We start from the raw sequence: 144,179 nt of genomic DNA, 5'->3' as shown, positions 1-144,179 counted from the left end.
TTATAAGGGACCTTAAATATCATCCAGTTCCACTCCCCTGCCCTGGGCAGGGATACCTATCTATAAAGATGCTTCCTTTCATCTCTGCCTGACAGCCCCATTTCCCTGTGAAACCTGCAGAGGAGACAGCCTCAGTGTACACTTTGGTAAGAAAAGCTCAGGGAATCACCTCAAAATCAAAGTGCTGCTCAAAATGAAAGGCACATGCCTTGTATTTGGTAAAACCTTGAGTTCAGACATTTGTGCCACATTGAAATTTTGTGGATGGAAATCCTGGCCAAGCCATCTCTCCCCCATCTCTGCAGGGTTTGTACGATGGCTACAGGATTTGCCTCCAGGCTTTGGCAGTGGTTTGCTTGGGGGATCATGCAGGTAAATATGCATTCTTTTACTGTAGGGATGCTGCAGAGGACAGGGGCACCTGCTCCTGCCTCCAGACTCTCTGGAGGCTGCTGCAGCCACTGGCTCTTGGCACAGCAAAGGCACTGCAGTGTTACTGTTGTTTTAGAGAAATAATGGCTACAGACCATGTTGCTCAGTTTCTAACAATGTGAAAGAAACTCTTGGGTTTAAATAAAACCAGAGCTTGGCAACTCTGAGATGGAACTGCAGATGTGCCTAAATTCCCTATAACTCCCTAACTATGAAAGGTTTCAAAGTCATGTTGCCTTCAGCCTTCTGAAAGAGCCAGGGGGAAAGGCATCCCTGAGCAAAATTCTTTCTCTGAAATATGTTTATCCTTGCTCTCACCTGATCAGAGCATCTCCCTTCCTGATGCTGCTATCACCAGCACCTGTGCATGTACAGATGATGCTACTGGACTGTGTGTGGGGTTGGCTGCACATCACTGAGCAAGTGTGTGTGTAACCAAGGGTGGGGAGTGAGAGTGAGTCAGCCTGGGCAGGGCTTTCCCCACCAGGCTGGCCTGGGTGCCCAACAAGGTTTTTATTCTCAGTGCTTCCTGATATGATAGACCTCCTCTGGCTCACTCTTTTTTTAACCTCCTCTGACATTTAGGGCTGGTCTATACTGGGGATTTAATTCAAATTGTTTGAGGATGTGAATTTAGAGAGGAATAATTATTCTTGATTAACTCCCTATGTGGACGGTCTTGTTCCAAAATAAAAGTGCTTTATTTCAAATGCGTTTAACTGACTCCAAGAAAATCACTAGACTGTTTTCTCTAAGATAAAGAATAGATACAAAATGAAGAATAGTTTCCCCCCCCCCCTCAATTTCTTGAAAAATGCAAGGACTTTTGAATGTTATGCAAGTTTTAACTGAAAATTGCTGTATGTTATTATGTATAATTTGCACCTCTGATAAACTGCACGCTGTTAAAATTATTGTTCCATGAAAATAATTACACAGCAGCCAACATAATTAGACAAGCAGCAGAAAATCAGAGGCAGAAATGTAGGGCGAAACTGTGACTGGGAGAGCTGTTTATAGGGAGGTTGCTCTGAGGTGTATTTTATTCTCTCCACACATTCACACAGAGCCTGATTCACTGAAATCAAAACTGATTACTGAATGCAACAAGCCTCACAAAAACTTGAACAAAAGAGGGTTCTTGTCTTTAGGATGAATTTTCTGTTAAAAAAAAAAAAAACCAAACAACAAAAACAACAACAACAACAACAAAAAAAAAAAACCAAAAGAAAAAAAAACACCCCCGCAGGACAGAAGATGGATCCCAGAATAATTAATATTTTCTGGGGAAAATCAAAAATTGAAGTACCAATTAATGTCGAGCAATACCAATAGTGGAGGCACTGATGCTGCTGCTGCCTGTGGTATCCAGAAGGGAGAGCTGGTGTCAGGCAGGGTTCTGGCTGTCAAGGGTCACACATGGGCTCAGGCACTGATCTTGTACCACCCATATCATTGAACTTATCTCAAATATCACTATTTAAGAGTATTTTATGGGGACAGTGCAGGATGCAGTGAGCAGTTTAGGGTGAAGAATGTTTAGCATGAATCCAGACCCAACCCATGTCATATCTTTGTCTGCAGGGCAGGGAACAGGTCCCTGCCTTGTTGGATACCAGGACCTGCCCATATAAACCTCCTCTTCCCAAATATTGCTCTGTCTAGGTGCAATCCAGCCTTGCACAGAAATGTTCTCCTGGAACTAAAAAGTTTGGCCCTTATGAAATTATCATCAGAGATTCTTCATGTGATTGTTCCAAAAGCCTTTTGTCATCAGCAAATCAGCATTTTCTGCATTAAAACCAGAGGAAAAAACACCCCAACCTACCTAAAGCAACAAAAACTCTTGTGTGAATCAGTAGATGGGAAATCTTTTTCTGGGGCTTCCCAGACAGTAAGAGTTACCACTACTGGCCAGTGGAAAACACAAAACACAGGCTTTTCTCAGCTTCCTTTTTTCCACCCAGCAGCAGTTTGCAGTGAATCAGTGAGAGCCAGCAGCCCCTGGATCGCAGCCCTGATTTTCAGAACACAGAGGAACATGCTGGGAGCAGGGTAGTACAGAGCTTTACAGGACGGCTCTTGTGCATAAAAATAGGCAGAGTTCCGCAGAAACAGAGCCTAGAGTTGAGACTTCTGCAATCACACCATGAGAAGTGGGAATCTTAATGCTCCCAGAAAATTGCTTTCCTGACATTACTTTCAATATTGGGTTTCACTACCCCTTCTCCTTTGCAAAGATGGAAGAGCAATGAATAGACAGGAGGTGATAATGCCACTCTTTTAAAACATACTGTACATGTTACACATTTAACAGGTCAGCTGTGAAAAGAAAACCTATTTCCATATTTATCCATTCTTTATGTTCACTTCACTGTACAATTTGAACCCCCTACTCACACACACTAAGCCAAATCTTTCCCTTCTTGAAGAATATCCTAATAAAATGCATTATTTCAATTGCCCAGCCCATCAACCAAAACAGATCAGGGCCAGGTGTGTTTAACTGCCCATCTCACCATCCTGGTCACCTTTGCCAGGTCCAGGATGAGCAGGAGCAACTGTTCTACTTCTGTGGCCCACACACCTCAGCTTGTGGTGGGAGGGAAGGCAGTGGGTGCAGAGACCTTGCTGTGGGGTGGAAATTGGATGTGCCAGATGCAAACATCTGAACTCAGGAGCTCAGGAAAAATTTTCAGTGCCCCGCTTCAGGTACAGTCCTAGTAACTTCAGGGACTTTTAGTAGAGCTTGGGCTTTCTGGGGCCTGAGCTATCCTGAAAACAGGACTTCAGGATGCTTTTGTAAATTTTAGTCAAGGTGAATTTATACTGAAGTCGAAATCCACAGTTAATTACAGTGAAGAATAAATGGTTCTGAAGAGATTAGAGATGAGCTTTTGAAGGAGGCCTCTGAATTTTAAGTAACCAGTTCTCTTTGAAAGTCACTGGATTTGGGCTTCTAACTCCCTTGCTCACTTTTGAAGATCCAAACCAAGGTTTAAAATTCATTCTGTTAACAAGCTAGCCAATATTTCTTTCCTGGGAAAGCAGTCTTCTGTTATCCTAAAATTAAGACAACAGAGGCCTACATTTTTTGTTTTATTCTCCAAGGCTAATAATGAAACAATATAGAAATTGTGAAAAATAAACTCCAGCAATTTAGATATTTAGTTTTCAAATCAGTTGACAGGCACAGCAAGGAAATGGTTTTGCCTCTGAAGAAATAAATGTAATAAAATACTGTTTAAATAATGTTTAAGTGATGTGATGAAAGACGGGTTCACGAACCCTCTGTTATGTTAACAATTAGCAGAGCAGGACATGGATTTTGTTTAAGAAATGTGTACTGCTAATACTGGGGTCAACATATGAATAAACAAGAATGGCACTATGTACCAGAGTCAGGCTCTATTAATATCTGCTTGGTTATCTGTATTGCTTCATTTATCATACCAAGATCTGCTGCAGTCAGGCCCTGTGTGTCCCTGTGTCCACAGGCAGGTATGGGCAGCCATCCATACTCTTGCCCCCGAGACATCGTGGAGTTGGAACTGGCTGATCTTCAAGGTCCCTTCAAACCCAAACCATTCTGTGATTTGTGCTCTGGAGTGGCTTCTTGCTCAGAGTGAGGAAGAGCCACACATCAACACAGTACTGAGGTCTGGCCTGTGCTGTTTGAGCCAGACAAGTCCACGGATTGGGGCACTGACCTGGGACCACCCCAGAAGCTTGTTCTGCTACAGACCAACCATGCAATGCCAGCCAAGCCACTGTGCTCTCCTCTCACATTCTCTTGTAAGTTGTTAATCTGATTTACCGTGAGCTGGTCTCTTGCTCTTGGCCACAAGGGCACCCTGAGCATGGAGTTCTCACTGGGAGGAAGGATAAACTCCTTGGAGTTGAACTTCAGAAGACTCAGAGGTCTTGGACAGCTTCTGATCCTCTCACTTCCAGCTACCTTGGAAAGCTGCTGCCTCTTTCCAGACACATCCTTGGACAGGTTGATCCTCAGTCCTCCTCAGTAATAGCTTGAGAATCAACGTAATTGCTAAAGACAGGCCTGAGAATCATGAGAGGGCTCTGCCATTTATAAAGAACCACGTTCCATCTTCTTATGCGTTATATACTCTCTTAAGCCTTTGAGCTTACACTTGGGAATGATGGAAAGGTTTGTTATCTGAGTCAACAACAATCCTCTGGAATATTTGTTAAATGACCTAGCCCACCAAACATTTCCAGGGGTTTTTCTATTTACGTGTATGGAGGACTCTCTGTAATTTCCATGCTGCAAAGCACATAGAGTAAGCCAAGCTTTGCTCCTGGAGGTTCGCCACGTGACAGCTTGGCCCAGGAAAAGGCTGATGACCCTCAGCTCCCAGCATGGGCAATGGAAGTTGAAGTTATCCAGCAGCCACAGGAAGCCCATGGATGGCAATGGGCACTCTTTGGACCTCAGTGCAATGCCTGATTAGATAACAGTCCGTCTCTGGGTAGAGCATATATTCTCTCTTTCATTCTTTCTTTTTCTTTCTCTGTCTTAATAATGCATGTAGTTCTGATTTATTTTTTATCAAGATTAACAATGGAACAATACCACTTCAAATATTAAAAAGGCAAAGAAATGTAGGTACTGAAAAGGAAGGAAAATACCTCAATTTCAAGCCTAAAGATTACTTTGGGTCCCAGAGGAAGCAGAAGCAATTTAGTGGCTGATACCCTTAGCAAGAAAAAAGGTTGTAAGATTAAGACCAACTGCTGTTTGGATAAGTGGTTGGTAATTGCACATATCAGCAATTATGTGCTGTCATATCATTTTTCTGCTACCTTACTCCTCTCTTGTGTCCCGTCAGGGTTTACTTGGAATGACCCTACATCTATGGTCCTCTTTGGATTCACCTTCTTAATGTCGTACCACAGTGCCTAGCAAGTTCAAAGAAAAAAAGAAGTCATTATTACAGGAGGTGCCTGGTGGAGGTGCTCCTCTTCACAGATGTAGCTAGAGGCTACTGCTGTAATAACCAGGCTTCCAGGGAGAGAAAGAAAGAAAGGCCTCCTGAACCTGCAAAAACCCTCTTTGTCCTCCATGCTCACAGTGGGAGAAGGGGCTGTGTTGAGGGGAGAGTTTGAGTGGGGAGAGATTTAGGTGGGGTGGATGAGGTTTGTGTGTGTGCATGGCTCAGATGTCATCCCACCCCAGAGGGTGCAGCACATGGCTCCAGGTGACACTGGAGGGGCTCAGGGGAGCTGAGTGCTCTGAGTTTTGCCTTGTCAGGGCCGTACAGGCTATATTGAATCCTCTTCAAATGAAAAAGGGGAGCTTCTGTTCCATACATGTAGGCTGCTGATAACTCCTGCCCCATCTGGGGATGTTTTAGGGGGTAACAGAGGCTGGCCCTTGAGCTGAGCTCTGGGGCTCACTTCTGTAGCTTGCCAGAGGCTTTGCACCACTCAGAAAAGCAAACACTATCAGAAACACCTTTTTCCTCACAGAAGTAACTGATTCCCCAGTAAAGTGTCAAAAGATAACAAAGTCTGTTCCAGCTAAACTCATCTGTTCATTGCCTGAGGGAAGCCTCCAGCTTATATGGCACCGGGTGCTCCCATGGAGCAGAAAATATTTAGCTCACTAATCAGAATCAGACAGGAGGTGTAAGTGTGGCTGCCTGCAGTTTGCCTACAGTAGGTCTGGAGAGGACAGGCACTAGCTGGCTTTCCAGTGTCCCACACTGACCCACAGCGATGCCTCTGAGGTCAGGGATGTAAAAGAGAGCAGGGTTTTACACGGGGATCCCACCACACAAGCAGAGTGACCCCTGTCTCTGCAAAGGCCACCAGGGCCACCAGGGTGGGAAGGACCAGCAAACCCTGGCGTGGCTGTAGGAGATGCCAAACCACAGCCAAATGCAGGAGTCTCAGCAGGGATAGTGAGGTGCTACCTCACAGCTCATGGAAGAGCTAATACCCTTTGAAAAGCAGATAAAAGATTCATCAGCACAGATGAAGATATGAGGGCTTGGGCTTAGACAGCCTGTAGCTCCTGCCAAAAAATTGTGTGGAAGGTAGAAACGAATTTAAAAGGTTGAGTAAGGGCCAGCAAGTCAATAACTGAATGATCCCACCCAGATAGGAAACCAGAGCATAAACAAGAGTCTCCACGTACTGACAAGTTAGCACTGGTTGCACTCTGGAAAGGATCCTAAAATAACAGAGATTCCTGTAGACAGAATAAACACATCTCTCAGTTGTCATCCTGAGCAGAGGGTAATTGCCTAGATGTCTGATTGACTCGCTGCTAGAACTAAATATGTACTTCTCTGACATGCTGTCACCTCCTTCACTGTACGCCTGAGATTTTTCAGTAAAGCACATCAGGAATCAAAGCAAATGTCCACAAGGAAAGATGCATCTCGACCTTGAACTTTAATCACTGGCAAAGGGCTGAAAATGTATTTAAAGAGAAGTGAAGTTACTGCATTCCTGAGAGTGACATTTAATCTCAAAATTCCCTGGGGGCTTGTGCACGTATGACCCAACCCCCCAACAGAGAAACACGGAGCTGCAGCCCCTGTCTGAGGGCTGGGAGCTTCCTGGGCACGTGGGCTTCCTGAGCTCCCCAGGAACACCACAGAAGGGTCCTCAGCCCCCCTCTGATCCCCATTCCTTGCCAGGGGTTTCCTTCTGGGTTTCCTCCAGCATGGCTCTTCCCAGTTTACATTCCTGGAAGAGACAGAGAAGCAGAGTTACTAAATTAATCCTCCTTCTAGTTTTAGCTGCTGTTTTACCCTGAATAAGAGTGTTTGATGCCTTCTCAAATCCACCACAAGCCTCTTGGTTAGTGACTCCTATCAAGTGCTGTGCTGTCCTGTCCACCCTGCCCCTGCTTTGCAGCCTTCTCACCTCAGAGCCAGTCTCTGTTTCAGCTCTGCTAAACTTTTATTTACAGAAATGTAACAGAACCTACTCAGAAGCCTTAACACTGGAATATTAATATGAATATTCAGTTAGCCCTGGAAGTTGCGGTGGGCTGGACAACTGTCAGCACAATACTGATTTTCAGAAGTAAAGTGACCTGGCCAAATCCCAGGCTGGCCCAGCTCATAGGAAGGATGGTGTGCTGGTTTAGAATTCAATTCATATAGATATAAAAGTACTACACTAAGTGCAATGCAGTGTGAATTCATGAAGGTTGTTGACTTGGTATTACACTCTAACATGCAAGAGACTTCCATTTTACTCCATAGTATGTGACAGGTTCGGTACTGAATTCAACAAAAATTAACCTGGCATATCATATGTGAAAGGAAAATATTTTAAAAACATGCCTATAATGGTAACTATGAAAGAAAATCACCAGTAATTGAAGGTAATTTTGAAAGAGTCCTGGTTTTACATCCTTGGTCTTTCATGTTTTGCATCTAGAGACAAAAAAAATTCAGATCATCAGAAGGCACAGACATTTGACATTTGTGTGATTGGATGGAGCCCTGAGTAGCACCATCTAGTGAGTGGCATCCCTGTCCGTGGCAGGAGAGGTGGAACCAGATCATCTTTAAGGTCTCTTCCAGCCAAAAATGTTCTGTGATTCTATGATTAACAGCAAAAGGATAAGCATGGATGTGGGGTAACCTGCATCACTCATCACCTGCACTTGGGCAGCTGGTGTGGCTGGACATGAAATAACTGCTCATCAAGTGAGGAGTGCTGGGAGAACTTCCATGCAGGCTGCACTGGAACCAGGCAAAACGGCCAGTGTGTAACCTGGGGAAAATCTGGGAGTGGCGGGTGGGAAGGAGGAGGTCACAGCCCCTCCCTCTGCGGGTCTGCTACGGCCCCTGCTGTGAACCTGCCTCCAGGAGAGCAGCCCAGCACTACCACCAGCTGATGGAGCAGGAGAGGCTCTGAGAAGCTCTGCAAAGGAGTCGTGGCATGGAGTGGGTGGAAGGGCAGGTTCTCTTTCCTCCCCCCATGAAAGGGACACAGGAAGCATAGGAGGGCTCAGGCACATGGTGAGACAGTGGACATCATACACCTCAAACCCGAGTTGGTGGCCCAAGAACAAGGCTATTTTCTCTATCTCTCTGCATTTGAGAATTCACCTTGGAGAGAACTGTCTCCCAGGTCAGAGTGAGGTTGTGAGGGTTCTTTACAAACCCGTCCCCGCCCCTTGCCTCCAACCTGTGCAGGAAAAAAGCATTTTCTAACAGAAACTTTGACGGAGCCATCACCGTATGAACACTGCAAATATATATATATATATAAAGCGACTTGTCTAATACAGGTTCAAGATAAAAGTTTGACATGTCAGAAAATTTTATCTGAGAAAAAACAGGCATTCATGTACAAGAGGATAACTTGAAACTATCTACCGATCTATTAAACTCCAAGCTTTAGGTAGATAGAGAAATCAAGCAGAAGCTAAAGCAGGCAGACACATGTAAAATGATTTCTGAAGGCAGAACAGAACATCCCTAGAAGTACTGCTGAACTGAGTTTTGGGAGGGAAAGTGGCAATTACCCAGCCCATGCCTCCTGCCCTCACAAGTATGGCCCCAGGAGTGAAGTGATCCACTCAGCTGAGAGAGGCAGACATGCCCCAGGGGACAGGGATGGCAGGATGGCACATGTCTCCACTGCAGCCAGCTCTTCTTCTGCCCTTCAAGGCCTATTCATCCTTCTATTTTAATTTAGGAATAATACAACAACCCAGGGAGAGCTGGGTTAGGAAGGTGTGCAAAACAGGCAGGAAGAGTCCAGCCCAAGCAGAAGATGAGGTGCTCAGTTGGTGCTCCCTTGGTCTGATTTCATATCACTGACGACAGGAAATGAGCCCAGTGATTTAAAACCAGTATAAATGAGTCCTAGCTTGGGCCTATCTTAACAGCAAATTCCCTTTTCCTCCAAAATGGTATTTGTCATGGAGAACCTTCTCTCACAGAGACTGCCAGGCCAGAAGGCTTCCTCCATTCATTTACATGTTAAAACTCAACAGATGTTGAAGGAGAAGCAATTATTGGAGAAAGCAATAGTAGTTCTCTTAGTTAAGTTCATTAATTTCTTTTCCCTCAGTAAAGTCTATGCTCAACAGTAACCTGATTATTCGTATCCAGCACATTAACCTAAAGTGATTTAACATAGTCACAAAGAATGAAAAAATGCAATGTGAAAGAAATGTGTGGCAGTTCATGAGCAGGGACCCCCATCATTTCAGCTGGGCTGTGTCTGTCACTCTGTTAGAGGAGAGGTTTGTGCACAGAGCCAAGCACTGAGCAGCACCTTGAGGCAGTGCTCAAGTGCAAGGTGCTGCTCCCCTGTCCTGGGCAGAGCTCAGCTCTGTCCCAGCAGCAAAGTTGGCTCTTCCAGCTCCATGATTGCTGAGGGGACGACGGGTGCTTTTTTTCACCCACACCCATCTGCACAGAAGATGGATCTTGATGATGATATTTTAAACTTTCATTTTCCCTTCAAGTGTCATTTGGATTGTTTTTTCCCTCTCCCACATTGTTTCACATTAGCTATATTCAACTACAGGGAGTATCAGAAAATATTACCTCAGCTTGAGAATAGGTTTGCTCTCAAGTGACACCTTCCAATACTTCTGATTTATACCCTTTTCCTGCATTGATCTGTTGGGAGATTTCGTCAGCTAAATCTGACATAAACACTGTATTATTCTGTATTGCATTATACCCTAGAAATCCACTCAAATCCCTTTGCTCCTCAAATTAAAGCAATATGCATTACAGTGTCCTGATTTCCTTCTATTCTTGCATTTGCATTTTTGTATCATGCTCTAGATTACTCATGTATATTTTGGCATAAGCATCTCCCTGCTCATTTAAGAGTATTGCCTTTAATCTTCATTATACCTTGAAGCACACAAAACCCTGGCCCCAAAGGACAGATGGAGACTTTTCATTCCCACAGTGGCTGAATTTCTGTGGAAGTTGTTTAAAGCAAATGTGGTGTTGTTCAGAAGCCCAAGTCTTGTTCCAGGGCAATCCCACGGACACCCACAGTGTCCCTCTGGTCTCACTGCTCCCCCCAGCACACGAGGTTTGTCTGCCACACTGCAGGTCACCATGGCCTTGGGAAGATACTTCTCCTTCCACAGTGGTGCAGACTGCAACTCTGCAGCCAAAATATTTTAGTTGTGTGGCTGTGCTGGGGTGCACGAACTCCTCAGTGGTTTAACCATGCACTTCACTTGCCTGCAAGCAGCTTTTTGGTGGCAGAAATGGAATAGCAGCTGTAGGTTGTACTTTTGCTGCAAGAGATTGGGTGTGTTTACTGCATCATTCTTATTCACTTTTAAGTACCTTCAGACCATCAGAATAATATATTACTGTATTTCTTACAAAACATAATTCTACCAGAGAACAGCTAATAATGCATCACATATTCTGGTAGGATTTTTGGTGGGTCTGCCTTACTTCCCAGACTTGTTCTGTGGTAGGATTCCATGTAAGTCCAATATTTGCCCTCATCAGATACTAATGGTTACACTGGAGATGTATTCAGTCAGAGCCCTGAGTTCAGTTAAGCTACATGACTTACATGAAAGGTCAAGAAATTCCTTGGAAGAGGAGCTTCTGATTTTCTGATATAGGATATAGGCATGTTGGTTCAGAATTGCTCTGTTTGATAACCAGTCTAGATAACCAGACATACTCTTTATTCTAGACTTTCCTGAGCTATAACATCCTCCAGAATGTGGACTGAAGCAAAGTTGGTAGGAAAAGATACCTATCATTTAGGGACAAGTAATTCTTTCCATAGGTGGGAGGGAAGACCCAGGTTTCACTCCAGGTCATACTGAGACCATCATATTCAAAGCAACCCTGTTGTTGTCTTCTCTTATTTTCAAACATCCAAGATATCCAAGATTTGGTTTAAAGATCTGAGCACAACAGACTGCAGGCAATCAGAGCTGCACAGAGACAATGGGTGGGGTCTCAAGAAGTATTTGAAAGCTGCAGCTCGTTACCAAGAGCAGTCCTCTACCTTTATCAAGAAACCCACAGAGCCAAGGAAGTCCATGTGCAAGCCATGACCCATCTCAGTAAGCATTGACATAGGGGTCCAGTGTCAGCAAAAAAATGGAATATTGATCATTGTACTTGGAAAAGAGGAGCCTTTGTATAAGGCAAAGCAGAAGTTGAGGATAGTTTGACAAGAAAAGCACTGTCACCTGGAGTTGTGGGGGAAATGTGTCTGCACCTTCCACATCAGCACAGGAAACTTCCTTCTCCTCTTGTATTTAGGCAATGCCATCACATAGAGCCACTGATCAGTCCAGCATTGCCCCAGTAATGCAAAACTTTCCTTGGAAGACAGTCCAACATCACGTCTGTGAGGACAGCATGTCCTGAAATCTCCCACAAAATGCCTTTCCCTGGCCTGTTCACATTCAAGGGCAAAAAATGCTATTACTGCTGAAAATTAATAAAATTGTATGTCCAAGCAGAAGAGACCAACCTCTGCTAATGTCCATGGGGCAAGGCACAAAAAGGACAGACAAATAGAAGAGGGCAACAAAAACAGTTACATCGTGCCTACAAGAGCAAGTAAAACACCATTGCATATTCATTAAGATTTGTTCAACAGTTCAGAAAATTCCCTCCAGTAATATAATGGGTGATAATTCAATTTATTTATGTTTTTAAGGCATGAAGACCAGCTTTAATTTCCCTCAACTGTGCCTCTATTATTATTAATCTACTTATCTTCTAAAAAGATCGTCTAAACTACACTTCAATAGGGAATGTGATCTTTGGCCATGTAGGGCTTTGCAATTATCCAGTTCTGAATGAACTTGTTGTTGAAACATTTTTTAAGTCTAATGAAAACATTAGATCAATTCCTCGCAGTGATAGCTGTCATTAAATCAATAGTGTGTGTAAGTCCATTATACTGATATTTGACACGAACTGCCGAAGGTCTGCTAACAGTGAAACCATACTGGAAGTGTGTCCTCTGCTAGGCATATTTTATATGAGATAAAAATCTGTTAAGTCTACAGTAACTGAAACTTTTCTTCTTTAACTAAAATAAACAGAGATGTGAAATGTTGCTGTAACTCACACTAGGACCACCATGATCACACAGGTTTTGGAGCTAGTCCTTTTATCAAACCTCTATCACAGCTGTGCCCTCAAATCAGTCAGAAAAGCTTTTTATGATTGTTTATCTGTGTGTCTTACAAAAACAGGCAGAGGTTTCATTATAAAGCTCGATGGAGGACTTGATCATGCCTCCTCCAAAAGCATCGGCACTGTCACCAGCTTCAGTGAAAGCTGGATTGCTCCTCAAATCCTTGGGAAATGGACTTGAGGAAGAGTCTTCTGGCTGAGGATCTTCCCAAGGAGGAACAGCATCTTTGCACCACAGTGCAGCAGCTTGCAGGGGCAAGAAGCACAATCACACCCATTCCTCCACGGAAAGGAGCAGTTTCATTGTATATGCCATTATATTGCAAACAGGAAAGATAACTGAAGGACCTCCAGCTTTGTAATTTAAAAATATTTTCCAGTGCCCTGCAAATTCAATTTCCACATGCCTACCACGTGTGCTTCAGCAAAAGCTTCAATGTAATCCTGTGAGACTGTCATGTCTGATGTAATATATTATGAGACTTTTACCATGAGAGCAAAACTTGAGAAAATGGCTAGCTGACAGAAATGAAGACTTCTCAGCCTGCCATTTCTTGAGATTTACAAACCTAACAATTTTTCAGTAGGAGGTGGTAAAATTTGCTCACAGGTAAGGGAGCTGTGAATACACAAGTGTAATGAGAAATAAGAGTTAATGGCAGACACTGACAACTTTCTGGCTCAAAAGATCACTTTAAACTGAAAACCCAAACTAATCAATTTTGAATATGTTAAAGATTTACCATGAAGTGAGCAGAGGGTCACTTAATTTTTGGAGATTTGATCATTAGGAGATGTATTTTTTTTCACAAACAAATGCAATAATTGTTAGGGAAAACCCCCAAAACAATCCCATATTTTATTTGCCGCAGACAATCCCAACCAGCATCGAAGTGGAGCGAGCCCCAAGCAGAGACGGGTCCTGCCCTGCCCTGTGCGATGGCTCCCACTAATGGCAGCAAGGGAAAGCTCGGGCACTCCCAGCAGAGCAGAGACAAAATCCCTCTGCAAATCCTTCTTCAACCCATTTTCGGTGTTTGGTTATGAATGTGTAAAAGTACAGTTACCAACTAGATTTACATGATTTTTTTTTTTCTATTGGATGGGTTTTATCTCACCATCAGACACCTGCAATGGAGACTTTTTGACATACAAGGGAGCAAGATCCAGGGTGGGATTCCAATTGATGGTCTGACCTATTTCAGGCATGGGATGAGCCGTGAATTCGATTTTCCTACTAACTTCTATCTTGATTATACATGATGTTGGGGCAACTGGTCCAGACACGTGATGGAGATGGCCCCAGCATGTCTAGAAGGTGGTGTCACACAGAAAACACCATCTTTGTGCTCAGCCAATGAGGAAAAACATGGTTGAAATAAGAACCCTATGTAGGACTCCCTTCTAGGGAGCCCAAACGTGGGATCAGGGCCATGGGATGGAGGTTCTTGTTTATGGCTGGGAGGAGTTTCAACCTCCTTATCATGGGATCTTGGGACTTTAGCCAAGTCTGTGCTCCACTTCTGTTACAAGGAGAGAAAGTCCAAAACACTTGGGTGAGGACTGGTAACCATGGAAGGCAATGGACAAATATATTTGTTTTACATTTCAGTTTTGAGCACAACAGAGATTATCAAAACAGCTGAATAATTTTCTGTTGGTAACGTTGCAGAGATATCTTCTTACAATCAGATGCAGAGACCAGGTGCAGATTGTCTTGGGTCCCACTTCTAAATCTCAGATACATTTTTTATAGGGTCTCTGACTCAAGGAATAAACATGAGAGGATTACAGCTAATCAGATAAGCATGTCTTTATTTAACTGTAACATCAAAAATTAAGCTTGCAGTATGTTCTTAAGAGATAGAGCCTTCAATCTAATTCAAAGATTTTTTTTTGAAAGATTTTTTTTTCATTTTAATTAAATCGTGTTGATTTTATTTGACATTTGATTTCAAGCAAGCTGCCAAAATTTCTCCTTCACTGTCTACCTCAAATCTGTGAATAACATGTCACAGTCAAAAGGCCATCCCACTTCTCCTGAACATTGCTGCATTTTAGGTCCTCTGTGGGTGACACAGATCAGCCCAGGTACAGATCAGCCCCTGAAACACTTCCCACTGAGGGAGGAGCAGGATTTCTGTCCTGTGCAGGTAGCACAGTCTGCATCTGGCACACGTACATGAAGTGAAAGTGAACCTGCTGGCATAGGATGGGCTGTCCTCATGCCAAAGAACAAGTTATGCTGGGATCAGCAACAAAGCAAATACCCAGGAAGATACTTTGAATAGCTTGTCCCCTTGCACTGGTCCACAGTGGGGCCAGACCAGCACCCAACAGGTATGACCAATAGCAAGAGGCTGAAGAGAAGTAATATTGTTCCTTTTCAGCAGCCTGTCCAAATCCAATGTGTTTTCTATTTCAGCTCCATGGATGAAAGCCTTAGGGCTTTTCTGGGGTCATTCCTCTGGTCTGGACCCAGTCACATACCTGCCATGGTGGCACAGTAGTGGAGGGGGGAAGGACAAAGCTGTCGCTCGTGATGGCAGTGCTCCTTGCAGGACCACAGTGGTGGCCTGTGAGAACCTCCTCATATTCAAATCCACACATGTAACTGCAGAACCCAAGAAGGAAGCTACAGAGATACTCCACCAGCAGCAAATGAAGATTGGAGAAAATGTGGGGCTGCTGATGAATCAGTTGGGTGTCCTGGTAATGGAAGACATGGAGAAGGTGGAATTACTGAATGCCTTCTTTGCCTCAGCCTTTACTGCTGATGTCAGCTCTCAGGAGTCCCAGACCTCGAGGTAAGAGAAGTCAGGAGAAAAGAAGACTTCCCTTGGTCATAGAGGATTGGATTAGAGATCAGCTGTACACACCTCACACGCATATGTCCATGGCTCTGATACACACACAGATGCTGAGGGAGCTGGCAGATGTTGCTAAGCCACTCTCCACCATCTTTGAAAACTCATGGAGAATGGGAGAGGTGCCCAACAAAGGGAGGAAGGCAATATAAGTCCTAACTTTAAAAAAGGGAGTACCCAGTACTTTAAAGAAGGAACACTGAGGAAATTACTGGCCAGTCAGCCACACCTCCATCCCAGTAAAGGTGTGGGAAGAGGTAATTTTGGAAGTCATCACCAAGCATGCAGAAGAAAAGAAGGTCATCAGGAGTAGTGAGCATGTATTCACTAAGGGGAAAAAATTATGTGGGAGTTGGGCCAGTTTAGTCTGCAGAAGACAAGACTGAGAGGGGATCTCATGCATATAAATAACTCCAAGGTAGGTGTCAAGACAGTGGTGCTGGACTCTTTTCAGTGGTGCCCAGCAACAGGACAAGGAACAATGGCCATAAACTAAAACACAGGATGTTCCACCTTAGCATGAAGAACTTATCACCCACTGAGGGTGGAACAGCTGCCCAGAGAGGTAATGAAGTCTCCCTCTTTGGAGACATTCCAAACCTACCCAGACACATTCCTGTGTAACCTGTTCCAGGTGACCCTGCCTTGGCAGGGAGATTGGATTGGATGACCTCCAGAGGTCCCTTCCAACACAAACAATTCTGTGAGTCTGCCATATGTTAAAACAGACCATAAGTTCTTCAGAATAGGATAAAATAAATAACAAAAGAGGAAAAAAAGAGGATGCTATACTCTACAGAAGTAATCACACAAATACATTAAGGTTTCAAATCAGGATGTCAGAAGTTAGTAATCACCCGCCTCAGCATCTGCTGGGAAAGAGCCCTGTATCCACTCAATTCCCCTCTCATTTGTTGCTGAAACTGGAAACTGCCCAGTGAACGAGGCAGGAAATTTGAGGAGGAAGGAGACATGGTGAAGGCAGCTGAATGGTGTCCTGGGGCACTGGCTGCTATCTCTGTCCCTGCTGAAGACTTTTTCTGAGATACTGCCAAGTCATTCAAACCATACATTGAAAGCTGTGTCTCAGTAATTGTGTGGGGTTTTGCTTTTCGAATGCATAAATTAATACCCCAAGTTCTGATTCACAAAACTGCTGAGCACTCGTTGCTGTGAAAGAAAACAAGGGTATTGTCCTTCCAGCACATAAAATGCTAGAGAACATGAAGTGTTCAGAAAAATCAGGTCATTAGGCATGCAAATTGGGTCATCAAAATTAGTGGATCTTTTTGACATTAATCTCTCTAGACTTCTTCCTGGGAAAACAGGGAGATCCCATACCCTACAGGAGAGTTGTGAACTAAATTAATTTAATGTTTGTTTCTCTACCAGCTCCCACTCCCACTGATGTGGATGCTATTTGCATGTCAGGTGGGTTATTTCTTCCTCTTCCTCACTCACCACTATCACAGAGGACACGGCTGTACTGGCATGAAGCATCCCAAGCACTGGAGAGACATGGAATGGGAGTCCTGCCCCGTCCCCTACAGACACAGCTGGCATCTCTGGTGCTGATGGTTCAGTCTGGGTTGCTATGATTTTTAGCTCCCAAATTTTCAAATTTGCTCACACTTGAGCATTGCTTCACATGTCCAGAGTATTCCTAGGGCCAGGATGGCAGGACCACTGCCCAGCTTTAGGGCAGCATTCCACTACACAGAGCTTCCCAACAGCAAAAGTAACTTCTGAACACGCTTGTTCCTCAAAGTGGTTCTGCTCCCCTTCCATTAGGACAAGCCCAAGTCTATTATTCCAAAAGTAAAACACTAAAGCTCCTACCACAGATGTTTAAAGTTAGGATTTCCCAGAACAAAGAGCTTATTCAGCTTGAAAAGCCTTGCTACCTACGGAGAAGTGCTAACTTGGCTCCCCGCTGCTCCAGTCCCCGGCATCTGGGGGCCGTCTCAGTCACTGCTCAGCCTGCCGCCCCAAATCCTGCTGCTGGCAGAGGCAGCAGGGTGGGACCCCTCAAAACTGCTGTGCCTCCATCACCCACAGCTTTGTCAAGGGATTCAGGGAGAGGGATATGGCTGCGTCTGAAGTCACGGCGATCATCAGGGAGGACTTATTTCAATATGTTCTTGAAACTATCTGATGTCAAGTTACGTGTCTCAGGGGGACGCGAGTTCCATGTAGTTTGTTGTGCCATCTGTTAAGAAAGGCAGCCACTCGTCTCTCCGCTCCGTGACCACAGATGGGGAGTTTTTCCCCCTGTGTGCATTACTGTCAATACATGCCAAAGCCTTCCTAGCTGGAGCCAGGTGGAATCACCACCACGACGAGCACGCCTGGGAAGAAGGGTGCTGCTGCACAGGCCTTCCCAGGAACCTTGGCTCACGGTGTGCAGACGAGCTGAACAAACACAGCTAGCCTGCACCAGTCAGGGCAGGTCGCCAAAACCCCTCTGACTTGCAGGACACTGAGCAAAAACCCCAGCAGCAGAGCTCAAGGAGGAGGTTGTGTGGCTCCATGCAACACGTGCAGCCCCACTGCAGATTTGACCCTCCTGATGGCTGGCTGTGGATGGTGCTTGCACCGTGAATCTCAGAGACAGAAAAAAATCCAAAGCCTCAACTGCTGCCTCCGTGGAGATGCCTCAGCTCTCAGTGGAGGCTTGGTGTGAGCTTAACTGAACATGGTGGCACTAGTGCCCCAGACTGCAAAGGAAACCTGCTCTGCTGACTGACCCACTGTGGGGAAAAAGCAAACACGGAGGGAGCAGCAGGTCCCCCAATGGCCATAAGCAGCTATTGACCTCAGCATCAATAACGCTCCTTTTTTCCAGGGGTGATTATCACACCTTTTAATTTTGAGCTGACACTCTTCCAGTGTAACAGGCTCCATTTCTGAGCCTTGGGCTGGAAGTTTTAAAGGGTGACTTTACAGACAGGAGACTGTAACAGGAAGTTTAATTGAAAACTGGAAGACTTATGGAAAGGGGATGTTGGATGGGAAGGAAAGTTTTACAGAAAGAGCCAGCCTGCTCAGGTCACTCCCCACTTGTGATCCCTTTGGAACAGGTATAGAAACTGACATTGTATTTATTTTCTCTGGAAAGCAAGTGTTTGTCCTGCTTCCACAGCACTTTTTCCATCCTTGCTGCCACAAGGGTGGCAGCAATCAGTGGCATTTCCCAGTGCAAGCAGCTCTGGGAAGACACAAGTCAGCAGCAAAAGCAGCAAAGCATTTCCTTGCATATGAGGAAGCATTTCTGAGGTGGGCATGCCAGAAAGCCCTTCTGGAAATGAATCAAAAAGTATAATTTTTTACACCAGTGTTAGAAACATCTTCCCCCCTTCATCCCCAGCCCTGCTCTCAGCAGCCAGAGGTGCTCAGCTCTTCTGCAAACCTGCTTTCACAGCTCAGACCTAGATGCTCCCTTGGGAGGCAGCATTTTGGGGTGCCAGCAGATGTTAGCATCTGTCACTTCTTATAAAAGCCAAGCAGAACTCAGCGAAAGCAGAACTCAACCAAACCCTCCCCCTTGGCAAAGCCCCAAGGGCTCTTCCTGCTTACACCCACTCTGACCAGGCTCTGTGCACCTGCAAAAGCAGCTTAATTGTCCCTGCTTCAGATGTGTCACACCAGGGATCAGGTGTGAACCCCAGGAATCATGAGGGATGTGGGGAGAGCCTGAGGTGCCACGGAGGCACCAAAGGAACAAGACTTCTCACAGTAGATTTTTCCAGACAAATGCAACTTTTGACTAATGCCCAGTTCATCAATGCAGAGATTTCACCTTTGAAGTCTGAGTGTAGTTGAGGCTCCTTCCTCCCACCTCACACAGCAGAATCAGGAATTAATTTAGCAAGTGATGTAACTAAATCAAAAAAAAAAAAAAAAAAAAAAAAAAAAGAAACCACTTTAATAGAATACTCTGACTAGAGGAAAGAATAGCTTAATTTGCAGATCTCTTCTCTACTTCCTCCATTTATTTACTTCTACTATAAGTTCATACATGCCTATGTAACAACCCTAAGAACTCATAAAACTCTTTTCACGCAAACAGATAAGTTATGGACATACGTATTTGAGGCATGTGAATCTGTGTGTTTAAAGCAACTTCCAGAAGAGCTCTGCCTGCCATGAGCTCTCAGCAGGGTCTGCCTGCACACATTCATTCTGAGTGCCCACATATTGCACCTGCATGTCTGATGGCATGGCAAGGGGACAGTTGGCAGGGTCTCCTGGCTTGGGGATGCTTCAGCCATGGACCAAGCTCACCAGCATTTATGTGGGGACCCACACAGTCAAAATTTTCTTTCAGGTCTCTTACAACTGGGAAGCTGCCAGTGCTACATCTGCTTCTAGAAGCTGAGTCCTGTAACAAGCATTTGGAGTCCAAAAAAGAGGGGCCAGGGAGGGAAAGATTAGGCATAGCCCTTAAAACAAATGAAGTCTTTGTGTTTTAATATCGGCATTCACATCTCAGCCTCTGTCAAGCTTCTCCCACAGTGCTTTGGGGGATGGGCAGGCCAGAGTCATGGCACCTTGGAGGGATCTGCTGGTTGAGGGAGCATGTCCTTAGACACCAGGAAGGGCAGAAACAACACAGACCTCCAAGAAGAGAAATATTTGCTCCTTTCTGCACCTGTATAATTCCCCAGATGGACACCCACTAGGGCTGCCAGATCTAAAATCTGAACACACGAGGTGCAGCAGCCACAGCAGCTGGAGGAAGCTGTGAGGAACTATTTTTCCATCATGTCATTCAAAGAAAATACTGGAAATGGAAGAGAAGATGGAATTAAAGTAGAGAAACAAAGAACAGAATGAGAAGAATAAAAGCTGCAGACAGACCAGGGTGGAAAGGAGAGGAACAGAAGCAACAGAAAACAGGAAAAAAACCCCATCACTTTCAGTCCTAAAAATGAGTACATTTGGAGAAAAATAACAGTTCTGCTTTTATAAAAATTTGAAAGCAAAACCCAAACAAAAAACTCTAAATGGGTAAAAATGCTGGCCCTAATAAAAAAACTCATGATCTCCTCAATTTTTTAGGCAAATGACCAGCAACATGACAACTTTTATGCATCGATCCTTAGGAAACAGCTCTCCCCCCCGACCCCTGTCAAGGAGGACAAGGGATTAGCTCAGGCACTGAGGAGCTGACATAGTTAAACACTGCTGCTGGCAGATACAATCCAGTTTATAACTGAGGTTGTAAAAATACGCGTGAAAGCAAATTCATAAGAAAGAGGCTCTAATGAAGATGTATAGAAGGGCTGTAATGCCATGTAGCCTCTTGATAGCTAAGGCCCTGATCCTGCAAATTAAGCTAAGCAGCAAAGTTAATCAGATGCATAAGCATTTGCAACATCAGTGGTTTTTTTCCTTCCCCAAATGAGCTAAATTCAAAAAGCCTTGGTTTAAATTACACGAAGATATTAGCAACATCAGTTCTTTATTAGGAACAGTTTATTCATTCAGGGTGTACAGTATGGAGCAACACGCCTGGCATGGTTAGCGATGCGTGAACCTGAAGGGGAAGAAATCCCTTTGCATTCCCTTCACAGCCAAGTTGCACAACAATTCAGGCTGCTGTCTCAGCAGCCAAATGGGCATGTTTCCAAGCCTAAAAGTCAGCAATGAACCCAAGTGTTAAGGCAGCTTTGTTCTCCTTAAAGCTGACCAGATATCCTTGGAAAACTCCTTGGGTCACCCTTCTTCCTCCCCATCTTCTCCCTGACAGCCTCTTTCTCTAAAGTATCACAACCATGATGTTCCACTCCAAATCAAGGGGTGAAAGCATAGCATGGCATCAGAGTCAACAGCAAAACCTCTGGCACATGGCAAAGCAACGGAAGTCGTGGTGAGGATGGCAAAACTAATGCAATACACCTGGGGCATGAGGAGAAGTGACACTCCAGGCTCTCCGGCTCTTCTACCTCAAAAGTAGGTGTAGAACTGTGGCAAATACGTGTTTGGTAGGGTGACACTCGGGAGTCATCCTGTACTTGTCTTCATGGCAGGGAATGAAGCAAGGGAGTAAATCCTGCTTATAATTTGCACACCTCAAACACATCATTGAAAACACCTCTTTTGTGTGATGAAGGACATCTTGTTCAACAAGGGAGAAAAACTGTCAAGAAGCTGAACAGGCAAAGGAGAGTGAGAATCTTGCTCCATGAGCAGGGCATCTTCATGATCACAACATAACATGCTCAAGGCTGGGAGGCCAGGGGACCTTGTTGTCCACTCAACACACCCATCAGCACCCTGGTAAGGCTTTCTGAGTTGATCAGTGGAATGGTAATGGTGTCTCGTTTAAGTAAATTTTTGGAGAGGATAACAAAGCTCACGAGATGCTGCTGTGAGGTGAGCAGGGACGACCTTCTCCACAGTGAAAGGCAGGGAATGTTGGGATGGGATGTTTAAGCTAAACCTTAATATACAGCAATCCCGTATAGAGGGTAAAACTCTGTAACACCTTTTAGAAAGGTGTTACAGGAGAAGGAAGAAATACAGCACCAGAGAAAAGAAAAAGAACAAGCAAACAAACGGCTTTTGATCTTCTCCAACACTTCTTAAGATGCTTAACTGAAAATTTCAAAACATATTTTTTCTTAACATATTTTTCTCAGTATATATCCCCTCCATTTTCTATTGTCTCTGATAAGATTAATGTCTCACCCAAGCATTCCAGCAACCTCCTTGACTAGTATTGCCTATTTAACAAATGTTTTCATCCCACACCATAGTTGTACTCACCACTTTTATTCAAGTCTGTGCTGAATAGCCACAATGCATTTAGAAACTAAGAGTGCCTATATAAATTTCACTGTGCAAGACCTGAAATTTCAGGGAAGTCTCCCAAATTCAGCAGTCATTTGTAGTCATTTGTGACTTAAATTTTGCAACAGGAGCAAAGGATCTAACCTTGTCTTTGAACCTCGGTCTTGTACTGAGAAGCAAGATAGCAATGACAAGAGTAAAACAGTTCTACTTATAAAGATATAATTTTTAGTTCTTCAGTCATAAATGTATGGAAAGCACTTTGAGTACAAATACTTGTTCTTCCTTCCCTTTTCGGTCTTGGCTCTACTTAACTCTTACTGGCCTTCCCTGGAGATAAATACTGTATCAGATGGACTTTTGGTCCGACCTAGTACACAAATTACATGATTGTAGAATCAAGACCTAGCTTTCCAGAATCTTCCAGGTCTGGAAGCATTGAAAAATAGAAAAATAGAAAATAAAAAGGAATGCCAGCAATCTAGTAACAGTTTTAAGTTTTGGTGGGTGTTTATTATTATTATTATTATTATCATTATCATTATCATTATCATTATTATTATTATTTTCCCCTGCACTGTTCGTAATAACCAGAAAAGTTTGAAGTAGTTACAGGGTGACAAGAAGAACAACAAAGGAAAAGAAAGAAATCCCCAACCACTCATTTTATTTCCCACAAATCAAAAAGAGGTGAAATGAGTTCTAAATTTATCTTAAGTGAAAATAAAATCTAAAAGTGATTAGCTTAAACAAAATGCTGCTTCGTTTCAAATTTGCAAGAGAAAAATCAGCTATTTCTAAAATGCATTAAATAGGAATTAAATTAATTCTATTCATTCACGAGGTAACCTCTTCATTTCAGTTTAACCTCTCTGCATCAGAGTGCCGGATGAAGGGGACATGGAGGGAAAAGAAGAGGGAGCTTCCTGGAGTGCTTTGTGCTGAGCCTATTTTGGGTTGCATAGCAGCTGGTGGGCAACTGTGGGCAGCATCCATGAGCTATAGCAACGCTTGGGGTGACGGCTGGCAGCTGTGCCAGCCCTTGGATCAGTCCCGAAGCCCAGAAAGGCAAAGACATCATGAAGCTGTTTTCCTCCCTTGTCTTGTGCTGAGCCTCCTGGGAGGCACAAGACAAAACCTGGCACTGACATCCTTCTTGATCTCTGTCAGCCTGAGCTTCCACGCCCAGGCACATCCAGCCCATATGCACTCACAGACTTGGACCAATATGTGTCAGAGAGCTCTTCTTACAGTCAGGACCACAACAAACTCCACATGTACGTCAGCTCTTGGAATAACTGCTGGAACAAGACCAAACTGGTAGGCAGGATGTTTAGGCCAACAAAGCCTGGCTTTCAAACTTGGAAGTTTGATAGTAGCGCTCCCTTAGCTTGCTGCAGAAGATCCCTTTTGCTAAATTTAGGCAGTAAATAGCATTGTTGACCTATTCTCTTTGCAGGATGCCTGGCATGGCGCAAAAGCAGTTTCTGGAATAATCTGTTCAATACAACTCCACAGCTGCAGTGCACGGTTAAGGATATACCATGAGCTGGTGGTTGTGCAGTCACTGACATGCTCTTGAGCTGATTTGTATTGTCAGTGTAAATATAAAGGTGAGCAGGTTCTGGGAGGTACAATGCAAAGTCAGGACCGTTGGTACCAGAGCAGGCAGCACTGGCCCATGACAGGCAGCAAATGTGCATTTCAGCGCAGCTCCTGCTGGAAAGAGAGGAATGCAACCATCAATCCCTGACTTCTGGCTAACTAAACACAAAATACTTGTCAACAAAAAACCCAACAAAATCAATCCTGTTTTTAAGTGGCTGCCAAACCTGACAGCCAAAACATCAAGCTGGTGAAAGATGCTGCATTTTCCTCTGCAAATTTCTGCCTGCAGAGAGCATTTGGCCACAGATCTTCCCAGATTAACAAGGTCAGCAGGTCCCATCAAAGAGCAGTCTTTGCTCTGCAGCTGCAGCCCAACCAACACCTGTCAGCTTAATCAGCTGGATTTGAAACCTTCCCCAAACCAAGCATCTCCAGCTGGGAGCAGGCAGCCCAACTTGAGTTCAGGCTGGACTCATTCAGAGCCCAGGGCTGATTGATAAATGTCCTTCCTTCCACTGGCGTCTGCCATCTGGCACCTATGCTGAAGAGACACAGCACTTTGCTGCTATGTCACAGCTCTGCTTCAGGGGTTCTCTGTTAATGCCACCACCCTGGGAGGTGACAGCAGTGGCCAGGAAAACCAGGGAGCCTCAGCAGCAGAGCCTCCTGCCATACCTGCCATGGAGCTCTGGCCAGGTAGTATCATAGGGGGGCTGGAATTGGAGTTCCTATGGCAAAGCACCTGGGGTGAAATGACCTCACTGGAGACTTAGTACAGGATTTCTGGATGATACAGTAAAGCTGATTGTAATGCTAATTGTCTTACAGGACCTGAGCATCGTTGCAGGATCCATCCCCTCCCCTTCAGGGAATTTGAATACTGCTCTAAGTCATCAGCAAAAGTAGGATTTCACTAATTTCCAGTTGATTGTGTCACAGGAGTCTTTCATACACACACAAAGGGCAGTGTCCTCTCCAGAGTGATCTAAAGCCAGGATTTGGGGGCTATGAGGAGGTTTGGGTGGCAGCTTGTGATGGCTTCAGCATTGGTTGCTGCAGTCACAGAATCACAGAACAGTCTGAATTGGAAAGGACCCAGAAGGATCATTGAGTTCCACTCTTAAGCAAATGGCCCATAGAGGGATCGAGTCTGTGACCTTGTTAGTGCCATGCTCTAACCAAGGGAGCTAATCTCAATTTTGCTCAGCTCTTTTATAAATTCTTATAATCCTTATAAATGCTCTCATAATAAGCATAGTCCTTCATCCCATGGCAAAGGTGAATAATACTTCCAAAATAACCTTAAATACAGCAGGTTGAATGTGGCTGGGCTGCCTGGAGCTTTTGCTGTACCTTCTGCAACAGGACAATGCTGTTGCTTCAGTCTTTTGATTGACACTGGAAGGTTAAAAACACAAAGAGGAAATGAACATTTCATTTTTTTCAGCCCTGCTTTGGAAAGACTGGAGACGAAGCTTTGCTTCCCATGAAAGCCAAACAAAGGATGCTCCCACAGCTGTCATTCTGAAATCAGACCATGTGAACAGTCAACAAGCAAAGAGCCACGCAGCCAGTTCTGCTCTTGGCCCAGGGATTGCCCACGGGTGTGAAACGGACACATGTCACCCAATTGCCATGGTTCTCCCTGGACAGCAGGACATGAAGTCATCAGTCTATACAGCAGGTGCTTCACAGTATAGTATCCATACAACCTTTATATGGACATCCCTAGTCCTCCAGTGCCTCTCAATTCATTCACTTTTCTTGTTTTAAGCAGTGAGAAAATGGTGGGGTTTATTGGGTTTTTCCTAAGAGGTAAAATTAAAGCTTGTTCCATATTGTTAAGATGACTTTTAATTGTCTGGGAGCTACTGAGAAGAATTTTCATGGCATTTTGTAGTTTGAGGTTGAAAAGTGTTCCTGTCTTGAAATATTTTGTCTAACTAGATCAGTAAACTAATGTGTGACCCAAACATAATGACTTTGTTTTTAGATCAGTAAAAACTTCAAAGGAACATGTTCATAGCAGACTACAAAACTGTCCTAGAATATTCACTGAGATACTCAGCATCAGGAAGCATATACATATTCATTAGTAGCTTTTATTTATCTTCAAAACACTACAGTTCTGAAAAAACAAATCAAACAGAAGTGTAAAAAGCCTTTGTATTCAGCCAAGCCTACTTGGGAAATGATTAGTATTACTGCAGTTGTAGTGAGTAGACATGGTTATTAATTAAGACATACTGGTTTGCTCTGGTGCACTCTATCCTCAGCAGAAGATCTGTCAAGTTATTGTGGTTTGCACAGAAGTTTTCTCCACAAACCATTTCTCATGTTTTCTAAAATAAAAACAACTTGAGGTCTTCATGCTTTCAAATTTCTCATGGCTCTATTCCACTGAAAGCAATGTCAAAAATCCTCCTCACCACGATCTTAATAGACTCAATTTAGAAATATATTTGCTACAATTTAAAGGTATCTTTCTGCTCTCTCAGTAAATAACCCCATAATTTGTTTTATGGGCCTTCGAGTCTGGGAACAACTGCCAGCAGCCTGTGTTCTGTGGAACAACAATCTTCTGGAGATTTGTGTTTGATTCGCCACAGAAATGAAATCTAACCTCCTAAGAGAGGAACAATGACCCAATAGTCATATATGAGGCTGAGAATTAGGGCAGAGGAATTCAGTTTTGCCGTAACATCAAACTTCTTGTGTGATCTTGGACAACATCCTTGTGAAGGTCTACGCTGCTCTGCCTGGGAAGCAGCATGACTGTGATGAATTGGTGTATCTGAAGCTTCATGTCCGATCCTGGGTCCTGAGCCAGGTCCAAACGAGCCATGCTGGTATCTCCATGCTGATCAGCATTGTAAGCCTGGGAGTACCTGTGGTTAAAGACCCCAAAAGTCTAGAAAATGAGCTTTGATTCCTGTGACATTAGCTTCAGCAATTGCTGAGGTAGCTCATATCTCCCTATAGACTCTTAATTCTCCTGTAGCATTTTATTCTTAATTTTAAAATGGTAATGATAGTGGTGAGGGGAGCCTGGCCACTCTCTTCTGGGTGAGGGTGATAACAAGAGTTCATTGAGCTGGACCATTCATCCTGAGGACCAGAGGCTGTCCTCTGATGTGTTCTCTTTACTGACACAGGTGTAGCCATTCTCTTAATAGAAGGACTCATTTTCTTTTCAAATAATGGTCCTGTGGTGAGTAGTGTGACCTGAGATTATGCTGACTGAATAAATGGCCTCTGAATATGTCACAATAACACAGTACTGATGTCTAACAGAAGGAAATCTGTATTTTCCCTAAACCAAACTGCAAAGAAATATAAGCAAATTTGATACAGACTTCAATAAAAGGCACAAGATATTTCTTCTGTTTCTTGAGCTAATTTTGCCAATAGTTGCTCAAAGTAGAATTGCATACTGATCATCCTCAAGTTCTGACCAAAGTGATGCTTTTGTGAGATCTTTGTGTTTCTTTCTCCTATTGAGATTAGGATCTGTCTTCTAGCTTTTGTGAGTGTCTCTACCTCAAAGAACTCACAGACAACAATATACAGAACAATAAAAACAATATATTGAAAACACAGCAATGAGGATCATAAAGGAAGAGGGCCAACAATGAGAAGTGAAATGGCCATTGTCACAGCACACCAACTCCACAGAAAGCAAGTTGCCTGGTTTGTGTCCTACAATAGGCCCAGCCACTTGAGCATTGCATGAAGGTGCTCTGAGATAAGCAGAGCAACTCTTCTACCCCTCACACACTCAATACACAATCCAAGGCTGCAGACTGCACTGCCACAAGCCTCTTATTGTAACTCCTATTAAAACTGGCCTTTCTTAAAAAGCATTCCACCCAGAAATTTCAGAGATAATAGTTCATCTGAAAAAAAACATCAAATGCCTTTTGGAGGTGGGTTTTTTCATTCTTCCCTGAAAGTTGAGAAGAACATTTCAGTCTCAATGGCAAATTTCAAAAGGTTTAATTGATATTCAGTAGACATTACTGGATTCAGCTCAAATCCCTGTGTCCAGCAAAGCCTGAATTATCATCAGCAACCTGACATGACTATCTATTGTTTAAGTTCTGACATGCTTAGCTGGAGATACATTTTCTTCTTTTTACAACTTTTATAGTTCCTCACTTTTTTTATTTTTCAACTCTCCTTACTCCACAACTCTACAACTCCTTCAACTCCTTTTCCTTCATTTAGGTTCTCTCTAAGAGACTTCTCATGCCCTGCACTAGGAGGACATCCTCAAAAGTGTTACACTTTCACCTTCTCTGAGTCTGCTTCTGAGCCTGGACGCTCCCTCTGCAATACAGGTAATCTCTGAATGTGAGAGCTTTAGAGCAGATGGATGCTGTGAAATACTCCAACGAAAATCCTATGACTATTCCAATTAAGATGGGTAGTCTTCATGCACTATCTAGCAGATGGAGCAAGCCTAGATCTTTGAATTTACCAAAAGGCTCTTGGCAAACATTAGGGGATTGCCTGTGCTGAGGTAACATAAAACTCTTCTACTTCAATGGATTTGGGGTCAAGCTGTGAAAGCAAAGTGACCATGTGGAGCCTACTACAGAGCTTCCTACAGTGAGCAGCTTGTTGGTTTCTGCAGGAGTCTTTCAGCTGAGATGTTGGGGCTAAAGATTTGTACACACACACACAAAAATCAGTGCTTTTAAATAATGAAAGCATTTAAAATTCCTTTGGATGGTAAAATTATGAAGAGTACACAACATGCACATGGAGGATGGGAAGGAAATAAAAGCAGAAGATTGTGTCATGTCTTGAGGAAGTCATGGAAAAGGCTGGTACTAAGACTCAGAACACAAAGCAGATGTTCTGGCTGTGTTTTTTATTACAAGAAAAGACTGCCTCTCTTCTCATAGGGATCCCTAGCATAATGCTGCAATAACTGCTGCAGGGACCCTGCAAACACAAGCAGCAGCCAGACACCTTCTCCAGAGCATAAACTTTGAGAAATTTTGGCAGGTATCAAATGATCTCTTCTCCAGAACTCAGCACCAGCATACGGTTGTGGCACACACAACATTGTATCAGCAATACCTGGCAAGGCCCTTTGGAAAAAAACTCTGGCAAAAGATGGCACATTCAGATGCCCACAATTTAAAAACCAGTAATAACAAAGGTAATAGCTATAGAGTCACCCCTAATAGACTGACCATTTCTATCAGAACTGTTTTACCTGCAGGCAATGTTTTTCCTTCAATTACTGTTTAAAGATTAAAGGACTTTTTCTTCATTATTTTCTCACATTATACAAAGTATTCTAATCACTGTGGGATGATGAATGTAATGTTAACAATATATAATTTACAAAATTTATGCCCATATTGACACCAAAATAAAACCAGAGATTGCAACACAGTACTGTGGTTTTATTATACTGTAAGTACAGTTTCAAACATAATAGGATTTATTCATAGCATATTTACTCCGCTGAAGTGAGCATAAATATGTAAATATCTAAGGCTTAAACTGGGAATTGCCTACTGCTGCTTTCAAGTCATGCAGCAATCTCTGCACTCTAAATACAGGCTGACAGCAGGAACGGCAGAACTGTACTTCCAAGGAAAGTATTACAGAAGGATCAACCTTGCACATCATTACCTTACCTCTGACTTCTAATACAGAATGACAGTGGACACACAGTTGTAGCTTTCACACTACTTTAATGGAACAACTACAGAGAGAGAGCGAGAGAGCACACATTGCTGATTGGAGCAGCTCCTGCTGGAGTGTGATTTCAAGGAAGAAAAATCCCTTTTTACATATCTACTAAGCAAAATAATTTCATGTTGACATACATGTAAGTGAAAGGGTGTTGAATTTGTTCCCAGGTTTTTAGGGAAGAAGAGGACAGCAGAAGTGCCTGAGAGCAACACTCAGACAAAATCTTTTTCTGAGTGAAATAAACATGAAGTGTGTGGTGGGAAAGTTATTCTGCTGCAGCCAGTGGATGCAGCTTCATTGGCTTCTCTGGAGTATGAGGCAGCAGAGACCTGTTTCAAAGACTTGCAGGCATGAGAGGTTTCACCAATGTGAAGGAAGTCCATGTGGGGTATATTAAAGTGAAGAGACCCTGTTTATAGTCTTCTCAGAGGCAGAAAGCTCAATCAGTTTTCAAAGTCACAAATAAATAAGTAAAAGGACATAGCAGAATTGCTCATGGGGCAATTACTGGAGGGTAGTTGGCACAACAGAGAACAATACCAGCTTCACAGCTGGAATTTCAGATCTAATACCTGAGTGATCGTCTTTAGCCATGTACATATTCTAATTCACACCTTTCCATTCACTTATTGCCTCTGTGCCAGATAGTTCTTAAGAATGAGAATCAATAGTCCGTAAAAGGTGTCATATTGTCAACAGTGGAAATGAAATCCCCTGGTTCCTGAACAAACAGGCTCAAAGCAGCACTACAAACTTCTGCTCACCGCTGAGGCAATTTGCCTCTCGTGTAACCTGGAGGGTATTTCTCATTATAATTGCTACTTGGTCCTGGCTTGAATTGCTCCAAGCTCTTCTAATACAATCTGATCCCTTCAGACTCTGCTTTACTGCCCTTGTTCAAGCATGAAGAATTCAAGCTGGAACAGGTGCAGAGCAGGATGATTAACAATCTGGGGAACAGGGGGTCTTTCACAAGCAGAGCTGCCAACGCTATCAATTTATGTGGTAGACAACTGCTTTGGGCAGTAACCTACTGGATTTCCAGTATGTGGCAGCTTAGGTTCTTGGATGCCTGGAAATTCAGGACGATTTCACAGAGCATACACAAAGCAACTTGAGGTGGAACAAACAGTGAGTCTGATACGTCCCTGGTCCCAGAAGGGGCACAGAGTCAATTGGTGGTTGTCACTTCTGGAGCAGCAAGGACAAAGTGGTCCAAGGAGGGCTCTGTTCACGTACTGTGATAAAGGCTGACTGATGTCTGGACTTACATGGGGATGGGAATGAGAAGCACTGGGAAGGAAGAAATGTCACTATGCTAAAAGATAGTATCAGCATGGAAGAAAAAACAGGTATGGACTGGCCAGGGATACAGTCATACTGTAAACTGGAAGATGCCAGGTAATTATGAGTGTACGGATGTTGCACAACAGCCTTCCTCTAAGGGAGGGGGAGGCAACAGCCCAGCTACTCCTGAAAAGAGCTTGAGCCTTTATGAAACGATTCTATTAAAAAAGTGTCTGTAACATTAGGGATTAAATCAGCTAAATCCAAAGATCCTGTCCTGTTTTCAACCATGCAGTGGCCCTTATGTGTGCCTTTCTCATAAAAAACATATGCTCCTCTCTCCTTTCTCTGGAATTTCCTTCATGTTTTTCTCTACTGAGCATTAGCAGTAGTACTATTTTGTGTTTTCCTGTGTGTTCATCTTATTCTAGGAACCAGTTTTTGCATTAGCCTCAATTTCTTTATCTGTTTTCTGCTTATGTGTCTTTACATCATATGTAAAGGACTAAAGAATTAGCCATCATTTAGCTTAGCTGATAACACAGTCATTAAAAGGACTGTCTTTAAATTATTTTTCCCTCATTTTTGTCTATCGCAATTTTTTCTAAACTTCACAATATAATCACAATTACAACTCTCTGAAATGGTCAATGAATGAATTTTTTTTTTTATGGCCATGGGATCATAAAGTGACAGGAAAATCTCCTGGAAATCAGAGGCTGAATTTCTACTTCATCTGAGAGCTGGTACATTGTGAATAAAAATGACATAAATTCTATTAATTTCACACAGTGAAGGCCACTGGTAACATTCCTCCCTACTACAACCTCCCTTACAAAAATCCATCGGAATCTTTAATACTAGGTCATGAAGAAAAAACAACCTAGAACTTAAAAAATAAGGTCTTTTCAATTAAAGATTTAAAAGCAGAAGGCACCTTATGTACCTTTTCCTTATCTTTCAGATAAAGACCTCTTGGGTAAGCTTGGTAAATCCTTATCTGCTAGATAAAGGGCCACTATGATGGGCCTTATCGCTTAATTAAATCCTAGTACTATGTACAATGAAGTCAATAATTTGTTATACAAGATAGCACTTCAACCTGTGCATTGGATAATGCATCTCTATCGGTTCCCTGTACCTCAGCCCACTGTAATGGGTCATGTTCCATAACCTGCTCCTGGGCTGCCAGGAATTCATTACTAAAAGGGTACCCAGCTTAATGTAGACAGGCTGTGATAAATAAATCTGTTGGATGAACTAGATAAATTAAAGTCCCCAAATCAAACTGATTTGATACATAAGCCCTAATTCTATCATTCTTCCTTGTAAGGAATTTAGCTGAATGTAAAAAGTTTTTGGATTTTGGAGCAAATAAAAGACTGGCTCTGCCAATGACTGTACTGGAAAGATAGTATAACCAAAGTTATTGTTAGAAGGTGTTGCAAAACCTGTTGGCCAAATGTAGCTACTGAAAAAAACACATGATAAGGTCCTGACCATCCTTGCATTTCTTAAGGTTCACATCACTCATTGCATTTGAATCCACACATGTCAGGATGAAAAGAGAGACGGATCAATAAAAGCTATAGCAACTATCACCACATATCATACTGGCAAGGTCTTCCTGAATGTAAAGTTCAAATGATTCTGTTTTCTACACAAACATATTTGCATAAAGCAGTCTACTACTTGTTATGCTTCATTTCACTAATTGGCTTATTAGTAATGTGCTAGAGTGATCTGTTCCTGAGTCTGTTTGGCAACAACACTTTTGTACATATGGAAAACCCATAAAATCAGGTGCATTGTATCTCTGAGTCTTTGAAGGACCCATTTTAGCCTAAACCCATTACCCATTAGGCCCAGCGAACACAAAATTGGCTTGGTTCTGTAATAATGCACTGAAGCTCTCCAAGCCAGGAGTCTTTCCCTGGTAAATGTGGAAAACATTGGACTCGAGATCTGCTACCAGAACTAATCTTGCTCAGTACTATAAAAATAGAGACGCTGTGGCTGGGATTTATTTCCCTTCACTTTGACCAAGGGAGGTCTCCCACAGGTAAGAGCCACCATTCAGCCCATCTAATGTAACCAAGTGAAGGAAGTTACACAACAAGCTTAGCTCTGACCTTTACATAACCAGAGGCAGAGAACATTTATCCTCCCCTTAGAAAGAAGCCATGAGGAGCATCTGAGCATGGAGCTGTACCAGTGCTACAAGGCAAGATGTCTGTCCATGAATTAAAATTCTCAGGTGCTCAGTAAGACAAAAGGTCCAGATGAGGACATGGTTCATGCAGAAGATGCTGAGAGCTTTGGAGTGTGTTATCTTTACTAACTTATGCCAATGATGTGCTCAGACCTGCACTCTCAGTGTTAAGCAGAGACAACTCCTAGCCACTGGGATAAACCATAAACTCACTCTAGATTATGCTACTCCAAATCACCCCCATTAGGATTATTCTGTAAATTTAGCACCTCCACACATTTACAGGGTTTATTGCTATCACATTCTGCTTTCATAAAGCTGAGGGTGCAAAAACTGCTTCCAGAAATCGCTGGTATTGACGCCAGGCTAAATATGCTCTAAGTTGCTCGAGCTGTGTGCAGGAGTTCCTGGATTTCACAGCTGGCTACTTCTAGCAAATTGTACTCCTTTCTGTGCATAGTCCCAGAGGATTTACCCATAAATGCAAAGACCTAGTCCTTGCATGTCTGGCAAACTCTTCTTGTATGCTTGCCAAGTTTTAAAGGGCAAGGAATCAACAGCTGATAATTTATGCCAGGAACCTACAATGATCCAAACTCACCCCTCGTGTAACTCTGGTAAAGACAGCAGAGTTCCAGGGGAGAAGTTGTTGGCTTAGCAAAGCAAATTTTCACTGACATTTGAGGAATACACAGTATCAATTAAAGCAGAGCTAATTATTGCTACTATTATTTGCATTGCAGTAGATCCCAGAGGCTTTTAACGGGATTATAGCCTTCTGGCACCAGGAGTTCTTAGGAACATGAGCTCGTATCTGGAAGTTGGTACATAACTGCTGACATTTGGTACCTGTGCACAATGTTCAGTGGGGCTCCACAGGGCACTGTGCTTTGCTCACAGGTATGGGGCCCAGGAATCTGAGCCACAGGAGTTCCCTGTGATGCCCTGAGGTTTGCCTAGAGCCATCACATGTCCTCCTGCTCTTTTACAGCCTGGCTTGTGTCCAGAGCAAGCAAGCTCTTCCCAAAGCTCAGCATTTGGGCAAGGACAACAATGCTGTACATTGGCTCCTTGTCAGGAAGTCTTGCAAAATACTTCTAACCTTTATTTATTCTGATGTGTTTATCATGGGGTACCACTCCCTTTACCGAAGAATGGGGGATCTTAGACATCATCCACTAAATTGAGTCATTCTTGAAAGAGAAGACTGTGTTACATTTGTCAATTTCACCCTGATTCACGTGCTGTCTCTGACACTAGCTGGGATCCTGGTGAAATGAAACAAAGCTTAGTAAGATTTCCAGCATCCAGATTGAAAAAAAAAATAGATATAAACCACTGTAAAACATTTAACACTTGGATTTCCTTGGTGTTTCTTGATTTCTTTTCACTAGATTCCTAAAATGTATTGCAAACACTGGGGTCCAGAGCACTACCCAGGCTTCTGAGTGCTGTTCTCTGTTCAGAACCCAAAGGACAGCCCAAACCTCCCTGCAGCCAGTTGGAGCTGGTAAAAATTTATATATTTTACACTACGTCAAGGTATGTGTTCTGTTGAGATTTTGATCTTTGGTGGTTGACCAGCTTTCTAGGGACTCCACAAGCGACACATCAATAACACACTTGGCAGGCTGCTTGTTCAGGCCATTTCTCAGTTCACAACTTCTCCTGTTCTCCACCTTTGCAGCTGCTTAAGGGGTCCCAGGGTCACACTGCTCTGAAGAAATTACAGTTGAAATAAGATGCATCAAGTCAGTTGCAGACTACAAGGCAGATTAGCTGCAACAAGGGGATAAATACGTAACAAGAATGCAGGAGGAAACAGAAATAAAAATTACAGTGAAACCAAAATTGGATACACATGAACATTGTCCACAGCTCTGAAACTACAGTCATGAGGCTATAACACACTCAGAAATGTTTCTGCTCAAAGTTTATCACCAGTGTTTTTCATACATTTAGTTTTAATCCTCATACTGTTCTCTTTCCTTAACTAAGACACTTACTAGTTTTTAAATCTGCAATTTCCTAATCTGCCTCTGCCCTTGCAGGAGATTGGCTCAAAGGGAAAGCACCTTTCACCTGTATCTCTCTTCCAAGAGATCTTGCTGCCTCCTATGATTGCTGTTACTACCAACAGGCCCAGTGACACCTACAAGAGAGCAAATTTGCTTTTGCACCCCTCATTTGTACACTTTAAATCCAGAATTTCCTGTCAGGTGTGACAGAACATTTGCTGCATCACAGGATGTTGATGAAATAACCCAAGTGGGTTTAGTGTCTGGTTTGGAGGTCTTCACCCAAAGACAGGTTTAACGTTGGATGGAAGATGGTGCCTTGGAGTGAGGTGTCACTGAGAAGTTCAGCACCAGGAGGTCATGAGCCAAACCCATGACTGGATTACCCATCTGGGCCTGCCATGCTGTGAAAATTCAGCCTGGTTTTGCCAGACTAGAAAGCAAACTCACAAAGAGGTAACTGTGGTTAAAAAGTAACACAAAAGCATATTTCATCTATGGAATTAGTTGCTGTTGATAACCCTGTTCTAAACACCCTCATATAAATTCCAAGTGTTTCACGGAATTAAATTTGGAAGGTTGCTGTACTAGATTTATGACTGATTTTTAACCACTCTAGAGTGCAAAAATAAATAATTATTTAAATATAAAAAAGATTTTTAAAAAGCATTATGTCTGCTCCAGAAATAAGTTACAAATTATTTTGAAAAGAAAATGTTAACATCTAAACCCACTGTAAATAAAACTGATAATGACTATAACTGTGGAAATAGGTTTATGTAGAGAAGCTAGGACAGAACAATTTTTACTGAAACTTTTAGAAGAAGAAATCTGAGGCAGGAAATGCAAAGCAACCTGCTCCAGTAATGCAGTGAGTGCAGAACCAGGATTACTGGATCTTGAGTTCTCTCTCTGTCATTTACTTAATCCCCTTGCAAGACAATCTGTTGCATTCCTGACTGCAACAGAATTTGCTGGTAAAGAAGAACAGGCAAATACATTATTTTTATGCAGAACTTCCAAAGGCATTTTTTAAACTGATGATGATTAGTCCACATAAAGTAATTTTTATCCATGGGTTCCAGAAGCTATATGTTAACTTACTGAAAAGACACGAGCATATTTGCATTTTATAGCACAGAGTAAGTAGTACAGAGAAAAAGGGGTTTTTTTATATAGAATCCAGAGCAAGTACAGCTCCTGGAATTTGACAATTCATAGAAAGTTCTGAGTGAAGTTCAGTAGAGTCACCATACCTGTCTCTGTCATTGTCATTTAGGTCTCTGTTCTACAACAGCTGAACTTCAGACCCCTGGGAAAGGCCACTTTTTGTTGTACCAGAGCTCTGCAAAGTGGCTAAAGTGTTTGTACATTAGCAAAATAGTAGTTAAGTGTCCTGTTATTCCTCTTTAACATTGGACTGGTCTGTTAAGAAAATGGTAAATTGGTTTCTGTTTAGACTGTCAGCCACAAAAATTTGCTATTAAAATGAGCAAAGATATAGAGTATAAGATATCTGTAAATGCACTCCTCTACATATCTGAATTCCACAAAGCTGCCCATTATGAACACTGTTTAACAATTTCCCTGCACCAAAAAAAATGGATACAGAGAACTTTGACAAGAGAGCTGTGAATTGTAACAGGCTGCAGCTGAGCCTGGCTGAGCCTTGCCCCACACGGCCTTTCAAGGCTCCAGGAAACTCCTTCCCTTGCCAGGAAATCTTTTTGTACTGCAAACCAGCTTCAGGAAAGAAAGATCAATACGAAAATGCAATGACCAATGGTGAACTCCTGGCCCCCCCACTGAAATCATCCTGGGTTTTTACCATTGGTAGTTGTAGTATTCAGTCATTGCCCCTACGTCAGGCAATCGGAGCTGGACTGATGGACCACACATTAAATTATCAGCAAGCATCACCTACCGACAGCCTGTTTCCCAAATTACAGACAGAATTCAGCTGAGTTTGTAGGAATACATAAAGAATAAGCCTCTAGGTGTATGGTTGTGAAGAAAACCTGAAAAATGAGATCAAATGCAATGTAGAGACAAGTCTGCAGGGAGCGCAGAACAAAGTGACATGAGAACTTCCCTATTCTCATAGCGAGGGTTTAATCAGATAACGCTGATAATTTAAATACTAACATTGTTAATTATTTCCATGAGGACTTGTCCACCTGGGAAAGTTTTGCCGTTTACTTGAACTAGTCTTGTTATAGTAGGCTCCATTAAACTGTTTTAGATGAGATTTGGTTTCCCTACAAGTAGTATAACCTAGAAGTTTGTTTTAGATCATGGCATAATTTTATGTTGCATTTAACCTGTGCAGAAATCTGGATTCACCTGTTAAAACTTGGGAGAAGTCAGGAAGGAAACTCATAAGGAAAACTTTTTGGTAATCACTTTACTGTGGGATCAGTGATCCAAACTGATACACTCAGCAGCCACATTGTGTCCTTTTAAAAGGAGAGGGGAGCAAGTAGCCAAGCAGCCAGGAGGGAAGTGCCTGAAGTGCCAGCAGGAGAGGATTCACAGCTTGCAGTGAACTAAACTGAGCATGCTGAATAAAGGGAGAACTTGGGTGAGGTTTGAGTGGGAAAGCAAGAACCATATGGTCTGAACTTCTTTAGGTCAATTTATACATATACTCTGCTTGCTAAGCCTCGAAGGACGGAGGACTACATGTTTAACACGCCCTGACCCCATCCCCTTCATGGTGTATTTAATTCATGAGGGGTTTTTTGTTACTCAACAGGCAGCTGAACTCGATGGTTCAAGCTGGACCTGTGACTCCTGAAGCCTCAATACAGCCCCACGTGTCCAGTTGTGGGACCCTGCATTCAGGAAGGACATTGAAGTGCTGGAGAAGGTCCACAGAAAGGCAACGGAGCTGGTGAAGGTCTGGAGCACAAATCTGATGAGGAGCAGCTGAGGGGGCTGCGGGCATTCAGCCTGGAGGAGACTCAGGGGAGACCTTATCACTCTTTAAAACTCCCCGACAGGAAGCTGTAGCCAACCGGGAGTCGGGCTCATCTCTAAAGCAGTCGGCGAAAGGACAGGAGGAAATAGTCTTAAGCTGCACCAGGGGAAGTTTAGGTCGCACAAAAAGCGCGACTAGAGATTGAAATGGGCTTCCCAGGGTGGTGGAGGAGTCACCGGTCCTGGAAGCGCTTAAGGGAAAACTGGACACGGCACTCGATGCCGTGGTGTAATTGGTATGCAGATGCTCTGTCACGGCTTGGACTCGATGATCTCAGAGGTCTTTCCCAACCTAACCGATCCCGTGATTCAGTGTGAGCCGCGCATTTCAGAGATGGTACGAGGAGTCACCCACGTCCGCAAGAGACATCCACAGACCCCCGTCTCTGGGGGAAGGAGTCTGGGCGTCTCTCCCTCCCATTCCCGCTGTTTGTCCAGGCCAGGGGCACTGGTACCGGCACGAGCTCGGCCGCACCTCTCGCAGCCGGGACGGCGAACACTCCTCGTGCCCCGCCCCGGCCGCCATTCCTCCCTCACGGCGCCCCCGCGCACGCGCCCCGCCCACCCCACCGCCGCGCACGCGCCCCGCCCTCCCGCCCCGCGCACGCGCAGGGGGCGCCGGCGTGGCCAACCAGCGGCGCGCGCCGCCCGCCCGCCCCCGCCGCGGAGGAGGGACCGAGGTCCGCCGCCGTCCCAGGATGCAGCGCGGCGGCGACAGCGGTGGCGGCCGCCATGTTGTGCTAGTTTGTTGTTCTCCGGCGGCGGTAGCGGGGCCCGCCGGGCGCTGAATCCGAGCCCTTCCCGGCCCGTGTCCCGTGTCCTTCGCCGCGGCACCGGCACCCGCCGCTCCGGCGGGCGGCACCGCGGCGCTGCCGCGACCCGCGGCCGCCGCCTGGGCCGGGCGAAGAGCCATGGCTGCCGCGCTGGGAGGAGGCGCAGGTCGGTGCTCGGGGGCCGCGCCCGGGGCAGCGGGAGCGCGGCCGGCTCGGGGCGGCGGCGTGCGGGGAGCCGCGGGCTCCTGCGGGGCCTCCCGGCGCGGAGCGGCCTGGCTGGGAGCGGCGCGTCCCGCGTGGCGCGGGGCTGGGGGAGCGGATCGCGGCGAGCAGGAGCCGCCCGAGCACCGCGGGTTCCCGGGAGCGCCGCGCCGGGTCCTGGGAGTTTTCCTCCTCCGGCGATGGGAGGTGCTGTGGGTGCTGTGGGTGCTGTGGCCGCCCGGCCGGGACAAGGCCCGGAGGGACGGCGGCCTCGCCGCGGGTGCGGAGGCCTTCGGGGGACGTGGGTGTGTTTTATTGAAAGACATTCACAGAATTGCGAGGTCATTCAGGTTGGAAAATATCTCTGAGACCACCTAGTCCAACCCATGACCGAACGCCACGGTATCAACTAAACCATGGTACTAAACTGAGTGCCACGTCCAGTCTTTTCTTAAACAGCCCTAGGGATGGTGGGTATTTATTTTTTTTTTACCTAGTTTTTACAGGTGCAGGTGTGTGGCTTGAGTAACACGTCTCTAAACTGCGGTGTAGTTATAAGTTGTTTCATAGTCTATCCAGAAGTAGAAGATCTCCCTTGAGAAGTGTGAAATTAAGTCAGTACTTGACTTCAAGGCTCTCAGGTGTTCGTTCCACTGTGCTTCTGCATGACTACAGACACCTCTACACGCGGCATTTTAATAGCTCAAAACCCTCCGTGGTTCTGATGAAGCAAACCTTAAAATGAAAATATTCGTTTGGGTGATTAAAAAATGTCTTTCAGGGGTCTCTCCGGAGTGTTCAGGAGAGATACAGTTAAGAGGATATGTGTGTTTCTGTGCTTGCTTTCATTAGGATGGGCAGTTTTTGGTAAAGAACGATCAGAATGGTCAGTTGACCCACTTGCCCTTGTCTGTACAAAAGTTTTTGGTGATTTAGTCTCTGTAAGTTGTTGTCAGGGAGGAGAGGAGTGGATGATTCAGTGCTCACTCAGCTGAGGGGTCTGTCTGTGCTCCGTGGTTGGTTTGATGGGTAACAAGGCACACGAACATAATGACATTTTTATGGTAAGTCTTGCCATACATAAAGGTAAATATTACAAAGAAATCCCCAAATTTCGGAGCTGAGTTTGGGAAGAAAGTTAGGAGGGACAGCACTACTGGTGAAAGAGCAAATAGTTTAATACCTTGAGTATTGTTGTAATAGTATTAAATATACTGCAGTGTTGGAATCACTTTTCAAAAATCTTTGTGCTAATTTCTGTAGTTCAGATCTGTGGTTCCACTTGCGGTGTGGAGGTAAGGTTGCCATTCATATACTAGGTGGAAGTTTTTGTGGTTTTACGAGGACAGAGTAATTTAAAAAAAAGTGTCACTTTTGAAGCTTTTTGGTCCTTGTGTTTAAAACTGCTTCAAGTTGGATGAATGTGCTTTCAAGTACAAGGTCGTGTGCTGCAGCAGACAACCTTCAACAAAGTGATGAAACTGCGATTTCAAGGCTGATTTTTGTTGTTGTTGCGGAGTTCCATTTGTGTCCAAGGGTGAATTGGGATCCCTTTGTTCTAAGTGGGCAGGAGCAGTTGTTTGTTCAGCGTTCACACTGTGCTCATCAGTAAATGGTGGCCACTTAAATGGGATCCCTGCCCCACAGAGACAGTGTTTGTTTAGTCTTGGTGATCGCTGTTCCACACTTGCTGAATGGAGGAACCCACAGGTCACACACTTATGTCCGTGTGACTGCTCTGGGAAAATTTCTGCTTGAGGTTGTTAAATACACTTTTAAAGCCCAGTCAAGAAAGCCTAGAACTTACAGAAATGGAGTATTTTGGAAAGGGACTGCTGTCTAAAGTCAGGGGTGGTAGCATGCGAAAGAAGTTCTGAACTAAGTGGTTTTGGTAATTTAAAGTTTTAACCATAGAAACTACTTTTAGGAATGTAGTTTCTGAATTTTTAGAGCGAGGAAAAGTCTTCAAAATATGGACATAATAGCAGCCCACTGTTTTCTTAAAAAAAAAAAGGCTAATGATTGGTAAAATAGTACAAAATAGATGTTGGAGATATAAATTAGTGTTAATTGGATGACAGTGTAGCATAGCAGCTGACAAAACTAGATAGTTTTGGCTTTGAGGATGCAGATTAAAGTTTAAGTCCTCTGTAAGGGTATATTATAGGACTGAGAATGAAACAGCATATATGGACTCATTGGTCGTTTATAATCTTTAAGGCTTTGGGGAAATACTGGTGTGATTGTTAAGAATAAAGCATTCACAAGTACTTTTGTGACCAGATGTGTTGGTGCAGCTAAGCTTTCTAAGGTTGAACGTTAAGGCTCTTTTGGTGTTAGGTTTCACAAACTAGAAAGCTTTGAAGTGATGGTCTGGGAGGTATCTAGGAGTAATTCAAAGTTGCATAACAGTTGGCAGATTCTTTAGCTAATCAGCCTGATTCAACCTGGTTCTAATTCTAGAGTGGGTGCATGTTGAAACAAGAAAGGTGCGTGTGTGGAGTGATGAGCGACCTTGAGGGCTCATAGTTGCTCATTGATAAGGCAATGGTTCCCAAACTTTGTTCCAATTTTACATATGAAAACAGAACCAGAGGAAACACTGAATATTGATTAACATAATCTTAAAAGCTGAGTACAGAGAGGATGGAGGCTTTCTCTTCACAAAGAGCCACCAGAGAAGACAAGGGACAATGGGTACAAGTTGCGCCAGGAGAGGTTTCACTTGCTACAGGAAAGACTCTTTTAGCAGGGAGAATAATCAATCACTGGAAAAATTTCCTCAGGGACATGATGGAACCTCTGTTACCAGAGGCTTTCGGGGTATGTTTGGATAGGGTGCTAGATAAATTTTCTCATCTACGCTCTCTTTTTCATGGGAGATCAGGTGGTGTTGGAGGGTCTTTTCAAACCTGGACTGTTACGGCATTTAATGATCATACAAGGTGACGACCATTTTGTACAGACACTGAAATTTTTTCTTGATATTTACTACAATCAGCGTGAAGTTAGATTTTCGTTTCATTTAGGGAGAGATGGTTACAGGTTGAACAACAAACCATGTCCAAAACAAAGCAAGGGGCACCTTTTCATTGTCTGCCATACTGCAGTAAGGGAAAATTATTGTAAATTTTCTTCCTTTCAGGTTAGTTTACTTCTGATGAATGTCAGTGGCCCGGAAGATTTTGGGTGGGGATGTCCTTGGGTTGTGAGTCATGACATGGGGTGGAGGAGGAGTTGGAGGGGGTCCCGTTGATAGGTGTTCCTTCCTGCTGGCAGCCCTGTACCTGAGAGTAGCAGAGTGGGTGTTCCTTTACCTCTGAGGCTTCATCAGCTTCATTTCGTTGGTGCGTGTACGAGGTTTGCTGTTGCACTCTCAGCAGTGTAAGGACTTGAAAAGCCTCTTGCAAAGCAGTTGATAAGAAGTGGAGAAAAGCTGATAGTGCTAGCACAGCATGTGTGGGACATTTTGTGGGTCACTCTCTAAGGATGTGGTAGATACTGTCCAGTGTGACAGATTCAGTTGAACTTGTGCTTTGGGCTATTCAGCAGTGGCATCCAGGGACTGAAAATAGCTTCTGCATTTGTGCTTAGGTGGTGCACACACTAAAACTCCAAGTCTTAAAGGCCTGTAGAGCTTACAATTGATGGAATAATAGGCTCAGGGGTGTACTAAGAACCAGTGCCCTTAAGTTGCACTTAGTATTGAACAAAGAGCTAGTGCCAAAAAACAATACTACCTCAGTGTGCCTGAGGCAGGGAGATGTCCTTTCAACACAGCAATTTTTTCTCTCTCTGCTTTTTTGGCAAGGTTTCGCTCTTCTGAATGTTTTCAGGTAATCTGAAATAAACTTAGCCTTAGTATCAATTGTTTTTTACAAAAGCCCAGCCGAACTTTATTGTACCAAATACTAAACCTCAGATTTTAGGTCACATAGAATTTGTTGTCCAGAATAATTGAGGATCATGGCTGTCACAGGCTTGACCAGAAACCTCCAAGTTAGTGATGTGATTCGTCCTATGTTATGTTATAGTGCAGCCTCAGTTTTAACTAGTTATAACTTTTGGTTGATGCAAAAGATGCTGGAGAGTTTCTGGAGAATTGCAGTTTGTCATTAGTGTCCAGATCCATTTGGCAAACAAGCTCATGTGGATTTCATTTAAACTCTCGGCCTTCCTTTGCTGTTCAGCATTTGTAAAGCAAGGACTATGGCACTTCTGGTTTTCCAAAGCAAATAGATTTTCTAGTTCCATCACAGTTTGAAAGTAATTATTTTATTATTTGAAAATAATTATTTTTATTAATTTTAAATTTTTTTATTATGAGTGGGTGGGTTTAGGTTTAGATGTAGTTTATTAGTCAAATAAAAAAGAAGAAAAGGCCCTATTTCTTTCAAGCATTGGTTAGAGAATTTCAGTTACAGGCAGCATTTAGTTAGTTCTGACTTTGCATGTTGCTAGTGACTTGCTTTGCATACAACCTCTAAAAAAGAAAGTTGGTTTTGAGGAGATAAAAATAATTTCTTTCCTGTAGAAATTTTCTCTGCCTTTTTTTTTTTTAATAGGAAGCTAATCTCTGTCAATAGTAATAATTTGGAAACAAAACATGAAATACACTAATGGAGGAATGTGGTAGGCAATTGTTAGGTTGTTATAAATACTTAGTCACCAAGTACTTACTGCTTCTATGAGTAATTGTTTACCAATAGCAAGGCTGCCTGGTGTCTGTTCCTGGACAGATTAACTAAACTGTTTGAGTGTGGTGTATTTATGCATGATGTGGTAGTAAGACTGAATGTGATTTTTGGGATGGTGTAAAAAAGTTGATTTTTTTTTGTAATAAGTGGGACTGGATTCGTAGTGAACTTCATGAAGTGTTGGGTTTACAGCACAGACTTGGATTCAGAAATTCCTGTTGACCTTGTGGTTTTTTTCCTGCCAGATGCTGTCAGGATTTGTTACCAGAAGTTCTGGTTCAACTGGTGTTCATAGTACAGTTACATTGCCAGCCTGTGCTACAAGCACAGACATTCCTCATGAAACCTGTTATTCTGTATTGCATAGCAAGAGGTACCAAATTCAGTTTTTACATGGTGTACTCAGGTGCTGAAAATCAAGTTTTTACAATTCCTGTGTGTTGTGTAACCTTTAGCAGTGAAATACGAAGGAAAATGTTTTGTAGAAACATGCTGTTACATAAAAACAATCTGGTAAAATGTTTTTAATCTGGAGTCTTGCTCGTGAAATGCTGTCAAGCTGTCATGTTTAGTGTTTTGAACGGGATACAGCAAGATGGGCTTGTTATATTCAGTATTATTTGAGGAGTAAAGAAATGGTGTTTCTTCACGTGGTAAATGACTTTTTCCCCTCTAATTTTCTGGTTTTTTTTTTTTTTTTTCCTTTTTTTTTTTTTTTTTTTTTTTTTTTTAATTTATTTATTTATTTTTCCTTTACTAGCCCCCTTACCTTTTTTTATTTTGCCTCAAAGCAGCAAGGTTTAGTTACTTCATTGAAAGACCTGTTGGGTAAAGAGTATGTAGGACTTCTTTATCCATTGAACTGTAGGCTCGTTGTGGCATCTCCATCTTGCTTTGGCTAAGGAGAAGTCTTCAGTGCGTTTCAGTGCCTAAAACTACAATAATAAGCTTTGTCTTCGTGAAAGTGCAATGCTAAAACAAACCAGAATTTTGAAGTGTTCAAGTTTGTGAGACAGCACCTGGTTAGTGTTCCAGGAAGCTTTCAGGTGTGGGTCTGGGAGGACTAAAAATGCGGTCATGGAATGTTTCCCTTACTCCACAAGTCTTGGCCGTGTCATTGCAGTGAAATACTCCATCGTAGCAACAGTTGCTATGTGTGACTACCTTTTTAGGCTGTTAGTGCCATTTTAAGATGTTAAGAGCTCTGCAGTGTTCTGCTGATTCACCTCCTATGCTTATGAGACTTGACTGTGCAGCTTAAGGCTTCCATTTTACACAGAAAAATTAGTAAGGATTTTATTGAAGGGGTGTCCACAGAGTTAGAAACTGCCATCAGCACTGTCAGAGAAGAAATGAGGCTTGTATTTTGTGAGTTTCTGATGTGGATGATCTGTTCTCACTGAACAGGAAAAAAAGATACCAGTTTTGGCCATATATCATAAAACTATCATACAAGCTGTATGGATCAACTTGCATCACTGCTAGTGCAGCACCAGGGTAAATATAAATAAACTAGGAACCTTTCTTTTTGTGTGGGGCCCAAGTATATTTGTGTTTATTCGACTTCACAGCTGGCCAGAAGAGCCTTGCATGTTAGTCCTTCTCTGCAGCATCCTGAAAGTTCCCTGCCACTTGGATCACAGTGGTTTTCTTAGAACTGCAGTAGGAGGAGCCAGGTGGTGCATTGTTTTGGTTTTTCCCTCTATAACTGGCCTGTTCTGCTTCCTTATTCAGCTGATGTATTTTTGTTATTTCCATAGGTCTCCTTTGGTTTGCTGTGGTTTTTTTTTTTTATTTTCCTTACTACTTTTTCCTGGAAGTTAGAGGGGGCTTAGTGTGTTTAGAGATCACCCATCAGCATCTTCTGGTTGGTGCTCAGCTGATGCACAAACATCATCTTGGTGAGCTTTGCCATGGGTGCCTGGAATAAGGGAGGAGCCAGGGCCTCCTGTGTCTCAGCAACAGTTGCTGTGTACGGCTGTACCCAGACTGCTGGAAGAAATACAGAACTTCTTCCCTGCCACAGACAATTTAATGCTTTGAAAGCTTATTTTCATGGAGTCCCACCATCCTTTTTTTTTTTTTTTTCCCTACTATTTTCCACACAGTAATACTAAGAATCATTTTAAAAAGAATTAAACTTTGGCTTTTGCTCTCAGTGGCTGTGTATGTACTCTGCCGGTGCTGAGTGGTTTTATTTCTGTACAAGTTAATGTTTTACTGGCGTTTAACCACCTGTGACACAAACATTGACTTAGACGTTTCTCAAGGAGTAGCAGCTATGAATGTTACATTGATTGTTATTTACTGGTGTTTTGCAATGTTATTGCCTAGACAGGTCGAAGAAAAATAAAAGTCTATGTGGTTTCAGAAATGGAGAGAAAATGATGCCTCATGAGGTCTGTTAGGTATCACATCACATTGCAGGTGCAAGGCCTGAGTCCATTTCAGGGCTGCTGTCTCACAAATAAAGCTGGCACAGAATTTATTTGCAGACGTGTGACTGGTGTGACCTCATTTTCTGAAGGAAGGCTACAACCTGCTCTGGGCTCTGACAGTCCTTAATGTCAAAATGGCATAATTTGTAATGCTCATTGTCAGTGTCAGCTGTCACAGGCAAATAAGCATTAAAAAGAAAAGCTGTCTCCTTCTGTCCTGAAGATCTTTATATCATGTGTGTTGAGATGGGGAGAGAAGAGATGAGAGCAGGGTGCTGAATGTGGAGCAGTTCTTGCAAGCTGTGGTCGCTACAGGCAAATGGACCAGTCACTTTTGAGGATTTTGTGTGCATCCTGCTAGAGGGCAATGGAGGAAAAGAGCTTTGCTGGATGTAATTCACCTTTGAATTTTGGTAGAAGTTGCTCATAAATATGGACTAGGATGTGAGAAATTTGGAGGTTGGGAGAGCTGGAGGTTGGAGGTTCCTGGTGTTGGCTGAGGGGTGAGAGTTCAGGTCCACACTAGAAACTTGCCAGGAACTTGGGCCATCCTTTTCTATAGTTCCTTCATTAGCAGCAGTAATAGGCTGAAACGTTTTTATGGCTGTGAAACTTCAATATCTGGGTTGGAAAAGTCAACTGTGAGTTGTATCAAAAAGTGTTTGATTGTGCTATGGAGAGAAGAAGGGTTTGATGTGTAATTTTGCATTGTCTAGATTTAACCCTGGCTGATGTGAAGCTCCATCTCTGGAGGGATTGTGTGCCAAGAGCTCAGATCTTAAAGTGCTTTTAGTTTTGAATATAAACTAGTATTATATAATACTATAAATATCTAGTGCTAAAGAGGTGCCTGACATGAAGAAGTACATCTTGCTAGCAGGCATAGCCTATAAAGAATTTACTGTCTTCCTGATGCTGGTCATTGTCTTGAGCTGTGTTAGGCAATATGTGGACACTTACTGTTATTTGGGTTGCTACCAAACCAGTTGCTCACCTTAAAAAAGAATCTTTGGTGGTGGTTACATCAAGTCAGTGGATTACTGTAATCCTGCTATAAGAACAGTGTCAGTGCAGTGTCAGTGTGCATTTATTTGTGCCCTTAAAATGTCAGTGCGCTAAGATAGTCACTGCAGCATGGTTTAAAATGACCACAGGGAGAGCAAGGTGGCCTTTTTTTTTTTTTTTTTTAATCTTCAGAGACCACAGAATTACTTAATTTAGTGTTCAAGAGGAAGATGGGAAATACTTGTATATTTGTTTGGCTTTCCTCTGTGAGTGAAATAGGAATTGTGTAGGAGGTTGCAGTATGTAGATGTTTGAGCAGAGAAATGTGAAACAACTGTTTTCAGTGGTTTTAGCTCATGTAAATCAGTTAAAATATAAAAGATTAATTAAAATATAGACATATCTGTTGATAGTAAAGGAAAGAACCTCATCAGGGAGATTTATTTCTACCTGCTGTTTCAAAATAAAGGAGTTGCCACACTTCTCATGTTGCATCATAATTCATAGTGAGCACTCTTTCTTTCATAGCTATTTATGATTGAAATTTCTGGTTTGAATGTTCTTAATATAGTGATGTTTTTACCTTCTTTTAAACTTCCATCAGTCACTAACACTGATATTTTGATAAGATGAAGTGAGAAATGAATAGGTTTGTCATTGCATATGGGAAATATTCACTTAAGGATACTGGGCTGAGTTTAAAGAGCTGAAGACAGATTTGGTTTTGGAGCTTTATTAAAGAAACTGACCAAAAAAACCCCCAGTTGAATAAAACAGTTGCTCCTTGGCAGTGTACTTGGTCAAAGAGCTGAATGCAAATAGATTTGGGAGGGTGAGTGGATTTATGGTGTCTTAGTGATCCCAGTTTGGAGTGTCAGACTGCAAGGGCTGGATTGCTTGACCTCCTGTGTTCTGCAGACCATTAAACTGCAGCAGGTTTCCCTCTGTGTTGAGCATAACTTTTAACTGGTCATTTGTTTGATTCTTAGCAAAGTTCTTAAAATGTGTGGAAAGAAAGTGAATCCAGGTGTGCATTCTCTGTTGGGCTGTAGTCAGAGAAGGGGAGAGTGGAGGTCGTGTGTGTGTGTGAGGGTGTGTGCTTCCAGTTTCCAGATGACAAGACATGATGTCTGAGCAGAGCAAATGACCTTTGCATATTCTTGTAGAGAAATAGAAGTTTTTATATTTTTAAGTAGCAAAATTGTCATTTGCAAACTATGCTGTGCAAGAGGAAGTGGTGGGCTAAATTAGGGTATTTGTTGAGAGAAATATGGAGCAGCAGTGTTTTCTTGGAAGGAAAGTCGACGTTTAGGTACAGAGTGTAATTGCTTCAGTGACTTCTGGTGGTTTTGCTGCCCCAGTTGAGGTGATTGATGGTCCTTCCACCTGACTTCTCTCTTCTGTGTCACACTGCTGCTGCTGACCTGGCCTGCCCTGCCCTGACGTTTACTCCTGTTTTCAAAGTGCTTTTGCACCCTCAGTGTTCATGGATGAGCTTGTGGCCTCCAAGGCAAGCAAAGGTTTGGCAGATGGTGTTACCTTCACCTCCACTGCACCTCTGTTCCGTGCATTTCTGGGCAGCTGCTGTTTCTGGAATGACCTTCATTGGCAGAATTTGCCAGTGATTTAGCTCATGCTCTCTTTTCCTTGGGTGATCCTGGTTGCAAGAGTGAGAAGAGGCAAAGCTGTGTAGTACATTCTGGGCTTTTTTTATTGTTGAAGAATGGAGATGTGTGTAGATAGTGGCTGAGCATAAGCCAGAAGCATGCCCAAGTGGCTGAGAAGACCATCTTGGTTTGTGTGTGTGGCCAGCGGGGCAAAGGCTGTGATTGATCATCCCTTTTTACTCCATACTGCTGAGGCCCCACCTCAAATCATGTGTTCAATTTTGGGCATCTCACTACAAGAAAAACACTGAGGTGCTGGAGTGTGTCTCGAGAAGGGCAGGGAAGTTGGTGCAGGGTGTGGAGCACAAGTCTGACAAGGAGCAGCTGTGGGAGCCTGGAGAAAAGGAGGCTCAGGAGAGACCTTCTAGCTCTCTACAACCCCCTGAGAGGAGGCTGTAGCCAGTAGGGTTTGTCTCTTCTCCCAGGTAACATGGGACAGGGTGAGAGGAAATGGCCTCAAGCTGTGCCAAGGGTGATTTAGATTGGGTGTTTGAAAGGATTGTAAAGCTTTGGAACAGGCTTCCCAGGGAAGTGAAGTCATCAGCCCTGGAAGAGTTCAAAAAACTTGTGGTTATGGCATTTGAGGACATGGTTTAATGAACATGGTGATGGAACCAGGTTGATGGATGAACTTGGCAGTCTTCCAGGTCTTTTCCAACTGTAATGATTCTATAATTCTATTGCTGGTATTCATCTGTTTCTTCATGTTAATTGAAAAAGGTATTTTTGCATTTTCTGAAAAACCTGCATACCCCCACACCCACCCAGAGAACCCCATCTGTGTAGTTGCTTTGGCAACCTTTTATTTCAGTAAGAATTATTTAATGTAGTCACCTTTTTTTTTTTTTTTTTTTAACAGATGATGACTTTGATCAGTTTGATAAGCCTGGTGCAGAAAGGTCTTGGAGAAGAAGAGCTGGAGATGAAGACTGGGACAGGTAGGTAGAATTTTTTCATGTTCAGTTTCTGTATGCTGAATTGCATTGTTCTGTTTTCCCATTCTGGCATTCTGTACTTTAACATTTAGAGCAGTTCACATTTAGATTCTAATGAAGATGTTGGTGGTTTTGCATGTGTCAGCCAGTGCTAGATCGTGCCAAACATGTGCTTGCCTTGAGGAATATGGAACATTGTGAAGAGATGCCATTTAAAATTGGATAAATACAAAGTATTTGTGGTGTGTAATTTTGCAATTAATGTTTTGGTTTTGCTTTTAAATATTTAGTAGACCTAGGTGATTTAAGTAGAATTTACTAGTACTTGAATCTGCCCAAGATTTTAATTTTTAAAATCTTTTTTACTTTAACTTGATGTTTAAATTCTTATCCTCAAAGTTCTACTTCAGTTTTAAATTGGGGAAGAGGAGGAGAGCTTAGGCATGGGCTTCTTCAACAATACAGCTGTTTTAAAGATGTAGAAGTGCATGTGCTCTGAGTTATTTTGGGGAAGAATGTGTGTTCTTTTATGAGACAGGAATCAAGCTGATAGCTACACTGGTCTGCTCTTTCTGTGAAAAAAACTTTTCACTTATTTCTGTTATTTTTCTATGATTTTTTTTTAGTAGTAATCTTGTTCAGACTTTGCCAGTGGTTTTCACTCTGAAAGGGAGAAAAAAAAATATCCCAAGTAGATTTCTGTCTTCTCTAATAATCACTCAAGTGATTGTAGTAAACAAATTTTACTGTAAGTAGTTTTCCACTGAGCTGAGCCCTTGGAGTAAATGAATTGCTGTACATTTATTGTCATTCCAGAGGCATTAGTTTCCTCTTCCTTGGTATTCTGCTAGGTTAAGTGGGTAGTTTTCATTGCTGCACGAGGTGAGATGTGACTGAGGAATTTGGGCAGTAGCTCTGGTGTGTACAGGGTGTTCTGCTGTTTGCTGGTGAGCAGTGTCTGCTCTCTGCCAGGCCAGTACAGCTCTTAGAGGGTTGGATGCTGAAGTGTACCAAGGAGCTGCTCTGGTTTGAGGGTGCAATTAAAATAACTTCCTCAGGCTGGGTCATCCCTGTGCTGCTTCCTGTCCCCAGGATTGGCTATTCAGAAACCTTAAAATCAGTATTGCAGGCAGAATGTTTTGTATTAGAATATTTTCTGAACTTTTGGCCTTTGTTGTGTGAATGGGTGGGCTCTTAGCTGCTGACTGGTCACCTTTGGGTTTAGCTGCCCTACTCATCACTTGAGAAAATTTGGAAGAGTCAAGCAGCTGTTGCATCAGAAGTTGGAAGCTTTCACCCAGTAGTAAACTCCTTGGGCAGAGCTGGTTCTAGTAGGGCTTGGCAGTAGTTTTAGAGGATTTTTACCAAGTGGAGACTTCGAAGTATACAAGGACTCAGTTTTAGAAAAGTGTTTTAATTTGTGTTTATTATTAGCTGTATTTAATTAAAGAGAGATGATCATAAATTCAGTAGTGAAATTATGAGGGAAGTGGTTTCAGGAGCAGAGCAGAAGATTCTGCAGTTTCATCTTGCTGATTATTTCAGAAATTTTATTTTAAACTGTATCTAATAAAATACTATTTGCATGTGTTGGAATATTTTTTAAAATATTATTCAAATTGCAAAGCTGTCTTTGTAAGTGTTGAGTTCTGTGGGTGTCTTGGCAATTACAAATGCTGTCATGGGTGTGTTGCCCATTGTAATTGCTTGGGGGTTTTGCCTGCTGGCCTAATTCAGTATAGGACATAGTTTCTTGAAGATGGAAAAAGGGCTGGAAGAACACAGAAGTCTCTGTGTTTTAATCCTTCATGTGTTGTTTTCAACTGAAGCATCGTTGGGTTGGGGGAGAGATGAATGAGTTCTGGTAATCACACATCTTCATCAACCATCAGCTCTTACTGTGTTGTTACTTGACTTGAGTCCCATCCCTCAGGCACTTAAATAATTTTGAATTTTCAGATCTCTGTCCTTTCTCAAATCCTGGAGGGTGTTAACTGAGGGTCGGAAGGCCCCAGTTGTTTGGGAGTACAAATGTAACGTTGTTCTTGGAGAATTTTCCCCCTTTTTTAAAAGTTCTTTTCCTGAAACATTCGTGTCCTTGCTACTGCTCAGGTTTAGTGAGGCATGCTTATGAAGTTGGAGACTTAAAAGGGCCAGTGTGACGTCTTTATCATGTTAATTTTTACTTTTATCTCATTAAGTAGCCCAAAGCTCAGGTTTGGGAAAACCCTGCATTTCTGGTGCTCTCCTTCAAGATGACAGAGCAGATTTAGCAGCTGATTTTTTGATGAAATTCACTTGTTCAGGCCCTTCGTTAAGATTACTGATTTCTCTGTGCTGGCTGAAGACTTTCCAGTTTTTTTTGTCTGCTATTTTTTTTGTTATTTTTTTCTTATTTGAGAAAGCTAAATTTATTCAGTGAGAAAAATGTTGGGTATTGGAAGTTGAGAAAGGGGAGGAAAATCTCTTCTATGTGAGAGCAGCAAACCCAAAGTCATCTTAACCTAGAATTTTCTAATATTGTGGTTTTGGAAAGACTTTTGTGTCTTGATGATAGCCAGGGTGAGATGCTTTTGGAACTAGTATAGATGTTTACTTTTATTTCAGTTTACTTTCTGTGGATTTGTGTGACATCAAATTGCAACCATTCATTTTTGTCTAGTTCTCTCAGCTAGCCTAGGATCTGTTAGTGTCTATTTAGGGATTTTATGTTTGGTTTCTTCATGATTCTTTTGTTTGCTTTGTTCTTTAACAGTCGGATTTAATCCTTGTGGTCCTTCTTTTTTCTGTAGACAACTTCAGATTTGGCTACTTTAAAGGAGCTTGAAATAGTTCCATTTTACAGTGCAGGCTTTCCCCTATTTTGTTTATTGAAGAAGTTACTCATGATCATTTTTCTTCTTCTAATTTATCAATGAAAATACTGAATGACATTGAATATTTTAATAGGTTTTGGGGGGCACCCTGTGAACTACTTTTTGCTTCTTTATTTATATCCTAGTGTTAATTTTTTTGACTGTCAAGCAATAGGCCAGAGTTTCTGAAACTCTAGAATATGTTTGCAGTTAACTCACAGATCAAATGTTAATTTTTTTCTAAATAATCACATCAAGAATGCTTTTCAGTAATGTGGTAAATAGGCCTAGGTATGTTTAGATAATTAATCTTTCACTTTCTTTTGCATTCTTTTCCCTAATCTAAATTTCTTGCTAGCTGAACTTGGTTTTTGTCTTGGAATGCTGCTGTAAATATGCTCTTGCCATCTCTTGGAATTCTCTAGTGCAGTTTTATTAAAAGCTGTCAAAGGAGGACCATAGTGCTGGGAAATATTTTCTAACATTTTTGTGCATTTGTCACATTACTGGCAGTTGAAAAGATGAGTGATTTTTCTTTTTTTTTAAAGAGACTAAATTGGAGTAGGAAATTGTTCTGCAGCTATTTCTGTTACATAGAGTTTCCTGTCTGAAAGAAAACTGAAAACTGAAATTCGAGTCAGTTTGCTCTTTGAAATGTGTGATATGTCTTATCTCCTAGTTTTTGTTTAATATTACATTGAGTACAAAACAATTGCTATTTGTTAATGTTCAGTCATTCCTGGAACTATTTTTTATCAAAAACAGTAGATAAATTCTGTATACTGATGATACTGTCCTATTTAAGGCTTAATTGGTGTATCATTGGTTTTTTCCTAGCCCACAAGATTTTTACAACCCTCACTCCTCCTTCTCTCCTGTATTATCTCTATAGTAATTGGCTCTGAAAGAGATTGATCCATCTGCAAAGCCAACTAATTTATGTTTTGGGATTGCCTCCCTATTTTCATGTGTTTGCCATGTAGTCTTAAAGAACTCTTACACAAATTCCATTTCAGTTCATCCAGGCTATTCTCACTTGGGATGATTTGATTTTTTTTTACCACCTTAGTCATGGTGGTTTTTGTTTTCCTTTGTTTTTTTCAAGGTGTGCAGGTAGAAATAATCTCAAAGTAGAGCTCATATTTCAAATCACTGTCATCTCATTTTAGTATTGGTACCCATATTCTAATACATGCTTCTGTCAGTAACAAGTGTTTATTATAGAAGGGGAATCTGGTCATCCCTGTCACCAGATAATTCTTTCACTGAAGGGAGAATGAAATAAAGCAGTTTCTCTGAAGTTTAGCTGCCCTGGAGTGTAGTTCTTGGTATTGAATCATATTTAAGGGGCCATTACACTGTGATGGCAGAAATGTTGTAAACCAATATTTCTGTGCTTCCTGATTTCTTGGGCACAGATATAAAACTGATGAAACATCCGTTTGATTTTGTCACACTACAAATGTGTGTTTGACCATACCCTCGTCTTGAGGAGAAGGGGATAAAGTGTTTATGAAAGATCAAGGCCTAAGCCTGGCCTTTAGGAAAGATCCAGGCTCCCAAGCCAGCCAACTTCCCAGGCTCCCAGCTCCTTGCTGAGGTGCAGCTTGGGCCACCTGGACACTGAGTCTTGCCCACAAGACATTCCTGTCTCAGGTCCTCCCTGGGGAGCTGGAAATCAGCAATTTGGACAAAAGTGAGTTTGGACAATGTGTCCAAATGGTCTTGGAGTGAAGGCTCTAGAATGGCTCTGTTTTGGCTTGTCTAGGTTTCTCTGCTGTGTTTAGTCACAGGGATATGGAAAGGAGGGTATATAGAAATGAAGTGACTGTGCAACAGCAGATTTATTTAATATGTATGATCTGTTGTTTCACTGAAAATCCATACATTTTATTCCCTGAATGTTTTGCTAAAATAGGCTTTGTGCTGGCTTGGCAGCAATTCTCCTCAAGGCAGTTTTTTAAGGCATATTCCCTGTAAGTTTTTTGGTTTTGTTTTGTAAAGTTCAGCTTCTAAAATTTGTTACTGTTTTACAGTGAACTTGATGATGACTTGCTTGGAGAGGATTTGCTAACTGGAAAAAAGGTAAGAGATGTGCATTAAAGTGAATTGTTGCAGATATTAAAATGTGAATGTTGTTCAGCTCAGCCAGCTCAAGTGTTTGGTTTGACCTCATGTGTTTTACAGTCACCTCCCCAAAGCCTGGCAGTCTCAGGTACCTGAGGTCTGCCTTACTGCCAGAGCATTGTGCACCCAGGGCCTTGTTTCCTTTTGTGAAATACTTCCAAGTGTGGCTTTTTTAAAATAAAACTTACGAGCTTTTGTGGGTGTTTTTTTTTTTTCCCCACCCAGCTAGGTCTTCTGAATGTTAATCAGTATGATGGAGAATTTAATCCAAATGCCAGTTTTCTGGCTATTAAAAGTAACTTGTCAAAATACCAGCAGTATTTCCCAGAGAGGAAATAAAAAAGCAGTCAGTGTTGGTTGTCTGTGAAAGTTCACACTGTGTGCACGATCTGCTGCCTTGCTGTCTGATCAGGATGCAGAGCATTTCCCTTTTTAAAGTGAGGGAAAAAATGTGGGAGCAGCTAAAACTGGAGAACATAAACAAGTTTTCCCCATGTCTGCTATAGACTCTTCCTTCAGTACCTATTTCCAGGATTGAACTCTGAAAAGAGCTAAATGTATTTTGGGATTTGCCAGATACCAGTAGGAGAAGACAGGACATCTACTTGAGAAATCAAATTGACTGGTCACTTCTTTCTGGTCGTTTTATCTTTTAAGTGAGCTAATTTTGAAAGTAGTTTTTGGTGTTTTAATTTGAGATGAATAGGTTGTTAAGAAACTCAGCTCTATTAAGAGTTGAGTTTTGTTTGTTGTAGGCTTTTATAACCATCCTCTAAATGTTGGAAGTTAGCTTCTTGAAATTATTACAGCTTCTGTAAGCATTTCCTATTAAAGATAGGATAGGAAGTTTCTTATTCTCATGTGCTGGTTTAAAGAGAATAAAATTCCAGGATAATAATTGCAGATGTTTGTTACACAGTTCCCATATCAGAAGCAGTTAACATTGAATGGAAGTGATAAAACTACTTACTTATCTTTAAAAATTATATATGTGAATACTAACCAGTACTTGATTCTCCAGTGTATTATGTTTTTTTGTGCTTTTTCTATTCTTTTTAGTTTGCCATGTTACAGGGCAGTGTCTGTGGGTATGGACTCATGTGGTGGGGTAGTAATGGGTTTCTCAGAAAGTTTTCCCTGAGTTATTTAGGCTAAACTTCCTTCTACTTAATCTCATCCCAGTTCTTTTAGATAAATATATCTTTGCCCTTTATGGCCCTGTTAGTTTAGGGGTTGGAAATGTTGCTCAGCAGAACTGAAATTATCTCTCCCTAGTGGGTGTTTATTAAAAGAAGGAAAGAAACAACTGAAAGTTGTTTAATTTGACTGACAAAACAGGAGGAGACACAGTACTTTCTTTTGGTTTTATTCTTCACTTACAAACTAATCACGATTTTTCAGTTTTCTTTATCGTATCCTTTCCTCCAGTCTCCTATCTCTTCTCTCTAGAAGTTGCAGTTCATGCATTTTCTTGACTTGCCTAATGCATCAAGTTCACAAGGCTGTGTACAAGAGCTAACCTTTCTTCCTTCCTGGTCTGTCTTAAGTGAGTTTTCATCTTTAGCTGTATTTGAGAATGGGTCAGTGAAAAAGTGTTAATAGGCAAATTTGAGTTCTGTAAATTTCCGTAGGGCTGTCAAGTATATATTTTAACATCCGTGTTCTTGTGTTGTGTGTTTTATCTCATTGAATTAGGTAGTTTCTTTGAAGATAATGGTCTTAGTTTGGGATGTATTCTTCATGAAAAATATTTAGTAAATTAGTACTTAGTTAAATGTTCCTATCTTTTATGTTCATGATTGACTTTTTTTAAAACCTAGAATCAGTCAGACTTGTCAGATGAAGAGCTGAATGATGATCTTCTGCAAAGTGACAATGAAGAGGAGCAAGAATTTCGGTATTTCTTTTTTGAATCTTGTTTGAGATGACTGAAAGCTATGGATGACTCCTGTTACTGATAACTAATAACTACTAAACTAAAGTTACTTGTGTATACTTAAAATAGTTTTGCTTTTTACCTAGCCAGCTACTTAGTGATGTATATATAATGTACTCAGTAGCACTGTTAACATTTCAGTAAAATTATTTTTTATTTTGAGCCAATAAATTTATTCAAATCTCTAAAAAGCTTATAAGAAGAAATTGTGTCATCTGTTGTGGTAATAGAATTAATTATAAGCACTTACAGAACTTTCTTTACTGCCTCAGTATTGCTTGCTATGGTAAGCTTCCTTCTGATGCCAAGATGATTTTTGCCTTTTCTTTTATATACCATTTATATCGCTTTTATGTATCCTCAGTACTCTTAGCATGCATACTTGTAATTCCTTAAGTCTGATAATTTAGCATAGTCCTAATATGCTGTTAGGCCAGGAGACCAGTCATCCTAAAGGCCTCGTACTAGGAGGCCATAGAATCCTATGCTATCTTGAGAAACCAAGGTCCTCTCTAGAACATACCCTGTAAAGTAGAGATTTAGCCCATCCAGGGGGGAATTCCTCAGGGATATTGGATCATCCTTGTTAGATACGCTCATTTGTAAGGTCTGTAAAATTGTGTACTCAGTTTATCATGTCTGTGCATTTCGGCACATTCCACCTTGGCAAAGTGGGGCGCCATAAGGATCCTTACTAAATACCGAGGTAAAAACCCTTTATCTCTTCAATGTGTCTGGCTTTCAGTTTTTAGGACTGAGGGAAGGCTCCACTCCTATAATATAGTCGTTTTCTGTCATCTTTTTTTAAAAATGTGTCTTACTTCCTGAGACTGAGGAGGGGACTTTGTGACTTAAATATTTGTGTACAATTACATAGTAGAAAATTTTGAACAGACTTAATAGACTGGAGCAGATATTTCCATGGGAGTTTACTGAGGATCCTGTCCTGTGAATACCCTGTAGTAATACAGCTCCTCAGCTGAATTATGGGCAGTACAAGTCAAAATGAGTGTCTTCTTGTTTTTACTTTTCAAGCTGGACTGAAGTAGGAGAGAAGATGTTTGTGTTGCCAAAGTGATGCAGTGCCATTGTTGCTTTTACTGGCCTGTTTTTCCAACTTTCCCTTATTGCATGCTGTGCAGGGCATGTCATCTGAAGGGCTTTAAATGTATGTATGTGTGTAACATACACAGATGTATCTTCATCTGAGATCTCCTGTCTTTAACTGTAGGATAAGGACTCCGGTCCTTAAGTTGAACTGAGGAGGGGTGTGATAAAATGCTCCACCATCAGTCTCTTCGTGGCTGCCATTTTCCTCCCTGCAGGAGTGAGGGTTGGACTGTTCCCTTCAAGAAGGGGAATCCCAGTTACAGTCCTTGGCTGGTTTTTTGCTGTATGTGCTCCTCGGGACCCTTGGGTAGCGGGGATGGCTGTGTGACCAAACACAGTGATGATGAAGTATCTCAAATGGGATAATACTGCTCAGTGGAAACAGGTTTCTGTAGACAAATTTTGCATTTTTAGCAGTCTTATTGCCAGAAAGAGCCTTTCCCTTCCCCTTATGTTTCCAGTCAACCTCATGCTTCTGTAGTTGGGAGGATAATGATAATCTTGCATAATGTCTTCACTTTCGTGTTAAATCTTCTCCCTCTTAGAGCTGCAAATAGCTCAAAGCTGCCTGGATCTTGTTTCCCCCAAACATAGGAAAATGGAGAATAATAGGACTGTTATTTAAAAGAAAAATTATTTGTGTTCATTATACCTGGAGCTCTCAAATCAAGAACTAGTTTGATGTTGGTTAGTTGCTTTTTTGTTGGTGGCACTGGCTTTTGTAAACAGTAAACTGAGCTTTGCTTTTCCTGCCTGCAGATTATAAACTTGCCAGTTTTTGTATTGATTGTTTTTTCCAGTGTCTGTGCTATTTAAAAATGTCTTAATCATTTAAATTACAGTTCTTGACTATTTATTTCGTATTACGTAGAACATTAAATGTATCGTAAAAATGCAAGTTTGAATTCAAGATAATCAACAATGAACAATGTTAATGCATTTAGTAAAAAGTATTTTACTAGTGTAATCTGAATGACTGGGAAATATGATGCAGTTACAGTAATTTTGTGTATTTTTTTTTTGTTAGTCTTGGAATTAAAATTGAATCTGGTCTGCTTTGGTTACCAAGCAGGACTTTTGCCAGTTTGACCTGCTAAACCATCTGGTTGGTTTGATTCCCCTGGTCAAATAGCCTGCAGCTGGTGATAAGCTGCATTTTAGTATGCATTATGAGAACATGGCAATGAGTCAAATAGTGTATGGGGTATAATTCTATCCACCAACTTGGAGATTTTATGTTTGTTGGCTTTGTTTTACTAAATCTTAGTGAGTAGTTGCCAGTTAGACTTCAGGCTCTGAATTTCCCGTCTCACAGCTCTCCAGGTGTCACAGTGAGCCTCAATGCCACATCTGGCATCATGACATCATACGAACTCTCTGAGTCCATCAATGATCCCTCACTGGAACATGAGTCTGAGTATGACCAAGGGGAAGATGAAATTGGTTATGACAAATCTGAAGCACCTGAAGAATATGCCTCAGAGTATGCAGAGGAAGGACACTATGAAGGCAACGATCCTGAACTGACAGAAGACCAAATAGAATATGGGGAAGAGCCTGGAGAAGAAGATGAAGTGCTAGACCTTGAAATCAATGAACCCCTAGACGAATTTCCAGTGAGTTTCCTTCTATTGTATCTTCAAAGATAACATTGCCTCACGTGCATAGGGTTTTAGACTGATTTAAAATCTGTTTACCTCCCTAGGGAGGAGGGGAAATTAGACCTATTATCACTGTCTGCCAGTTTCTTTATCTAGGCTGTGACAAAGTTTGTGTTGACAGCTTGTTTGGCGGTAGGTAATGCTCCTTTGTCATGCTGGAAAGCAGTTGAGAATCATGACCTTGAGGATTGTATCCTTAAGGAAGAAAACAGCTTTGTGTGGTGGAGATACACTGCCAATTGTTAGAAGTACTTAATGCAAAAGCTTTTATCCAGGCTTTAGACAAGATCTGATAAAGTCCTTCGAAGGTGAAAAGATTATTGACCTGCTAAAGACATCTTTAAGGTGCTAATATCCCAAAGTGATTGATGTCCTGCTTGTTCATCCTTTTTGTAACTGAGCGCTGTCTAAACCTGAATAAAGAGATTGGAGGTTAGTTTAGAAAATGTCACCTGCATAATTTGATATAATTTAAGCAGCATATTAGAGAACATGCACTGGCTTTAATTGCTAATGAAATGATTTAATCTTAATTAAAACTGTATGTGATCAGTGAGTGTTTGAAAATACAAGCAAACTTAAGCAAGGTTTTGCTTTTATTTTATGTTCGTAATTTTTCAGAGTTGAACCCACTCATATGTAAACACTTGCAGAATGCTTTAAGAATGTCTCTACTTGATGGAGTAAAATCTGCTGTTAATGTATATGTGCTATAGAGGGGTGTTTCCTGTAAGAAAGTCCTGCAGTGTTTGCTTCATGAATCTGTAATCAGTGGATGCAGATGTATAAAAGTAGTTGGGGCAAACAGTATTAAATGGGATCTTTATGATGACATTGCTGGGATATGAATGGAAACTATTTTGGTTTTGATAATGCTGAAATTATTGTCTAATTGTAAGTGTTAAGAGCCCTGCTAATTATGCTATATGTGTGCCATATCACTTATATTGTTGACTGTTCTGAGAGATGCAATACTTCCAGTCTGGAAGCTGCAGCAATGCAGTCAGACCCCACCTATTCAGTTGGCCTTGTGTCTCTTCACCTTCCTGTTTACTGCTTTAGGATGAAGATTACATGCAATCATATAATGAGCAAGCAATGGAAGAACAAGGAGAATATGCAGCTGATGAAGAGTTGGAGGAATCCCAGACAATGGCTAATGAATCAGAAGAGGTATGTAATGAATTTAATAGAAACTTAAAATAACTATTTCTGTTACAATTTGATTTTGTAGAATTGTACATACTGCTGGATAAGAATTGATGCAACTTCGCCAGTGTTAAATTACTGGTGGTAGTACTGTGTGTATAAAATAAATTGTGATAGCATCTATATTGTGAGATAGATCAGATCTCCTTTCCCCCTTGGGATTAAAATCGTAACGGAGAGCCCAAAATGTGCATATTTAGTCTTGGCTTCAACGTTAGACACTTCAGGGGCCCCTTTTGGGTAGGAAATGGCTGTAATACTGCACAGTCTGTTCAGTCTCCAAGAGCTGTGGTGCTTCCCTTTACCAGATGGATCACTGGTGCTGTTGGGATGTAAATACCATTCTTGGGTATCCCCCTTTGAGGAGGAGTGTAAGCATGGAAGGTTTGGTATTTTAGACAGGCAAAGGTGACACTGTTGTTTTGAAGGTTGTGTTGAGACTGTAATTCCTCTGAGATTTATCTGATGAGAAAAATGGATGAGTTCCTTCATTTGCAATAAGAAAGCTTATGCCAAAGTCTGCCAAGTATGCTTTCACTAATTATAGCCTGGTACTGATGCCTAAAGGTGTCTTAGCTTTTTATGTATTTTTCATATATTTATAGCCTTGTGGATTTTTATATATATTTGTGTAGCTTCTAGTATTTTTCCTCTCTCACAGTTTAACAAACCCTTACTATACATTCTTGAAATTCTGTTTAGCTTTTCTCTTAAGGACAGAATTCCTGATAAGGACATCTTATGTTCTACCAGAACCTAAGAGACATAACAAGAAAATAGGGCAAAGAAGCCCCTGGACCAGCTGACCCAGGGCTGGGTTACTGGGATAAGTGATTTCCTATTGGATGTACTGGCTAGATATACTAATTAATTAGTCTAACAAAAATTATAGAAATCATGTGTCATGCATGTGAAGTGCCATATTTTGTGCACCTGCAAACTTTCATTAAAGAATTGCCTTTTTATCCTGTCACTTTAACTCTGTTTCAAATTTTTCCTTTTGTTATTTGGCAAGAGTATCACAGATGTTTTTAGTTCGCAGCGAGTTTTTGATGTAAGATTTCTTTTCCTTTCCCCACCAGGAATCTGCTTTAATATTACTTTTATTCCAGTTGTTAATTAAATAGGATTGAATGGATTACCTGCTGAGAAGTGTAGTCAGAGTGTATTTCCTCTTTGGAGCTTTAACTCATCAGGAAATTAATTCCTCAAAGACACAGCAGCATTACTGTATGAAGTTCTGAGAACTGGGTGTGCTGTGATGCTCCAGTTGTATCAAGCCCATCTTGGTAAAACAACATTTTTTGCTAGGTGGTGATCTGCATTGAAAGAGGCCACCTGCATCGTTCAGCCCTCACTGTTGGAAGCCTAACATCTTGCACCAAATCCATGTTAATGTAGTTAATTTTCTACTTCCCAAGTGTTAAATCTACCCTTCAAAAGAACTGTGAAATCCTTGAACGCTTTATTCCTTCACTAGATTGATGATACACGCTTTTGTTTTGGGGTTTTGGAAGTGGACTGATGTGTCTGTGGTGTCTGCATCCACAGTCTGAGGTGATGGACACAGCACACATCAAGTAAAATTAAATACCTAGCTGGGACTCATTGCCAAACTTACTGCTGGAAAAAGGCACGGCTTCATTTTGGGAGTATGAACTCTAGAGTGAGAATTCTCTAATAATCACATTGTCTAAATTTGTCCAATTCAGAATTAAATTTGTTTCATTCTAAAGGTACCATCAATGCAGGTTTTTAATTGATTTGTAAATGGAGCTTTTATGGAATTCATTCATCATATAGGGTGAATGTTTTGGACCATACCTTCAGTTTCTCTACATCTGGTTTTATTCTGATGGTTTGTTGATTATCACAGATTTCCTTTTTCCAAAATAGTACCATCTTTTTGTTCCTTTATTATTTTGTATGGATCTTACTTCCATTTAGCAGTAGGCTCACAGTTGTACTCTCCAAAGAAGGATACCACCATGAGACAGAACCTTTGTAGTGTATTCTCTTCAGTGCAGTGCATGGTTAGATGCCTGCCTCTGGCTCTGAAGAGTTTTGTTCTTTATTCAAGTGTTACATAACAGCACTTTTCCTTAAATCTCGTAAGTGCTTGTAAACAGGGGTCTGGGTTGGTGTTCTCCTGCAACTCAAAAGTGGAGCTGTAATGGATGCAGTACAAAGAAAGAGCATTGTTTTCTCTTGGTTGAAATTTGGCATCTGAATAATAGAGAAGGATGTTGCGTGGTGTTTTATTTTAAGCAGTTACCACCATAAAACCTACTAAAGCCTCTTATTATATTGCATGAAGGAATCTTTTGGTAAACCAAGAGAAAAGCTAACTGTCTGGGGAATTGGAACATGATGGGGGAAACAAGTGAATCGGAGGTGAGACAGTTGTTACAAGTGGCACTCAGGTGAGAGAAGTGAGGAATGGGCAGGTAAAGTTTGTTTTTGAAACAGTACTTAAAGTTGCAGAACTGGTATTTTAAATAAATAACGCTCTGTGTGGCTTCCTTGAAAAATGTAGCAAAGCTTCAGAAAATGTTTTTGCCTTCCCAAGGCGAATCCCAACACCCAGAAGTTTCAGCAGCAAATAGGTGTGGTAGAACATCCACATGAGGTATCATGTCCTAAATATTTTAGAGGAAAAATATCACTAATTACTTCTGTGAAATGTTCATGAAAGTTAAACCTCATGAAATTAGAATTCATAATGTCTTTGTTTTATATTGGAAGTAAACTGTGAAGTCAATGATAGGGGATTTATTGTTGCATAATTTAAACCATGTCTTGGGTTTTGCTGATAAGAAATGAAGAGTACTTTAATCAAGAAAGCATTTCATGAAGAAATGCTGCTTACTGCTTTTCTTTTGATAGATTATAGGCTTGAAAAAAAATGGCCAACGTGTCTGTCTGAATTGTCCCATCTGATTTTAGCCAAAATTTCTGCACTTTAGTTCTGTTCTAGTTTGAAAACAGTACCTGCCAGCCTGGAGGAAAGTGGTGAAAAAATGCAAATCAAACCAGCCAATCTTTAAACATGTTTTAAGGCACTTAGGTTTATTTTGCTGGTTCCTTTTTTCACCTGTGGAATCGAGGTGCCCTTGGAATAGGTATAATATCCTCTTACCTACCCTGTTATTTCTTGATCCCCTGGGATTAAGCAATTGCTGCTGCTTCAGTGTTAGCCTGTAGTAGATGCCTTCACTTCTTTTTTTATGGCTTGTTAGTGAAAGTTCTTTGTTTCACCTTCAATTTAGTTGGTTTTGCACATCTTACGAACCTCTGGCAGAAAGCTCTCCTGAGCACTTTTTGGGGAGGATCCCATGGCTGGGAGGATCATGCTGTCAGTGTTTCCACAGCTTTCCTTGGGCTGTGTCTGGTACCATTCCTGCAGCTGCCTGTGCCATTCAGGCCAGGAGCACTCACTCCTTCTCTGTAGCAGATCATAACCCGGCATGAGGGGCTCTGCCCAGTGGCTGGGGTTTATGGCACAGTTATTAATGAGGATGGCAGGAACCCCTCACCTCCTGGCAGAAGAAAGGTCATTCTGTTTCTGTGTAAGGGTCAGCAAAGCTCGTCAGTAGCTTTGGGCAAGGTGTCGCAGCAGGAAATGTAACACTCCCTTTGAGGAGAGCTGCCGAGAAGCCTGGGCTGGTCAGTCCAGTCCAGTGACCTCAAGTGACCATTCAAGGACTGTTTATATATATGCAGAGATACTCACGATTAGCAAGTGTTGAAGCCAATCCTGTAAGTAATAATATGTCTTAGTTCTGTGTCCGCAGTTTTGTCTTGTTGAAACATAGAATCCATTCATGCTGTAATCTTGGCAAAGCAGCTCCTTCTGTTCAGCTGGAAAAGATCATGCAGGAGTCTTGCATTTTGCAACTGCAGAACAAACTCCAGGGAAGGGGTGTGTGCTCTTAACCTTTCCTTGGCTTTTTTCAGCCAACCTTTCCTGGAGCTGTATGGAGAGAACGTCTGGGTGTCTGACAGACATGTTTGTGTCTCCATTGCATAAATCCCTCAATAGTAGGTGTACTCAGACTTGGACATGGGTCAGTTACCATTCTCCAGCACTGCCTTGCCTTGCCACCTGCTTTTTCATTGGCTCCTTCGGTTTTGTTTTTTTTTCATCTCTGATATTTAATGCTTGTATGTCTGTTGCTGGTTAATGGGTGGCATGAGCATTTTGCTAATGAATAAAGTGAGTCAGACCAAGGCCTCAGAATTGGTGTAAGTGGAAAAGAGTAGAATAGTGCTAGTCTAGAAAGGTTGGAGATTTTTTTTTAAATTGTTCTGTAAATAGGTGGTTGTCTAAAAGTCTGTCAGAACTTGGGATGTTTTATTTTTAGGATAGATTTTTTTTCTAGAATTAATAATTGTCAAAATGCAACAGAGTTTGTACAGGGTTGGATTCTTTTTTCTGGTTTTTGTTGTTGTTTTTGTGGTTTTTTTTTTGGTTTGGGGTTTTTTAGGGTTTTTTTTTTTTTTTTTTTTAGTGGCATTTCATTAAAACATAGCAGAAATTTTCAGGACAATGTAGACTTAATTGCCCTTTGTAGTCCTGATTCTGAAGTTAGAGCTGCATATAGAGCCTTGCATGATTAAGTTTAGCACACAAGATGAGATTCCATGACTGAGACCAGTCTTTGATTAATAAAAAACCAGAATTCCAATGTAGCTTTTAAGGGCCTTAGACATAGAGAGTGGATGTGTCTGTGGTTTATGCTTTAGAGTAAAGCAGAAGACTCAGTGTAGTGTAAGCTGCAAAACAGCTGCTCCAGTTCTGACTTCCAAATCCTCGTCCTGAAGGGAAAGTTTCTCAAAAGAAGCAGTGAGAAAGTAAAATTATGGAGTTTGTGATATTTATAAAAACACAGATTTGATAGAGATATTGCTGCTCCTTGCTCTTTTGGGAGTCCCTCTTTTCAAAGTAAAATGCCAACCCTGTCTTTCCCTTGGTGTTGTTTGTTTTCATTAAACCATGTTAGCATCTCTTTCCTTGCTAACATCCCTCCTCTGTTCCAGGAGTATCAACTGCTTGCCCTCAAAGGTATTTTGATTTTATGTGGATATGTTAATTAGACCAGTTGTGCTCAGTTTGGGTTTCCTTTTGAGGTTTTGATTTCTTTCAGTCTTGAAGGTTTGTTTTTTTTTTTTTATTTCTCCTGCTTTGCCTGTTGCTTTTACCTGCTTCTTTTTTTTTTAATATGATAAACATTTTACACCAAAAAAAAATAGATTTGTAATGTGCAAGCCTTAAAGCCTTTTGTAAAATTTGACTGTTCTCTTAGCTGTATCTTAAAGCAGTTTTGTGAGGTCCCGAAATGTAGCATTTAAAAAGTTTGTCTGGAATGGATAAAACACAATCTGGGATCAGTGACCCATTAAAACCATGGAAATAAGTATACTGATTGTTTATTCACCAGACCAAAGCTGGAGTAGCTTTGAGTTCATAAGGTTTGCTGTCTTTTAAAGCATAAATTGTTTGCCAAGTGACCCTGACTCTGATCTTGCTTCACACACTTCTTTTTGGTTATGGATGAAGTTAGGCTGGTGGATAGGGAAATTTTCAATCTCTTGCACAATTATGCCATTATGTGATTTAATATCTGTCCACCTGACTGTCACACTTGCTGTGCCTTTCTCGTATAAATTTCTGCACTGATCTGGTTAATTAGAAGATTAAACCATTTTTGCATGTTAGATTTGGCTCATTTTTAATAACTGTCCTCAAGCAGCATAAAATTCATGATGTATTTAGTGGCTTTGCATAGAATTAAAATGCATATGCATTTTAATTTAACAGGCTCTAAGAAATGAAAAAGTAGGCTTGTACAAGAAATAATCAAATACATAGTAACTAGAAATTTTTATGGAGAATCACATGATATTAGAACACTTATGATTTTCAGCTGTATAAATCCAATATAACTTGTGTAACATTCTGGATATTTTCATCAGGCCTGCATGGGAAAATGTTTTTTTTTTTTTTTTTTTTTAGCATCTGTTAATTTGAAGGGGAGGGATCCATTTTCATTTGGAACATTGTTTTATTTAAGTAAATGTTCTCTGTTTTAGAGGGAACTGGAAAGTAAATTCGAGAAGCATTTGAATAGCATCCAGAATACAAATTTAGTATTTTCAAATTTATCCAATCCTATTCTCATTCTCCCCATCAGTTACTGAATTGAAACTGGGAAGTATTTGAGGTACAAAGCAAAGGGATAAATACCAAGAGGAATGGGATTGAGATGCATGGTTATCTTTGTTGTTGTTTGGTTGGGGATTTTTAACAGCATGGTACTGACAGTTGTAAAAAGATGAAAAAAAAATTAGGATTTTACTGTTCCTATTATTTGAATCTGGTGATAACCAAGGTTTGCATCGTAGTCAATTCAGTGATAAAATGTCAGTCTGTGTGCAGAAGTACCTACTAATCAGATGGAGGTTCTAACTGGAGCTTAAGTATTCCCTTAAATATTACAGAAAATTTGTTTTCTAAACAGATTTTACTTTATTATTTATTATGTAGTACATATATTTTTATTTCAAAAAAAATCACCAAGCTCTTAAATGTTCACTGAATTATATATGAGCACAATGTATAATGCTAGCAAATTTCGTAGGAAGGGGCTTTTAATGAAAGCTTTGTTTTTGATACTGTTTACAAGAGATTTGGTTTTTTGAAGCTGCATATCTTCTGGTTTTTTGTGATTTAGGCAGCTATTGGGTCTCTGGAACTTCAAGAAGAAACTAAAGAAGAATCTGATGAAGAAGAGGATGATGATGAAGAGTCTGGACGATTACGTTTCAAAACTGAACGGAAAGAAGGAACGATCATCAGGCTCTCAGATGTGACAAGAGAAAGGAGAAACATTCCAGAAACTTTGGGTAAGGTTTTGTAGCAGTGGATTGTTTTGCAGAGCTGTAATGAATGATAGTAAAGGGCAAAAGGTGTTTTAGCTGAGGTTCATTTCAAATGTTTTTGCAACCATAAGACCATATTTTTACAAACCAGAGACCATGTCTTGTTTGTACAAAAGATGCTGGTGGCTTAACAAAGCAGAGTATCTTAAAAACAAGAGTGCACTGGAATAAATCAATTTCTGCACCTAATTGCAGGGTAAATGACAGTTGCATTTGTTTTCCTGTATCTATGGATTTATTCTTTAGTTTAAAATAAAAACAAGAGCCAATAAGGAAAAAGCCTATAGTGGAGCTTGACTGTTAAAGGAACAGTGATTTGAATTAGACTTTTAAATGTAATTCTAAATGATCTGGGATGTAGCTCTGAGATGCAAGGAAAAGATGAGTGCAAATGTGGATGATTCTGTAAAGGGGTTTTTTGGAAACTAATGTTTGGCAAAAACACAGTATTGCTGCTGTGAAATGGTTTCTGTTCATACTAGTTTTTCTTAATTTGTTGATAGAGACCAGATAACTGACCATATGGTAGAAGGTTAAAGCACAAAAAAATCTGTTTGCATATAAATATCTGCATCCTTTTAAGATTATAGAGCAAATTTTTACAGCTGCTGTAGTTTAAAAATGAAATTTCATTGCAGACCTACATCTCCTTACTCTAAAATATGAACATAGTTCAGAAAACACTTAAAGAGGAATTAACATTTCAGTTGAAGTTACAAACGTAATTTCCATCCTGTCACATTTTGGTGACCTTTTGTGACAGCTTGTCTCTATTGGAGGAGTGCATTCTTACTTACTGATTAAAGATGTCATTTGAAACCATTTTATTACCAGCAATAGTGAAATTAATCTTGACACTTAGAGACACTAGAAAAATAATTGCTGATTCACTGCATTAACTGTGTGTGAGAACTGTACAGTCAAGATGAGACCAAGTGTGTGCTGATAAAATACTGTGTTCTCAATAATGTAGCTAAGATCTTTCCTGAACATTTCTTCATCCAAGATAACATAAAGAATCGTTTTTCAAAGTTCAGAGGAGGGGTATTGTAGGACAGCTGTGCAATTGATTTCCAGCAATACCAAGTTTGTCACCTTTGATAAGAAATGCATATCTTCTTCTGGTGCCTGTAGGTGAAATCTTCTCAGAGTGGGAATGGTCATAATTCTCTGGATGTAATTACCTGTTAAGTAATGTGAAGATGAAAAATGTCTTTGGTATTACCAAACTAAAGTATTCCCTCTGTATCTGATCAAAAATACACAACCCAAACCCTTAGACTTAGGCAGAACCAGTTGCTAACAAAGGTCAGTTGGATGTGGCAGTACTTCTTGTTATGCCCTGCGTAGTTGATTTATGTTGACTGTGATGCCTCGTGGCTGAGATTTCAGGCAGGGCTAGGAAATGAAAGTGTTTTAAATTCGTGCAGTTGCTCTGTGTCCAGAAGCACAGAGTATAATCACTTTGCAGATCTGGATAATGAGGAGAAAAGAAATGGCAACATACTGCATATATGTGTAAATTAATAAGTATTTGTAGTTGTGCACGAGTTCTTAGCCAGGGAGAAGCTGTATTCATGTGAATACGTGGCTGTGCTTTGGAAGAGCCCAGGGAAGGAAAGGGAATCTCTTCTTCTTCTGCTCATCACCTCTTTTCTTGAGCAGTCTGAGATTCCTTTCAGGGAAGCAGGGGCTGGTTTTGTTTCTTCCCTCCTTGCAAAACTGCCTCCCGTGCCATCTCCTCTGCTTGATACCTGTGTGCGGGACACAATGCTTTCAAATTCAATATGCAGCCCTCTTCATAATACAGCTGACTGTATTTTGCTGTGTGGTGATGTGTAGCTACAGGCAGCACTTGAGAAGCTCATAGCATCAGTCTTAACTTTTGCAAGAAGGTTCTGAAGCTGTATTTATGTGTCTAAGCCAAATTCTTCACAGGTAGGACAGCTGCCCTCAGTGGTGTGTTCTGGGGGAACTATGCTTGATTTTGATGTAATCTTTTTATTTTTAAAATCCAGTGGTTATATTGTACTTCTGTGGTCATAGATGTGAAATGAGTGTGAATTTGTGTGTGGTTTTGTTTGGGATATTTTTTTCCAAAGTTGATGTTATACGTGTTCCCTACTCAGTCTGAAAAGCTGAGCACGTGGCCTGTGCCTTTAAAAGTTTGAGAAATTTTGTGTAAAGTGAGGAGGAAAGCAATTTATGTATTTTAGAGTGATTCTCCATATCCAAGATTGACAGACTTGACTTTGCATGGATGCTGTCATCCTCTTTCCCACGCTTAATCAACACAGTGCTCTGAAGTATTTTTTTTGTTTAATTAAAAGAATTTTGCCTGTTCTTTCTTCCAAAGTTGTTTCTATTTTGTGTCCTTCAATATGTGCTCAAGAGGCTGACACACTTGGCCATAGTCTCGCCTTTTAAGAAATCTAGCTCTGTTCTCAGGTTCATTAAAAATTGCTTTCCTCACATGTGATTTCTAAGCTATTTAATTGGAATTTTCTTCTTATCTTGCTTGACCATCAGTGGTAGTTACTTGTTGCAATGACTGAACTTTATTTTCCAGACTACAGCCTTGCTGAATTCAGGATTGTAGTGTGGAAGATGGCAGAGAAATTGCCCTGCCTGTTGCTGGGAAAACAAAACAACTGTCCAAGCAGCAGCATGCCCAGGGTGCCCTGCAGGGCTGGGATCATTTCTAGATAAAGGAAAGAGAGTTACTCTTTTGCAACACAGTGGCTCTGTTTTCCCCCGTGGATATATGGGAAGTAGTGGTGTGTCTTTCAGGCAGGTATGGTCAAAGCCCACACTGGTCCTTTCCTGTTTGTGGGTTTCTGAAGAAACACAACTTGCTGCAGGTGTGGAGAGGAAGGAGACTTGAAATCAGAGCTGTGGTTTTTTTCCCCATCTAACCAGCTTTTTTGATCCCTGGCAGCCAGAGATGGCTATGGCAGTTGTTTTACTTGTATCTCATGCTTCTAACTGCTTTGGGCAAGAGTACATTATTTATCTTTTTTTTTTTTTGGTCAGAAATGCACATTTGATACCTAAGACTTGAGGGACTGTGGTTCCTTCCCTCATTCTAAGCATTCTGTAAGATTTTCCGATAAAGCCTGATTGTCTTGGGCTCTGCTGTGCAGGTGCCTTGAGGGCAAAGGTAGCATTTTATAAGAGAATTTGTTAAGGCTTTATGCCATTTAGTTGTGGTGTCAGAGTGAAGAGAAAAGGAGGTAGAGAAACTTGTCTCATCACCATCATGCAAAAATGAAATAGGAAACTCAGGCAGATCCTAGGATTTTAAAAGTCTGTCATGTTTGCTGTGTTCTTACAGGCCATCAGCAAGTTCAGAACTTTTAAAAATTGAAAAGCTCCTGCTTTGTAGAGGTGCTGAATACTTCTGAAAACTGGGACATGCAAATTTACAGACTTTGCAGCTCAGTCATGCAGGTAGTTTTTGTAGCCAAGTAAGAACAACTGCCCCAGAGGGAATGCTCAGTGCTCACCCTTTACTGCCCTTCTGTCAATCCTCGACTTCAAAGACTAATAGAGATTACTTATGAAGATGTTTAAGATGGTGATTTAAGTAGCTTTGGCCTTTAGACTCACAAGAAATTGTAAGAGTTTTCTAATTGATTTAGTTATGTATTCTTGGGAGAGCATATCCAGTGGTGTGGAGATAGAGTAGTAATGTCTCCTGCCAGATACGAATAACTTTAATTCTTATATTCAGATATTATGGCCACTGTGTGTAGTATTGACAAATAAATACCATATTAATTCAAAATATGCTTTAATTTGTCAGGAGCATGTTTGTTTTTAGTAGTTTAATTTTGCCTTGTTAGGGGTAGAAATCAATATTAGGGGTAACAAAGGATCTGACTAGCACATGGCAAAGGATTCAGCTGCATGTTTGAGTTAAAGTTTGTTACACCTTATAAGTAGTTGCAACCTGGTGTGTGGTTCTGTTTACACTTTCATGGTGTCTTTCCTGAAGTTGGTTGTAGACCTTTTCTGTATTTTCAAGTGATTTCATTACTTGGGTCTATTACTGCATCATTTCTTACTTAATGTTTTCAGCATTGTCCAAGGTTTCAAGCAAATTTGTCGTATTTGCTGAGTACCACATGTTCTCTGGTGTTTACCTGTGATACGTTGGGTGGGTGTTATCAGAAGCCATGTGTTTGACTTGAGCTGAGCACAATGTTAATGTGTTCTCTCTTCAGTGGAATTACCACTTGTGAAGTACAGCTGGTTCTTAAACCACATAAAATAAAACAAAAATTAGGTAGCTACATACTAGAAATACTTCAGAAAAAGAATGTCCTTCTTTGGAACGGGCCAATGTGCAGAAGAGTATGGTGCATAAAATCTGTTTATATGGAAGACTCAACAGATCCATTACTGTAAAGTTTACTGGAGATTCATTGTCTTTCCAGATAAGTGATATGTTAAAGATAACAAAACTTTGAGAGGAGCTACAGCCTCCTCTTAGAGCAGAAGGCAGACTTCAATACCTTCTTCAAAAAGAAAACAACCAAACCTTTTTGTTTGTTTGTTTTATTTAGCTACTGCTTTTTGCCTGTGCAAATGACACAAGTATCTGTGCTTTTTCCTTTTAAAGATGTCTTTAATGAAATGTTAACATGCCACCTAAAGGAGATCAAAGTGCCTGCAAATTTTTTATTAGTCACGGGGTTTCTTCTGTAGTTCTGGCAGTGTTTTATTTGTCATTGTGTTTTCCACCTTTTCAGCGCAAAGCTAAAGTATTTTCCCCCATTTCTCTCTCAACAGAGCTTTCTGCAGAAGCCCAAGCAGCATTACGTGAATTTGAAGAGAGGGAAAGGCAACTGAAGCAGGGGCGATATGGCTCCAGGAGAGGAGGGAGAAGAGGAGGCTCAGTTATGTGCCACGGAATGGGAGAACAAAGGAGAGACAACAATGACAGGGGAAGAATGAAGGATCACAGGCCTGCACTGCTGCCAAACCAGCCATCAACAATGGTACTTTTTAATCCTTAGTACTCTTTGAGCATCCTTGCAGGGAAGTTGTGGAGAAATGCATTTTAAATCATGAATCTTTGCAAAGGTGGAATATATATTCCAGTGTAGACCACCTGCTCCTGCAAGGCACTGTTAGGCAGTATGGGCTTTGTGTGACGTGATGATAGTAAAGTTTGTGCTTAGTCCTGTTAATGGCTTCACCTTGAGCAATCTCAAGACCTCCAAATGAAAAGTGCATTTTGACTGATAGTCACAGTCAGACTTACTTGCTGGTTTGCATGAGGATGGAGGAAAAACCGAATTTATCCGAGAAGTCTACATGCAACATGGAAGCATGTTCAGTTCCCCTTTATTTATAATAATTTGGTTTAAAAAATACAGTTCTGTAAAATACTTCTTGGGTCTGTCAAGGTAATATTTTCGCTGATACTTTAAAAAATCTATTTGCATATAAGCTATGCTACTATGGAGGTGAATAAAACCCTAGGACAGAATCACCACTTCACTACTAAATAAGTTATTATTTTGTGATTTCAAATGGAATTTTTGTTTGTTACTACTTTCTTTGCTGTGTTTTGTATCACAATATAAAAGGCTTTACATCTTCCTTATAAAAACCCTTATAAAACCCAAAAGCCAACTCCAGCAAGTGATGAAGAGATCAACACTTATTTTTTTTCACTATCAAAAAATGTACTGGAAGCTGAGATTGTAGAACAAAGTCTGTGTATGTCTTTGCAGGACAAGGTCATCTGTGTTAAACAAAGGTGATTTTTTCCAACAGCAGTAAGTAGGTGCTGGTCACTGGCAGGAGTCAGTGGATATCTCAGTGCTTGAGAGCCCTGCAGTAGTATATTTCATGCTTTTTTAGCAGTGAAGGTTGAATTTTTTTTTCCGTTTTGCTGCAGTCCTTGCAAGCTATTTTGATTTTAAATATGAATATTTTTGTGCTCATCACAGTGTCTTCTTGTGCATACTATGTAGTTGCTTTGCTTCATGTACAGGGGTGCTGAAAGAAACGGTGTCACGCTTTTGTTGCTAAAAGGTTGCCCCTTGGGGTCTCTTCTTGCACTTCTGTTTGGAAGTTGCTGCACTAGTACTGAGATCTAGTAACTGAGAGGCAAAAGAATGTCTCTGAAAAGAGGCACAATATGTTTTTTTTAATTAGCACTAATTTTGGCCATTTGTTTTTGAGAGTTGAGCAGCAAGAGACTTTCTTTTGTGTTCAGAAAGACACAAAGATACTTTGAAAGGTATCTTCAAATGAGCTTTTTCTTCAAGCAGCGTGGATAGGTGTGCTGCACTGATACATGAATTTGTATTTTGACTTTTGTTGCTACTGCTAGGTCTTATCTCAGAGACACATATCTATACATGAGACAAAAGGTGTAGTAGTGGATTTGTTTTGATGCTAGGACTCAGATTTCTAGTGATCTTCACATAAACCTTATTGCGGTTAATAACACTGACATATGCAGAACCCTGACATATGAAACTAGTTAGTTTTGCTGTTAAAAATGAGTGAATGTGTCTGCATTCCCCATGCTTCTTTGCTCTTTGCTGTCCTCTCCTCCATATTTTAATTTGATTGCTCCTTTGTTTTCCTGTGCTGATGGTTTTTAGTGGTTCCACTTGATTATTGGGAAGTTTCTCTGTTCATAATTGACCTTAATTGTTCTCCAGAGATGTCTTGGTTTTGTGCTCATTTATGTCAGGATATTTTAACTTTGAAGCCTAGTGACTCTGTTCTTTTGTCTGACTTTAGACTCACTCACAGAGGTTAATTCCAACACACCAGCAACCAGTTATGAGTCTGTTCCAGCAGCAACAGCAGCAGCAGCAGCAACAACAACAGCAGCAACAGCAGCAGCAACAACAGCAGCAGCAGCAACAGTTACAATCTCTGCTTCCTTTACAGCATCAGCATCATTCTTCTCCTCCTCCAGGGCTACATATGCCCCCTCAGATAGAAACACCCCGAATAATGATGACTCCCCCTCCAGTGACACCTCAGCAACCGAAGAATATTCACATAAATCCACATTTCAAGGGGACGGTAGTGACGCCTGTACAAGGTGAGCTTTCTGAACACCATCCCAGTCATGCAAGCATGACTCATCTCATTCTTTGCCAGAGATGGAACAATTTGTTTGTTTATCACTTCATGGAAATGTGCTTCAGGCTGCTGGCTTTTTTCTTGAAGCTTGAAACAAATGTTTTGCCTGAAGTAAGACATAATGTTGTTGGACTGTGGCCAGCTGAACAAGCAAAGCATTTTCAGCTTTTATCATGTTTGCTATTCTAATGTAAAGCCTGAGAAGAGCGGTAAAAATGGAAACTAAAAAGAGAATGCTTTTCAGAAAACAATAAATGTCAGTTTTCAAAACTAGGAAAGTACTGCAATCTGTAAATTTCCCAGGACCATCTGCCTGTTTTGGTAAGAGGGTACTGAGACACTCCTCCCAATGTAGTTGCTCTGTGAAAGATACCAGTTGCTGTCCTTACTTGACAAGATATATGCCCTCAATTCTCCGTTCACAGAATCACATCTGTAATTGTCTTGATTTGCAAATATGCAAATATGTTTTTTTTATTAAGTTAACACAGACATTTGGGCTGTGGTTCTTAGGGTAGCTCTCAGCAAAGGTGTTCATGTTATTGCTTATTTAGGAAGTGTTTAATGCCAAAGAGGGTTAAAAAAAGACACCTGCATAGCTCTGATTTCTGTTTATGTTGGGACAAGGCAGACTAAAGGAATACATAAATATACATATTTATAGTTAAGTTTTCTGTATTTTCTCCCCTCCTTCACATCAACAGAACTCCCCGCCAGTGCTATCTTTGCTTCATGTATTTGACCAATGAAAAGCAGGAATTTGACAGTGTAGAATATTGCCAGTGTATGGAGGTCTGTTGTGCTTCTCACAGATGGCTTTGTAGTAGCTGTGTCAGAGAGCTTATTTTGCTTTTCCCTGTGGTGCTTCCCACCAAATTATGCATCAGGACAGATTATCTGGAAGCATTCCAAAAGACCCTTTACTCTTGGATTTATGCCTTCTGTGTATTTTTCTAGCACTACCAAAGGTAAGTTACTATTTAATGAGAAGCAAAAATTGCTTTTAGACTATTCTAGATGCCTTTTCTTTGTCCCTGTGAAACAGTACCAGAGCTTTGCTATGTAGGTAAGCAAACGTGACCATAATCTTGAGAATGTCTACTGAGGGTTTGTGCTTTTGCCTAATGTAAAAAATATCCTAGTGTATTTTCTTTCTTCTGTCTGAGGATTTTTTTTTTACATTACTGGGCAGCTTCAGACTCTTCTCAGCTTTACCACTATGTCTGTGGCACTGTAGCTGTTGCAGGTCTCTTGCTTGATCTTGTTCATAGTTAGTTATTCAGTCTTTATGCGCAACCTCATTTCCAGAAAGTTGTGTACCTCCTGCAGGTTAGGACATCTTCAGTATTGGATTTGTAAGGGGGAGGGTGGTTCTTGGGTTTTTGTAGATCTTACATCTGCTGACTTTATGTGCACATTCATTTCTTGACTTGTAAAAGTTCAGGTGTTCTCTTAGACTGAGCAGCCCTGGAGAATGAGTGATCGATTGTTGAATGGTTTCAAAACCTGCATTCAGCAAGGACACTCTTTGCTCTGTCTTTTGATGGCAGCTGCTTCCTATGAAATCCCTTTGTGCTATTCATTTTACTGAAAGACTCTTTGGCAAGACTGCTGAATTTTTCTGCTAATAGGTGTGCAGCATATTATTAAATACAATCTTTTAAGACACTGTAGAAATTTCATCTTCTTGATTAGAGCACACGTATTGGATACTGAGTGTCCTGCAGTGACTGAGAGTAGTGGCCATCTCTTTCTTAATCTGTAGCAGTACAGTTGTGTTACGTGAAAGTAAACACTTGCACACATAAGCAAAATATGAAATATGTTGGAAATCAGAAGGTTTCTGTAGATAAATGAGCATAATTCTAACATCATCGGTGGTATTTGCTTATTAAGTTGAATTTTAAAGCAGTCACTGCAGGCAAATGGTAGATAGAAATTCCAGTGTAGGGAGTGCTATTCCAAACTTCCTCTTAAAAAGTCTTATTTTAATCCATCTGCTTGAAGCCCCAGTAGGCAGAGACTGGTGGGTGACAAGTAAAGGATGTGTTTCACTTGCAGCATCATTTCTTTCAGGTTGATGGGAAGGATGAAAGAGATTGACTTCGTGTTCTTGATGATGTCCTGTCCCTTCTTGGCTGAACATATTTCCAGATACATGAGGGTCTGTACACACTGGAGAATAGAGTCAGTTAGGTGCAAAGTTTATTGGAATTCTGTTGTTGAAAATGTGATGCCTGGAAGCTAAAAATGCCATGTCTGGAAGTGCATGATATGCACACTTAGGTTCTGGTAATTTTAATGGTGTGCTGTCATGTTTTAGTGTAGACTGGCATTTTTTCCTCTCTAATTTTATGGCAGGATAAAGCTCACACACTTCTAATTGTCAGCACCAGGGACACTTTTCCTAACTGCAGATCATAGAAATAGACTTTTTAAACATCTTTTTGGTTTGAGTTAGTCTTGAAATGCGTCGACTATACCAGTATTTTCTAAAATAGACTCAAACCTCCTGTAAATTGTTACAAAATTTTCATGTGCATAAAATACCATGGATAAGAGCTCTAGTAGACAGCTACTTCGGCCTGAAAAGGGGTAGAAACGCTGTTGAAGAATCCTGTCATTGGCTTATTCCTTTGATGTGTCAAAGGCAAATCCTTTTACAGTAGCCACCATCTCCCTGCCCAGCCTTGAATCCTGATTTGGAAAAATACTTACTTTCAAGTCAGTTTTGTTTCAAATGAATTGGTGTTATTTTTAGTCTTTGAAGCTTCATAAATGATCAGGGACTTGGTCTATCAAACCCCTAAAAAATGAGCCTCTGTGGATACCTGCTGCAGGTACTGTGCAGTTGGTGTTCAGCTGTGCCTCCTGTGGCATTTGTCACTTAGTTTTGTCTTTTCTTTGTGTCCTATTCTGCAAATTAGTTTTGAGTTGTAGGTAGGAATTTTTGCTGAATGTGTGTCCAAACTTGAGTATGATCAATTTATTAGTGCTGGAAGAACACACATTGATGTACTATGAAGTACTGATTGAACCTGTGATAATAGGTGTTGCATTTTTTCCCATTAAATCTTTATACCACAAGTAACTATTTCAGGGATTCTGTGACGTTGCCAAAGTTGACAGGAACTAATGAGCAGTTTATGGCAGCTCAGTATGCCGTTTACCTTTTGAAAACTGTTTGGTGTCTTGGGAAAAATCACATTGTAATTCTCCTGAATAATCAGTGTGGGAATTGCTTCTTGATCTTTTCAGCTGTAGTGTTGGAATTTATAGCAAGAAGCAATTTAATCTTCTTAAAATAGTGTCTTACAACATGCTGTGTATTATTTTTGTAACACACTTTTCACACCTATGGAATATTTGACATCAAGAAAATGAGGACTTGAGACTTCTTTGCTGCTTGAGCAAGTGTCAAAGGATTGAAAGGGCACAGAGTTTGAACTACTATCTTTCATGAGTATTAAATTAATTTCTTTAAAATATATAAATATATGAATTTATATGTTACTGCTGGAGGCGGGATACTGAAATAGACTCTAGTACTCTGTTCAGTTGACATTTCTCTACGTTTCCCACCTTATGCTATTTTTCTCAGTGCCTCTCTGACCTGTAATACCTGAACTATTTTAGGAGTAGGTCTGTCAAGAGCATCCTATCCTTTTTTTCTGTGTGGCCATGGCTGTTTGATACCGACAGATGTTCATTAGAAGCCAGGATGAAACTATTCCAGTCATTTTCTCCTGTAACGTGATACAAAGCTTGCACATAGTCCTCCCGTGCTGAAAGACTGCTGCAATTAGTTTACCCCATCAGTCTCTGAACCGGCAAACCACAAGTACTTAACGAAAGTGGACAGAAGCCAGACATGGACATAAACTGAAAAAAACCCCACTAATGCATTAGTTCTTGTGCCTTGGTTACCAAGGGAAAAGGGATTTTTGAGGCATCTCAGCAAACCTTCTGTGTTGGGAAATGCTCCCAACTTTTCTCTCAGACAAGCAGCATTTCTTAATATCTTTCCTGCTCTGAAGTGTGACACAGTAGCTGTCTGCAAAGTCAGTGTTTAACCCTGCCTGGAAAATGTTTTCCTATCACTTTCAGAAGTGCTAAAAACAAATGGGAGAAGAATCCTACTAAAAGCTTTTGGTAAATGAGCAAACACATTGTGTGGTTTGAAGTGCTTTATTTAACTTCTGTAGGCCTTTTGTTTAACATGGAAATGTTTGTATTTCTAACCACTTATGCAACTGTGAGAGGAAATAAAAAATACTCTGGAAAATGGGGAAGCTGTCATTACATTTTGTATTCAAGATTTCAATATAGGTTCAGTTCCCAGGGTGATCCAGCTGTAGCACTTTGTGCATTTTGCCATAACATGAAGTGAATGTTTTGGGAAACAGCTTTTTGTGACTAGCATTTCAAAGTGCAGTTGTAAGGACAGATCATCCACGTTAATCCCCCTGAAGTACTAGTTTTAGAGGTTATTTTTTTCAGGAAAAGGTCTCCTAATTCTTCTTGGTGTCTCTGTGCAATCACGGTCTTTCATCTGAGATCACCAGTTCTGTGATCACAGTTGCTCACACTACTGTGGTGGCAAGGCCAGACGAAGTAGTTTTTGTGTGCTGTTCATTGCAGCTGCCTGCCTCATTTTACCTTCATGAGCAGTGATTTTTACCAGTTAGTGTGTCTCATGTCTGTGCTTCTTATGGTAGCTTGGTGGTGAGACTGGGAGATGCGGAGCAAATGTTGAGTGGCGTGAAGTTGAGAAGGCAAATTAATCATGTATCCTTCTATTTGAAACATGAAATTATTGTTAGTGTCTCTGTCAGCTTTGTCTAAGAGATGTCTTTGGCTGAATAACTATTCTAGTTTGCCTTCCTCCAACAAGGAGCAATTTACTTCTGGAAAATGCAGAACTAAATTATGTAAATTAACTAGGAGAATCCTAATTGCCCTGTTGCATGTTGCAGGGGAGGGAACGGTTGCTCAAAGTTAATTGTAGGAACTGTGACATGCGAGGGGAAAAGTAGCGAATTTTAATCGTGGCTTTTCATTGCAATTGCTTTTGGAAATAACTACAGCAACTGTTAGGTGAAACAAATGGTGTTAAAAGGTGCTTCTTGTTTCAGTGCCCTTGCTGCCAGTTCCTGCCCAGCCAAGACCTGCTGTAGGACCCCAGAGATTTCCTGTGAGTAGCAGCTGTTTCTTCTTCTCTGATATGGATAAGCATACATTTGCAAGGAAATATTAATATAGCAAATAAAAGCTGTTCTAGTGAAATATAATTTTAAGGATTTGTAAATATTGACAATGCACTCTGCAGTTGAAAATGTTTGTTAAAAGCTTAAGGTCAATGGATTTTTGAGAGTAGAATTAATTCTGTTTAACTGTAAAATTGTTGAACCAGTCTCTCCAGTGGGAAAGGCATGAATGCATCTTGTCTTAAGGAATATGGGCTTCATTTTATTACTTGCCTTTCTGTATAAATAGAATCCTTATTTTATTTGATATAATAAAAGGCTATTTGAAATAATCCTGAAGCTTAAAAAGCAGCAATATGTATTTATTGTAAAATGCAGCAATCATTTTTATCATTACTAAATGAATTTCAATGCCCTCATGTTTTTTATATAAAAAATAGAACTGGCATTGCATGACCTTGCTTTCTTTTATGTTTCTAATTTTGAAAACAAACAAGACACTTAGCTGCTTCACTGGGCTAATTTCACTTCATAATTTTTTATTTCTCTGAATGGAAAGAGTGCATGCTTCTAGAACGTTTCTCATAATTTCAGTTTTGTCATACTAAATTGTGGTTGAAATGGTTAGCAGAGTATCAAAATAAGCAAAAGACCCAGGTTGCAATATTACCTGAAGTATTTTCAAGTAAAAATCTGTACATTATGCTTCCCAAATATATAAAACACACAAAAATATAATTTGTTGATGTGTGCAATGTTGAAGGAGGAAAATAGATGTCGGAACATCTGTGTAGTATCACAGAGTAAATTACTGGCATAGAGATCAGATGTGCTGGAAGGAAGCAGATTTCAGAAACCTGCTGTGACTTTTGATTGCCCAGTGCAGACCTGGTTCTTTTTAATGTGGGATATTTTTCATACAGGACATGTAGCTGAGGAATTGTGATGTCTGTATTTTGCAGAGAAACAGTCTTTACATTGCTGCATTTCTTCTGCGAAGTCTTATAAAATTAAGCTGTAAACCCACAGTTCCATTAAGTAAATTCATGTTATATTTTTATCTTCAATAAAATATTTTTGAACTTTTTAAATTAAAATATTGTGGCTTTCAGAGGAAATAGTTTTCTTCAACAGCCTTTAATATTATGGGGAGACCTTATTTACATTTTGAAAGTAGTTTTAATTGTTATTTTTTATGAGAATAAGTTTCTTGCATTTGTTTTCCTTTGATATTAAGCTGATTTGCCAGTAAACACTACTTGGGATGGAAAAGAAGTTGGAGGATAAGGAATATCTGTAAAGGCATTGTAATTGGCATCTTTGAAGTGTTTACATCAGTGTAGAAAAATAGTTTGGTTTTTTTTTTTTTTTAATTGAGAGTGAAATTAAATTTTAATTCTGTTCACTTTTGGGGTTGCAAGTTGAGAAGTATGGCAAACATAACTGATCTATATGCAGCAGTTTTTAAATGGGAATCAAGTAAACGGAACCTTTTTGGTAGGACTCTTGCTCCTTTAGCCTGCAGGGAAAACTTGATTGCTTGCTGCCTTTTTATTTCTATAAGCAGTGCACCGGAAAAGAGTCAGTATACTTAAATTTTCGTAAGGAGGAGGAGGGCTGACTTAACTAGGAGGATCTGACACTGTCATTTGGTTGCCCTGACTGTTTTTTTTCTACTTCAGCAGTAACGTGCTGCATGACCCTGAGAAAGTTGCTTCATCTTTCCATGGCTCACTGAGTTATAAAGTGGACTTCCCTTATGAAGTACTTTATAAATTTTGCATAGGTTATCAGTCATATTAGGATTAGGAATTAAGTGTCACTGTGTACATATCTCATGTTTGTTTTATTAAATGTAGTATGTTAGCTCTTGAGCTGAAGACAAATTTACTTTCTGACTAACGTTTTATCTTGCAGAACTACCTTTTTTTGCTGTTACATGTCAGATGCCTTTGTGCTATTATAATTCACTTGTTTATGTATAAATGTTGACTTTAAGCAGTGCAGCAATGGTTAGACAATTTTGACAAGCCATTTGAAAAAGATCAAAGACTTACTCCAGACTACACACAGTTCATTCAGCCTTTTCTTCTTTGTATAAAGAATCCCTGGATATGTAAAAACTTGAATTTGCTCTTGTTTTTACAATTGCATAATCAAAGGATAATAGTTAACTGATTTTTCTGATTGCTTTGTTTCTAAAAGATAGTGGAGTTAGAATTAAATATTTGCAGTCTGCTTTCCCCTGTACTTTGAACTGGATGGCTTCTTTTGATCGAATGTGGCAGAGATGGAAACTTGAAAAGTAATTAAATTCTTGCAAGAAGAGACCAGAAGTGGGCAGTGCCATAACTGGAGGAAAAAATTGTCTCTCAGTTTCCATCTTATCTAGGAGAGAAACCTCTCAGTGCAGAGAGCCTGTGTGCTCCAAATATGGGAGGAACTTCAATCAGAGCTAATCAATTGCCAGTCATAAATCTATTGGAAACCAGGTGTTGGTAATTTAGGACTGATGAAATGACTTGTAACCATGTAATGGTTAATTCTTACAACCTTCTGCAGAAGGATGTAATTGAAGGGTTGAACAAAGTTGTAATGAGCATGTTAACATATGGTGTGAGACCTAAATTATAGGAAATAATGTAGTGCTATGTCAGGCTGGTGTTGATCAGGGCTGAACCTGCTTAGGGTGGGGGCTGATTAAATTCCCTTAACCTTGAATCTCAATTTTAGTATTTCGGGGTAGTGTTCATTGTTCAATTATTTCCTTTTTAAAACTTAACTCCTGGAATATTTAGAGAGGGAGTACTGGAAAAGATGCAAGGGAATGAATCAGTGTTGCCTACACAGTTATTTTAACACTTACAGTAATCTTGAATCAAGCAATCAAGTTGTCTTACCTGTTACTCTGTAAGCATTTGAGGTGACTTTGTGTGAATGGTGTTTGGGAGCTATATGGAACTGATAAGGACTGAATAAATGATGGATCTGAGGTGTGTCACAACTGAGAAACATGGTGAGCTTGTGGGATCTGGGCGTTAAGGATGTGAATTCCGTTTGTCTGAATTGCACAGTGCTCGTGGCAGTAGTTCATAGTAATCCAGTCTTCAAGCGTGGTTTGAATTAACCTGGGTCCTGTGCAAGTGCCAAGTGCATGTTTTCTTTAAACAGTTTAAATGATAGATTAAATAACCTCTTTGGCAGAGTCCTTCTGAAGGTCTGGCTTTATCATTTGCCATTTCTTTAGTGGTTAAGAGACCTTTTCCAGAGTTCTTGTCCTGGTGCCACAGTTGGTGTTTCACAAACAATGGTCTGCTTTGGGGACTGATCCGTTTAAAGGAAGGTCACAGAAGACTTCATTCACAGACTGCTCATATGGGTCTTCTGAACTTCTCATGTGTTTTCTGACCAATTTACTGATTGTTGTGGATGCTCCAGTGCAGGGAAAGGAGCCTAGAGGGTTTTATATTACACAAGAGGGACCACTGTGGTTCCTGTCCTTCATCCAGTGTTTGTTATTTGGGCTAATTACTCTTTCAGTTCCTGTGTTCTGTGAAGAAAGATGGGGTAAAACAAGGGAAGAGGAGATTAAATAGAAAATGGAAGAGGTATTTCTAAACATTTTATATTACATAAAAGCTGCTGCTAACTGTTTATTACAGAGGCCAGAGCATTAGTGAGTGTGAAGCTGGAAGTTAAGGGATGAAAAAATCTGGACCACAGCTTACCTGAGTCCACCAGCATATTCCATGTCTGAAGTACTTCAGTGTTTGCCTGACAAAAAATTTATAGAAGCTTTTGGCTTCAAACATCATTTATTTAACTTAATGAACACCAAAATAATACTACTACCTGAGACACATGTGCAATATTTTGTGGACATACCGAAGTGAAAGAAGTGTTGTCATGTCCACTTTGGGATGGATCGTGGCAGAAGGAAGGTGTCAGTGTTTTTCAGCCAGAAGTTGTGAGGTATCCCTGGCATCCAGACTTGTGGCTGGAGTGTCTTCTTTGGGGAGAAGAGGAACCTGGGGAGAACCTGCCTTGTGCTGCTAAAGGCAGGAGAGAGGGATTCCTCAGGTCTGAAGCCATTCCCCCTCTGTCCGTGGCCTGGATCCTCCTCTGAAGCTGCTGCAGAGAGAGCAGAGCCTGTTAATGGAGCTCTGTGCCTTTGGCCAGGAAAACTTTCAGGAACCTTGGATAAATTCTCATTTAGCTGTTGTCCTTAAGCTGTCACCTTGGGTGTGGTGTGAGCTGGGCAGGTGCCCAGCCCACAGACACGTTTGGTCAACTTGAGTTTCAGAGCTGAAGTTGGGAACAGTCGGAAGTGGCACCAAGCACAAGATGAAGTGACACCGGTATCTACCTGACTGATTAGTGGTAGACAAGCTTTGCTGTTTTTTAATGCACAAAGTTTTCTCTTTTGCTAGGACATCTTTAGTGCACTGGGTGAGTGTCTTTCAGGATTCACGTCTGACGAAGCTGAATTGTAAAACATAAATTGTAATTCATTTAGTATTTTTAAGACTTTAATAGGGTGACTTATCCTCAGGCCCTTGTGAATAGCCTATGTTGTATGTATTTTTTATTCCTGGGGGTTTTGACATGATTTGTTTTTTGAACTTAGAACTTTTTTAAAAAATAATCTTTATCTCAAAGAATACTTTTTTTTTTCCTTAAACAGCAAAAACCTGAGTAAACTTTCTTCATGTTCTCATTCAGTGTGCTTCCATTTGTTCTCCAGCACATCAGGTGGTGTCTCAAATGGATGCCGTGAAAGGCAGTTGATTAGTTTTGATTCATTTTTTCCACCATTTCTGGAAACAGTAGTTTGATTTCTGAGCTTTCAAGTGTTTGTGTTCCAGACACTGTTTTTAAACACTTCTATATTAATCAGTGAAAGGTTTTTAAACAATTGACCAGTCATTGCTCAGAACAGCAGTTACTGTCCTTCATGGTCAGTTGCTTGAAACATTTCTTTTTAAAAAACAATATATTTGTGCAGTACAAATTAATTATAAAAGGTGCATTAAAATACAGCTTACTTATTTTTTCCCAGGTCCTTGGACTGACATGGATCACCCCACCATCATTTTATCAAACATGAGTTGGCTTAATGGTATTACAGTGGGCCTGGGTCTGTGGTTGCACCACCTCTTACAGGATGTAGAGGCAGACATTTGCAGTGCTTTTGAAAACAAAACTCCTTGCAAAAGTGTTTTGTGTGTTGTGGGAAATGCAAATAGGAAGGAATTTTCCCACATTGTTTCAAACTCAGTCATGACTTGCTACATGTGAGTAAGAGTTTTCTAGCAATAGTTATTAATGTGGGCTCATATTCTGCAGTAAGGACAAATTATAAACAGTTCTGCATCTGACCATAGGCAGTCATTTTAAGCTGATATTTAGTAACCTGTACATGTTTGCAGTGGTACATATGTAGGAGACAAACTGTTAATGAAAATAAAAAGCCACTGTGAAAATGATTCTTTTACTTCCTCACAATTACTTTGCTTTAGCTATGGCTTCACTATAATGAGTAACAGTAAATGAAATTTTCCCTCTATCGCTGTGTAGTAGTGGCAGATCACAGGTAGTGTAGAAAGCATTTTGTTTTCATTTAACAGAATGCATGGTATCAGGTGGTGTTGATTGACATTTCTTGGATGCTGCTTTACCCAGCATTTCATGCAAATCATGTTTGAATGAGACTGCTGCATCAAATTACATTTCTTTCAGATTATAGCCCTTGCAGATGTGAGACAGAGCTTGTTCAGCAGCTAGCCAAAGGCTTTGGTTTTTAACAGGTACTGTTTTCACAACTTGACTGCAAAGCTCTGTAATTACAGCACTTAAGATAGTGAAGGAATGATGGGCACTTTCTCTTATCAGATCTATAAGTAGTAGCAAGCAAATGCAGCATGAGATCGCTCCAGCTGTCAAGTATTGTCAGGCTGCCATAGAGGGAATGCAGTTTAAAATGCAGGTGACATAATACCCAACATCCTCCATTTGCTAGTGGGCTTCTGATTAATCACGATTACCATACATTATCATACCATCAAATTTAATCATATCAGTGAATTCCCATCTGCAGGAGGAGCAGCAGCAGCTAAACATGATGGTAACAGCTATTAAATAAGAGAGAAATAGCTGGTTTCTAAATGCAGTAACCCTTTAACTTGTCATGTTGGCTTCAGTGTGCACGTGCTTCGTAGACAGTAAAATGGAGCTGAAAACTTGTGCATTTATATTATAGCTACTGTCATTTATCTGTCTGTTAGGTGATTGCTGTTTAGCACAGCAAAAGAAAAGCAGTATTGTAGATTTTTTCCCCCCCCATGTGTTAATGATGGTGGATTTTCTTTAATCTCAGCTTTAGTACCTGCTAAACACAGAATCACAGAATGGCTGAGGTTGTCAGGGACCTCTGGAGGTCACCTGGTGCATTCTCTGCTCAAGCAGGGCCACCTGAAGCCAGTTGCCCAGGACCACCTGTGGATGGCTTTTGAACATCTCCGAGGATGGTGCAAGTACTCAGCCACCCTCCCAGTAAAAAAGTCGTTGTTTATCTAGATATATAGGTTGTACTTCGGTTTTTGTATATTCCTACAAACAAATTGTTAGGCTTTTAGAAAAAACACTGTAAGGAAAGCACAGATTTTTATCAGTGCAAAGAGGGGAAAAGTATTATGTATATACTATTTTGCCGTTAATTAAGCACCGTTAAAGAGTTACTTTGCAGAAATCAAGACTTGTAAAGAAATCCAATTAAAATATACAGTCTGCTGAGTACAATACAGTAAGAATAATGTAGAGCTTAAACACTGAATAAAGAACTAAAATGTATCTATTATTATACTAGAGAGTATTAGGTGATAGGATGGTTATCTTAAGCTATTTCACTTAAAAAATGAAAAAATGTCCTTTTTAAAAAAATTACTCAGTACGTTTGTGTCATCACAATACAAAAAAGAGTAAATCTATAAACTGGTATTTGTTCACCTTCTGTACCTTCAGTTCTTGCTAATTCTTTCGAATGTGAAAGTGAAAATGCTTCATTTTATTATAAAGCAGTAAGTCACTACTGTTAAAATGAACTAAGGCAATTCAGAGAGATGTTATGGGTTGATTGTAGAATACCCAAAAATGATTAAAATGTTGAGGTTTTCTTACCCAATGCACAAGTAGTACCTGCAGGCATATTGGAAACTTTGACTGTATAAAGTTCTCACATCAATGTGTTAGTAAGGTCAGAGATGTGCAGAGCACCTCAAAAATGTGATTTCCTAACAGAACTAAAAATCATCGGTCCAGTAATTGGATTACTAAATAATCAGGTCCTTTTCAAATTCCAGGTTAGCAGCAATTCTTATTTTTGTTTTCTGTAAAGCTGGCCGCTTCTTGACTATTTTTGTAGTGCAACCTGACCATGTTTTGTTAAAGGGAGAAACATCATCCGTGGGTCACACTGAGGTTCTCATATTGTTTTTAAATAAATTGTAACTGCAACTTCAAGCTTGGAGTGTAATGTAGAAGTCTTGAATTTGATATTCATGATCCAGTTTACTTGTAGCCCCAAGTTGTTTCTAATTGTTACTGACTTGCAGGCCACCAAGATACATGTAAACACCGTGATGGTATTCCCATGGAGTAGTTTCTGCAAAATCTGAGAGAAAGATCTTACCTCATTAGCTCCAACCACAGGAGGGATTCCTAATTTTTTATACATCCATAATACTGTTAGCTTTCAGCACTAAAACTATCCAGAAGGATTTTGGTGTCTTTTACTAAATGATTATGAAATCCTCATCTTTCAAGGGAGAGTTCATTGTTCTAGATGACATTAGTGTCTCTTACACTCTTTCCCAATTGGTTTGTATTGTACCTGATCTTAAGAGGTTAGAGGGCACCAAACAAAAGTGATCATGCACTCTTCTACACCCTGCTCCTACAGAGGATTGCAAACTTAAGTGAAACTGAATCTTCCAGATGAATTAGTTTAAAAATTCAGTGTTGAAGAAATTCCTTAGGTTTGTGGTTTGAGAAGTTTGGGTTTACTCTTCTGTCAGTCTGTGCAAGTTGCAACTGCTTGTCTGTCACATTATTTCGCAGTATGGCCTGTCTCTGCTGGAGACACTCTTCCTTCATCCATACAAAATAGATGGATGGGAGTGTGGTTTTTTTGCAGCACTTTAAATTAGGAATTTAAATCTAGGGTTGGATCTAGTTACCAATACATTTTCTAAGTCTGTGTTTCATTAAGGACTCTCTGAAGTAGTTCTCCTGTGGAGAAATGGTTGCTTATGGGCCTCTGTGCTTTGTTGCTTCTCTTAGAAACACACTGAAGTTGGGAATGTTTTAGTCTCCATTTGCAACATGAAGGTGTTCCTGCTGGATGTGTTGTGGGGATGCCCTGAAACTTGCTGAAAAGGGACACTATCAGTATACAATAGTTCCAAATTTTAGCTTTAGTCTCCTGAACAGTTAGGGATTGTCAGTCTGCTGAGAATACCCATCCCTGTCTGTATTGCTTGTGTTACTTATTTTACCTATTTGATCATGAGCTGGCTTAAATAACAGGGGATTCCATGCCTTTCTTTCCTTGCTTGCACTGGTTTACCATGTTGGCTTAATTCTATTTTGAGACCCTAAACAGTGAAATAGGGCATTGGTGATTTCTCTTACAGATGACTGGGCCTAAGCCTCTTTCTTATCTCGTGGAGTTGTGTAGTGTCAAAGAGGAGCTTGTCCAAGTTGTGTGGTACATTTTAATATTAAAAATTACTTTCAGCTGAGTTGAAAATATCAACCCATTCTCTGTGACTCAGTCTGCCTGTAGTGCTAGGATCTCTGCAGTCCACAGACTTGAATCAGTGCTTGGCTATCTCATTATATGTTTTCCCCTCAGAAAATATGTTCCAGAAACTTTGAAAAGACTCATATATGGATAACATAAAACTGCTGTCTGGATTTTTATGGGCACTCTGAACTTTTTTGTCCATGATTGGCATTAATTCAAGGTGTGCCTTTTATATTAGGTGATCTTATCCAAAATCTTTTGAGAAAACCATGGTGCTTGCTAGGTTTTAGTCCACCTTGATGGACTTATGCAATTGTCATAAATGTTAGAGGAGCAATACTGAATCATTGAAACTGTATTTTAAAAGTATCAAAATTGAATTTTATAATAAAAAATATCCATGAGTCATTCCTTTCTGTATACTTTACAAACTAAAAGGAAATACAGTGAAACTTGAAGACCCATGTTTTGTGAAAGATATGGGTACATATTTCTACTTGTAAATTCTTGAACCATATCCAAGATATATGAGCAGGGTTTCCTACACAAGAGGATGAAAAGTCACTTCCTTGCACAGAAGGTAGGCAGTTTAGGAAAGCTTTTTGAAAAGTCTGGGGGCTACTGAAATAAGAGGATTAACATCTTGTGACAGATGGCTATAGTTTTAATTGTCATAGGTTATAGTGGTCATTATTCTTTGCATTTAAACCATATAAGAAGAATTAACTGAGTTGCCCTGCTTAACTGTCAATGGGGTTCTCCTAGCTCTTTGCATTTTAAGTGAGATTAATAAATGAAAACATGTTGTACAGGCAGGGTGTATTTTATTGAAAGATTCATGAAGTTTCAATGACATTGTTAAGGTATTTAATTAGTCTCATGAAGAAAAGTGGAGTGACCCTTTTAGAGAAGCTGATAAATCATATAATAGCTGTTAGATCCTCTTTATTCCTTCCTTTATAAGATTAACTTTGTGCTAAGCAATTTATGCTAAGTTTTCCCTTTTATTGGTAACCAAAGTTATCTGTGCTTCATGAATAGATTATTGGAGATAACATCATGTAATTAACAAGAGATGCAGAAAAGTAAAAGTACAATTTGTGTAAGAATTATATGAGAGAAAATGTTAATTTCTTAACTAGGAAGGATATTTAAAGGGATAAAAGGAAGGCAAAATAGTGCAGTTCTTTGAAAGGATTAAAGTAACCTTATCTCGTGTTCTTTCAGAAGGTAGGATTGCATGAGTGTGTGAAAGTCATGTTCAATAAGCTATTCACAACTCTAATGAATTGTAGACACAAGTTTGCATTGCCTTTTTTTTTTACAAAAGTGATTGATAAGGTGTAGGTTATGCCTTAGCTAAACTGAATAATAGAAATTAGTAAAAGGGGAAATTGTACAACCTGCAGTTATTCAGAGTTGTATAAAAATGTCAGTCTGAAGTGCAGTAAATTATGGTGTGTGTGGGAGGAAGAGTGGGTGCATATTTTGGTAAGAGTAAACATCACAAAATCAAAGATTTAAGACAAAATAGCTGTCAGTAGCACTTCACTGTGGTGTTATCTTCTCTGTTGAAGTATTTCTGAAATGACTGATTGCGTTCTCTTAAGAAATCTACACAGAATCCTATTTCCAGTGTAATTTCCTTCTAGACCTCAGGTCTTGTCTTCGTACGCACTTCTGTTCTTTCTTCTTGAATGTTCAACATAAAATTGCACGTGTATAAATTAAATTACAGAGTTCAGGGCTTTCCTTAAAAACAGGAAAAGATACAGATGTCTGCTGGGTCGTTCTTGTGGACATTTGGTGGCTGTCATGGTAACCATTTCTGTATGAATGTGAACCAACCTTGTGGGATCTCTCTGGGAAAGCACGTAATTTTTTGTCCTTTCCCTCAATGTTAGAGTTGACCCTGCTGTTGGACTGAGATATAGAACCTTGGAGCCTTGGCTGATTGTATGAATCTGAAATTTTCTTTTGTTGGGTTGGAACCTGTTAGCTTGAAAATGAGTGTTCTGAACACTGAGTAAGGAAGTTTCCAGAAAAGTTTAATAATGGTGAAGCAATAGTTAAAATGTTTTTTGCAGGGACTCTTAGCTGATATGTGTACTGAATAGTTGGGTGTAATTTGAAACTATCCGGATAGCAAAACCATGAAAAATGAGAGTAACTACTGTGCATATAAAGATTTATTATGCATCTATGTTACAGTATGCTTATTTTATCAAAAATAGACCATTATGAAACCTGGCTTTTGCACCTGCTCTTCATTAATTTTTGAAGTTAAATAGCTCTGAGTGGTCTTCTCTACCAAATACCAGAGGGCATTTGGGGGTTATTAGCAACAAATACTTGCTGAATGTAGAGTTTAACATTAATGGTGAAATAATCCACTACTGAAATTGTAGTTTAACTACTGTTAAGCATGAAAAAAACCTCACCAAAAAAACAAGCCCACCCTCAAACACCTTAAGCAATGGAGAGCTGTCATGTTACTTTGTACTGGTTTTAGGACAGTTAGAATTTGACATAAGTAAAAGTTGAAGTGCTAGTAGTATTGTATTTTTTATTGAATTGGAAAAAAAAAGTAATGTCATTTGAGAGTAATAGCAAAGACCTCGTAATTTAGAAAAATACCCATCATAGTTCAGGTTTTGTTTTTTTTTTAAAAAAAATTAATGTGTGTCTGAAAGTAGTTGAATGTTAGAGTTTTAGGTTCACATGTTGTGTGTGATATGAATCAGTTACACAGTTGAATTCCTATTGGAATTATGCTGGAAGCTTTTTCAGACAAAAAAATCTCAGCAATGTAAGATATGAAAATATAAGCTTCCCGCTCCCTGTTTTACTGTTATTTAGGGCAGAAGTTTTTATCTTGAGGGATATAGATGCAGAGCTGGTTTAGGAAAGAAGTGGAGGTCAGTCTGTCGTGACTATAAGAAGGAAAAGAATCAAGCTAATTCTTTTTTTTTTTTTTTTTTTTTTTGAAGCAAACATTGGTAATTCGTTTTTCAGCAAATAACAAATGTCTTTTCAATTAATTTTGCATGATTGGCCTTTGGTTATCAGCCAAGAAATGTGATCAGTCATAATTTAGTAGTTTTTTCAAAATGTCATACACATAAAGTTAAAATCTGCTCAGCAATCAAATAAGTAGGTATTTGTTTGTTAATCTGGAATCTTAAAAAGTGGAAAAAACCCCAGAGTTCTTAACTGCGAGGTATGGAAAAAAGAGAGGCCAATAGGAAGAGTTCCAAATTTCAGATATTTCCTTCTTGCTCTTTCTTGGACTTTTGGAAGAGTTATTTTGACTCAAACTTGTGTCTCGGCATGTACTTATATGGCATATACAACTAATTAGAGAAAAGAGTTCTTAATGTATCTTAGTGAGCGTTTGTTGGGATTTTTTGACACCAGCTTTTGGATAACAGTTGGATACCTGTTACTATGTGTTAAATCAGTGCAGATATTTAGAGGACATTAAATGTTTTGGTTCTTAAGATGGATGGATACCTTTGGTACAGAAGATCACAGGAAGCTTGAAATCAGCATTGCTACTATTTTTAACAGTAAAATGTCTTGCTGGTTATTGGTTCGTGTCTTTTTTTATAAATAAACTATAATATATATTTTTTTTTAAGTGTGAGCTTTCTTGGACCTAAAATGACCTTGTATTACTTGGTTCTAAAACTTACCTAAAGCTTATTTCATAAAGGTTTGTTTCTTTATGATTGGAAATACAAAGTTGCTCTCAGTGTGTCTAATACTAACAGACTTTCGGTGGCCTAAACCAAAATGTTGTACTGGTTGCTTGGCCTCATTTTGAATCCTTCTGGTTGCAATTTTCCAAATACTTTCATTCCAAGACTGAAACGGTGGAAAAATACTCTTGTGCCCAAGTGAGTTATTTAGAAATGTTTTATTATTACTCAGTTTCCAAGGAAGAAAATTGAGTTTGGCTGCACTGAGTATGTTTCAGTTCATAAGGGCTGTGTGAAATTCAACAGGACTTTCCATGCATTTGCAATTCAGGGCTGCCTTAGGTGGAGATAAATCTGGGCATAATAATGAGGGTACAGGTTGGCAGGAGAGGGAATGCTGCTACGAAGAATTGTTTCTTTAAAATAAACTACGGGATTTTTTTCAACCTGTGCCTGCTCCTTCCCTGGCAGGAAAAAGAGGGGAGATGGCCTGGTGTAAGAGTAAAGACAATGAAATCAGGGGCTGAGTGGGACAAGTAGGAGCTCTTGACCAGGTGCCGCAACACAAGACAGGCCTGGGGTCTGGAAGTTGGATCCATGCTGGGATTAGGGACCAGTGGGCAGAGTAAAAGACATGATGGGGATGTGAGAATGTATCTGAAGGGGCGAAAACAAAAAGGCTGATTGGACAAGGAATTAATATTGAGGAAAATGCTTGAGACCAGCTTACACATGTGGTTGAGAAGCAGAGATGGCTGCTTATTTTGTAGCCTAAGCCTGTTGCCTTTCAGCCTAGCACTAAAACTGAAGTTTGGGAGTAAGGGGAGAGACTGATAAGGGTCTGTTACCTCAACCAGGGCAGAATACATGGAGTTTGGAAGAAGCAGGTCGAGGAGACTGTGATCACTGCACTGCCATTTGGTGCTTGGAACCAAGCCCAGACAAATCATTGCTGCTGCCAGTTCTTCAACTCGGGTGGCAGATATGTGATACTTAAGATTTATTAGCCCAGGTTTCAGTAAGTTTCCACGTAATTTGTTTTTTTGCTGGCTATTTTACAAATGACTAAGATAAGTGTAGGCATATGTCTAGGGAAAAACAGCGGGAATTAGAGAGCTTCTGAGTCAGGCTCTCTGTAAACGGGGAAAAAAGGTTGTCAAGGCCATGTTCTGTCCCGAGATGCAAGATGAGCATATGACTACGTGCTGTAAATCAGATGTAAGAGTGAAACCATCTTGTGTGCAACTGCCCTGTTGAACTGGGTTCTTCCTGTTGCAATGACGTTATGCATTGTCCACTGGTAAACTAATAACTAAATAGCTAAAAATGAGATGGTTTGCTGAGTGCCTCCCTCAAGGGTGTGCAGCATGTGGAAGGGCTGTGTATTCCCGGGGATTGCTGTAAGAGCAATACTTGGAGAAATAGGCTTTTATCACCAAGGCTTCCAAGGTGAGGGAACGTATCTGACCTTAGTTTGGAAGCAGCTCTGACACCTCCTGTGTGCAGTGATGCTGGAGGTTTGTTTTGGGAGCAAAGGGTCAGGATCCTCAAGGTTTGTGTTCGGTTGGTCTTTTGGCAGGCAGCCAGTGCTGTCCTGCTCAGTACGAGGGAAGGGCAATGCAGTTGAACATCCTTGTTCAGCTAACCCTGAAAAGGCTTTTATGGAACAAATAAATGTCACTTTTTTCCATCCCAAACAGCTCCCTCTTGCTCCAACTGCTGTTGTTTGCAGGCAGACTGAAATTCAAAGGCAGTAGTCAGTTCCAAGGTGGCCAAAATATTGTGTGTTGTAACTGATCACGTGCAGAAGTACAGAGCTCCTCCTACAAACAGAGTGTATGTTATGAGGACTGTCATGCTTGAGTGTAATATTATGTCTTTTCACTAAATTAAATACTCACAGGAGTCTGGCTGACTGGAAGCACTGGCAAGGGGATATAGACCCTTTAATCTCTAAGAATGATAATATATTTACAGTTGATGGCTGTATGATGACATAAAATAAGTAGCCACAGTCTTGGTCCCAAATAAGAGGTCTTAGTATCTCACATATCCCCATTCAGGTGTTTCAGGAAGGCTGCAGATTTAATAATGGATCTGATCCTTGGTGCCTCTTATCTACTTATTTGGGCTTTGCCAATCCCAGTTGTCCTGTGGGTAGAAGGCTGTGAAGTAGCTCTGTCTTGTGCTGCTTTGATAGTGCTCCCGGGCCATTGTTACTGTGTGAGAAATTCTTATCCTAAAATTCCAGTCTTCATGCAGTACAAATATGATGGGGTGAGACATGTGCATACCCTTGGTGAGGGCAACTCAAGAGATAAAAGATAAGCTACTGCAGCTTTGTTGTTCGGCCCTTTCCTGATGACGTTACTTCAGTCTAGCAGGGAGTTTTTTGGTCTGGAATCTGTTTTGAAAAGCTTGTCTTCAGCAATACAAATTTTAAGCTTCAAGGTGAGCATCACATGTAGACAGTACAGATCCCACCACTGATTTCAGAATCTTCATAAGGTGGAAAGGAAGGATGTTCACAGATTGCTTTCATTGCTTGATTTACTCACATAATAAGGAAATGGTTGAGAATATAATTTATGTGAAGCACTCTGTATATCAGAGGTTGCCAATGTGTTTTGTCGGCTTTTGATGTAAAAGAAAAAAATTCTAGTGTGAATTACTCAATTAAATGTGTCTTTGGCAGAGTTCTGCTTTTGTATTAACATAGTGCTTCCTGCAGTATGCAAAGGTGTTAAAGAAAAAAATCCAATGCCTTACTGGAGGAAAGAAAATTTTGTACTCTTTCTTACAGTGCTTCAGATGCTAAACTGTGAATAGACAGAAATGTTACTCAATTCTTCTAGAAAGATGATTTCTTTAATTTTCTGGATGCCATAAATTGTCCTTCCCCTCTTTTTTTTTTTTTTTTTTTTTTTTTTTTTTTTTTTTTTTTTTTTTTTTTTTTTTTTTTAGTAAAGCTGCTCCCTTCTGTAGCTTACATTGTGCTAAATTGATGATGAAGAATAGTGCGGTTTATGAAGATAAATGTCAGGAATGTCTCCTAAAGTAGACATTCAGATTTTTTTGGATTAATGGGAAAGAAGGTCAATAATTGCATGGATTTCAGTAAGCTTGAGATGAAATGGCATTCCTGTGGTGCTAGTGATTATTAAAACATTGTGAATTCATTTCAAGATACTGTGCTCGGGTTCAATATATCTTCCATTGTGAAGGAATGACTCAGTAAGGGCTGTCAATTTGTACAGGTGATAGGAGATAATTCATACAGCAATTGTATTTTTAAGAGAAAAAAGTTATAGCAGACAATACATAAATTTCTGTATGACAGCCTTAATTTTAATTCTGCCTTATTAAATAGGGCCCTCCAGACTTCCAGCAGCATACGCCTGGACCAGTTCCCACCAACTTCTCCCAAGCCCCGAGGCTGCCAATCCAGGACCAGTGGAGAGGGCCACCTCCACCACCTCCACCACTCCCTCCTCCACCTCCTCAGGACAGAGATCCTTTCTTCCTAGCAGGTGAGCATTTTCAATCCCATTAACAAGTAACACCCACCTCTTGTAAAGTGACTCTGTACTGTGACTGCGAATGCCACAACATGAAGTGTTCAGAAGAGCCTGAAGGCTGGAAGATTCCATCTGATGTAGCCTGGCTGGTACATGCCAGAAATTCTGATTGTCTAGTATATTTTTACTTCTTTTGATGTAGATTTTTTTACTTTTTTTAATATGTCTTCACCTGTAACTGCCATGAATCTGCATATTTATATAGACACAAAAATAATATCTCAGTGATTGTTGCAATGAAATTGTTGCACTTTGTTGTATTTTGGATATCGAGTACTCTATACACTTGGATTTCCTCTTGTAACTTTTTAAGCTGCCTGAACTATGTGTGTAGTGTAAGAAATTTGTTAAGATTAGATAAAATTCTACAGTCTAGCAATCAAAAGAGAGCGTGTTTTATATTTATACCATACATATGTAATGTATATATTAAATATTATATATAGTGTATTATAATATACATGTACAATGTGTAAAAATGTGCTGAATACCTGGTCAGCGAATGGTGTCAATGGTATGAGTTGTTCTGTGGTTTAAATTATAATCGCTGGAATCCTTCATTGATTTTATTAAAGTAGAGTTTCCAAACAGTGTTGCTGATTCCAGCAAAGTACCAGTTGTGCTGGCCTTGGAGGGATCAATTCCTTTTATACACAAGTGACAGGAACAAGAGACCATAGCCTTGAGGGGTAGCTCTTACAATTAAAACATCCCATACAGTTTTGCATTCTGCAAATTTCAAGTTACTTTCTGAGACAGGCTAGAGCTTTTTATTTCCGAAATGTTTTTGGATCCCGGGGAGGTTGTCATTTAATCAATTCTCTCGTTCCCACAGATCCGAGGTTCCCAGGTCATCCCTTGTTCGAGCAGCGAAGCCCCCCACCGCCACCGCCTCCCCCGCTCCTTAACAGTGCCCATCCCGTTCCTACGCAGAGCCCGATGCCGTTCAGCCCGCCCGGGCCCGCCTTTAACCAGCAGGGACAGCAGCCGGTGTACCCCCGGGACCGGCCGGTGCGGCCCAGCATGCAGCCCCAGGGCCCGGTGGGGATCCTGCACTTCAACCAGCCGGGCTCTGCCACCCCGCGGCCCTTCATCCCCCCGCGGCAGCAGTTCCTGCAGGCGCCGGGACAGCCCTTCCTGTCCCCGCACACACAGCCCAGCATGCAGGTACGGGCCGAGGGAGGAACGGAGCCGAGCCCCATCGGCATTGCAGGTCCCAGGGGGATGGGCCTGTAGTGCCGTTAGTGCTGTACCTGGAGGGTGATGGATCTTCTCCCCGCTGCCGTGTCCCGCTCTGTCTCCGGCCTGGGGGCCCGCTCGGGGCCGGGGCAGCGCGGGGCGGCAGCGCCCTCTGCCGGCAGCGGCGGCGCCGCGCTCTGGGGCTGTGCGGGGGGCCGGGATAAACATCATTAGAGCGCGGTGTAGGGGACAGGAATCCATGAGTCCGTCTTTACTCCAGCTGTTGCCTTACACAGGTTTAAGTGTAGAACGACCTGACATCGCTTCTGTTGGTCTGTTTTTTCCTCTGTAGGGTTTTAGTTTAACCTGGTTCGTAGCTGCTTACAGTTCTAAGGACTTGGGAAGCTGGAGATGTTTTTCAGGGCTTTATTACCTTGGAACTAAATTTGTTTTTTTTCACATGAAGGGTCCAATGCATCCTCCATTACAGCCTCAGCCACAACCTCAGCCTCAGCAGCACCATCACCAGCAGCAACAGCAGCACCATCACCAGCAGCAGCAGCAGCATCACCATCTGCAAGGGCCTCCACAGCCCTTGATGCCCATGAACCAGCCACAGTTCAGGCCTCACATGCAAGCCACACAGCAACAGCCAAATAACAACAGGATGCAGTGTCAGCCACGACAGGGTCCAATGAAGCCAAGGCATGTAAGTACCACATACGTCAGTGTCCTGCATGAGTAGCAGGCATGTAAGCACAAGTTTCAAAACTTGCCAGTGTGGGTTTTCAGTTCTATTTATTCCCTTCCTGCGCTTTTCCCTACATTTACCATTTCCTGCTCATTTTCTGTCTTGATCATTTTATAATCTACATTGAAAAGTACCATGCGTATCTTTCTTTTCTCCTCTAGTCTTCAGTGTGCTTTTTAATTTGGGTCCAACAGGAGATGTTGCAGTTGGCCAAGAGCTAGCAATAAAGGGGTTTTGAAAGTTGCTTTATAAGGCTTTACAACTGCTGGTAGTTTCTGATTGTGTGGGAGCTCAGTTCTGTGACATTTTTTTGATTTGAAGATCTCTCTGTACCAGTGCTGATCAGTTTTCTAGTTCAGATAATGCCTCTCCTGACTTTTGAGTTTCCTCCAATGCAGCATATTCTGCTTGGTCGGTGGGTAGCACAACAGCCTGGAGCAGTGCTCAAGACAATGTAACTATAGTTTAGCATAATTGCTTTGATTAGGAAAGGAAATCACACAGTGAATCCAATTTCTGAGAATGGTGTTGAACGAGTGAGATTAAGTTTCGCTTTAAATTTGAAAAAAAAAGGTTATTAAAATATTCTCATTCCTGGTTTTTTTCCTGACATTAAAAATATTGTCTCTTCACAAAGCTTGTTTTCCCAAACTGAACTAAATCAGGAAAATGTGCTGCCAAAACCACTTCAGCCTTGTTTGTGCTGGAAATTAGCAGTTTTTTTCCTTCCTGCTTTTCAGAGTACCCCATCACAGAATATTGTCAAGCGTTCGAATCAGCAGCTCCAGTCGACCGCTCCCAGGAACAGCAACTTGCGCGAGCTGCCGATTGCGCCGTCCCACGCCATGGAGATGAGCAACAACAGGAGAAACTCCACCCCAGCTGCTCAGGTCAAACCCATCACCAGCACCATGTCTGCCACCAAGTCTGTCAGTGGTGGTGGGAACTCCCAGGCAAGGCCTGAGATGAAAGCTAAAGCAGTCACTCCAGTGGGCCAGGCAAAGTCAGAAGGAAAATCTGAACCAGAGGTAAGGGATTTTTTTTGTTGTTGTTGTTTAAACAAAAGACCAAAAACCAAACAGCAGGAACAAAGGTCCTGCCTTTAAAAAACTTTTCCAGTCTGATTTGTGAACTGAAAGCGTGCTTAATGTATTATTCACCAAGTATTTTTTGGTGCCACTAGAGGCCTCCCTTCTGAATTGCACTTTTCTCTTTTATTGCAACAGCAGAAATAGTCTCCATTGACATAAAAGGTCTGGGAGGTTGGCAAGGCAATGGTGAACTTGTTTTGCAGGAAGAGGAGTCATTTCTACTGGGAAAAGGCAGAATTTGAGTAAAGGTGATCAGTGATACAAGTCTCTGAAATAACTCATTTTGCCCATTTTTATCTTTGGGGAATTACAATTTTTTTCAGGTGATCATATTTTTTTAAGTCTGAAAGCCTCTTCACTATTGTTTTGTATGATGCTGTATGGCTCAAAGGAAAAAAGAAGGTTAGTTGGAGAGCTGTCTTCCTCCTGCAGTTTTCCTTTAAGCTGTTCAGTCTCTACTAGGCCTTCAGCATTCATACAGGAGATCACAGTGGTGCTGTCCATGGAGCTTCTTGTTCTTGCAAAACAAAATCTCTTTTTTATGAAACCTTTTCATGTAAGGGAAAGGAGGAGATGCTTTTAAGTTTTCCATTTTGCAGAAAGTGCTGCTGTTTGCTCTGCTGGTACTCTGCACAGTTGAAAAAATCAGGTGCCAGTGTTTTCAGCTCCACTGGATCATGTCATATGAACAGATGACCATTTCCCTGCACAGATCTCCTGGAAGCTAAAGAAGACTCTCCATGAGCTCTGTTACTTTGAGAGAGTGGTTAGGATTGGACTGATGGTGCTCTTTATCCTGAGCATGATGGCTAAATGCACCCTGTGTCCTTCGTCAGGCTGTTCTGTGAAGAACTGTAAATCTTCATAGTTAACCATGAATCTTGTCTCAAGGACCAGGTTTTCCTCAGCAACTGTTGAAGGCTTTAATCGTGATAATGCTGTCTTCCTTTTAAGCTGCTCATGATTAGCTTTTCATCTTGTTCTTGAATTAGGGATGGTCATAAGTAATTTCCACAAATGAGGCACAAAAGAAACCCAAAGCTTATTAGTGTTTGACCTCCTGTGCACTTGCTTTTCAATGGAAATGAAAAAAAAAAAATCTCTTTTTTAGCTTTTAATTTTCACCTTTTTTTGGAAAAAATATTTAAGTAATCTATTTCCCCTAAATTCAGTCTTTTGGAATAATCTCAGTCACAGAAAATGCAGTGCTTCATAGAGAATCCTTGCCATTAGTAAGGTCAGTCTTGAAAAAACACAGGCCTGCCCATCTAAAACGTCTTCAAGTTATTCTGTAGTATAGTCATAGGAAAATTAAGGCATTTGTTAGTTCTGAAGTATCTTTGGCAGTATTTAGAAAATGATAAGAATATTTTAAAATTTATTTTAATTAAATGAATTAGAAAACTAAACAAACAACCAGGCCCAAAGCAGTCATCTTCTTGTCTCCATTTTACATTTTAAACATACCTTAGCCTGTGGTTATAAAACCAACTATGCTTACCTGTGTGAATTATTGGTGTCTTAAAAATAAAGCTTTCTTTTTATTTCTCTGTCAAAACTGTCACTGAAAAAAACCTGCTACCTGTTTTATGCAAGTTTTTTCAAAGCAGGATAAAAAAACCGGGGTTGTGTTGGTAAAAGTGAAGTCTCCTAGTAAAGCCCTTGCAGATATGTTTGACAAGCAGTAGGAGAGTTTGACTGTGTGCACACAGAGCCTTCTCCTTCCAAAGCACCCCTGGAACAGAGCCTGGTGTGGCAGCAGTTGTCCCATTTTTGCTGTGCCACTGCAGTGGTCTTGTTCACTGCTGCTGCTTCTTGTCACTCTTACGGATGGGAATGCTGCACTGAAATGTTAATTTGCAAGCATTTAATCATATTCTTCACTGTTTTTTGTAGTGTGGGTTATTACATATCTCTCCTTAGGCAGATTGTAATGTTTTTCAGGGTTTTTTTGTGTGTTTTTCTTGTAATTAGCTGACTTCATCCTGTTCTTTTGCTTTCGAGGAAGATGAGAAAGAGTTAAGTTCTGTCACCTTTTCTAGCGTGTGGCACGTAACTGAATTGGGCAGGTTATTTTGCAGGTGTCTTCAACTGGAAAATTAAGACTTTTCTTTGCATCTTTCTTTCAGAGTCAGTGGCTGTATTTATGAGTGGCCTGTCATTTAGGAAGCACCAAAAAAATAGCAATATTGGCTGTTAGAGGTTTTGCTCGCCCTAAATATAGATATTTGAAAGGTTTGCAATGTGAGTGACTAGAAGATTAAAAACTGTATATTAACGAATGCTTGTGTTCCTGTTCCTGTGAGGCTGCAAAATACTGACCTTAAATGCCTGTTCAGAACAGCTTTTATTCCCCAGGATTTAAATTGTATATCTTCAGTCTGAAACATCATTTTGTCATTGAAATAGGAAAGTCTGGATGATGTGGGCCTAATTCTGCTCCTGTTGAAGTCAGCTTAGGATAAGAGGAATTAAGGCAGTATTAAGCATTTTTGAGTTTAAAGAAGAGGGAGAATGGAGAAAGGTGATGTGTCTTCAGGAGAAATGGATATTGGAGCTCAGAACAGGAGGGAAATTAGTAGAGTACTGCATAGTCATCGGTGTACTGATGTTAGTACTTATATTGGGGATAATATCCTTGATGTACTGAAAGCAAACCTTCATATTGCATTCTTCCAAATCCAGTAAATTGTGAATTTAAGTTCTTGGATTTTACATTGCTGTCTTTTCTCACAAGGCTTGCAATATGGAAAAGAGCTGCTGCATTAAATTATTAGATCTAATGTATCTGAATATTTTAATTTCTTTGGAAATTAACTACCTGAAAATTGTAAATGTCTAAACTAGAATTTTCTCCAGTTTAAATAGCTTGTCTTTCAAACTTTTGTAGTGGTGCCTTCTGTCTTGTGCTTAGAGGAGTCTTATCACAATTTTTGTTTCCATTTGGAAATTAGCAAGAGGGCAGTAATGCTTCTTGGAGTAACTTGTAACCTTGTTCTTTGCTCTCTCCCTCTTTGTCCAAGATGTTCAGCACCTCTGTTTTTGGGGTGTCTCATACCTTCCTCGGGTTCAGGAGCTGATGTTATCAGCAATGTGAAATGTACACTGTGTATACATAGGTACCCTTTAATTCAGATTTTTTGTGGGTTTGAATACAAGGAACCAAATGATGCAATTTGGATCTGGCTGTTCCTTTTGCAAACACTTGATGTGAATTCTTAGACAAATTATTCTAGCCTCATATGTTTTAATGTTACAGCTTAAAAAAATAAAGACAAGCCTGCTGAATGATTTGTGTTTCTGCCACTGATCAAACCATTTTGATTGCTCTGTTCTTGGACCCATTTTACTGAGACACATAAGTGATCTGATTGCATGATTCCTTTTTGGTTTCTTGGGAACCAGCCAGAACATTAACAGTGTCTGGTTCTTATGACTCAGCATTTAGTTCTATTAATTGGCAATTAATAGATAATCCTGCAGGCTTCTGAAAAGGCGTGGGCTTGTTTTTTTCTTTTTAATTCACTGCATGAAAAGCAAGCTACTGGTACTAGGATTTAAGTTTCGGTAGGAAGTTTAATCCCTTGATTTGGAGTGTGTCCTTGCTGTCTTTTCCTAAGTCTACAGTGCCATTCTAGGTTCTTCAGAAGAAGGATGTGGGACTGCTGCTTCTCTTGCTGGTGCTCTTCAGCTAGATTCAGGAAAGCAGTAACATATTCTTTTAGTGCTTTCCATCAGAACTGCCTTGGACCTGAAGGCAGAAAAAGACCTACAGCCAAGGGCTCAGTCTTCCTTCAAACCTCAGTGAAATGCATTATGTTAAAGCTGTTCAAAGATGGATGAGAATTCCCACTTAAGAAACACTCAAAACCTGACAGAAAAAAGCCACCCCCGCTAAACCAAGTGCATGTCCGATCTTTTGTACTTTGCAGCCTCCTGCAAAAGGAGGAGCCATATACATGTGCAATGTACCATTTCTTCATGTTGAGGAGTTTTCTGCCTAAAATATATGAAGCTTAATAGTTTATCTAGGGAAAAGACTTATCCATGATTTTCTGCTTTTTCACCTACTGATAATGTTGCTTCCAGCCACAGGATGTGAAAATTATAATGGTTTCAACTTTGAAGGATATGTACTTTCTCCCACTTGATTCTGTAGGCAAAATGCTTGCTTGCCTTGCCTTTTTCTTTTTTTCCTTGGCAGTGCTGTTGTTTGTTGGAGAAATCTATACTGGGCTTACTAAACTAATGGGTTGGAAATAATTAGCAATAGGCATTGTGTCCTGTATTCATCTTGACCCTGTCTTGCCTGTTCCATATGCTGAATGTCCTTATTACATACTGTAGGTCATTTGTATGTACTATACATCACATACATACTCCCACTCTCAAGGATGGTGTGTGTAAGGTTCTCTTAAAGCTGAGGAGAAGGGGATTTAACTTCCCCTTTTCTCATCCTGCTAAGGAGTTTGCTGTCTTTCTCAGTCTGTACTGCTGGGCCGTTGTACAACTAAATTGAGCTAAACCTGACTTCTAATGGAGATATTTTGTTAGTCATCACAGGGCCTTTATATTATCTTCTTCTAGCTGCAAGGGTATTTTGTTTAGAATTTAACAGTAGTATTAACTTGCTTTTGAAGGATTTAGGTCTTCCTTCAGCCTGTTAACAGACTGATCTGCAGTTGTCATGTAACCTCAGGGCTCTTGACGCTTGATTTTAACCTTTAAGAAGAGAGTGACTTCCTAGGATCATTACTAATTTCCTGAGTCAAGTTCCAGAAAGGAAGGGTTTGGATTATATTTGCGTTCAAATTGCCTAAATATTCTACTGAGCATTCCCCAAGCTGCATTTGTGTTGGTAATAGAGTTTGTCAGTCATCTTTCTGTGTTTAATTCTGGCATAGTTGGAATCAGTGTATCTGTCCGAGGGCTGTTGCAGGGATGTATTAGTCAGAGTCCCCCTGGGATGTTCATTCCTTTTCTGCTGGCAGGACTCATTTGAGTGTGCTGCAAAACACACATCTCTGTGCTGCTATATGTAACCTTTGAGTTGGTGTTCTGAGCCTGCCACGTCGTGATCTACATTTCCCAAGGCCTTCAGAATTTGTTAGGTGATAAAATGAGCAGGCAAATCCCTCATAATAAAGGGCACTGGTAGAAGCGGTGATCTTCTGAAGACTAGTGCTACAGTGTTCCAATTGAACATAATGGAAAAAAAAAATTACAGGGCTACCTCCAAAATAACTTGGTATTGGCTGATGCCATCAGGCTTGTTTAGATAATTTGTAGAATATGGTGATCTAAACCAAAGCAGGTGAATAAACTAATTCAGTAAGTGAAACAGGTTTTCCCTCTGAACAATTGTAGTAATTGTGATACTTAGTGTCTCTGAAAATGACTGAAAATTTTATTAATTCCATCAGGATCTGCATAACAGCACATGCTCCTAGCTGGAGCTTAAGTGTTTTCTTGTCCTTTACAAACTATTCTTAAGGGTCTTTTCAGGTTTTTTTTTAAGGTCTTTTTAAGGGTTTTTTCCCCTGTATTTCATAAGGGTCATATTCTATTCTTTTTTTTCTTACATTCCAGCATCTCCAGTTGTTATAATACAAGGTAAAATATTTGGGTTTCCTCCTGTAGAAGTATGTTTTTATACCATCTATCAACACAGACCTCTAATTTAGTTGTCACAGTGATTATTAATCACCACCATGATGTTCCACAGAATATGGATAAAGATAAGAATTTCTGGGTCGATGTTGCATTCTTATACAAAGAACTGTGTTAGACTTCATCCCTGAACTACAACCCGTACTTCAAAAACAAATACAAATTGTAAAAGTGCAATTTGGTTAGTCTTCTTTAGCCATGGTTTAGGCTTCTAATTAGATTGCTAATTAGATGCTTGTAATTGGACTTTTAATTTGAGACAGTGAGCTGGTTTTTGGTAACTTTGATAGTAACCCCTGTGAATATACCTGCTTAGGAAAGAAGCAGCTACAGCTGAAGGGAACAGACATTTGTGATTTGTGCATCTGAATGCTGTGAGTGCAAATCTGACTCTGCTGGGCTTTCACATCCATGAACCAACATTATGGCTGGATCTGTTCTGCTGGGGGTTTTTTTGGGTTGGAGAGGATTCTAGGGTGCACTAGGATTAAAAGCACTTGAATATTAAAGAAAGACATTCAAGTCACACATTTGGGTCGCATATTCAAAAATTGGCAGTTGTGTTGAGAAGAGTTTGCACACAGTTGTTGCTAGGTACATAAAGGTTCATCACACATTCCCAATTTTTGAGAAGTATTTTAATACTCTTCATGCATTCATTTACCAGCATGCAAAGTATCATTACCTGGAGAGGCTTTTGTTAGTGATTAATACATCTTGAGTAGAATGTTGTGCTCATTACCATTTGTAAGCATTCTCTCTAAGTCTAACTTAATATTTCAAATGGTTAAAAAGAGAGAAATGATAAAAAAAATATGCTTCCTAATTTTGAAAAATGTGATTTTATTGCAAGAGCCATTTGATTTCTTTTCCAGGATGATGAGAGTCTGCATTTCCTTGACTCCTGTCCATTTTTATACTGCTTTTCATAAGAACCTGTTCTGCCAGAGTTGAAGAATCTTTAGAAAGGTTATTTGAGGGTGTGTAGTACGTGCAGAGGGGCCCAGGGCTGGAATATTAAAGGCATTCTCTGTATACCATTAATATTCCAGCACTGCATTTGGCAACATTTTGATTCTGAAGAGAGTGCACGAGTTCAAGGTCAGAGAGATTGACTTGTGCTGTTCATTATAACCAATTATTGTGTGACAAATGAGTTTGAGATCAGGCTTAAAATTCTGTGAGAAAAATCAATAGTTCTAATCAGGGCCTTTCAGGTCATTTACCACCCTACCTTTTGTTACTTTGTCAGAAAAGAGCAAGATAAAACCTGTGTGACAGTGGGTTGCCTCTGTATTGTTACCTTCTATTTGAAACATATTTTGATATCTTGAATTATATTAATAGTTTAATTGGTTTTGGAAACTTTTAAATTAGTTCCAATTTGTAAAACTTTTTTTATTATTATTTTTTTTAGTATTCTGATCGGATTTCTCAAGCGGTATTAAAGCTTTTCTGTCTAGGAAGCAGTATATCCAAGTCCTAAACCAGGTTTGAGCTGTTTGTCTGTAATGAATAGCAAATAAACCTTAGCAGCAGTTGCACTCCACTAATAATAGCCTTGCTTTGGTATCAGGGAAAATTTAAAAAGCTCTTCCAAGTTACAGCTTTACAACATATGAAACAATATTATGTTGTTTTGACCAAGCTGGGCATCTGTTTAGAATTTTATAAATTCTTTTGTTTCTTCCTTTGTAGTATCCAGACGAAGATGAAGAAACTCGGTTGTATCGCTTGAAGATAGAAGAGCAGAAGCGCCTGAGAGAGGAGATCCTGAAGCAGAAGGAGCTGAGACGGCAGCAGCAGGCTGGGGCCAGGAAGAGAGAGTTGCTGGAGAGACTTGCACAGCAGCAGCAGCAGCAGCCTTGCTCCCAGCAGTCCTACATGCAGCACGAGGAGGACTCCTCCGAGTTCCCCACCAATGGCAGCCCCTACATACCCCACTCGGGCTTGCAGACCCGGCACAACGTGAAAAACAGACTCCTTGTTAGAAAGCAAGACCCGGTAGTCGCAAACATCCACCCCAAACCCTCAGATTTCCCCCAGGGTGCCGCGGACGGGCAGTACCAAGGACAGCAGCTGAAGCCAGTGAAGCAGCTGAGGCAGACTAGAACAGTTCCTGCCGGTCAGCCTCAGACGCCCCAGAAAGTGTTACAGAGCAAACCTGCCGCGGCAGCACTGCCCACGCCACAGGCGGCTCGAGTGGCCTCCGTCCCCGCCAGGCCCCAGGAGCAGAAGCCAGGGGTGAAAAGGACTGTCATGCAGCGGACAAACAGTGCTAGTGATGGGCCCCATGTCGGCAGCAAAGTCAGGGTGATTAAGTTGTCAGGAGGGGTAAGTTTACAAGGCTCATCTCATCTGTGTGTCTCCTCGTGGTTTGTTTCTGTGTGTTTGACTCTGTGTAATCCCAAAATAAAATATGGGCCTGAGCTGGTGAGGGAAGTAACAGGTTTAGTGTACCTGATAATCTATATATTATATTTTCAGAACTGTAGTTTATTAGCAGTTATTAAACAATTAGTGTTTCCTGTAATGCTTTACTGCCAGGCAGTTACCAATGAAATCATTTTGAAATACTCCCTTAAGTTGTTACTTGGAGTCTGAAATCTGAAAGACCTCTCAACTGAACTCCTTTTCCTTAAGGCTGATAGGTCTGGTAATTGTTCAGAGAAAATAGTTTAGGTGACTGTATTTTAGTTAAGGTTTGGTTTAAAATGACCTGCTTCTTCGGTAAGTGAGGCCACCTAATTTAGTTGTGTGCAGATGTTGGTATTAGTATGGTTTCTACTCAGAGGAAGATGGTTTTTATTTTCTTGGGAAGCAAGCTATGAAACTAATTTAAGCAGTATGTTTGCGAGGGGTGTTTTTTGTTAGAGGCTGGGTTTAAAATGTTACCATTTGACGTCTGCATCTAAATGAGATTTCCTTATCTCTTGATGAGGGGTCTTTTATCTGCAGTGTGTCCCTTGAGCACTGGTGTGGAGGACTCACAATGATGGTCTTGAGGACAGTGTGCCAATTTAAAATTCAAGGTTTTGGTGAGAAAGTCTCTCGACCAAATTTCTTCTGTCATAATGAAAAGACAAGTTAATTTGTTAGGGCTCTAAAGAAACTAAGATGAAGGAACATAGAGATCATGTTGTCAGTGTTTGAAGTCTGTCCTTGAGTTTATGCTGAGGAGGAAAGAATGATGTGATGTAGCAGCACATTGGAGGTGTTTTTTCTGGAAGAATGCTTTCAAATTATTTGAAGAATTTTATAGGGAAAACAAATCAGTGTGTAACAGGGACTGAACAAGGCCTTGGAGGCTAGGCTTTACTCTGTAGAAATGGGAAGTTGAAATGCCAAAGTCTTAACTACTTTTTATTAATGTTTTTCTACAGCTCATAAAACTTAATTACACTCAGAACTGTGAATTGCATAATGTCTGTATGGTCTTTCCAAATATTAACATACAGGGCATTATTCACTACATAGACATCCTGCACTTCAGGTTGTTGTCAGTTTTAATTCCTCAGACATGGTAACTTAAGTACAGAAGAATAAAGTGCAGGAAGCTGTAAGAAATTAATTCTGTTGAGCTAAAAATATTTATATATAAGTGTGTCTGCAGGAATCCCAGTGGCCTGCAAGAGGTATGACAGGTTTGTGCTTCATGCATAATTGAATAAAGCAGTCATGCACAACTTCTTTTATTATGTGGTGAAACAAAACAATGCCAGTCACAACTGTATACAGCTCCTTGTAACAAATAATTATCAGTGCCCACAGCAGCATTCACAATGAAATAATTTTTATCACAGTGCCCTATTTCAGAAGACCATGAATGATTTGTTTCAGAAAAGTCTCATGGTAAGCAAGAGCAATTAGCTTAATTAAATGCATGTGTAACTCCTCTTTCATTGTGTACAGAAGCAGATTTACTCTGTCCTCGGTAACTTTCAGATACTGAGGTTTCAGCAAGGTGTAGCAGGTTCTTTACATGTAGTCTTTGTCACTGTTTCCATGTTGCCATGGACTTTTAAAGTTTCCTTCCAGCTGTGGGAGAGTGAAAGCAAGCATTGCAATTAGCTGTTAACACTGATCAAGATAGTTGAGTAATTATTAATCAGTTAGTGGCAAGCTGAATCTGTGACTTCATTTCTTTGACGACACAAGGAAAAAAGTAAATGTTGAGCAGCAGGGCAGACAATATTCTAGTCCATTTCTGACAGGATTTAAAAGAAGAGTTAAAAGGTGCTTGGGCTCTGAATACTATCATGATTGGAGATTATACTTAGTTTCCACTGCTTTAGTCCTGCCACATGCTTTATTTATTTTCACAACTTTTGCCTGAGCATTAAATATGAAGCAAAAGCCAAATCTCATTTCCCCTAGCCATTCTCTTTAGCATGTAATATTGCTTCCTTTTACTCCTTGTCTTTGGCAAAGAGTTGCTGGTATCTCTTACCTTTATGCACTGGCTCCATCCTGCAGCTAAGCATCCCTGCCCTTGCTCTCTGTCTAATTCCTTGTACTCTTTTCCTTTCTTGGACTCTCTTGTGCAGAGGTGTTTTGAATACATTAGTACAAATGAGGTGGCTCATGATTAGACAGAATGCAGGTTCCATTTTGAAGCTCACTGGGTTCAAGTAAAGACCTGGCAAGTCTCTGCTGTTGCAGCTGTGCACAGCACCATTGGGGAGCTCTCAGCTGCAGGAGCTGCTGGAGCCCGGAGCTGTACTAACTCTGTCTAGGCAAGCTGGCCTAAACCAGAAGCTGGTAACAAGGACTGTTATTAATTCAGTAGGGCCTGCTGTTGAACCAGGATTCAATGGTTTGGTGTTGCTGATGGTGTTTGTTGTGTAACAGTTAAGCAGTGTGGTGTGTTGGTGAGAACTGTGGAGTACAGATACTGTCAGAAGAGAATGGCTTCTTTTCCTGAGGATGGTGTCTTTACCAGGCTGAGCTTTTGTCTGTGTGGCTGGGCACAGCAGTGCTCCTGAAGATCTCTGACCTGCAGGATGAAATACCCCTTGGGTCCTTAAAAGATAAGATGGTCTTTCATCTGTTTCCACAATATTCTTTTGTGAGAAGATTTTATTTCTGGAATTTCAAGAATTACCATGTAAATTCCAACAATATTTTAACTTGTTCAGTTTTCCTGATGCATAAGATGCCTTAATTTATGACTTCTTCAGGAAACTGAAAGTAGAAAATGATTCAGCATATCCAGTATGTCAGACTAAGTCTGTGTATCAAGGTGACGTGTTAGGTACTCTCAATAATGATTTTGTCTGTTGATGGTTTTTTATTTTTTAAATAAATCCCACCCTTCACCTTCCCCCCAATACTGATTTGCCCATCCCTTTCTAATATACGTACAATTTATGCAGGAATGGCAGTAAAGTGAATAGTCTTCCATTTTAATTACTCCTTTAAATGTTATGTTCCTGGAAAATTATACAATGTTTAGCGCATGGACTTGGAATTTTTTTGTTGCTGGTTTGGTTTTGGATTGAGTTTTTTTGGGGGAAGGGGGTTGGTTTTGGGGGATTTTGGCAGGTCTTTTTGTTGCTTTTTTTGGTTTTGTTCTTGGTTGTATTTTTTCCAAGGAGAACCAGATACCTTTCGATGGATCCAGTATGCTTTGTTTTTGTGGCATTTCTTCAGAGCTGTCCTTTGCAGATACAAAAGCGCAGTGTATTCACTGAGTATTCCTATTTGTAAATTTTACTAATAAAGCATCTGAGACTTGCCAGGCTTTCTAAGGAGCCTGAGGTAATCCTAAAGTTACTTGTAAGTATAAAGTCAATGAGAGTGTAGGAAAGAAACACCCTGATAAATCACTTTAAAATATGATCATAAAATTATAGAAAATAAGGGTGAAAAGACTGTTGAACTGATCTATCTTGAAGGGGGGGATGAACTCTATAGTATCCCTGACACATTTGTCCAGCCGTTTTCTGAGATCTCATGATTGCAGATTTCCCAGCTCATCTATTCCAGTATCAAATGTGTGTATTTAGGAGAATTTTCTTAGTGCTCAAATCACATTTTCTTGCTGTAATTTTGATTTTCTGACTATTTGTGTTATACTTGAAGAAAGACGGGGAAGAATTTCTCTCTCCTTGTGCCTGTCTCTCTTTTTAAAGATACCTTAACTGTTTCTGAGCTCTAATATCTTTCATTCTCTCTTGATGAGTCATGTTTTCTAACACCTTGGCTGTCTGTGGTGCTCTTTGGGCTCTCTGTCATCAATCTGTCTCTTAAGACTTCTAGTACCAAATGCAATTGAATTCCTTAAGTCAATATATTCAGAGTTGTTTTTAGTCCTGGAAGAACAGGTTTGTACCAGCTATAACCTTGGATATCTTAAGATCATATGAAATATGTGCTGAATATGTTTTCGATTTAATTGGAGGTTCTGTGGTAAATTGCAATATCTTAAAATCTCTGTATCATTGTCATCTTATGTTGTTGTTGGATGATTTCTCTCTTAGCCAGAAAATGTCCTGCCATGCTCAGAGAGCTGTGTGTCTGTCCCAAAGGCCTGAAAATGCTGGTTCTTATACTGCAACAAGAATACACCAATCTTTGTCTCTGGAAGGCTGCACAATGAGGGTTTTTTCATAAATACATATATAGATAAAATTACATAAAAATCTTGGTGTTCCCTGTTACGTTACAAGCAGTATCTTACAAGTGATCCTAATTCCTGAAAACCTGAAATGTTTCATATGAAAAGCTTGAAAAAAAGAGCTGGCAAGTTCTTACGTTGGAAAAGCCTGTCACAAAAAGAGTCTTTGGATTGCAAAAACAAGATGGAAATGGAAGATGGACAACTTCGTTCCTATTTCAAGCAACTGGGAAGTGTGAGATGAACATGGAATTCTGAATATGGAAAAAAGATACTGATTGAGATGATTCTGGTTTGATAATTTTATCAACCAACTTTGCTTAATGTTTGTACTTGTTTATACTTGTATGTGTATATTCAAGTTTAATTAAAAATGTTTTACTTGAAAGCTCTTTAGTGCCTTTCATCTGAATATGTCAGGAATTGCAAACACTAAGAATTGTGCCATTTGTGTGGGAAGTTCATGAGGGAGCCCTTTCCCCAGCCCTTGACAAAGAAACTCTTGCCCTGTACGGTCCTGTAACTTTTTAAGAAACGGGAGAATGGCTTTGGTGTTTATTTGTATCCCGCTGTTGGAAGGAGGCATGGATAGTGCCCTCCTAGGCTGAGGGAGCTGCAGGAGCCATATCTGAATGCCCAGGTACCATGGCAAAATGGGCAAGACCTCTGAAGCAGCATTAATGTAAATGCTGTTGAAGAAGGACTCTGCCTGCCATAACCTGCAAGATTTCGCTCTGGAAATATTTCACAAATGGACATTATTTTTCTTAATTGTAAGAAACTGTTGAAATGTGTCCAGAGGAGGCCACAAAATTGGTAAGGGGACTGGAGCACCTCCCCTCTGAAGACAGGCTGAAAAATTTGGGGCTGTTCTGCCTGGAGAAGAGAAGACTCCAAGGAGACCTTATAGAACTTTTCTTAAGGGGCTACAAGAGAGCTAAAGAGGAACTTTTTACAAGGGCATGGAGTGAAAGGACAAGGGGAATGTCTTCACACTGAGGAAGGGTAGATTTATATTTGATATTAGGAAGAAATTTTTTCCTGTGAGCGTGGTGAGGAACTGGAACAGGGTACCCAGAGAAGCTGTGGATACCCCATCCTGAAGTGTTGAAGGCCGGATTGGATGGGGCTTTGAGCAACCTGGGATAGTGGAAGGTGTCCATGCCCATGGTAGGAACATTCAAAAATGAGTAATAAATGGTGTCCTCCCAGACCTCCAGTGAGAAGGTCCCTATAGAGACAGACTGTTTCATGGATTGGGGTCAGGAGGTGGGCTGTGCTGTACTCTTTAGGGCATATTTGATTACTGGGAAAAGGAAATAAAGGGCCATGTGTGGGCACACTTAGCAAATGAGAATTAAGGTGACAGCCAAACCAGACACAGATAATACATTTTATGGGCTTCTCATAAAATGTGTGAAAGGGGGAAGAGAGATTTACCTAAATTGAATCTGACTTTGCTATGGGTAACTTGGATCTAAAGTGCAGTAAAGTATTTTCTGATGCAGACTGTCCTCCTGTTCTTTTCCTCAGGAGACTTTTAACTAGTGTGTTGAAGAAGAGTGCAGCTTGCTCCTGGACGCCCAGAAAGCAGAGCGTTTGTTGCTTGTCACTCTTAAGTCTCAAAGGAGTTTCTCTGCCACAGTGAATGTTACAGTGCAGAATTCATATCTGTAGGATGTTGGTGTAACAGAGTATCTTGGAGCCCAGTTTCCTGATAAAGACAGCTGTGACACCACTAAAGTGCTTTACAAAGAAAAAGAGTCAGATTTCATATGAAAATGCAGTCTCTTAACTTGGGAGGCAAGCTTGCAGAAGTTGTACAGTTTAATATTTTGAGAAGTCACATGCCTCTGTTGAAAAGTTGGACCACTTGGAAAGAGGCCTTTAGTGCAGAGGTTTGGCTTTTGAGTTGGGAGTGTTTGGGGTGGGAGGGAGTGGGGGTTGTCTTTATTAAGACTTACCAGGAGCTTCAGGAAGGACACAAGTGGAATTTGACTTGCCAGTAGTTTTAAGCTTCAAGGAACTTGAGCTAGAAAGGTCAGACAGAGCAAAGGAAGGGGAGTTGTGCTGTGCAGGTTTCTTATACCCAGTGCTGGCTTTCTATGCCGTAGCTGGTGTCCAGCTGGGAATTGCTCCTCCAGGAGCTTTGGGCCATCACAAGTTTGTATCGCTGATATTTCCCAACAGGCTGTTGGTCTTTATCTGTATGTCCAGTCTTTGCTAAAATTCCCTGTACAAAAACCTCTCAGACTGGCAGCTGAAAACAGAACCAGAAAACTTGGCTTAAAACATTGTTTATCTATATTACATATCTTACAGAGGACACATAAAAATGAAGGTATTTTTGAGAGTATTAGACATGTCCATTCCAGAACCTTGATTTTGCTGTAGGTTTGACATACAGTTTTTATTATTTTTTTCATAATGAGCGGGTGGGTGGTTTAACTAAAAACCATGTAGTTGTGATTCAACACTGATTCAGCGTGATTCAAGCTGTGCTTTCACTCCCAGTGAAACTTCATGCACCATGGGTATGGCTGGGACTCTCCTTGGCCAGTCCTTCTCCATGCCTGAGTTCTCCTTTCAGGCGGATGAGGAGATACTTCAGTTAAGAATTGTGTTAGTAGATGGGATTAAATGGAATTAGCTGCTTTTTCTGCAAGACATTTTCTTCTTGCTATTCTGACTTTTCATATACCATTAGGCACAGAAGATACTCATCGCATCATGGCTCACTGAAGCAGTGTAGCAGTGTCTTTTTATCACAGGAAGGGAACTATTTCTGCATTTTATTTATTTATTGCTTAGTCTGGGTGCTTTTGCTTGGGTTAAGTTTGGCCTAACAATTTCAGGCTAGGAAAAATAACCCCTGAGTGACTGACCAGTGTCAGAAGTGTCTTTTTTCTCTGGTGTGAACTGGGAATGATCTGTCTCTTTCACCACTTTTGTAGTTTGATGTAGCTTATTGCTGTGTGTACTCTTGAGTCAAAACTAGCCCATTAATATGTCTTAAACTAGTTGTTAATGATGAGTTGTCTGTTGATAGAGTGCCATTTTCAAGCCTGGTGGGAGAGCAGTTTTCTTAACTACTGCTATTCTTTAAAAAAAAAAAAAAAAAAAAAGAACCTTTTAAAGGTCCTGGAAGGCCTGGGAAAAGAAAAAAAGGTCTCCAGGTGTTTCTCATTGGCGTTTGACAGATTGAAAACAGATCTTCAACTGTTCAGAAACAGTGCTTGGTCATGTCACTCGGTTGTGGGATATTTGGCAAGTGATTAGGCTTCCTATTCCCAGGTCCCCAGTCTGTCAGCCAGCTGTATCAAAGTGGTAAAGCGTTTGGAGCACCAGTCAAAGTGAAGTAACTCATTATTAGGGGTTTGCTTTTTAATACGTGTTCCTGATAATTGTAGTAAAAAAATACTTGTGTATATTAGATGAAGGTCGCTGCTGTTCTGTGTGGTTGTTGCTTTGCATTTCTTTCTCTTTGTTATGTGTGGGTTCACACCTGTCTTGGTAGATGTCTGTCTGGTTTACCGCAGTCAGTTGCAGCATCAGTAAAATACAAGTTCACCTATGAAAACCTATATAGCTCATGAACAAATAGTCATTTCTCTTGTCCTGAAAGTAAAGATGAATTTAATAACCAAAAGAATATTTTCCTCCCCCAACTACTGTGATACTTTAAAGGTGCTAATTTCTAGAAATATTGACTTAAACTGGTAAGAGGTGAAGGGTTTCTCCTTTCTTACAAGAAATCAATCACAGTACAATTTTGGACTGAGATTTCCCTAGAAGATTTAAGTCTTCATCGTGCTACAAAGAATTTGAGTTGTAATGCATCTCAGAAAAGCTGACAACGTTTTGCTTCCCCATGTTATTTTTACACAAATTGACCAGAGTTTATTTATTCCCTTTAAGTGCCTTATCCGGCATGCGCATCCCTTTGCTATTGGATAAAGCAATTTTGAATTAGCTTTACAAAGATTACATGGATAGACACAGCATTGTGGTGGTTAATAGAAACCTGTGCAGTGAGGTCTGTGGGCTGCAAGATCACTAACAGTGCCAATGACAGTGAAGTATGGCCTTATCGAAAGGAGAATTCATAAGAGGCTGCCCTGGGACACTGCACCACTGTCCTTCTGTGTATCCTGACAATGTTATCTGTCCTCTCAGTACGGAGTATCAAATGTCTGTCACGAGTACAGAAATTAATTTAATGTCACCTGAAGACATGCAATTAATCTTTTAGAGGTTTTCATAATACCTTTACAGAAAGAGTTGCCAGTTTGGCGGATTTGGATTTTGGGGTTTAGCAGAAGATAAGGAAAATTAATTTTTCATCAGGGTTAATACAAGCTAGCAGGGCCACAAAGGCTGAGAAAAATGGTTTGGGAATTTGTCAAGTGTTGTCACTCTAGAATAATGCTGCTTAACGTCTGATAGGTGTAATCAAGAGTTGAGATTTCTATAGAGGGGGATTAATCAATTTGCTCACTACAGAATGCAAGTTGGTGATACCATTCCTTCATGGGGTTTAAGAATGAAAATAAGATTTGATCTGTCAAATTGCAAGCAGCTCTGACAGTATCAATAGGCATTTTTATCAGTACATTTTAAGGCATTTGTTATAAATAAATTTGTCCTGCTAATGTTGGTGGCAAATAAACTTCATCATAAAACTGTCATAATGATTATGACAGGGGGCTTCAGCTTGCCAAATTCAAGCAGTCCTTCATAAAATTCTGCTTTTAGGATTTGTGATTTCATATTTGACAGAATTCTGTGTTGCTCAAAACACAAGACTGACTATACATAGATCTGTATAGTGAGAGGCTGATGAAAAACAGCCTTGATAGGTATCAGTGAATTGGTTCTAAAAGTCATGGCCGTTGAATGGCATCAGTTCTTTTTGTCAGTCAAGTTTCAGGTTAAACTGCAGATTCTTCCAGAGCAGAGGTTTGAAAAACATTCACCATGTGAATATCAAATCCTTTTACCTCAATCTTTTGAGCTTTGTTTATATACACGCACTATTTGAAGTTAACTTGCTTTGGCACTGCTCACAATCTTTCAGTACTTGAATTTGAAAGATATTTTTTATACTTACCCCCAAAGAGAACTCCTGAAACTTAAAAAAGGCATTTTCATTACTCCAGCTTTAATTGAAAAATAGAAAAGTTTCTTTTAAGAGAACTCTTTGCTGGTTAGATCTTAGGAAGGCAGACCCTTTGTAAAACTTGGAAATCTGGTGCTCAAAACTCGTGATGATTTATAATCTAGAAATTAAGGAGTGGGCAATAAGAGGAAAACATTCTTCCTTCATTGATTTGCAGACAAAAAGTAGAAATTCATTTTCTGCACAGGACTTTAGAGGAAATTTGAAATACAAAATCTGAGCTTGTATCAGTCAGTCCCAGGTCTCTGTGGTCGACTAAGGCATTCTACCCAGGGTCAGCATTTTGTACATCAATTTATGTGAGACAGGCCATGATGATGAATAGATGTATTTCTGAACAATTCAGTGCAGCCCTGTGCTTTGTAAAATACTCTAGGAAAGAAAATGTATTTTGACATGGGAAGGCTTAAAATTTTAATACCTCCTTCTGTTGCTGCATATTTACATCTGGGGAGGGCAGTGATGTAAGCTGATGAAAAATAACAATACAGAAGTTGTTATTTTTATTTAAGAAAAGCAAAAGTTTGTTTAAGATGAGCTAGACCTGAGACATTTTAAGTAGAAGAGATGTTAGCAGTTTAGCTTCTGTGATTTAGATGTCATGTGGGGTAGCTACTGCAGTACAATTTCAGTGGACTTACCTGCTTGCCTGTAATTTGCTGTGTGTTTTGGTGCCAGTTCGTTGTACAGCTCATGAGGGAACATCAGGAGTCAGCATATGTGCACAGTTCTCTTAACAGCTGTGTCCTTTCCTCCAAAATACCAGTGTTGTCTTATGAGCATGTGACCTGTCAATAACATTCTGAGGTTTTGTAGCTTTAAGTTCAGAAGTTAAAAAGCTCTCTTCAGGTGTTTTGCTTGACTTGGTTCTTCATTGTTGTACCTGGAAAAGCCACTTGTCTTGCATAGAAGTTTAAAGAAGGATGGTGGTGGTGAGAGTAGTTTGCCGCTACATGGTACTACATTCTTCATTTTGTCTTGAACAGTGTCCTTTCACTGTCCTGTCTTTAACCAGTGGAAAAGGAATTGCTGCTAAAATGTGTCTTCTGTGTTGTTTTGCTTGTTGGCACACGTCACTTAGCAGTCACTTTTGGTTTTTATTAAGAAAACCACCAGGTTTTAGCTTCAGTTGAAGGCAGGCTGCCTGGAACAGGAACTGATGTCTTGCTGACTTGCTCAGCTCTGTTAGGCCTGGAGCACCGTGTCGCTGACTCACGAGCCTCTCTTGAGAAGCAGTGCTGCAGTTTTGTCTCGGCTTCCCCTCTTCGAGTCGTCTAAAAACCAGTAAATGTTCAGAGCAGTAATGTCAAAGTAGGGGTTAATCCCGTTGCCTTCGTTTTCCTTCTTTTTGCAGGAACAAGTAAAGCTTGTTCCATCCCCTTTCTGTATTGTTTTGTGTAGGTTTTCTTATTTCTGAAACGGATCAATTCATTAAAAAGTCCAGAGCGTTCCACCTTTTCAGACTCTTGCAGAAGCATCATGGTAGCAGCAAAGACCAATGGTAGCATTTGAGACCCCAGCAGGGAGCAAACCCCATCAGATTTTTCATCAGTGCAAACCAGTGTTGTGTGCTAATGCCTTTGACTCTGTTACAGTTCTGTGTTCAGTTTATATAGTTTTATTTGGTGGTAATTGAGCTTGGTAGTTAAATATTTGGTGGTTGATGGCCATCCTAGACTTTTATGTGAAATGATTGTTTGCTTTTGAAATTTCAGTAATGAGCATGTTGGATGTGTTTTGTACCTGAGGGCTTTGCTCTCAGATGTGCTTCCGATGTGCTGGGCTAATTTTTTGGTTTGGAAAGAAATGGTTGCAAATATTTATGGTTCTCACAGCAGGCATTTAGCGGAGATTAGGTTTTAATTCCCAATTATTGCATTTAAATTCCTCCTAGAATTTTTTTGTTCCTTTTAGTTTCATCATCTTCCAGCTGCTGTAGGGTTGAATAAGTGAAATTATCTGATCAAGGCATAGAATTTATGGTGATGCTGATATCAGAACTAATACTAAAACGAGGAGGATTTAATGCTGGTAAGGTTTTTTGCATGTGTTTGGGGTTTTCAGGAGTGCTCTTGCTTTTGTATTTTTGAATACAAATTGAAGACAAACTGAAGCGAAAGCTTTATAATTTCTCACTCATTGCTGCTCTCAAAGCTTTATATACAAAACTTTCCATGAAGACTTGGTCCCATGCAGTTCAGCAGAGAAAAAACCTGTTTGTGATCAGAGGTGGAAAAGACAGATGCAGATTTCTGTTGCTTTCTCATTTTGGACACTGTGGACAAATGCCGTGACGAGCTTTAGGATTTTCCCTGTGACAGATTGTGCTTTTGAGTTTAGTGCAAGGAGGTTTGAAGCTCATTTCTCTGGGATTGAAGTACTTGAGTTCTTGAGAAGTTGGAGCGGTGGAAATTGAAGTACCGAACTTGCAAACATGAGACTGGCCTATATACCACAGACTCTTTCTTATCAAATCTTAGCTGAGCCTTAGTAACCAGACCTCAGTAGGTGTTTCTTTTGCTTTTCTTTAATGTAGAGAGGTACCGATTTGTATTCTCAATGAAAATAGTCTTGCTTTTAGACCATAAGTCTGTTCCTTCTGCACTCCTGTGTTTTGTCTCCTTATCCACAAGAATTGTGCCAACTAGCATGAAACCCTCTGGTTTGTGACGTGTTACAGATGCAAAAGGAGTTTTAGCTTGTGAATATTTAAGGGAAGGGGAAAAGAGAACTTTCCAAAAGTGCTTGCATAATATTTTACTTTTTCCTTTAGACATGCCTTCTGTTTGAGAGCTTTTGTGGGGTTACCAGGGGTTGGTTATGGAGTTAGTCAAAGCCTTCCCCCTGCAGATAAAATGTTCACTAGTCTAATGTTGAAGCCCTGTCAAGGTGTAGGTACTGCTGTTGAAACCATGCAATAATACGATGTGTGTCACAGATGCAAAAGTACCTGATCTGTCAGAGTCTGCTAGTTCTTGCTCCATGGAATTTTCAGTGATTGATCTAACCTGGCCAGGCAGACACAAATTCAAGAGTCACTGTTTGTAGAAGAAACACCAGCCTTTTGGGTAGAGGCAGTGGAAGGGAATAATTTTTCTCTCAGTGCTCTAAGCTCATGGTTTTACTGTGCCTGATTGCACCAAGAGATGTAATGGCAAGAGTTATCTTGGATGAGAGAGACACTGAGATGGTGCTTCACTGTGTTTATGATCACTGTGTTTATTATTACAAATGTGTGGAATAAGAGCTTTGTAAGGCAAACAGAAAAACACCTTGAGGAACTGTTCCAAGTACAGATGGTGTCCGAGGAAGGGGATTGCTTAAGAAGCTGCTGGTATAGAAGTTGGCAGAATCAGTATGCAATTCAAAATAAATACCAGTTTTTAACTAAAGGGAGGTTGGAGGTTTAAAGCTGAACACCTCCACAGTTCTTTGCTCCTCCTTCTGCAATGTATATGTTTCTCTTTATATTAAAAAAGGAAAGAAAAGTAGTAAAAAAATAACACACACCGTAGTTCACATGTAACCTAGAAGGAAGAATGATTTGGAAACAGAAGTGAAAACATCTTGTTGCCTTGTATGCAAAAAGACATGATTGACTATTGTAATTATAATAAAGCCTGAACAAAGTAAGCTGTTTTTCAGATAGCAGGGATTTATTTTAGGCTGAAGTGCAATTTCCAGGCTGAGCCTTGGCACGCGCCTGCCACAGCCACCAGTTTACTTTAGCAGGCAAAGCTCTGGACACTGTGAATGAGCTGGAATGTGGCAGGAGTCTGCTTATGGTGAGGGTGTGCAGTGCCTGGACACTGAGCTGCTGTTGTGTTGTTGATTTCAGCAGGGGGGAGAGGATGCTGGCTTTTTTCACCCAGAGGGCCAACTCCAGCGACCTCAACAACCCCCGGAGCCGAAACAGCAGCCAGTGCGGAAGGTCACATTGACAAAGGGAATGCAGCAGCACCAACAGCAGCAGCAGGGACAGATCCATTCACCAGCTCCTCAAGGAGTCAAAAACATCCAGGGAATCCATCAGCCTAAAAAGGTGATTTTTAGTTGCATATTGCTGCTAGAAGTTTCACTGTCTAGCTATGTTGCTCTATTAATAACCAGCATTCTGTTTGTCAATTGCTAGCGCAGGGCTGCATGGCCCAGGAGATGCATAATTGCATATACAGCTTTTAATCTAGAGAGACTTGTTTGTACCCAGCACAGACTGGCAATGCCTGCAGGTTGCTTTATCTGCTGACGTTCTGGCCAGCTCAGCACTCCCTGGGGAAGTGCATGTGTCCCAAGACAGCTACTGGAGGAGATGGTAACCAACGTGCTTTCTGGCTTTAAAACCAAGTGGTTTTTTGAAGTTGTGCTTAAGATTTTATTTTGGCTGTTTCCTGCATGTGTAGGAACACACAGTAACTGTTTCAGAATGCCCTTTGCTGGATCCTCAAAGTTGGTATCACTCAAAACAGTTGGTGATCTTGTAACTTGATTTTTGCACTGATCATGCACTGGTAGGAGGCAGGGAAGGGTCAGGGTGGCAGCAGTGTGTGCCTTCTCTGCATTTGCAAGCTGGCACACTCCTTGAAAAGAGCTGGCATTTTGGCTTTTAAGTTAGTTCTTGTTTTTGAACTGTTGGCCATAATCTTCCTGCTTCTTATAAGGATAAAGTTTTGTTCCTGATGTTGAAGGGTATGAAAAGTTACTACCCATCATAGGCTTTCCAAGTAGGAATCAAGAAACTCTGTTGAATGTTGACTCAGTGTTAAGTGTTAACTCTGTTTAATGTTTGTTACTCTGTTTTATTGTTATTTTTCTACTCTCTAACTGTTCAGCATTTAATTTGCAAGCATTAAATCCATGAATTTCCCATTCCAGAGTACAGCAGAGAGGAACTTTTTAAAAGTTACTTTATTTAACCTTATGCAACTAAAACTCCATTCTGGTAACAGATCAAGAGTTGGTAGCAGTAGAGATTGAAGGTGCTTGAAGCACTTTGCTGATCTTGTGAGTACATTAAATTTAACTACGGGTTAAGAATAGAAAAAGAAGAGGGATCACCCAGACTCAAAATGTGGGAGCTGAGCACATGCTGCTGATATGATCAGTGTTGAAAACTAGGTTATGTATTTTTGTCTGGGATCCTCCACTGCTTGATTGATCAATCTGTGCTAGATCTGAGGCTTCTGGGATGAATGCAGTACATATAACTCAATATATAACTTTATGCTGCTAAAAGAGGTTTGTAAAAGCAGTGGATGAATGTTAATAAGTGGCCTTTCAAATTGGCAAACAGCAACAAGCTGTTCTAAATCAACGTGTACTTTAATCAAATCTTCAAGTAAATAACCAACTTTTATTTCCTCTGTCAAGTGCAGCAAGCAGAGTCAGTGGGTAAGTAAATCAAAATACTGTTACTTTTGTTGTTGGCAGGTCATTATGCATGGCAGAGGCAGAGGAGTAGCAGGCCAGATGGGCCGAGGACGCTTGATGCCAAATAAACAGAACCTGCGAGTGGTGGAGTGCAAACCTCAGCCCTGTATTGTGTCAGTTGAAGGGCTTTCTTCATCAACTACTGATGTCCAACTGAAAAACCTGCTGATGTCAGTGGGACCCATTCAGGTAGGTCAACCTTGGTTTATCATTTTTGTGCCAAAAGGCTTTCATTCCGGAAAGCTCAATTAATTCCCTGACACTTAAATACAATGCGTTCTTATTGGTAATTTATGTTTGAAGACACCCCCACCCACACAAGCTACACCTGGTAGCAAAGACAAGCACGTGATGATATTGCAGCACAGGAGGCATGGTAGGATTTTGCTAACCATCACATTCCTGCTGCAAAATTCTCCTTCATTTTTCCAGTTCTATCTCTCTCTAGAGTTCCAGTGCTATTTCTGTTATTTTCTTAGGCAGTACAAGCCTGTCCATTCTGTGAGGTTGTTGAAGCCAGATGGTCATATCAAAGCAAATGTATTTTGGGTGTTGTCCTTGTTTATTGTTGACTTGCACCCACTCTCCTTTTTGGCAGTTAGCTTTTCCTGTCACTGCAGTCCTGGGTTGTACAAGCATTTAATGACCCAATGGACCTCTTGTACGGTGTAGCATTCTCTACTTTTTCAGATGAAAACACAGTCTTCTTTGGAGGATTTTATTGATCCTTAATTTTTAGCAGGTTCTCTTCAGTAGGGGCCTGTGAGCAAGGTTATGACATGCACACACTGGTGTATCTGCTGTGCAGCTTCTGTTCACAAGCTGCCTCCTGGAACTGATGTGTCAGTTAAACGACTTGAGGAAAGCAGGAGGTTTTCAAAGCAGTGAAAGGCTTAGGAGGCCCTGTCTGGCTTATTCTTACTGCATTTTAAAATATCAGTCAATGAATAATGAAGAATACAGGTGAGAAATTTTTCTCCTTTTGACAGGAACAACATTTTCAGACAAATGCAATGCATGAATTGAAGGTGTTCTGTAAAACTTCTTTATTACTGGGATCATCTCTCTGTTGCAAAACACACTGCTCCCTGAAGATGAACACTCTGCCTCACTTGTTCCTAATTTAGTAAATGGAATAATGCTGAATTATTTACGTCATCAATTCAGAGAGGTTTAATTTGTTTGGGAAAGCAAAACTACCCTCTCGAAATACTTTGTGCCTTCGTGTTCTGTAGTACTCGAGGAAATTATTCATACAGTTCCAAAGCACATTTATTCAGTGTTTACTTGCTAAATCTTGCATGAGAATATTAGAAGGAGATTAATAGAAACCCTGCAAGGAAATCTCACAATTGAGAGAAGTTATTGAGAATGTGCTAAAAAATTTATTCAGTACTTGCTGTTTCATAGCAGACTCCAAACCTCGGTCGCTCAATTCAATGTCACAGGCCAGTTTAGAAGGATGTACTTACAGGAGAAAAAAACAATGACTAATTTTCTAGTGGGATTTGATGCATATCTGCGCTCTCCAGAACTTGTATTCTTGCAGCAGCATCAGCTGTACCTTTGGAAATTATGCTTTCTGAATCATCATCCATTTTCACCTTGCAAGAAATCTAGAAGTAGTACTTGAACAAGATACTTGAATTTAGCTAATGATGCAGAATGCTCTTGTGCTAATTCTGAACGTGAATTTCAAGTTTGACTTGTGGAAGACTAGAAATTTCCAGGCTTTTTTGAGACTAAATGTTGCATAAGTATGAATGGTGAGATATGCTGGAAAAAAGTGATGCTTTTGTAGGAACAATATGAGTCTGGTTCCACCATCTGTAATACTTAGCTTTTTGATTTTGTTTTTTAATGGTACCATGAGAAGTAGCACCACAAAAGTTGTAATGCACCAAGTGAGGAAGATGCAGCAACAATTTTAAGTGACTTGGAGGAGAAGAATGGAAAACAGAATGTTTGAAAATCTACATTGTTGCTATCTGCAGCAATTAATTTTATACAGGTGGTGCTAGATTTCAAAGAGGTCAATATCCTGAAGTACACGAGTGGATTTTCTCCTGGCTGTAAATTAATGTGTTAACTGTTGTTAGTGCTCAGTGCTGTACAAAATCCCCTGCAGCTGGGAGGCTCTGATAGCAAAGGGATACTCAATTATTTCCTTGTTCTTCCTTTAACGTGTGTTTCATGTAAAGGATTTTGCAGCAAGCAGTGCTGTAGTGAGCTGCTGAAGCGGGCCCAGTGGTGGCTGGAAGGGCTCTTTCCATGCAGGCTTTGGGGATTCCTGTGTGAGGACAGTGTGTGTGAGAGGCAGGGACCAGAGCAAACAGATCTTGGGGTAGTGCAGAGCTCTGGTCCTCTAAGGTGAAGTGCTGCAGCTTGATGGACTGAAATAGGAGGGATCTGGGGACATGGCAGTTGTGAGAAAATAGTAGGGTGTTAAATTCTAGCTGCTCTTTTTGAAATGAGGCAAGATGCCCAGGTTTCTAGCTGGTGTCTGATGGAGCTGAAGGAATAGTAAGAGGAGGGAAAGGTGAGTCAGTTGTATCTGACTCAGTCTTTCTGCTGTAGAATATCCTGTCTTCAGCTGTTGACAATATTCACTAGATTTTTCTTTAAGGAACTTAACTCTTCTGAGATCAAGATTATCCATTTTATTTGCCTCCAGGGGAAATAAGTCTTTTGAATTCATACTTTTTTTTTTTTTTTTTTTTTTTTTTTTTTTTTTTTTTTTTTTTTTTTTAGTTGTAAAGGAAATTTAAATCTGAATCAAAACTTAGGGAGTTCTCTTCATGCCTGGATAGTGTCTTGAAATGACACATATCCAACCCCCAAATCCCTGAAAGGTAAGGGTTCACAAACTGTGGGACATACACCTCTGATGTCAAACAAGCACCTTGGTCCAAAGCAGTGTGCAAACACAGCTCAGAAATCTGAGTGTCTCATGGATTGATTTCTGCTGCAGTCAAGATGTGAATGTCGGAGTGGCTGCACTGAGGCAGAGCTCACAGAGAGGAGGAAGAAATACTTCCGAGGATCTCCTTGCTCTTTGACAAGAAGAATGGACCATGAGCACTTGTCCCACTTGGTGGAGGACCTCTGCTTAATCTTTATCTGCCATGCTGGGGCATCTGTAAAGCAACTGATCCCACACCAGCTCTGGTTTCCAAATAGCCTGAGTTTGTTACAGTGTGATCATCCTGTGTCTTTACTCAGAAAGTGAATATTTGCTGGCATAACAGTTTTAAATTGTGGAAAAAGTCTATAATATATCATGGAGTGAACGGGGAGGAAGATATTACTTACTTTGCTTTTCTGGGTGCAAAAGGCTTGGGGCTTTATTTTTAGGTTTTTCTTGTCAGTATCATTCTCGAGGTACAAGTACCTTGCACAAACCTTGGGAAGGGAAATTAAAAACTTCCCTCAGTTTATGATACTCAGTGCTCCAAGCTTTGCCATCAGATTTCATTGAGTGTTCTGGGAATAACTGGGCATGCATAAGACAGGACGGGGCAAACTTAGTTGAAGTTGGAAATTTGGCATTTTTCCTTTCCCATACCCTAGAAATGGAGAAAATTATCTTTTCCCATAGATAATCTTTGAAATGCCCTCTGTTGCCTAATCACTGAAAACTCTTTAATTCTCATCCCTGCTTCACTAAAGGTGCTCTGTTATTATCATAGGGAAAAAAAATTAAGATTCTCAAGACAGTGAATATAAGAAAATCTTTGGGGCTCCAGGAACATCCCCTTTGTTATAGCTGCCTTTTACAGCTCAAACATGATGGAATTAAGAAGTGCTTCCTTCCAGCATACACTTTGCTATCATACTCTTTTTAGAGAGGATAAGCTTTCAGAAGCAAATGATGTACCTGCAGTAAAATCTCATCACTGATTCTAAAATAATTGCACGTTATAAATAAAATTATGTATTCCAAAGTGTTGAAAAGTACAGAAGATTTCTGAGCACATCACCAAACTGAAGCCTCCTGAGGATGGTGGTGGAGCAGGGACATTCAATGCACATCCATCCAGAATCACTTGATAAAGTAGATTACTAATAAGTTGCAAAGGTCATGAGAAACAGCACTTGTTTGGTTGGGGTTTTTTTTGTTTGTTTTGTTGTCTTGAATCTAGGTTTGATGTTTATACTATCTAAAGAGACTTGTGTTCAGCTGGTTATTGCCACCCTCAGGTGAATTGAGTCTTTTTAGGATGGTGGCAGATAGAATGAACTGTTTTCTGGATCTGCAGATAATTTGAGGGAATTGTTCTATGGAGGTATTCCATCATCATCTTTAATCATGTTTTCTTATATCAAATAGATGGAAACATAAAACATCAGTTCAAAATCTCAGTATCTGTGAAGATTTAAGATCATAAATTTTGATGTTTAAAAGAAAGAGAAAAAAGGAATGTTACACTATTGTATATCAGAGGTGATGAGAATGTTGGGATTGCAGGTGTACTTTGATTAGTTCTACAAATAAGGGTTTTACTCTGATAACGCTGTCATTTCTGGTCTGGGAAAGGAAAAACAATTCCAACACTGTTCCTGGCTTTGCTTTCTTGGAGTGACAGTGCTACCTAGTGCTCAGCTGGTGTAAAGGCAGCCACAGCCAGCCCCCTGCCCTGACTGCATTGCAAAGTGCTGGATTTATCTTGACGTCACAGAGGCATGGGTGGAAATGCCATGGATGCACACCCCCAGAACATGGGTGCTCGTGCAGGTCGGGAGGGGGTTTTCTGCTCTGGCATAAGGTGCTCAGGCTGACGTGGGAACCATTGTGGTCTTTGTACTTGTGAAAACATTTTCAGCTGTTGCAGAGCTATGGGAGGAGCTATGGCCAGTCCTGCTCCATCCTTTGTGCTGGGGGAAAAGAAGAGCAGCTCCATTATGAGCCTGTCCAGTTCAGCCTTGCTGTAGAGCTGTGTGTGAGTAACAGATGCCCAGCTCAGGGACAGAACAATCTTTCCCCTCGTGACACTTTGCATATGGAAAAAGAAAGCTGAGTACTTTCAAGGGCAGATAGTAGGAAGTCAAAGGTGGCAGAAAAGCAGGAAGGAGGAACAGAAGGTGGAAGAGATCAATTGCAACAGTTGAGGGTGAAATAAATACATTCTGTCCCAGCCTCTGTGCCTGCTGGTAGTGGCTGGGATGTGTCACTGCCAGGAAAGATGCTTTAGTGTCAGGAGACTGTGAGGACAAGAAGAAAATGTCTGCATTTATTGGTGGGAGAGAAGAAAAAACTAGAATCTCGTCTTTCTGTTCAGAAAGTTGTGCTGCTATTTGTCTTGTTGTTTGGATCACACACTAGAGATGATGTTGGTGGGGGAACTTTACATTTTTTTTGCACAGACCTGGTTTTTAGCAGCTTTATATGAACTGCCACTGAACTCCTAATCCCAAACACACTGGTGAACTGAACGTGTGGTCTGCTGTGCAGTTCATTTACTTAAGTGAGAGAAATCAGGTAAAGGAAGAAACTTTCATTTCCCATAGTTGAAATGAGTGCTTGCTCCAATCTCGTTCTTACCTGCTTGGTTTTCATCTCCCAGTGCTCTGTTATCTCCCTTTGAACTTCTTAGTCTCTGTGTAAGCTCTGAGAGTTTTGGTATCAAAGGTGTTTGCATTCTGCAAACAGTCTCTTGCTTTGTACTCGAGGATGTCCTGCTGTTTGTCTCAAGGCCCTTGGTTTTGCAGTGGAGCTTTATTAGAGATTAATGTGCTGATATGATCCTACTGGCTATTTCAATATTGTACAGGTAAGTGCAAGTTTAATTACAGAGCTTGAATAGAGGAGAAATTTGAGGGCAGTGTAGATCTTCAGGCCTAAGGAAATACCTTCAGAGGGAATGGTCCTTTTATGATGTTTATGCTTTAGTCACTGGTAGTAGTTCAGTTTCAGAAAAAGCCAGAGCTGCTGATTATTATTTAAGTTGTTGAGTTAAATAGTATGTTTTAAAACAGCTTGTAAGCAAACTCTCAGTCAAAAGTACGATTATGAAATACTGGGTTTCTTGAATTTTCCATTCACTCTAAAATCTGCATCTGTGCTTCCTAAATCCTTCCATGTAAAACACTCTTCCTCACTCTAGCGTTTTATTTTTAATGCTAGAAATATGTCAGAATGTAATCTCTGTTCTCCAGAGTCACACAGGAACATGCTCAGAATACCTGTGACCTCAGGCTGCTATCAGGAAGTGCTGCATGGTAGATCTGTTAAGCCAAATCTGTAAAGTAACCAGTCATTTGAAATCCCTTGGAAGTTATTGTATGTATTGTCAATCCTTTCCACCTGAGTGGATTCTGGAAGAGGTTTTCATCCTCTGGTGAACATCTGACTAGGTCAACTTAAAGAGAACATGTGAATGAAGTTGTTTTCTCAGAGCTGTGACTTTGGGAGGATTGTGATATTTCAGTTTAGGGGCTCATGATAGGAGATTCTGGTGTTGCACAATGTGGCAAAACAGAAGTCTCCTGTGGAGGAAGAGTGAGGGCCCTCCCATTAAATGGGAAGTCAAGAGATGCTCACTAGAACCAACTGGTCTCCAGAGGCAGTGCTGCATCCTCTCTGCCTCCCACCACTGGCCTTTCAACATCTGTAAGTCACAGAATAATATCAAACTCAGATCAAACTGAGGTATCATGCTTTGGGAAGCACAGAACCATGTGTTTTGTCATTACAATGAAGATCGTAAGACCAAGGATTGCTGTAGGAGTATCTGTTCTTTGAAAAGGAGAGAGCAGCTGTCGTTTGTCCTGTGTGGTGCTCCTTGCTGCTTTGTGGTGCTGCCTCAGGTCTAAGATCAACACACTGAATTATGTTTTGAGAAATGTGTATTGGATTTGCATGCTCATATTTTGTAGGGGGGGGGGCTACAGGGGTGGCTTCTGTGAGAAGCTGCCTGAAGGTTCCCCTGTGTGTGATAGAGCCAACTCCAGGATGGACCCACCACTGGCCTAGGCTGAGCCCATCAGCAATGGTGTTTGTGCCTCTGGGACCATATGTTTCCAAAAGGGGAGAGGGGCTATTAAGTGTTATCACTGAAAAAAACCCCCAAAAAAACAGCTACTGAATTATTCCAAAAGGATGAAAAAATTTAAGTTAAACTAGCAAGGTAACATGATTAAGAGTTGCAAAATGAACGCATTTTTGGATGTATTTTCCTAGCTTGTGTGTTTGGAATCAACAAAAGCAGAAGCTGGTGCAGTAAATCTTTTGAGATAATGCCTTGAATGTTTTGAGCTAATAAAATACCACAGGGTACACAAGGAATGTTGTCTTCTGATGATAGCTGTTAACATCCTCTAAATGTAAGATCAGCTCTGAACTGCAAATCATCCCAAATTCAAAAAGATAGAAATAATCCAGTAGGATGAGTATGCAGTGATTTTACTTCAGGTTTCTGCTGAAGTGGAACTTCTAATTTCTGATCCCAGCCAATAGCCTGTCTGCTCAGGATGGGATAGCAGCAGATCAGGACCTACACCTATGGTAAATGTGTTGTGTGCCTTATAATTAATGCTCTTAAAACAAAACTCAGGGGTTAAGTAGTTAAGTGAGTAAGAAGATGTAGTCCCAAAATCAGAACATAAATAAATCTTCGTTAGCTGGGTGCATAATGTTCGCACTTGCAAGTCCTGGTAAATGAGGATTTGTTTGAAAATACAGCAAAGATGGGAGCATTTCAGGCTGTGGTCACATCTTCAGAGTAACTTAGCTTAATAATTGTCTCTAGTTAAAACAAAACCAGAAGGTGGGTTTTTTTTATCTACACCCAAAAAAGGTGTGTATATCTCTTATACTTAAACAAACATGAAGTGATTAAGCATCATTTTTGCTGACATAGTCTGAGTGCAGCAGAGGCTGAGAATTTGCATTAAGCCCATTAAAATTAATTTTTTCAGACAGTTTCCAACTGGAACAGTATTGTTTGCATAGCATTAGTTTATTCTTTGTTTTGCAGTCCTTAAGTCTCAGTCTTAAGTCTAGGCAAGTGTAACTGCAGCAGTCGAGAAGATGCTGCCTTACCCCAGGCTGGGTGATGGGTTTTGTTTAGGCAGTTCAGTGAAGGATCAGATGAGTTGGTTTTTTGTTTCCACAGTTGTATTGACCAGTGAAATTAAATCTAATAAAGATGCTTTTCAGTAAACTTACCCAAGAACTGATGCCTTGTTGCCAAAGCATTTGACTATTAAAACGCATTTAGTGTTTTGATTGGCTTTCTTTTTTCCCTTTGGAAAATAAAGCAGTAATGCAATATAAGAACACAATACCCAAACTAGTCATTAATTCATAAGAAAGTATAAATAAATGATCTGTAATAATATTTAGATGCTTTGTCTAATTTCGTTAATAAGTCTGCGCTACACCAGAATGTCTTCCTTTAGTCAGTTTTTTACATGCTAATTGCTGAGAAACTTGTTAATAATTCATCATCATGCTTGTATAAACTGCAAAATCAAATTTTGCTTTTGTGCCTCTCAAGAATATTAATGCAGTAATAGTTCAGTTCTTGTGGGAAAAGTCACCAAAGACAGCTTCTCTTCTTCAGTTGATCACATCGGGCTCTGGAGCATAAAGCATTGGGAGAATCTGCTGTGGTAGTTGAGTGAGACCTGACATTGTGGGGAGGATCAGCTGGCAGCAGGAGAGCTGGAGGTGGATCTGGAGAGGGGAGGGAAGCAGCTGGCAGCAGAACATGCAGGGTGCAGCTGGAAGGATGCATCCCTGAGTTCTTGTACAGCTCCTCTTGTTGAACTGTTCACTGAAATATTCATCCTTTTGGTGATTCAAACAGGTTTTTCTCTTATTAAAAAGGGTTGCCTTCTTTGAAAGGAACAGATTTTTGTGTGGTTGGTTGTAGTTGTAATTCAGAGATATTTTTGTTGTCAACCCTTAGTTTCTTCTTTCCAAATCTTATTTAAGGGCTGTGTTTAATTTTTAGTCTTCAAAGCATAGGCCTCAGTGATAGGACTTACTTAGTTCGTGGTTCTTTCTTTTTTAACGAGAAGTGCTGTCAAGAAAATGTGTGTTAGGATGTAGTTCTATAAATCATAAAAAAATGAAATCAGTAAGAGAGGAGAAGACAAACCTAAGCATCTCTGTCACATTCTTGCAGATAAACCTGCAGGTGAATTGAGCTTTATCCAGGTTCTTTCACTGCTGCTTTCTGCAGCATGACTGCATTCTTGTTGGTAAAATGTGCTTAACTGTGTTCTTGACACAGCATTCTGATTTAAAAAGAAATAAAAATTGTACACCGAGTAGGTTTTTTTTTAAGCTAAATCCTATTTCTACCAGCTCAGACAAGTTGCAGTGACTTAGCTATACCTTTTCATCATAGCAGCTTTCCAAAAACTATAAAATCAACCTGCTGATGCTTATCAGATTTGCTGAATCCTTTAACTTCTACTCAGCTTTCACTTTGAAATCACAGGCTGGTGGAAATACTAAACATCTGTGATTTTCCTGGAGAGAGGAAAGTTTCCTGTCAGTTACAAGAGGGTGCAAAGTTAATTGCTTCAAAATCACAGATAGGTAAGTTACAGAAAGTGGCAAAGCTGAATTGTCAGGCTTAGATACATAGAAATATGACTTATTAGGTGCCATGGCTTTTGTTGAATGCACATTTTACCAAGAGAGCTCTATGTGTTCAGACAAGATAGAAATAGACAATTTTAATAACAAATTTCATCAAGGCATTTGACATCTTGCTTAAAATGCTCCATTAGACTGAATGAACAGGGAACAGATTAGTGGGATTCAAAATTCTTTCACTAAGAGATACCCAAGTATGTCACCCCCAAGATGTGTTGAGTGGGGTTGCATGTTGTTTCCCAAGGAATCGTTGCATTCTCTAAAGATGTGTGGTGGTTTTTTAACAGTCTAGATGGTGATACAGAATTTTTGAAGGTAAAGTTTAAAATCCTGAAGACTGACCATCAGAGGGCTGCAATCGTACAAGTGTGGGGGATGCAGCTGAGGTCCAGGCAAAATGGGGGAGCAAAGAATTATGTTCATACTTATCCATCAGGAGGTCATAATCTAGAAAAGTTTTAAGGTGTCCATATACATGCATTTGTCTGTGTGTATATATATGTGTATATATCTCTCTGAATCTCAGTATAAAACTGTATTGCCTTTATGTAGAAACTCAGAGAAAAGTAGAATGTTAATAATTCTTTATTCTGCATCCAAAGCTGTAAGAACAACTGGAAGCTGAATCAGAGCAATTCTGTCTTTAATGTGCTGCAGCGTAGGCTATTAAACATCCAGAACTTTCTGTGAGATGTTGGAATCACTGTGGAACTGTGAAATTTCAATTGAAGCCTTCAGATCTATTTTAACCTCATTACTCTGAAATCTCTGGCCTGTGTTCACAGGCAGCAGGATTTCAGGATCATATTTCCATCCTGACTATTCTGTGATGCTGAATACTTGCTGGATGTTCTCACTGATGGTTGGGTATGTAGCTATTTAATATGTAAGGCTTCATCTTCTTGAATTTCTCAAGTATCTTGGAAAATTAATCTATTATAACTGAAGGGCTAACTCAAAGCATAAACTTTAATCTTCGTAAGTGTGATAACACCTCTTTACCAAGGCCACAGGGCTGCTCTCTGGGATCAGCCTGACCTGGACCTCTGCTGCAAGCAGGGAATAAGGACATGAGTTCTGCAGAGCCCTGGCTGAGGTGTGCTGTAGTTTTGAAGAGCTCAGTGCTGTGTAGGGGATTTGTCATAGCTAAAGCATTGTGAACCGCTGCTCTCATGGTATGGGAGACACATACCAGATGGACTGGTCTGGGGAGATGTGTGTTGTATGGAGGATTTGGATGTGGTGACCTAATCCATCTCAGTGGGGTTTTGTGGTGGTGTCTGTCAAAAGCTGGCCACTTGTTTTATAAAAACAGTGTGAGGGTATGCAGTTGAGTGAACTTAGCACTTTTTCTGTTTCTGTACCGTTTAACCCATGGAAAGCCCTGATCCCTTAATGTACATCAGGTAATCGACTCCAGGTACTTGTGTGGGCGGTTGAGCTCTGACTGGTTGAATACTTCTTGATGGGAATTTGGCTGTGGAGTTTGGCTCATCTTCGTGGATTGAATTGAAGAGTTGTCACCTTTGCTTAACAAATGGTAGTCTGGGTTTTCCAGGTGGTACAGTTGCTTAATGCAACAACTCAAACACCATCAGCTGGGACCCTGACTGCAGTCTCAGAAATCTCTTTCCAGTCTATTCTTTTATTGGACACAAATAAGAGAACAGAAATAAGTTTCTGAATAAAGAAATACATTAAAATTTCAGTTGGTTTCATGCAAAATAAGGAGCTATTGTGAAGTGGATCTTGAATATTAAAAATATGTTTTGGCTTTTTGTCTCTGCAGAGTTTACAGATGCTTCCTCAACAACGGAAAGCCATAGCAAAATTCAAGGAGCCAGCCCATGCTTTAGCATTTCAACAGAAATTCCACAGGTAAATAATTAAGCATTGCTGCCGCCGTGGTCCCTTCCCTCCTTTCAGAAGATAAAATCAGTCTCCTCTGGCTCAGTGTTTCTTTAATCCAATCAAGCATCTGTTGATTAGTGACCTTCATAGAAGCTCCATGCCAGGATCAGTCAGAGCACCACATTTAACTTTCTTTTAACTTTTAACAGGCACATGATAGATCTGTCCCACATCAACGTGGCGCTGATTGTGGAGTGATGTCTGCTGAGAGAAGCCCCTGCACCGACCTCGTGTACTCTGGAGCTACAGACTCACAGTGGAAAATCCATCGGGTTGGGAGCCCTGTCAGCTCAGTCTGTAACTGCTCTGTTGAACTACAGAAAGCAGCAAGGTGACCTCCAGGAGAGGTGAATTCGAGAGGATCTGCAAAGGTGGAATTTCTGTTCAGTTTCTTCACATTCTGTTGTAACCACATGGAATTATAGAAATTTTTTTTTTCAAAATGCTTTTGATGCATGTAGACATTGTTCTTCAGGATCCTACTGTGTGACCACAGTGACTTGAGAGAGAATGGTTACAGCAAAAGATTTAAAAAACTTTCTCCATAGCAAAGAATATTTGATAATGGTTGCTCTTATCTTCAGTGCAAGGTATTTGAATGAAAACTCATTTTTCTAAACAAATTAGTTGCATTGTATACCTGAGAGCACAGAAGGTATTCTTGAATAGATTTGAACATGGTCTGCTTTGCTGAATAGCAGTTTGCTGAGAAGTTTTGGAGGTGACACTGGAAAATTGTAGTTTTGATCTTTGTAAATAAGTCTGTCTTTGCATTTTTCTATTCCAACATAGACTTCCATCTTCTCTTTCCAATTCCAGTTATTCCATAAAGCCCTGTGTAGGAGGAGTAACACCGCTGTATTTTCCTTTGGTTTTTAAAAACAAGGAGCTTTGCCCTTCAGTAGCATTGTGGGGTAGTGAACTCCAAGTTGTAATTAGGTTGTTTTAAATAACTCTGCCAGATGCAAGGAAAAAGAAATATTTGGTTGGTCACTTCAAAAATGTTATTCAGGAAGAGTGGTGCATTCCTGATAGTTCTTTTGGGCTAGTGTTTCATGGTTGCCTCATGCTTTATTTTGATCAGGTTTTTTTCTTTGAGATTTATTTTGTGATTATTGCTGAACCGTAAGAAACCCATAACTGAAAGGACTTGTTTTGTTGTGGTGCTCCTGATACATAAAGGACTATGAGGACATTGTGAATCTCCTGGTGAACATGTCAGTTACCAAAAATGCCATGCAAACATTAAGGAGCTTATATTTTATTCAAAGTAAAATTTGTAATATTTCCTTTTGGTTAGTACCATCCAGATGGGGTTGCCAAAGGAAGAATTTTTTCAGTTATTTCTGAATAAACTTATTAAAATGTCATCTTTATATTGGATTCCAGTTTTTATGAACATTTCCTTAGTTTTTAGACCATGATGTTTTGCTTCATGCTTTATTTTAGGAATACTCTTAAGCACTCCACCTACTTTTTGAAGGGGGGACTTACAGAAATGTAGGTTTGTTACCTGAGTGACTGCAGAAGAACACTATGGGTATGAAATAAAAGAGCTGTAAATGGGGTCCAAAATAGGCATGCCAAGCTGGAAGGGATGAGCTAAGCAAATTTATAGTACCTTTTTTTAATAGTATCTTTTTTTGGGGGGGGGGGGGATGGGTGGTGGGGGGTGTGATTTAATGGCACAGATACCTAATTGGTTTTCTTCCACTTTTGGTCCATATTTTCAATTAAGTAAAAGTTACCAAAAACAATGAGGGAGTAAGTACTGTCAAAAGTCTTCTAGATAGACCTGCTCTCTGTTCATTGAAATAATATAGAATAACATGGTGCTTAGGAAATACTCTTTAAGTCCATTTGAAACTTAGTGACAAGACACAGTAAGAGAATGAGAATCTTTTCATGGAAGTGAGGTTTACACCCACCTGTATAATTCATGCATAATGTTTGATGACAGCCACAATTGCTGTATGTGAAGTGCTGTTAGTGCTTCAGGGTAGAGCCAAGCCTAGGGCAGCGCATGAGCTGCAGGTAGGAAGTGCCCAGTGGGACCAACCCCAAAGACCTGCAGAGTGATCAGCACCAGTCAGTTTAACTCCTGACACCATCAGCTCTGGGACCTCTACGCTGCCCCCTCAGGATATGCCACTTTTATTCTTAAGAAATAACTGCTTATCTTTAAAAACAGGGCATTAAACAGTTACTCATCCCACTGTTAGGGAGCAGGACAAGGAGAAATCTCAGAGTGGAGTTACAGTAGTGCATGTCTGGAAATCTGGGATAGATGCAAACGCCAGACAGGCCAGCAGCTGAGTTCAGCAGTAGGAACATCTGCAGTTGATCAGCTGTCCTGTCAGAAACAAACATTATTGGGGTTAGAGGGTTTCTTGGAGCCTAAGAATATGGGTTTGATTCAAAAGTCAAAGAAGTTTGTAGAAACGCTCCTGCTTTGGGTTTTGAATCCATCCCAAAGAGCCTGAGGTTCAGCCAACTTAAGTTTTAAAAATTTTTATTCAGTTGGGTTTTTAATTTTTTTTTTTTTTGAGACAAATGTGTGGCTTTGGAATAAAGGCATGAAATGGCCTCATATCTATTTAAATGAAGGAGTGATGTGAGCAATGCCTGTTTAGTGAGTAGATGAATCCTCTCTAACAGCGGTTGCAGGAGATTATTGCTTGTGCATAGGCAGGGTATGGGTGGATTGCTGGGGTTTAATGCAGTTGCTTACTGCAGTACCTGGATACCTTCCTACATGTAAACATACCCTATGTATGTATGTCTATATTTGTTTTATTATACACATACATACATACTCACACCCTATATTGTCACCATATCTCTCTAATATCCTGAAAAACTCAGTAGCAAAAGTAGCAATTAGGTGAGTCATTTTTTAAAATGTTTGTGTTCTCTTACTTCTCAAATCCTGACTTAAAAGTGGATCTCTTGGCATTGATCAGTTTGGATGATACAGCTCCTTTAGATCCAATTGTTGTCTCCTCCCAAAAAACCCCAAAGGACGTAGAGCTAAAGCTAGACGGATGTGTTCTTCATGTGTTCTCTTCCAGCACAGAGTTAAATCTGAGCATTTCAAGTTAACTTTCTTGGAAGATCTGTTGCAACCATTATCTTGTTCTTTCTTTGTAGTGAATTCACAGTACAATGCAAAATGGTAAAAAAAAAAAAAAAGAGAAGGCATTTAATGTAGTATGTAAATATTGACCTTTTAAAATTAAAATGCTACTCAAAGTGCTTACAGTCAACCACAACTTAGCTATTTGTTAGTTTTTTGTGTTGTCTTACCTAAATTTAAATGGATATGGTTCCATAAATGTTGACGTGTTTTTGTGTATATCTTCAAATTTTTATAAAGATGCTAGTAAGTCAATACATATATCCTGATCTGTGTATTATTTGTTCAGTTTTTATTAGCATAATTTTATAATTATTTAAATAGTCAACTCCAGTAGGTGGTTACATGAAGTCAGCTTTTTTTTTCTTTTTTTCCCAAATTATTTCATTTCCATCTTGTACCGCTGGAAAATTCACTTTATAACTATTCATATTTTGCCTTGACTAAAATATTGAATTACCCATATGATCTGTGGTATTTCAGTAGAATGTTCTATTTTTTTTCTTTTTTTAATTAAAAAAAACCCCAAAAACTACTCTGTCCTTTAACTTCTGAGGGGAATTACAGTGCACTGTCAGACCAAGGCACGGGATCTCTCTGGGTTTGTTCCATTGTGCTGTTTGAAGGTAGAAATTAGGCCTGTGGTGTAATACTGTCCTCAAAAGTTTGGGCTGTTTTGGTGTCACAGTTTTGGTTTCACACGTAGGCCAGGTTGGTGGCACGTTGGTGCCTCGCAGTGTTATCAGTGCCCCAGCAGCCCTGTGTTGTGGTGCTGGGGATGCTCAGGGTCCTCGCTGCAGGCAGGGGGATGAGGACAGGTCTGTAGCATTTCCATAGCCAGAGGGATGCTGTCCTCAGCCCACACATATCCCCAGTGGGACTTGGGAAAGGAGGAGTGGATACAAGCACCCCCTCTGCATGATATCCCTGGATATCCAGTTTATCGCCCCAGTTTAACTCTGAAGATTCGCTTCAGGTTTCCAAATTTCTGTAAAGAATTCCTTCTAGCCTTTAAAATGCCAAGCAGACTGAGCATGTTAATTCACTTTTGTTAGGTTTCCACTACAAGGATACAGATGAGAGTAAAACTGAAAGTTATTTCAGAATAACCTTGGAGGTCCTCATAGGTTTTTTATGTTTGTTTGTTTGTTTTTGTTTGTTTTTGTTTTTAATGTCAGCTGCTGGGGATAAGACCTTTTACTTGGTGCTAAATTTTTTGTCTTTTTTTGAGCATAGTTTTTATCTATGTAGCTCGAAATGATGCAGTTTCCCTGGAAGCTGCTGCAGGCACTTCCTGCTGTTTGCACTCAGTAACTGCGTGTCTGTGAGTGTGGGTGTGTCACCCTTGTAGCTGGGGTGACAGGGTGGGTGGGAGGCTCTGGGGTTTCTTCATTTGAGGGTTTTTTTGGCCTGTTGTTTGTTGGGGTTTTTTGTTTTTGGGTGTTTTTTTTTTTGGTCTGCCTGGGAGATACCCTGGATTTGTCCTCTGGCATAGTATTGTGATGATTCTGTCCTTTGTGTAGTGCTGTGTCTGTGATACGAGTCGTGGTACTTGAAGGTAGAAATCTGGCTTCACCTGTTCACTGTCAAAAAGGCATTTTTTGTTCAGAGAGACATAAACCTTTTTTTTTAATGCATTTTTTGTGCTTTTCTTTTCACTTCTTTTTTTAGCATGGTAGATGAGAAATAAAATGTAAAGGAAACAAATCCTGAACAGATTGCAGAAAGTTAGCTGTATTATAAAGGTCATTTAGGGTAACATAGAGCTTTTGTTTCAATGTTACCTTAAATCATGCCTTGTCCTCTAATTAATTCATAAACATAATACTTGAAAGTATTTTATCTTAAATTAATTAGTATTAAATCCTAAGGATTTTCTGTAAGGTTTTTTTGTAACCTGATTTTTGTGGAGATAACTTACTGTCCACATGAGCACAGGGGCTTGTGTACAAAACCAGATTCATATTGGATCCTTGCGTATACCAACTTCTGGTATAATATGGTTGGGAAGGATCATTTTGTTCTCTATAATGCTGCTTTTGGCAGGGTTGGGTTTTTTAATTTCAAACAAACAAACTCCCTTTCCTACTTCTCTGCTTATTTTGGTGGAAAGTGTGGTCCTTATTGCACTAAAGAAAACCTCGAAGGAAAAGTTAATCTCACGGGGTCTTTTAGGTGCCTGTGTTGCTCTCTGCTTTCTTGGTTGGATGCACTGATTTTTCAAACTAACTGGAAATGGGCTTTATAGATTCACTTTTTCAACAGGTTACACTGCTTTTATTTTATGTAACAGCACTTGTGTTAAGTGGGTTTTACCATCTAAACTTTAAACAGGATTGCAGATTACAAATACTTTTGTAAAAGAACCTGTGTACAGTTAATGTAGCTGTATTGCAATGTAGTGTGTAGTCACTTGGAAGATCAGAGTTTCAAACACTGCTGTATTGATGTTGTGTTTGTTCAGGATTTTCTTTGTGCGCATCTAATGGATTTTAATATGCGTGGTATTTTTTTTCCTAGTGTCTGTCAGGCTGAGTTTGGAACCTTATAGTTTTATTTCTGTTTTGAGAATAACAGAACCATTTGTTTACAGGTTTTCTTTTTCAGATGATGGAACTTCTTTCAGCAGTTTAACTTCTAATTAATAAACAGTTTCACTTACAGATCCAGCAGAGACCAGATGCTAACACTTATTTATTTATTCACAGCTGATCTTCTGTACCATTGCATATAATTTTATCTCTAAAGCAGCCTTTGGATTAAGTCAGCTTTCTTTTTTCCTGTGGTACCCTTTGCCTCTCTGCTATGCTTTTTCTCATTTCCATGTCATTTGCCCCCATTTTTCCATTTCCACAAGGATATTTGCCTCCTTGTTATGTTCCTGCCCTTTTCGTTCCCTTTTCACTATCTGATTTTTTTTTTTCTGTCTGTGTTGCATTCAATATTCTGCTCTGTTTTCTGTTCTTCCAGCTCTTCTGAGGGTACTTGAACTCTAGATGTCCTACCCTGAAATCCCACCATACCGTACCTTTCTTTGCAGACTTTGGTGCCTGAAGCTGAGGTTGCTTTGATACAGGTGTCACCCCTTAGGCCATGCTGCAGTCCCAGAGCACTGGAGAAGCATCACTTAACACTTTTGCTTTGCAGTTTTACCCATGCTGGGGAGTGTAGACATTTCCTTTACATGCTTGAGCATTTAGCCAGGCTAAACAGGATTAACAACTATTTTATCCTTTTCACTTTTTCAGGAGCTCTGTTCTTGAATTCAGTGATAGTAATAGCACTTTTTGTTATTGCCACGTAGAAATACCAACACTGTCGACACGATCCTACCTCCTATTACTATTACTGAATGTGATCCTTCCTAACCTGTAAAGTCCTAAGCAGTGTGTGTATATACATATATATATACATATATATCTATATTTGGGTGTTTTGAGAATCATTTCAAATGTACTGCTTTAATCTGGATTGCAGAGTTTGTTTATTAGCAGTTCAGGATATAAATTCAGCAGCCGACTGTATCATACTGACTGCACTGGGAGTGCATCTGCCTCATGTTTTCTGCAGCATCATCTGCACAAGGTGTGCACTGCTGATTGCTTGAGTGTAATACTGGACTATACCAAATCCTCCACGTGCATAAGAGATCTTTGTCCGTACCTATTTAAGTGAATGTAAAATGGAAATACAAAGATGATCTCATGTACAAGTTTTTTTACATGTAATTCCATGTTTGAAATGTGAACATGTAAATATATTTATTGTACCTGAAGTATGTCAATAAAAAATTATATTTATAATTTCCTGCGTTGTTGCTTGATGTACAACTTCAAACTTGTCAAAAAAGGGCTTCACACTCTGAATTATTTTACCATTTTTTTTACGGCGTCATTGCTGGGCTTACTTTTTCATCAGCAGCATAGCACAGGGTTCTTCTCCAGCTGTGCAGAGGTGCCCCAGATGGAAAGAAAAGTGGCTGAGGGCAAAAGGAACTTGTGCTTGTGTGGCTGGTCCAAAAGGTCTGGAAGCTAAGAGGGGATCTCTTTTTAAAGAGATAAAGAACACACAAGGAGGAAAGCTTGTGGGTGTTAAAGCTTTTCTGGTACTGCTTAGCCGTACCAACATGTCTAATAAAAGATCTCTACTTTCAAATATTACCTGTCTTAATTCATGACATAAAGAGGAGCTCTTGACAAGCTCAGTCTGATCACCATCAGTTGTCTCCTGAACACAATTATATCAGCATAAATGGAGGCTAATTCCACTGGCCTGTGTTAGATCAAGAAGAGGTCAGAATCATCTGTCTTGCACTTCGAAGGGTTTTTTTAGTAGTTTGTTAACATTATTCACAAAGTTAAAGGGTAAAAATCCTGGCATCACTGGAAGTGGCACCTGTGATCCAGTGTACACATTTCCAGGGAAGCATTGCTAGCTTGTCAGGTAATCACTGGGGGAGATCTCAAGAGAATGTTGTTACGTGGAGCAGACTGATGACACCCCAAGCTGCTTGTTCTGCTGATAGCCTGGTGGAGGACACACAGCAACCAGCACAGTGACCTTAGAAGGCTCATCAGGGTTAAAAAAAAAGCCTCTGATTGATTTAAATAGGGAGCCACATAAGAATATCCAGATTTGTGATCAAAGTTCCAACTTGGTTTCAACCTGTGATTTTGTCATGGATGAACAGTAGAAGCACACTGTAAATATCCGGCTGCAGCATCACCTCTTTCACAGAGAAGGCTCCAAACCAAAGAAAACCTCACCAAAACCCCTCAAAACCCAAACTCAATGAGTCCTGTCTTCTCACCTCCTTGTACCACCTTTCCCTGCCCGTCAGTCTGTAGCCTTGGGGCAGGAATTTGTGTTTTAGTGAAGTTGATTCACTTATGAGCATTGACTCCAGTCCAGTTCTGCCCTAAACTGAATGGATTGACCACTGCACAGGACAGAGGAAGAACAAGCTCCCTTTTCAAGAGGGTTAGTGAGGATTGGGCATCAAAGTCTGTTTGTCTTTAGAAGTTAAAATGTCCTGCTGATGAACTTATAATTTTGTAAGATTGCAGGATTCTTGCAGGGATGTGCTTTGAGAGCTGGAAGGCCGACAGCCCGGGGAGAGGGGTAAAATCAATGTGGCTAAAAAACAGTTACTGAGGGGATGGAAAGGGAGTGACCAAAGGAGGTGCAAACAAATGTTTAAAATCCAATCTCAAGATGCCTACTGGTGTGCTTCAAAAATTGGCCTTGATTGACCTTAATTATTTTGTAATGATTTGGGCAGGAAGAGTTGGAGTATGCTCATCAAGCATGTTGGCAGATAGATGAGGGAGGGCTCAAATGAGGAGGAGGATCGGAGTATCTTAGAGGAACTGGATGAACTACAGAATCAGAATAATAGAGGTGAGATTAAATTTAATCTTGCAAAGTGGAAGGCTATGCACTCTGGTATTAATAAATAAGGATTTTTGCTGTAAGAGTCACTGGGAAAAGAGAAGAGCAGTGAATTAATTGCAGATATCTGATCTCTAGATGGAGTGATCTGTGAGGAAAAAGACTACTGCCTTTTTAGGCTGGATGCATCAGGCACTTCCAGAATTGAGTTATTAGCACGTGTATGTGTGGTATGAAGATTTAGTGCTGAACTTCAAAAATTGCAACCCAGTCAACCACCTCCCTACTGCCCTAAGTAGAAACACCCTGTGAATATTTATTTTGGGGAGCTTTTTTAATGGTTCATCTATCAAAGATTTCCTCTGCTTTTGCTCTACACATTCAGCCTTTCAAAGACCAGGGCTTAAGCTACAGAAAACATCCTTAGTTGGGTTCAATGAGAATTGACTGGTCACACGGTGCCACTGCTCCTTGGTTTCAGATGTCAATTCTGGTAACTGCTGAATATACATTAAATATTTTCACCCATCCGTGCTGCTCTGAAAAGATCCCAGGGGAATGTGTGCCTTCAACTGGTGAAAAATTAAAGATGCTGAGCAGGAAAATTGTTCTGTGGAGATGCTGTTGGCATTGAGGATGCTGTGGGGAGAACTTGGGAGTTAAGCATTTCTATTTCTTCCGATTCTACTCCTGTATGCCACTGATTATTACCTATTCAACAATCTTTTCATTAATTTACTGATGAGAGGATTCTCCTTTCATGAGAAGGATTTTAAGACAGCACGAGGATGGACTGAATAGCCCCACAGCCTTTTCCGATCCTGTTTTCTAGGGTCTCAAACAAATTAGGCTGTGCCTTCTGTAACTGTGATGTTCCTGTACAGCAGCACAGAGTCTTCACTTGCAGGAAAGCCAGTAAGAACAGAGGGAGGGGGTTTGGGAGACATTTTCCTACATTTATCAATGGAGTGAGTCAGGTGCCTTCCACAGCCTTCATTAACATGGATCCTACTGCAGGACTTGGGAAATGGGGAAATAGCTAAAAAGCTTAAAAAAAAAATAAAGTGGAAGGCAGCTCTTTCATCTGTTCTGATAAGACTCAAAAGGTAATTGGGGTTTGGGATGCCTCACTGCTCTTACATTCTTTGTCACATTTTATAATTTGCTTGTTAAAAAAAATAATTATTGCTATTATTATTAACATTATTGAAACTGGCACTTCTGCAAACAGTAGCTGGGTGCAAAATATGAGTCATGGGGACTGGACACAGTTTGAGAACCCTGGAATTGTAAATACGTCCTTTTCTATTTCTAGCCTGGACTTTTGTGTGGCAATACCAGTCCTGGAAGCCAAATCCCAATTAACTGATGAGACGATAATTTCTCTGTATATTCTCCACCTTAAATACTGCCACAAAAGGGTCTCTCTGCCAAGTGATACCCACAGTTCCTACTGCTTTAAACCTTTCAGACAGTTTAAAGGTGCTGGCTTGTTGCAAAAGGGTTGCGATCGTTAACTTGAGTCAGGAAAATTCAAGGATTGCATCGAAACGGGGGAGATGTGGTTGTTTCCAAGTCTTCCCAGTGCTACTGTTAATCAGCCCTATCCAGGGGGAGGATGCACACTGCTTTTAATGGGGGTGAGGGGCAGGAGGAATGTAATCATCCCTCATCAACGAGACCCTCAATCACTGCACTTGAAACAGCTGGGGGTACGTAACCTCATCTTCATTTGAAAATTTTAGTACCTTTTCTCTTAGCCGCCTCCATTTTATGCCTCCCCCCCCACCCCCCCATAAATTTTTATGATTTTTTTTTTAAAGAAGAATTTATGGGTAAAATGGCAGAGACCGTGTGAAATGTGGAAGAGCTAAAAGGCTATCAGGGTGGTAAATGAGGCTAAATGGTTCTCTGCCACCAGCTGTGTGGAGTTCAGTGATTGAGTCTAACTGACAAGAAATAATTACCCCCTCTCAGGGAGGTGAAATGGGTCCTCACACTGTGAATGCTGCTGATGAAGGGGCTGTCCCGGAGCAGGCAGGATCCTGTCCACCGTTTTTATGCCACATCTTGGCAGCTTGAGCCCCGTGCCGACATCCTGCGCTGAGGTTTCCTTGCACAGGGAGATGCCCTTCAGTGACTCAGCACATCCCTCCTGCCCTCCTGCTCCCGGGGAGGTTCAAAACCCT

General features: G+C 40.5%; 1 protein-coding gene and 1 long non-coding RNA gene across 7 annotated transcripts; both read left to right on the top strand.

Annotated features, from left to right (window-relative positions):
* The first annotated feature begins 24,301 nt into the window (after positions 1-24,301).
* Positions 24,302-26,189, top strand: LOC136295978 (uncharacterized). Its single transcript, XR_010722856.1, has 3 exons — positions 24,302-24,547; positions 24,680-24,753; positions 25,299-26,189. It is a non-coding gene; the product is annotated as an uncharacterized lncRNA (long non-coding RNA).
* A 12,591-nt stretch (positions 26,190-38,780) lies between these two features.
* RBM33 (RNA binding motif protein 33) lies at positions 38,781-135,101 on the top strand. Of its 6 annotated transcripts, none has more exons than XM_066200883.1 (19): positions 38,781-39,001; positions 49,703-49,781; positions 54,670-54,718; positions 56,581-56,657; positions 59,122-59,422; positions 60,530-60,640; positions 67,411-67,582; positions 72,413-72,621; positions 74,540-74,696; positions 79,873-79,931; positions 95,819-95,978; positions 96,862-97,193; positions 97,672-97,914; positions 98,697-98,984; positions 106,416-107,051; positions 120,357-120,557; positions 121,943-122,131; positions 133,342-133,430; positions 133,613-135,101. In XM_066200883.1, exons 1-19 carry the CDS (start codon positions 38,974-38,976, stop codon positions 133,659-133,661), a joined length of 3,429 nt encoding a protein of 1,142 aa, XP_066056980.1. In that variant the 5' UTR covers positions 38,781-38,973; the 3' UTR covers positions 133,662-135,101. The 6 variants fall into 6 exon arrangements, with proteins under 6 accessions (XP_066056980.1, XP_066056971.1, XP_066056955.1 ...); XM_066200874.1 differs by having other exon boundaries at positions 120,354-120,557; XM_066200858.1 differs by having other exon boundaries at positions 74,387-74,696; positions 120,354-120,557.
* The last annotated feature ends 9,078 nt before the right edge of the window (positions 135,102-144,179 follow it).

This window comes from Chamaea fasciata, unplaced genomic scaffold (genome assembly GCF_029207755.1).
Source record: "Chamaea fasciata isolate MVZ Bird 193981 ecotype frontalis unplaced genomic scaffold, bChaFas1.0.hap1 SCAF_1, whole genome shotgun sequence".
Lineage (NCBI taxonomy): Eukaryota > Metazoa > Chordata > Aves > Passeriformes > Sylviidae > Chamaea > Chamaea fasciata.
The sequence above is the reverse complement of the archived record's forward strand: the minus strand, read 5'-3'. Positions and strand labels throughout refer to the sequence as shown.

Excerpts from the sequence above, each read along its gene's own strand:
- RBM33 (XM_066200858.1), top strand. The coding sequence starts at position 38,974 with ATGGCTGCCGCGCTGGGAGGAGGCGCAG. Across the intron at positions 56,658-59,121 it reads GAAGAGGAGCAAGAATTTCG|CTCTCCAGGTGTCACAGTGA; the intron begins GTATTTCTTTTT and ends CCCGTCTCACAG. Across the intron at positions 67,583-72,412 it reads AAACATTCCAGAAACTTTGG|AGCTTTCTGCAGAAGCCCAA; the intron begins GTAAGGTTTTGT and ends CTCTCTCAACAG.